Source organism: Python bivittatus, unplaced genomic scaffold (assembly GCF_059951505.1).
Source record: "Python bivittatus isolate LINGU-HERP-01145 unplaced genomic scaffold, Pbiv_v1 ctg000560_np1212, whole genome shotgun sequence".
Classification (NCBI taxonomy): Eukaryota; Metazoa; Chordata; class Lepidosauria; order Squamata; family Pythonidae; genus Python; species Python bivittatus.
Genome location: NW_028277083.1, coordinates 7,855,588 through 7,977,483, shown reverse-complemented (window position 1 = coordinate 7,977,483; position 121,896 = coordinate 7,855,588). Strand labels below are relative to the sequence as shown.

General features: G+C 41.6%; 2 protein-coding genes across 7 annotated transcripts; one reads left to right on the top strand and one right to left on the bottom strand.

Moving 5' to 3' along the window:
• Positions 1–1,307: 1,307 nt before the first annotated feature.
• Positions 1,308–32,523, bottom strand: ABCC6 (ATP binding cassette subfamily C member 6). Of its 5 annotated transcripts, none has more exons than XM_007433651.4 (31): positions 32,162–32,523; positions 31,171–31,347; positions 30,411–30,536; positions 29,827–29,964; positions 29,343–29,468; positions 28,765–28,826; positions 27,853–27,984; positions 27,297–27,500; positions 26,544–26,721; positions 25,936–26,097; positions 25,289–25,381; positions 24,311–24,514; positions 24,071–24,217; positions 23,251–23,338; positions 22,059–22,128; positions 20,174–20,300; positions 19,498–19,674; positions 18,479–18,646; positions 17,203–17,404; positions 16,501–16,561; positions 15,862–15,958; positions 14,415–14,622; positions 12,727–13,037; positions 11,041–11,240; positions 9,429–9,555; positions 8,120–8,221; positions 6,998–7,144; positions 6,463–6,621; positions 4,966–5,132; positions 3,590–3,784; positions 1,308–1,536 (listed from the first exon to the last, which is right to left on the bottom strand). In XM_007433651.4, the coding sequence occupies exons 1-31, from the start codon at positions 32,216–32,218 to the stop codon at positions 1,425–1,427; spliced, it is 4,524 nt and encodes a 1,507-aa protein (XP_007433713.2). In that variant the 5' UTR covers positions 32,219–32,523; the 3' UTR covers positions 1,308–1,424. The 5 variants fall into 5 exon arrangements, 4 of the variants coding, with proteins under 4 accessions (XP_007433713.2, XP_025025911.2, XP_025025912.2 ...); XM_025170143.2 differs by lacking the exon at positions 32,162–32,523 and adding an exon at positions 31,997–32,140; XR_015797436.1 differs by lacking the exon at positions 4,966–5,132.
• A 2,172-nt stretch (positions 32,524–34,695) lies between these two features.
• Positions 34,696–61,446, top strand: LOC103064138 (BOS complex subunit NOMO1-like). 2 transcript variants are annotated; one of them, XM_015888999.3, is made up of 31 exons: positions 34,696–34,914; positions 36,318–36,407; positions 36,825–36,870; positions 38,046–38,146; positions 39,293–39,399; positions 40,161–40,233; positions 40,777–40,929; positions 42,193–42,330; positions 43,304–43,393; positions 43,556–43,661; positions 43,931–44,081; positions 45,020–45,197; positions 46,106–46,247; positions 46,474–46,605; positions 47,711–47,847; positions 47,960–48,047; positions 48,861–48,924; positions 49,573–49,668; positions 50,465–50,677; positions 51,097–51,179; positions 51,987–52,146; positions 53,263–53,389; positions 53,980–54,093; positions 55,298–55,425; positions 55,853–55,994; positions 56,272–56,355; positions 56,821–56,931; positions 58,211–58,312; positions 59,843–59,962; positions 60,297–60,389; positions 61,169–61,446. In XM_015888999.3, the coding sequence occupies exons 1-31, from the start codon at positions 34,765–34,767 to the stop codon at positions 61,298–61,300; spliced, it is 3,651 nt and encodes a 1,216-aa protein (XP_015744485.1). In that variant the 5' UTR covers positions 34,696–34,764; the 3' UTR covers positions 61,301–61,446. The 2 variants fall into 2 exon arrangements, with proteins under 2 accessions (XP_015744485.1, XP_088004251.1); XM_088148125.1 differs by lacking the exon at positions 56,272–56,355.
• The last annotated feature ends 60,450 nt before the right edge of the window (positions 61,447–121,896 follow it).

The following is a 121,896-nucleotide window of genomic DNA, read 5'->3' as shown; positions in this document are numbered from 1 at the left end:
TATTCTTTTCCCCATCCTCTTTGGCCCTTTTTAATCCCCAAATCCAGAAATCATCAGTTCCATCTTTTCTTCTTTCAACAAAAAGTCCACATAAGGCTTCCAGTCTTTCCAAAAAAGTCTTCGTTGTTTTTTCCCTGGCCAGGTAAGTGGTCTTTTGTTTTGACTGGAGACCACCAGTGGACTAGCCAGAGAAACAGAAACTGCAAGAGAGAGATGTACAACACCTTATGTAGGATTTGGAAAGCTGGTGGAAGATTTACAAAGCTGGTATTAAAAGCGAGAACCAGATGGAATCGTCCCGCTTTCTGAATGACAAAGCACCTGGCTGGCTTTCGGATCCCTGAAGTTGGCAGGTGTGATTTCACTCAACCCTGGCCGACCTAGGGGACGTATGGAAAACGCGCCATCACAGCATCCGTCCTATATTAAATACCGCAAATTCCTCTATGAAAGCGGCACAGCTGGGCACAATCAGAGGCGGTCACTGCCCAGAAGCCCCCGAGTAGGAAGAAACACACACAAGCAACACAGAGTTTCCACGGTTCCTTCTACTTACGCTTTGATATGCCAACCACAAACATGGAGAACAGAACCAGCGCTTGCTGCAGCTCCATGATTTTGGAGTCCAGCTCGGCATCAGCAAAACCACATCAGGCCTCCCCTTTCCGAGGCAGCTCTGATGCAGGAGGGCAGTGAAAGGAAACTTCCCCTTACAAAGAAGAGCTTGAGGATTTCAGCTCTTTTTGCAAGCCAGGGGAGGGGCTGAGAAGGGGTGAGAGGGAGAGAGGCAGCGAGAGAGAGTTGAAGATGAGAAGCCATCTCAACTGCCCTTGCATGATTTGATTTTGCCTCGATATATGATTGCCACCAAGGCTAGATCAAGGAGTTAGCATCCTTGGGCACCCACCACGAGCCATGCTGGGAATATGGGGTGAGGGGAATCCTGGCAACTTCTGGAAGGCGGAGATCTAAGGAGTCAGTGTTTGCAATGTTTTGGGACTTGTCTCCAGCAGGGTACAATGGCTGGCTTTGCCCATCGCTTTGGCCTGCACCAGTTCTGCTATTCCTTGCTTTAACTGGGGACAAAGCAACAGGGCAGCGAGGGGGACCATGGTGAAGGGGTGACATCTTTGACACAATCCCGCCAAAGTCCGGGCTGGCAGCAGAACATCTGCTCGAGCCATGCATAGTTCAGCTTGCAGCATGGATCGTGGTCACGCGCATGCTGGTTCCTGCATTGTGGCGCACCGAGGGGCATGCTGAAATTAAGCCGGGAAGATCCAGACTTCTGTTGTCCATCTGCTCTGCAGTTACACAGGAAGAAAAAGCATCAGTGGTTGGCTATCGCTGGCTCAGAGACGGAAGGATAAGAAGATGTCCCTTTTTCAGATAAAGCAGCAGTCCAGTCTGTTCTTTCAGCTCAGTCACCCCACCAGCCCTGAGTCCACCGCCATTTTGTAGAATAATCCCTTCTGGGCTCTTAATGCTGCTGGGGTATCAAATTCTGCCACTTGTCCGTTGTCCATCACTAAAATTCTGCAAATATTAGAAGCGGGCAACGTTAACCTACAGACCCAGTTGACGAAATCTTTAGCAATGGATACAAACTTGCTAAGCTCATAGAAATGGGTGAACTTATCAATGGGCATGATGTCCCAAGGGCTGCAGAAGGGGGACTTCAGAGCTGCAAACTGCCCATTTTCGGTTATAAAAGTTGGTGCGGTTTTTGCCTCCCCTCTTGTTAAGTGCAGGATACATTTATCTACCCTTGCATTCTAAAAGCACAACATAAAAGGAAAGGGATTGGGAGGGAAGAAGAAAAGAGCACAACTTGAAATGCTGCTTGAAATTACGAATTTTTTCACCCTCAGGAGAATCTTTATAAAATGATGTGTTGTTGGTAGAGAAATTGTCTAGAATGTATACAGGCACTTCACATCTCTGCTGGGAATGTGAACAACATGAAGGGACATTTTATCATATACGCCGGATGTGTAAAAAAGCCAAAAACGTTGGATACAAATACATACATTAATTCAGAAGATTTTAAAGACTAATGTAGAATTGAAACCAGAGACCTTTCTTTTGGGATTAATGGATAGACAGCTAGGAAAAAAACATGGAACTTTGCTCTTGTATATGACAACTGCAGTGAGATTACTATATGCTCAAAAATGGAAAGATTCGACACTACACACAATAGAGGAATGGTTGGTGAAGATGATCAAACTTGCAGAGATGGCTACATTTACTTCTTTGATTAGAGAAGAAACAATATCTACGTACATTTAAGGCTGACTGGAAACCCCTTATAGACCTTTTGCATGAAATGGAAAAAAATGTATTTATGATTTGTGGTTTTGATGATTAGGGGAAAAAATGGATAATAGAAAAAAGGAGCATTTTTTTGAAATCATAGAGTAAGAGATAATTTTGCAATCGTACTTATATTTGGAACATCTTGCCCCCGGAGGTGAGACAGGCCCCCTCACTCCAGGCCTTTCGGAGGGATTTGAAGACCTGGCTCTGCCATCTGGCCTGGGGCGGGGAGGGAGGATGTCAGAAATGGGGTTGGCTGCCCCCTTAGCGGCCTAGTGTGGCCCCTATCAGCCCCTTGGATTTTTTAGCTTTTTTATTTTTGTAATGTCTGGTTTTTATAACTTTTAATTGTATTTCTGATTTTAGTTTGTTGTAAGCCGCCCAGAGTCCCCCGTTGTGGGGAGATGGGCGGGGACAAGTCAAATAAATAAATAAATAAACCTTCTCCTGCAACCCTGGTCCTTCGCACCAGCTAAGATTCTAAGAGAAAGTGAGGCAGAAAACCAGTGGATAGAAATATGAGATCCAGTTGGATTTTTTAGCCTTTTTATCTTTCTCTGTACTTTGGTTTTATAATCTTTTAATTATGTATTGCCGATTTTAGTTTGTTGTAAGCCGCCCAGAGTCCCCTGTTGTGGGGAGATGGGCGGGGACAAGTCAAATAAATAATAATAATAATAATAATAATAATAATAATAATAATAATAATAATAATTTGCTACAAAGAAAAGTGGAAGCTTCTTTCTATATCTTTTTAATCTTTTCTTTCTGCACTTTTCTTATTTTTTCCTTTCTGTATTAGTTCGTGTTAGTTGTTATGTTCTCTTTAAAACTTTTAATAAAATTTATATATATAAAAAAAGAAATTATGACTTTTTTCTAAGCTGGAATGGAAAAGAATTCCAGGAGAGGAAGAACCAAAGATTGATATTTACCAGCTGAGTTAATGGAGCAAACAATTTTTTCTACTAAGTAATAGGTGACAGAATGTGGAAGATGTCTATTGGTGTTGACTTCTGACTGGAGTTGAGGGTGACCTAATTTTCCTTCTCTTCTCCTTCTACAACCTATTTGTCATTCTGCAGCTTTCTCTTTATTTTTGGCACTTTGTCAAATGTATACTCTCATTTTCTAGGTATATGTTCCAAATGTGACTCCTCCTCCTTCTATTTTTCTACTCCTGATTTCAATCATATCGCTACATATCCCTCTGTTTCTTCAGGCCATTTTATGATTTCTATTGGGAATCCTCTTCGAAGGCACCTCTTACCGGTCAGATTCCATCATGGCATTTATCCGGTGGGCGATGGTCAGAACTGTGCATTCCTTGAACTGACTCCTTAGGGTGGCCTGAATCTGCAGGTCTGTTTCAAGGGCCACAGCTGCGGTGGCCTCATCCAGAATCAAGATTTTGGCTTTCCGAAGCAGGGCCCGGGCCAGACAGATGAGCTGCCGCTGACCGACACTGGAAGAAAGATGGTGGGACAATTAAAATCCCAGATCTTCCCTATCTAGTAGGGGGCAGGGGAGGAATCTGTTTGACACAATACTTCTGTCTATTTCCATGGATCTTGAGAAGGGCCTCAGACCACTTGCAGAAGTGCATAAAAGAGGAGGGGAAAGGAAGGAGATTCCAGTTGTATGAGCATCTGGAACAATGTGGAGCAACAACTTGGGGCCTCCAGATGTTGATCTACAATAACCATGATAAAATGGGACTGCTAAGAGTTTGTTGCTCAGTTACAATTGGAGGACTACAGGTTACTCATCCCTCTCCTCCCTGAACCAACCCAATGAGGTTACTCCTGGGGAACTCAGCCTATGTCTACTGATCCTAAGAACATGGGCATTCTACTAGGAATGACGTATGGATGACTCCTGTATGGTGTTAAAGATGTTTAGCAATTAATTAACTGCTAAAGATGTGAATTAAGTTGGAGTTGACTGGATTGGCACACTATAGTAAAATAGCAACCCACAGTTCACAAACTGTAGTGGCTGGCTTTCTACAACACGCATGGTCCAAACGAAACCATATGCCCAACAGGGCTGTGCAATGCTTCAGATTTGATTGGAAAATGATTCTTTGGAACACAAATGTAGCCTCCGACTGATTTAACCAAGCCCAATTTAGTAGACTTTGGTTGTACCAGACCAGATTCCTATCCAGACATTCCCCCTCCCCCGCCTTCTAACAATACTATACAAATCTGTTGCATCTGAAGTCGTCTGGATGAAGCAATTACATTTACATTAATTTTAACTGTATACAATTTGCAATAATCTATGGTATTTACATAATGATGTCAATATGCAAATGACGTACATCACCACAAATGACAACACTTGCAATTTAAACAGAGTGATGGGCACCCTCTTCCCCAAACAGTCTGTTAAATCAATGATGCTATTATTTTAAATGCCCTTTACTGGTCTTATCTTTGAGTATAACCAAAGTGTTAGGAATAAGTGCTAGGAATTAAACTATAATTGGCCTCCAGTTCTAATCTCCCACCAATTACCATCCATCTAAAAAGAATAGATCCAAGTCGAGGCAGGGGGTGGGCATGAGAAACCTTAATGAGCCCATAACTCTAAAAATCCAAGCAGAAGGATGCTTCTTCCTACATTTTGTGGTTTGAATACCTCAGATCTCCACCTCCTTCAGAGCACTCGTAGGCCAGCTGACCTGGCAAATCTGAAACACAGCTCTTGAGTTGGGTCTGTTCCAAAGCGGTCCAGATATCCTCATCTGAACACTGATTCAAGGGATCGAGGTTCACTCTCAAAGAACCCCAAAACAAGACTGGGTCCTGAGCACAGGGAGAGAAGAAAGGCAAGATATGGAGGCCTATTTTCACAGGAGAGAAGATACACTTGGGGATCAGATAGATGAAGAAATGTGTATGCATGGATAAAACACGGTTGCTAAAATGTACAGGCGTGAGAAGATACAATCAAAAATGCATATAGAACACTGACTCTGCAAGGCATTGAAATGGCATTCTTCACAAAGCACGTTGGCCCAAATGAAATGCTCCTCCTTGAAAGTATGAAAGCAGTCAGATGCTTCCACTGCACTGCTGGCGAAACAACTAAGTATGCACATGGACATGGGGACAACCAGGGAAGCCATCAGTGCTCCTGCACTAAGCCTTCCCAAGGTCAAGGTGGCCTCAACATTTCAAGATGGGCTGCTTCACTTATGCCAATTGCTTTATGAAGTGCAGTGCCAATATATTCTATTCTATTATTACAGTGTTGAATGTTTTTTTCACACACATGCAGACATATGAAGAAAATAGCCATGGTCTTTGTGGAGCTTTACAGCTTACAGAACCACAGCAATCCTTAGGGTAACAAAATAATAAGAGATAAATTTAGGAATGGGCAAAATGTAACCTTCCAAGAACAGAGCATTCTACTCTTGGAATGTTAGGTTTTGCATTTTCCTAGGATACTTCTAAAGACAATACAGTGCAAATTAAGAATAGGTGGTCCTGGAACGCTGGCTGACAGTTGAGAAACAGAAGCAGGAAATCATCTGGTAGTTTTTGAGAAGACATGATGTAATGGTACACAGGAATGACCTTGGGAGACAGGAGGAAGGGCCACAGACTAGGCAATGGTCAGATAAGAGGCAGCTGAGCCCACAGAAGGAATATGGCAAACATCTCAGAAGGGATCCTCCCCAGTTTCCTGGACTGTAAAGGTGAGGGGGGAGAGATGTTCTTTCAGACTTGCAAGATTCTGTTAATGTAACCTTACAATAAAGTTAGAGCTAGTACTTCTGGGTGTCCTTCTTGTCTGGACTACCTTGCAAGGATGACACATGGAGACCTGATTTGAGTATCTAAGAGGAATATATGACCCTCTATAAACATTTAGCTTCAATTCCTTTTTTCCCTTCTTATATTGACTTGGTATCATGGTAGTGGCCCTATAATTACCCATGTGCACTCAGACAACCTCCTACAAGATGAAGAGGTGGACTGCAAAAAGATCTTGATCCCAACTGGAACACCATAGCGAAAGACTGAATGAAACCTCGGTGTCTGTTGAAAGTGTTACCTTGGATATCAACATATTTGGGTGAATAGGACAAGAACAGGATAAAGTGAAAGTGATATATTGACTTCATACCTGTGGGACAATCGTAATTTTGCTTCTCAGGTTGTGCAGGCCCATTTGGGCAATGTTGACTCCGTCAATCACAATCTCTCCCTCCGCAGCTTCCACGAGCCTTAGAAGCCCCATCGCAAGGGAAGATTTCCCAGCCCCTGTTCTTCCAACGATGCCCACCTACAAGAGAGAAACAGAGGTTTGAGAAGGAAGGACCACCTGCTGGGAAACAACAAGAGGAGATAACTGTTCCTCACTATCCTGCTTTTGAAAATGTATAAAAGTCTCTCCTTATTGTGTTTTCACCACAACAACCCCATGAGCTTTGCTTATTAAAAGAAAACAAAAAAACTGGTTCAAATCTACCATGAACTCACTGGTCCAGTAAGGGCTTCCATCTGCATCTTGCAGATCCAAATCCAACAGCCTAATCCCTACTGCACACTGGATTTTTTAAGGGACCAAACTTTCCAGTGAAGGGAAGGAGACTTTGGAGTAGATGAACCTTTGGTTTAAGTCATCAGAACTCTTTTTACATCCCTTTATTATGTCTTACCTTCTCTTGCCCTTTGATTTTTAGGTTGATATTCTTCAGAGCTAGACTTAATTCTGGCCTGTATCGTAGGCTATACCCCCTGAATTCAATTGCCCCTTCAGTGGGCCACCTGTCACCTTGGAGATGATTATCTAAAGTCCATGGAGCCTGAAAGAGATGCAACAATGATGCTAGCTTACATCAGCAAACCCCAAAGAGAAACTCCAAGAGGCAAAGCTACAAAAACAAAAATATTATTGCAGCAATAAGGACTTAAAACTACTTGGGGTGGCTCTTTTCAGGAGGGTCAAAGACAGACATGCTTCTGACTGCACAATTGGGATACATACATTGCACTGAACCTCAATATCAAGTCTTCATTTTGGCTCAGTTTGATGTGTGAATGGAACTAGTATGGTTTGCCAACAAGGGGTGTCCAGCCATATGCAGCTGGGAAGATGATGGAAACAAGAACTATACAAAGGCAAGTCAAACGTCTTTCATGCCAATCTGGGGTAAACACAGAACCCTGGAAACTGAAGGAGGAATTTCCCAGCCACATTGATAGTGAGTGTATTGAGTAGAGTCTCTTTGAATGATTCGAAATGCTTCTTCCCAGATTTCTCTCCACCTGGACAAAGTTACTATTTATGAGATAAGCTGTCAACTGATTTGCCTGCTGTCTCTTGATTGTTTATATCTGCTCTCGCTTCCATTCCCTTCCTGCTTCCCCACAATCTCTCAAATATCACGAAAAATGCACCCCCCACAGATAGGCCAGTCCTCAAAATTTTTGTATGTTTGAATTTTCCCCATTGGCTTATCCATGGGTAATCCACAGATTATCCATTTTTGGTTGTATTTTGGTTAAAAATTTGAGGGTCATCTTATCTGCAGATGAGTTTATCCATGAGTTTCTATGGGTACTTTAAAAAAGTATCACTGTATATACTTGTGGATAAGCTGTACTCATGTTGTTGGGTGCATTTTGGCACCTAAAATTCTTGGCTTATTCATGAGTATATTAGAGTAGGTAGGTAGGTAGATGGATAGATATATAGGCAGGCAGGCAGACAGACAGATCAGGGTTAATTAAGGAAGTGAGCTGTACCATTTTGTGACTGAAGAAAAGTCAACACTTACCTCTTTGGGTGTCTGCGAATAATCTCTCACTCTCTCCACAGACATAATGTGGTTATCAATTTCTGCCGAGGCACGCACCATCCAGTTCAAAATGCCAGTGATCTGGCAGAGAAGGAGGAGAGTCAAGGATCCCAGGCAACTGAAAGTTCTGACCAAACCTCAGAAGCTAAATGCATTACCTAAAGTTCTAGGAGGCTGCCTGTCATCCACTTACCCCAAACTATAGTTTAAAGTTGGGTAATTCCTTCCTTCATCCAACAGGGACTTGCACAACTTTAATCATCAATGCCACAGACCCAATGCACTGGAAGAAACAGGAGGTCAGTAGCAGAGGACCAGCTCTGCACACCAAAGTCTTCAACTGGATCACCACCTCTCTGTTGCTGAAAAAGGGGTGCAGAAATGCATCACCCTTGCCCAGCTATTTTAGGCGATGGTACCCATCAGGCCCTACCAGCATCCTCAGTGGAAAGGACTATGGGAGATGGAATCCAAAACATCTGGAGAGGACCCAGATGCCTTTCCTTATGCTACCAGGTCCTTTTAACTGGAGATACTGGATGTGGGATTTCTGCAGGCAAAACAAGGATATTTTACCGAGCCTCAGATCCTCGCAAGTCAAACAGAGTAGAAGGGGCATGCCAGCTCCAATGATCAAGAATCAGGGAGGAGGAGAAAAAGGGGAGGAAGAGGAAGATAGTATAAAATAATCTACACCTTATGAATTTCCTTCTTCATAATGCAGAAAACCAGCGATTGCAATGGGTCGTGTTGAGCTCTAGCCTTTTAAGTGATTGTCATTCTTTTACATAGTCTTCTATTTTATACCACACAGTTATAGCTCTTAGCATTACAATATTAGTATTAAACAGTTTACTTGGAGTTTTTAATGACACAGTGGTTTTATATTTCATGTTAGCTGTTTTTATTTCTCCTCAGTTACTATTCCGTAGTTTTACCCCACTGATCAATATCTCCACTCGACACACATTTGCCTTTAAAACCTTAAATTACAGTCTTAGTGGCACTGGTATCATGATTACATACCTGGTGCAAGTGATCTAAATTTTAGTCAACTCTTATGGTAGGTTGGTTAGATTACCACCACAGTGGGACAGCTATACTTTTATTCTTGAATAGTTTTTTGTGCTGGTCAATAGCCAAAACAGAGAAATGACTACTATCTTCTGGACTTGACTGGGGGCATATTTGGGGATGCCTCCACTTCTCTTCATGCCCTACGCTGAACAGCAAGAGGATGGCTGTTTCTTCTAGCAGGCAAGAAGCCAATTCAAACTTTTGAGCTCACCTGCAGAGCACAGGAAATGGAAAAGCCCACCATGCCAGGACTGAGATGTGGTTTGTATACCACAGCGAGTAAAGCTGCGAAGAGGACAATGGTGTTCCCCAGAAACTCGATGTTGGTGGCAAGCCATCTGGAATAGGAAAAACAAAAGGGAAGGGAAGGGAAGGGAAGGGAAGGGAAGGGAAGGGAAGGGAAGGGAAGGGAAGGGAAGGGAAGGGAGAAAGAAAAGAAGAGAAGAGAAGAGAAAGGAAGGCATTAATATTTCCCTATACTTAAAGAAGAACTGAGTTTATGAACATATACTCTACTTTTCTAGGAGATCAACCTCCATAGCGTTTAGAAATAAGATCTATAAAAGTCTTCTTAGACCAGTTCTCATTAGCCCTGGATTACCTGTAGGCCAACCTGGCACCTATTTATGGTCAGCTGAGAAAAAAGGAGGTGAAAAGGCAGCGTTTCTTCTTGCTCAAAAGGCAGCTCTCTGATTAGCCATTTTGGGAAGAGAAGGTTGGATCACACCAAGTGTTTAGCTGGATCTGGGTGGGTTTGAATTCTCATCTAATCCTCCTTTTCTCCTTCTCCCTGAATAAGGTATTCACCATGTAACATCCTATTTTTGATATTCTATGACAGCCTTCCCTAACTTATTTTGGGTTTGTTTTACAGTGCTGATATGGTGTCTGCTCCCTTCACAGCTCACAACAATTCACAGAACTACAATTAAGACTGGAAAAACACAGTTAAACATTATTCAATCACTAAAACAATACATTTTAAGGCAATTACATTTTAGTTGTGACACCCAAAGTTAAAACAATCGAGTTAGTACCCTCCAAGCGTGTTAGGATGGTCTGACCTTGTTAACCTGCAGCTTTGGAATTCGCTTTTTATCAAAAGAGAGGCTAAGTTTAAATCTAGGTTTAAATCTAGGTTTAATTCATTGTTTAAAAATGGAATGAGAACAATGAGATTGAAGACATTTCTAACATTTCAATAACCTTTTTTTTTTTTAAAAAAAAAGAATTTTAGGGTAAAATTGGGGTAATTTTCTCCAGTTATTTTTTCCCCAAATTGGTTTTTTTATCTTTTTCTCTACCCCCAACAGTAACCTTAGGTCGTTGTGTTGTTGTTTTCTTCTTCTGTTTGGCCATATACTTTATTATATAACCAGTGAAACCTTTTTTTAAAATCAAATTTTAAATGACAGCCCTGAAGCTCTATAGCTATGCTTCAGAGATAAGATATGTAAATTTAGATAAACAACACTCTACATTAATAAATAGCATTGGTAACAAAATGTTAATGGTCATGTTTTCAAAGTTTAATCAAATTTGGTAAAAAAAAAAAAAAAAAAAGTTTGGGGACAAAACCTCCCAGAATTCCCAGTTTTCATGGCCAACCAAGATGACTGTTTGTCAAGTCTGTAAAGGGTTTGCAGCCCTTCCTTTGGGGAATTGGAGTCCAAATTCTTCTGGAATGACTTTAATTCTGAATTTGTCCCATGCCTGCATTGCTCCAGGTCTAACGAGGCTGAGAGAGCTACCATTGTCACCTTCACCAAGCTGTCTCTGAACACAGTGCTTCAATGGCCTCCAGCCACTGACATTCTTTATACCTGTCAGCTACAACTGCAGGAAAAGACACCCGGTGGTTTTCGTCCACCCTGACATCGTTCTGGAAAATAAACCGCTGCTGGGCCCTGTATGCATGAATGAGGCTGCTCCCGTCAAAGGTTTCTGAGATGTTGGAATAGATGGGTGAACGGCTTGCAGCTTCCAAGCGTTTCAGCTGGCAGGACGTGGTGACGAAAAACACCTGAGGGAGATGGGTAAAAAGAAGAGGGGGAAGTCTATGTTGATCTCGAAGGCTTGAGTCTGGCTTGGTGTGAGCTCAGGTTTGCACACAGGAGGTGAGAGAGCCTTGCTGTGATAGAAGGAACTCTCCCACTTCAGAGAGAAGACTGTGTGCTTTAGCACTTGATTTATAGGGAAAATTCCCTGCAAGAAGAAGCAGAGCACCAGAGGAAGTGAGCAGGGCTTTCTCTTCCTTGCATGGACTTTGCTTTTATGTTGAAAATGTTTGCATGGTAGGTTGCAAAGCTTCCATCATAGAAATTTACATTAAAAAGACAGACATATATATGGAAAGTTACATTAAATACACACACACATGCATACGTTTCCCTATATTTATATCTATACAGGTAGTCCTCGACTTACAACCATTTGTTTAGCAACTGTTCGAAGTTACGATGGTGCTGAAAAAAGTGATTTACAACTGGTCCTTGCACTTACAGCCATTGCAGTGTTCCCGCGGTCACCTGATCAAAATTTGGGTGCTTGGCAACTGGCGTGTATTTATGATGGTTGCAGCATCCCAGGGTCATGTGATCACCATTTGCAGCCTTCCCAGCCAGCTTCTGACAAGCAAAATCAATGGGGAACCACGTGATTCACTTAATGACCACAGTGATTTGCTTAACGACCACTGCAAAAAATGTTGTAAAATCAGTGCGGTCATGTGATTGATTTATATTTCAAATTTAGTCACTGCCCATCTAACTCAAGAGCGACTCTGGGTGATTGCCTCACTTAATGACTGCACTGTTTAATGATGAATTTTCCGGTCCCTATTGTGGTTGTAAGTTGAGGACTACCTGTATGTATATCTGTATCTGTATCTATCTATAGGAGATTTATGTGCAAACCCACGCAACATACAAAAACCAAACACTAGGAAATGGCTGGGGTCTAGAAAGTCAAGATGGCTGCTGCAACTGCATGATTGAAGCCACACAGATATGCACCACCTTGCCTATTCAAAAAAGGTGGGGCTTCTATCATGTGTCTCGTCTTTTCTGAGCCTCTCTTTGAAGATGCCCCTGCCAAGAAAAGTCACACAAGAAGAATGGATATGGACCATACCCCTGCAGTCCCAGGTAAGAGATTCAGAATGAAAACCTGTTTAATAAACCTTCTGCACTAGAATCCTGATAGCAAAATTTATCAGATTTCTATTCCCTGCCACCAGCCATCTTATCTAGGCAGTGCCATCTATTCCGAGGCACGCTGACCCCAACGTGATGTCCTGCATGCCATGATGTTATTTTGCACAAACAACATGAGTGATGCAAGTGGGAAATTCATGTTGGCATGATGTCAGCTTTCCTCCCCACCCCATGCCATCTGTATATAACCTGGGATAGAAAACAGCCTCTAAGCCCACAAACAGTTAAAACTGATCCCCTTTTTCTCATGTTTATAATAAAGCCAAGGCTTTATCTCCTGAAGATGCTACACACCTGGAAAGCAACATACAAGGCTGACAGAGGAAGAATAGCCACTAAAACAATCGGTGTGGCCACCACAATCACAATGTAGATCTCCAGAAGGTTTAACAGGAAGCCCAGCAGAGACTTCAGCTTGTCGGGGATGATGGAATCAATAGCGTCCATTTCTTTGGAGAAGCGGTTGAGCAGGTTCCCGCTGGGGGTCTGTTCAAAGAATATCATTGGAGACCGGAGAACATCTAACAGAAGCTGCTGGAAGAGCCTACGGGATGCCACGATCCCAGCCAAAAACACAGCCGCTACCGACCCAAATTTTCCAACGGCTGCAACAGAAAATGAAAGATTCCAGTTGTTTCAGGAATCGATGCCTTCTTCTTATCAGGGTTATAATCACTTAAAAGTGAAATGGGAGGCTATATAAATCGAATGAATGAATGAACGGATAAGATGTTTGGCGGTGATGGTTTTCTGTGAATGAATTTAAGGTCCTTATCTTTTGCTGTTTGTGGGGCACCTAAGATAGGTCACTATCATAGATTAAAATCAAAGAGAACCATTAGATGACAGAAAATGTGAACGGGAAAAGAGAAGGCAACAGAAGAGAACTTAAAACGGCAAGGGTACATATCACAGAGAAGGAGAGTGATCAGATCTTCTGAAGCGGGGACGTTTCTTAATATGGGTACCATGCCCCGAAAGCCCAGTATTCTACCTGCCATTGCACATGAGCCTTTTGGAAAGATTTGACTAGTATAGTGATTAGGGAGAGTTGACATGAGGGGAGTTGTAATCCAACGTATCTGTAGAATTCCCCGTAGTGGGAAAGGGTAAGTTAGGATGCCAGAATAGGAGCAGGAAGATCAACCATAAATTTCAGTGGATGATCTTGGATCAACCATCCAATTTCAGCTTAAACTGATCTCATGGGTGGTGAGAATAGAAGCTAAGCACAATGGCAACTATGTCTTGAGCTTATGTGCAGATAAGATGGGGTACAAAAGAGAATGAAAGGAAGAAAGGAAGGAAGAAAGGAAGAAAGGAAGAAAGGAAGAAAGTTTTTTTAAAAAGCAATCTTCATAAACTGGTGGAGTGGACACTGTGCATTGTTTCCCATGCAAACCCTATTTATATTAACCCTGGGTTACTGTGGACTGCCCAGACTAACACCACGGAAGGAAAATTCCTCTTTGCAGGAAAGCTGAGTGGTGATCTGGAAAATGGGGTGGTGTATAAAAATGGTACAATCAATAAATGCATGAAAAGGGACAAGGACTTCAAAAAAGAAAAGAAATGACACAAATAGACCATACATGGCCAGATATTATAATAAATATACAATCTATTATATGTATCACTTATTTAGGGGTGTCTGGCAGGTTGGGGGTCAAAAATGTCAAGGTGGCAACTACAGTCCCATGCAGTCAAAATCCTGCCTTTTTAATGTGCATGTAAAAAAGCAGGTAGGGCTTCAATCACAGGGTTGTGGCTGCCATTGTGGCTAGACTGACCCCCTTCCCTGCGGACACACCTGTATTCATTCATTCATTCATTCATTCATTCATTCGTTCGTTTGTGTGTGTGTGGTTCTGTTTTAATATTGCTTTATTGTATGATAAGATGCAAGCAATGTGTACAGGAGTATTTATACAGCATTAACTCATTTATTTCTTTGTTTCCTGGTAGAAGAGAGTTGGACCAACCTTGAGTGAATCCTAGGAGAAAAAAGACGCCCACGCGGAGCTGGGTGTGAGGTTGTGTCCCATTGGAAACGGGGTCATTGGCCCACAGGCTGAGCCAGTAGCCACGGCAGAACGAGAAAACTTGCTGGCAAGCAAACAGGAGCACGATATAAGCCCAGAAGAGGGAGCCTGCTGTTCGCAGGTACATCAGGTATACTGAAATCTTTACCTAAACCAAGGGAAGGAAATAATAATAGTATTAATAATATTAATAATAATACCAACCATCATCATCATCATCATGAGGAGGAGAAGAGGAGGAGGAGGTGGTGGTGGTGGTGGTGGTGGTGGTGGTGGAAGACCATCTGGAGAGCTAGCAAAAGAAACAGCACCTCAAGGTGTTTCATCCTGTTCCTGCCATCAGTCTGTATGTTCAAAGTCACCTCTCTCCACCAGCTGCTTCTCTGCTAGGGGCAAACGAAAACCACATCTCACACTTGCTTGGATGTTTTCTGAGTGTGTGCAATGTTGACAGAACTTACATAGGCTGGGTTTGCACAACACTCTAGAGCAGTGTTTTTCAACCTTGGGAACTTTAAGATGGGTGGACTTCAACTCCCTTAATTCCCCAGCCAGGCATGAAGTTGCAGGAAGCAGGCCTTTGCATGAACCCAACATATGGCTTACCTCTTTGGGCACACAAAACATAATGGCTAAGTCTGCATCTCATGCCAGCTTAGGGTTAACATTTAACATATAGTGTGAACCTAGCCAGGATGTGCTGTTTGGCCCAAGCTACAGGCTCCTGATTTGAGCCTCAGCCGTCTACCCTAGACACATGGGCACGTGCACATAATATTATCTTACCACCAACAACAAATGAAAAAAATGAACAAGCTTTATCACAATCAGTGCTAACTGAAAATACCACCAATAACAAAGATCCAGAGAGCGGCAATTAACCCAGGTAGGTTTTCTCCCCTCTGAAGCACTGTTGTGAGACAGAGGGTAATATTCTTTATTCCCAGTTCAAGAAAACTCAACTTCTTCCTAATCAGGAGAATGCAGCTTGGTCTGTTCTCCAAATCACGAATGCCCAAAGCTGCTTGAAAGAGAAAAGGGCCCCCATCAAATGAAATTGTGAAGCTCAGCCTAACAGTAAGTTCTTCCACTGGGAAAAATGGTGGAGTGAACAGTTCCCTTTGGAGTGGAACTGTCAATGTGGCAGATTTGGGGCTCAGGCAGCAAGTCCCATACCATCTACCTAAATCAGTGTTGTCCAAACTTGGCCACTTTAAGATGAGTGGACTTCAACTCCCAGAATTCCCCAGCCAGCCATGCTGGCTGGGGAATTCTGGGAGTTGAAGTCCACTCATCTTAAAGTGGCCAAGTTTGGACAACACTGACCTAAATCTACCATACCCAGCTACCCTCCCAATGAATCAAACAAGAAGATCCTTTAACTTACCCGCCCCGTTTCCTGCTTCTCATCTTCTGCTTTTGGTCTTATTCCTTTCTCATCTGTTGGCTTGTAATGGTCTCTCTTGGCCAAAGGCTCACCCATCCTTGATTCAAAGGAAAGAAAGAAAGAAAGAAGCATCAATTGCACTCATTTGAGAGAAGAGGACTTCCAAAGGCTTTCTCTGGGGCTTTTGGAGGTGAGTCTAGCACAAAGCTAAAGGACCTGGACTGATTTACAGATCACGAGGAGGAGGGAAGAGGAAAGAAGAGAGGAAAAAAGAGGGACTTCTCAAGAATGGGTAAAGGGTCTCCAATGATGAATATGGTAACTTTTATTTACTATTTCATCTTAGTTTATTTGTATGCTGCCCGTTCCTGAATGCTATGGCTACATCACTTATATTGCCCAGATACCTCACCGTGAACTCTAGAAGCAAACTGCAAACTCCACTGCAGAACTTGGAGAAATCTATTTTGTAGTATCTGTGGCCTTTGTCGCTGCTTCCCTGGGTTTCGCTACAGCAGCCCCAATTGCTGGAGAGAGGTGTTACTAGTAAGTAGTTGCTGGTTACTAGTCGTTACCAGTTCCCACTCAGAATAAAATGTATATAAAGAGAACCATGGGAATGTGGTTTCTATCACTTACTTTCCAGGGGTTTCAGAGTGGGTCACAGGAGTTGTGGGGATCATCTTAATGTTTCCTGCATCTGTGGAGTTAAGATGGACCAAAGTCTCAGAAGAGACATGACAGAGAGACATTACAGGAATAACCTATAGCTTCAATTTTGAGAAAATGCACAGATCTGGGAGCTGGAAAGAGTAATCGTGCAGGACTTCTGAGTGTATAGGTGTCTCAAAGAAAGCACCTTGCTAAACCATCTGGTTCAAGCCTGTTGTGCAATACCATCCAATTACACAAACATGAAGTGTGATCATATATATCTGGAGAAGAGAACCTGTGATCCACAGTCAACATTATCAACATGATCTAATCATGGCCATCCACAGAGGGGAAGGGAGAAAATGATACCAGAAATTACTCAAATTACATAACTCACATCATTGGTGCAGTAATGCCATTGTGGCTACTGGGGTTCACATGGGGAATCACATAAGTGTGTAATTTCTGCACACACTACTCACTATCATATCTGGTTTTGCCTACTATCAGCCTCAGCTTCCAGGTGTTTTTTGCTATGGGTCAATAGCCCTTTGAAGAATACAAGAATAAATTATGTGCGGGACTTTGTCATAGCCCCCAAATAATACACGAAGTGGCTCCGATTCTAACAAGTCTGTTCATGGATAATAATACCCAGTTATATCAACAAATCCAAGTACAGATGACCTGCAGGATGACCAGCAGTAATTTGCAAATCCTGTTCCTCTTTTTCTTCAGTGTTGTGTGTCCTCAAGAAATCTGCAAATGTCCCTTGCTTTTGTACCAGTTCTTGCCAAGAGCCCATCTCAGAGACTTCTCCATTCACAATCACAATGATATTATCCACTTTGGGCAGAACATGGATGGTGTTAGTCACCAGGACCCGAGTCTGGAAAGCAAGAGGACAATTTCTGAGATACTGACCAGAGTATCTTTGAGATAACAGGGGTGGACAATCTGGGGAACTCCAGAAATTGCTGAACTATAAGTGGAGTCCTTGGTGCTCTCTGCTTGGTTGTTGGCTTGCAGACATTTCATTACCTGACTAGGTAACATCATCAGTGCACTGAGGAAGTTACCTAGTTGGGTAATGAAACATCTGCAAGCAAACCACCAAGCTCTGAGAGCACCAAGGACTCCACAGTTTGACCTTGAGCTACATATATTCTTTCTATTGAACTATAAGTCCCAGAATCCCTCACCATTGCCCAGGATGCCTAGGATTGCTGGAAGTTGACCTTCAGCACCATTTGGAGAACTGCAGGTTGGCTGCCCCGGCGTTACAGCATCCTCTACTCTGATATCAGTGGCATTTTCCATGTCAATGATGACTAAATAGGGAATTTCTTACACTCATTGATAAAAATACTTGTAGTTGTTATAATTGCTACTGACCAGTAGGAGGCACTGTATGACCTGCTTGTCCTGTTGGGACTATCAGCCATAGTCTCCATATGATAAAACCCTATACTGAGATTTGAAGTCACAAGCCTTGGCAATAAGGGACTATTAAGTGTTGGAACTACCTTAGCCTGGCTGTCAGTAGCTTGTAGGAAGGGTTTGAGGCCTGGACACATAAGAGACTTCTTGCATGAGGTCCAGTAATCTCAGAGTGCATAAGGAAGGAGAACCAATACTTGTAATCCCTGTAATTAACTGGATGTAATTACAGCCATGGGCCATTCTCAGAATGATTTACTTTGGGTGACTAAATGCTGGGGTGGAAGAACCTTCATGCTGATCTGACAACATCGTTGTAGGAATGATGCCTCATCACAACCAGTGGGCCTAAGCATTTGCACACAACCAGTATTTCAAGCAGCATCTCTCACTCTGGGGCTAAAGATTGCACAACTGTTGGTCCTTTCAAAACCTCTCAAGGTATACTTTTCAATACCGCATTGGATCCTGTTCGGATTATGTAGGAAAGGGCTTTCAACATAAGTGACGTAGCACCAAGTACCTTTTCCTTCAACAAGCCATTTGGCCCAAGAACTTGATTGAAAATGTACTGGCCCACTGGTGCATCCACAGCAGAAAAGGGGTCATCCAGGAGGTAAATTGATGCCTTCGTATAAACTGCACGGGCCAGGCTCAGCCTCTGTTTTTGCCCTCCAGAAAGATTGATGCCCTGTTGTAGTGTAAAAAGATTCTTCTGTCAGCAATGCAGACAAATACTCTTATCATGAAACCAGAGCTTGCTTTTCCTCCTCCTGAGATTTCAGTTGGATTTCCCAGTTTCCTGCATCCTTTAAGTTGGGGAGAAAGTTGGCTGGGCATTGCAATTCAATTGCCCAGGATCCAGGAAATCCAGGCCTTGTTAACACACCCTTTGATAAGCAGGCATGCTGAAATATCAGTCCTGCAAAAGCAGCTGTTTTGCAAAAAGACAGGCAGGTAATTAGGTCACTAAGCTCAGGATAATCTATACTGGAGAAGAGATATTGGTAGCTCTCCAGAAATTGCTGAATTACAATTCCCAGTATCTTTCACTATTGACCATGCTAGCTAAAGCTGCTGGGGACAGAATTAGCAACCTTTGGAGGGTCCCAAAATTAGCAACCTTTGAATCTACAGTGAGTGGGGAAAGAGCTCAAGAATTTTTGTTTTTTAATAAACAGAAGGTTTTGTCCTATGGAGATGCTGGGGCTTGAACCTGGAACTGTTTGAGTGCAAAGCAGATGCTCTATCACTGAACTACAACTCTACCTTAAGGGAACTGTTTTATTTCACTGGTCTATATAGCTGTGTATCAAGCCTGACCAAAAACAGCAAAATTCTACAAAGTTTTTTCTTCTAAAAAAACTGAGTAAGCATGCTGAAGGAGAAGGAGAAGAAAAGGAGAAGAAAAGGAGAAGAAAAGGAGAAGAAAAGGAGAAGAAAAGGAGAAGGAGAAAGACCAACAACACTACCACCATCTACACAACCAAGTGTATATATTCCTTTTTGGCTAGATAAATAATACAGTAATGATCCAAGAACCTTCTCTCCAATTTCTGTCTGGCTTCCAGCTGGAAAACTGTCTATGTCTGGCTGCAGGGCGCAGGCTTTGACCACCTGGTTGTACCATGTCCTCTCCATTTTTTTCCCAAATAGGACATTGTCTTCCACGGAAGCATTTTGTATCCAGGACGTCTGAGGAACAAAGGCTATTGTGCCCTATGAAATGGAAACAAGTGAAACTCATCAAACTGTCACCAGACCCTGAAAGGGGGCATTTGGTAAGGAGAGAGAGATGGCGATGAAAGAGTTCAAAGTTTTTGTTTCCTCAAAGAGGTCCCAAGATGGTGCCCTTTTACCAAGCCAACCAACCTCAAGCACAGAGGTAACGTCTTTCTCAAGGAAACCCAACAAAAGCCCAGTTATGAAAGTGGTGCATCCCTCCATCGAAAGCAACCCCTGAAATCACTCAAACTACTAAAACCATGACGTGAAACACTAGAATCACAACACGAAAGACTAAACTAAATTCTAAACCAGACTTCTCCAATCTGAGTGACCTTCCAGTATATGGTTTTCAATTCCCAGAGTTCCCCAGCTAGCGCAGCCATTGCTGAGAGTTCTGGGAGTTGAAGTCTACATAACCAGACTGTGCTTGGGATGAGGAAGGCTGGCCCAAACCCAAATCTTGAATAAATTATGTTTTAAAAGGCTTTACCTTCATTACTACAGAACCTTCAATTCTTTGCAGTTCACCGAGTAATGCTGAGAGCAGGGAGGATTTTCCGGCCCCCACTTGACCCACCACAGCACACAGACTTCCCTGAGGGATAGTAAGATTTATCCTATAAAGGTAAGAATGCACATCTTAGCAACTTTCAAGCCATATTGTCTGTGGAAAGGTCATGGCACCAGCCACACCAATTCCAAGATAGAGGTCTGGAGGTGCAAATAGGGGCAGGGAATAACATGGATGTTATGAACTTAGGCAGATCCAAATATTGCTGGGCCCAGGAATGGGAGTTCTTGGCAAAACAGTTGCCTTCTCAAAATGTGAATGTTTGCAAGAGTTGCGTGCAAAAATTAATATTTTTCACCTAACGTGCACATCTGTTAACATTCCATAACATGTGCACGTTAGGTGAAAAATGCATTCAAAAGGTGTTAGCGAGGGGAAACAGGATATGACAATAAATGTAGAAAAAAAAACAGAGACATGGGAGTGTGGGAACTGGGCGTGAGGTGAAATTCAGAAAGAGACTGATTTGCTAGACCAGAAAAGGCAGCTGTTCAGATACTTTGGACTTTCTCCAGCCCTATTGCGCATTTGCCCCAGTGGCAAGGCTGCCCCTCACCCCAAGCTTTAATACAAACCATAGTCTTCTGCCTTCACCCTTATCGATTATCTGTAGCTCAATTTCTTTAAGACCATGTATGCATCTACCTTATTTTTATTTTATTTATTTATTAAATTTATATGCCGCCCATCTCCCCCAGAGGGTGACTCTGGGCGGCTCATGATTAAAATCCTTGCTTATCCTTGCTAAGGACATCATGATCATCACTTCGCCATCACCATCATCACAATAATAATAACAGCAAGGATTCTTCAAGTCTTTCCAGTATGATTTCGTTATTAGCTGATTTTAATAGTTTTAAATCAGATTTCAATTGTTTCTCTTTTGTTAGTTTAGTATTAGTAATCTAGGCCAAAAGGAAGAAAATAAGTCCAAGTAATAACAGCAGCAGCATTTTTACACCCATCCCCGACCCAAATGATAAAGAATAAAATGTTTTTTCTACTTCTAAATTTACAATCTACAATACAGAGCATAAAAAGAAGAGGAAGATGGGGGGGGGATTAAAAGATGCTTGCTCCTTGGGAGGAAAGCTATGGCATACCTAGATAGCATATTAAAAAGCAGAGACATCACCTTGCCGACAAAGATCTGCATAGTCAAAGCTATGTTCCCAGTAGTAATGTATGGCTGTGAGAGCTGGACCATAAAGAAGGCTGAGCGCCAAAGGATTGATGCCTTTGAACTGTGGTGCTGGAGAAGACTCTTAAGAGTCCCCTGGACTGCTAGGAGGTCAAACCAGTCATTCTTAAAGGAAATCAACCCTGATTGCTCATTGGAAGGATTGATAATGAAGCTCAAGCTCAGATACTTTGGTCACCTAACGCGAAGAGAGGACTCTTTGGAAAAGACCCTGATGCTGGGAAAGATGGAAGGCCAAAGGGAGAAGGGGACGGCAGAGGATGAGATGGTTAGATAGCATTACTGAAGCAATGAGCATGAAACTGAGTCAACTCAGAGAGGCAGCGAAGGGCAGGAAGGCCTGGCGCGATGTGGTTCATGGGGTCACAAAGAGTCGGACACGACTTAACGACTGAATAACAACAAAAATGGATCAGAAGGATAAGGAAATCTCAGGAAATAAAAACCGAGTTTGCTCTGGGAGACCCTAATTAAAACTCAGGAGCCTGGTAACATCTTTTCAGACTAAAAAAATTATTAAAAGTCATAAGCTTTCATGAATCTTTTTTTTTTTTTTGAGCCAAGAGAGGCAGGAGACACAACCACGCAACCACCATCTTTTACCTATTCAGGCAGGGACAGCTTCCTCTGCACCAGCGGAAAGTTCCATTTGTGACAACGATGCAATTTGGGTCTAACAGAAAAAGGCACAAACCAGCACATATTTTGGTATTTGTATTTTCTACATTACTCAGAAAAGAGCAGGTTTGTTGCAGTATGCATGCTATTTTAGCTTCAACCCAGAAGGTTGGGCATGGAAATAAAAAATGCTAGAAACCTTCTAGTCCAGTGTTTCTCAAACTTGGCAACTTTACAAGGAGTGGACTTCAATTTCCAGAATTCCCCAGCCAGCATGCTGGCTGGGGAATTCTGGGAGTTGAAGTCCACACATCTTAAAGTTACCAAGTTTGAGAAACACTGTCCTAGTCAATTAAATAACATGCATGGCCCATAAAATATTTCCCAACCAGCATGGAGATGTGTTTTCCAGACACTTTGAGGACATATTGTCAAGCCACACACAGCTGGGCAAAAACAAGGAAGCAAGATCTACAGTATAAAGATTTGAGTAAAGTGATTTTAATGTTATTAGATATACAGAATCGTGGAAACTTTAAGAGGAATCTCCCAGCCTTATTTATAGGGAGATGGATTGATTGTGTCAGCCTTGTGAGAAAGCCCAGCCAAGAAGCACACCCCAAAATACTAGCTCTATCTTTATTGGAAGGTTGCATTAGAGAACCTTGCCAGTCTGAAAGTACATCTCTCCCCTTTTGCCTTTACAGTCCAAGAAATAAGGGAGGGTCCCTTCTGAGATGTTTGTCTTGCAGCCATTCCTTCTTTGGGCTTATCTGCCTCTTATCCAAATGCTGTCCTGGCCGTGGCTCTTTCTTCTCTAGCTCAAGGTCATTCCCACACCCCATTACAATTGGAATGATTTAAAACACTTCTTCTCAGATTTCTCTTCCCCCTGGACAAAGTCGTTGTTTATGAGATAAGATGTCAACCAACTGACCTGTTATCTCTTGTTTATAACTGGTCTCCCATTCCTTTCCCAGCCTCCTAACAATCTTTCACATCTGTTCACAAAGGCTAGATTAGAGATTGCAGTGACTAATCTGGTCCCATCCAACCTGCATGAGCTCTAGATGTGCAGGGTTTAAATTCCTAAAATAATCAATAATGTTTATGCTGGTTGGGAAATTCTAGGAGTTGAAGACCACCCATGTAGAGGATACACAAAGCCAGTACTTACTGTGGTCTGAAGAATCAATGTCCACCTGAGTTTGATCCAATTCTTCAAGAGAAAGAAAGGTAGCTAAGCGATTGATGGAAACTTTTGCCTAGGACAAAATACATGTTGACACCATGCAATTAAGGGAAAGTTTGGACATAGTTGATGGGACTATCCAAGTAGTCAATAAATGGTTGGGGGTCAACAGGGGGACAGTAAATGTCTGGGGGTCAATAGGTGGTGGATAAATGATGGAAGGTTGATTGGGGTCAATTAATCTTTTGGGATCTCTGTAGAGCTCCATGCCAGTCCCTAGTCCTGAAGGTGGAGTGGCCAGTGGTGAGACAGTGTTACCCAGGACTGGATGGTCAGCTGCCAGCGAGAATGGCCTGAAGTTGTCTCTATCAGCTGTGTCTTGTTACCAGCCTTCTTTATCTATTATTGTTATTACATTGTTGTTTGTAGTACTATTAGTTAAAGTAGTATTTATTAAATTATTTTCATATAATAAATGTTTGGGGATTGATGAGCAATCTGAAACTTTATAAAGGGGTTGATGAACTGAAGAGTTTGGAGGCCCCTGGTCTAGAAGAAAATCAAGGTGCACTGAAGCTTTTAATTCCTTTTGGACGGTGGTCCTAGATCCTCCTGCCTTTGTTCTGTTATCTTCAGGCAAACCATCAGGGAGATGACCAAGGAAAAAGAGCAAGATGGTTTCTTTGGAGGTGTCAAAATGTTTGAAGCAATTGCCTAATAGGAAGACCATTTGGAAATGCAGAATTGGATTGCATGGAACGATTAACACCACTTCCATTTATGCAATGTAGCCAAAGCAACTCACCTGCACAACAGCATTAATGGAAAATGGAATGAAGGAATGAGCAGTATTGAGAATGTTGACCAAGGTGAGAGAAACAAAAGCTTTCTTAGCATCCAAGACATTTGTCCTATCTGACAATGTGTAGACTGCAAAGATGATGAATGAAATCTGTAGAGAAGCAATGAGAAAAGAGGTGAAACAGTATCAAAACAATATGACATTTTGGGGAGGTCAACCAGAACTCCCCTTTGCACAGCTCACCAGAAAGGTGGATGACTGGAAAGATGCGAGAGAGGCAGAGAAGAGGAACTGAGACATCTTGAGAACTTGAAGTTCTTGAGTTCGGATGCCCAGCACTTTGCTTATGAAGTTCTTCTCCCAGCCATGTAGTTTGAGGACCTTCATGTCACTGAGGATAGTGCTGGTAAGCCTTGCACGGCTATCCTTATACTTTATTTGAGCTTCCTGAAAGATGGAGTTCAAGTATGTAGCACCATCAGTACAACTGGAATTGTTATACTTAGCAATAATTCTAATCATTTGCAATATTACACATACACAGTTCTCTTTGGCCCTGATCCTTCTTGCGTTTCACAAGCTCTCAAGATCAAAGCATGTGTTTGACCTCGGTTGATTAGGCGTTCTTATTTGTCTTATTTTATTAAGTTACGCTATTGCTTTTTATAGATCTTGTTGCTGTGTTTTGCATCGCCCCAGCTGGCATGACTGGGGTGGTTTACAATATTGTAAGTAAATATATAAGGAAAAACATGAAGCACTGGCAAGAAGCCATAGCTGAGCAGAAGTTGCCTACCTGAAAGCTTGGATAGAAGCTACCCATTGGGGCACACCCAAAGCTGGTCGACTTCAGGCTCAGAAGACTGACTTTTTATTAGAACCCAAAGATCCACCAGCAAAAGATATGGAATTAAAGATGTGCATCCAGCAATGACTTCTATTAGTAGCTTCTGATTCATCTTCTGCCCACCAGACGACGATTAAACAGAAACAATGTTCTGACATGGGAATCTGTGGTTCTCACTGTTCCCCCAAAAATCCTTCAGTTGTGTAAGACCACAACTCCAAAAGATGCTTAACCAGCATAGCTTTTAGTTGCAGTTTATGGGAATTCTTGGCCAACACATTTGGAAGGGACCAAGTTATGCCAGGTCAGTCTAAGGATGAAAATTGAATTTATTTATTTTCCAGAAAGCTGCTGAAATGTTATAGGCCCCATACCTGGAGCTGGCTTCTCTTCTTGCTGATCAGAAAGTTCAGAGGTAAGAGAACTAAAAATACAATAACAGCAGTCAAAGCAGATGGTCCGAGGAGCTAATGGATGCAGAAACCAAAAGTAGTATGTAAATGAACAGAACACAGAATATTTTTGTGCATCTCTTTCTATCCAAGGAAATGGAATCAGAATTGAAATATTCATGAGAAAGATTATTAACAACCCAAGTCTGTTCCCTTGGCAGCTCTTTACACCATTTTTAATAAGCTAATGGAGACATCTAGTGGTCAAGTGAATAGAACCCAAGAGTGATTAAATTATTTTGGCATCTGAAGAAGAAAAGCCCACCAGATTTGTGCATCATGTATACAAAATGACTGCATTCATGGATGACACCAAGATATGGCTTTTGTAACCACGATTTGCCTTAGCACCTTGTGTAAACCCCATAGTTATGGATTATTTCAGAAGGCCTTTTTAGGGCAACGTGAAACCCAACTGCAGTATTCTAATACAGGAGGACTTTCAAATGCTTAATCGGTTCAATAACATCCATCTCTACCACTCTTAAGTCCTGTAATTAGGTTACATGCTGATGAGAAAACAGAGCCTTCCAAGTTCCCTTTTGGTAACCAGAGCTGTGTTCTTTTACCTGCCAAAGGAAGACAAAGCAGATGATAATTCGGATAGGGGCAAGCCAAGTCCCATTAAAATAAATAACTAGGTCCATCAGCTTCTGCACGTCAACAGACACCAAGTTGACAATCTCACCAACAGATGTTGATTTTTTTGCTGCATTCGACAGGACCAAGATCTACAGGACAAAAGTCAAATCTCCTTTGTAATAGGAATCTCTTCTGATATTATAGCCAATCTTCATCAAAGTAGTTTTAGTCTTGCTGTGGAGTTGATTTCTTGGTTGGGTCTACATAGTATGTCTGATATCAATCTTGCAAGTCTGGACTTTACCTCCTCCCCCTTGTACTCATGTGAATTAAGGAGTTGTCTGAGCTGCATTCCGTCTGCATGTTTTGGGCTTAAGACATGTTGTTCTCCTCATAGCTTTGGTAACAGATCTCACCTATCTCTGTCAAGGTCATCTTCTTTACTCTCTACATATAACCTGTATCGTTTGCTACTTCAATCCTCCAATTCTCCTCCATCCTTTGATCTCTGAGACTGAACCCTTTGGAAAGGCCTGGATATAATTCACAGGAGCACCACAGAGCAAGAAAATGGTCATCAAAAAGCAGGATTTACCTTCCGATAAACAAGGCCTGTAATGGCTGTCTTTAACCTCATGCCCAGTATGAAGCACATATACATATACCGCTGCTCAAACAGTGTCTGGAGACAAGCCAGAAGGAACATTGCAGCGGCATAGAAATAACCTATCCAAGAAGGAGCTTCTTGATCATTGATGAAATCTAAGAAAAGACTACAAGAAGAAAAGTGATTCTCCCATTCCAGAATGAGAGCCGCAACAACCAAGTAAACCTTTAGGACAATGGCACACCATTAGGATCTTAAAAAGTTCTCTTCTTCCAAATTAGACTATGGCTGCATTTCCACAACTCTTGAAGACCCAACAGTGGCATCTGCATAAAGTTACACAACTTGGTTAAGTTTAACCTTGGTTAGTTTTGATATTTATGTATGGTTCAGTGTATGGTCAAACCCAAGGAAATGGGTTAAATTAGCCATCAGGTTCATTGTGTTAGTGAATGCAGTTTATTTCTAGCTCAGCTGACAGGCAATGGCTCTCTAAGATCCGAAATGGAGAAATATCTTTTCTGTCCTCTGTTACTTGACCCTCTTAACTGAAGATGACATGGTCCTGTTCGCCAAGATCTGTCTGCCCCATGACTATTGGGCTGTTTCAGACAATATTATTTACTCTGATAGCAGCTACTTTCCTGGGTCAGACTCTGTACCAAACAGAAGGTAGGACTAGATGACCCCCAAAGAACCTTGGTAATCCCCCTTTGGAAACAAAATTTAATGTTCTCATACCTCAGTGTCTTTGGTACCAGAAACAAGAAGACATCACAGGTGACCAAACAGAGGGTCCCAAGAAGAAAATAAGTTCCAAAGACAGTCCAGAAAGATTTTAGAAGCTCTTTGCTTTTGCTACCTTCTTGTTGAAGCAAGACGGCAGTCTCATCAGCATTTCCTCTCTCTGTTTGCCTTCTTTTAAATGTCACGGATTTGGTTATTCTGCAGTGAACACATAGCAGTGATCATCTCTGAGTTTCATTTTCAGTATTTTACCTTTTGCTAAGCCTCTCCACAAAAGAGGCTTAAATAAAAATAGGAATAGAAGAAATCAAGAGCTAAAAAAAACAACAAAAAAAATGAATACATCATGAAGATTCACCGGATTCACCGTTGTTCTTTCGTGGGGTGGGCTGTCTTATGCTCAATTATATTTTTCACTATGTTTTGATTATATTGTTTAAAATTATGCTTTTTGTTATCCTGAGTGCAAGGCGATGACAGAAAGGTAGGGCATAGATTTCTTAAATAAATAGGACAGCACGAAAAACAGACACAAACTCAAGGAACCTACTGTTCAGTTCTTGGACAATGTTTATCCCAAGCATCTTTCATCTTGGCAATGATTTCTTCAGAAGAGTTCTCTTTTGCTAGTGACCACAGGTCTTCTGGCTGTAACGGTGTCCAGTAGCCTTTCCAAATCAGCCTGTACAGAACAAAAAAACCAAATCAAAAGAAGAGGAAAAATGGTATGCAATAGATTAATCTATGGTTGGACTGTAAATAAACGTTGATTGATGATCAGTTGTTACTAGATGTAGGAGAATCATCCAAGATCCACCCTGAATCATTGATTGGATGAGTTGTGTCAATCTGAATGGCTGATTCAGTGACAGGTGTCCACACCCATGAGCGGAACTCCACACAGCCAAACGGATTGGAAGGCACCTGATTGGACGGATTTGGGAATTTGATTCAAAGGAAGTTTTTGGCTTAATTGCCTTCAGATCAAGGCTTGGCACAGCCCTAGTTATTTCTAAGCCTTACAAGCTGTGATGTCTCTGGTGTTTCTGGGACAAGACTGTGAAGTGCTTTGGATTCAAAGGCACAAGGTGCTTTGGGGTACACACAAAGCATTTCTCTTTTTTATCTTATGTCAAACTTTTTAATTACATCTGCACTTTGTTATTTGGGTCTTTTGGCCATACAATAAAATAAAAAAACCTTTTCCTGCAGCTCCTTAATCCAATGCATCTGTTCCCCAGATTGCTCTGCAATTGCTTCTCTGCAGAGGCATAATATTACTGTCAACATCCCATAATGACATTTGCTTCTGAGAGCAGCCTTGATTAAGAACAGAAGGCAGCCCAGTTTAACTGGGAGCAGAAAAATGCTTAGCAAAATATCTTGCCCAATCAAACAGATGGATCAGAGCAGCAATTACTTGTCACTTAAAAGCCACGGGCAATATCGTTTGAATTCTTACCGAGCAAACCACCAGAATGTGATTTTGGAAACAAAAGAGGCTCCAGATTCAGGACAAGGATTCTACAAATGTTTAAAGAAAAGGACAACTCTCAAATTCATAATACATAATATTGCTATAATCAGTGGGAGAAAGCAAATTATTGGAATGGTAGGCAACAGGACTTGCATTCCAAGAAGATTCAACAGAAATTAAAATTTATTTATTTATTAAATTTCTCCCCGCCCACCTCCCCCCAGTGGGGGACTCTGGGCGGCTCACACAAAACATTAAAACCATAAATATATAGAAATACATAAAACATAAAAATTTAAACAAACATTACTAAAAAAGGAGAAAATCCAAGAAGTTGATGGATCTGGGGCTGAAGACAGCAGGCCTCTATGGGGCTAGCCATCCCCATGCTGGATGTATTCCCTCCCCACCCCAGGCCAAGTGAAGCTGGCTCTTAAATCAAATCTTCAAAATTCATCTTCAAACCAGTCCACGGTATCCATTCATACTGGATTCAAAATAACTTTGAACAGATAAAAGACCCCCTACCCAATAAAGAAAAAACCAAAAGGTCAACTACTTACTGAGTCATTGCTAACTTTGGAAAAGAAAGGTGATGGATCTGTGAAACAGCACAGCACTAGTTGTGATAAAACCAAGACAAAGTAAATGTACAAAGAAAGATGATGGAAGGGCTGTTCTTTGAATCCCTGCCAAAAAAAAAAAATTAAATAGAAAGGCTGCCTCCATTCTCATTTTTGTGATGGCCACCAACTGGTTATGTCACTGTTAGCGACCCTGTAACGGTCTATGGGAATGACCTTGGGAGACAGGAGGAACAGTCACAGACTAGGCAATGGTCAGATAAGCGTCAGCTGAGCCCGCAGAAGGAATGGGGGTGTGGCAAATGTTTCAGAAGGGACTCTGTCTAGTTTCTTGGTCTGTAAAGGTGAGGGGGGAGGGATGTATTTTCAGACTTTCAAGTTTCTGCTAATTAAGATAGAGTTCATACTTCTGGATGTGCTTCTTGTCTGGACTACCTCACAAGGCTGATAGACTCAGACTTACCCCTTTCAGAGCATGGTGCATTTTGAAGCTGAAGGAGAGAAGAGAAGAGAAGAGAGACAGCAGCCAAAAGACCATCAAAATGCCTGAAGACTGGATGCCTTTCATCCGTTCCATCTGGATGAGAAAAACCACTAGGATCTAATGGGGAAAAATGGAGGAGAAATGCTAAACATAAAGGCTGTATGGAATATAGTTGCATCTTAGGCCACGTTCCAATCGGCTTTTGATGAACATTGTAGAATGCAGGCATCCAGAATATCCCTCAATGAATATGTTTTAAGGAAGGCCCAACTTTCTATGAGGTTTGTCCCCTTGTTAAACTCCACTTTAAGTCAAACAGTTTCGCCTGAACTTCAGATGAACTCTGCCTTCCTGTAATTTAAGTCCATTAGATCAAAGTCTACCTTCCAGGGCAACAGAAAACAAGGCTTGATCTCCTTCTGGGTAACAGCACATCAGCCATGGTGCTTCTCTTTTCTTCATGCTAAAAATATCAAGTTCCTTCTTCAGATGATCACAAGTTCTGAAGCAAGGAAGCAAGACGACTGGAGTGTGAAAAACAGAGACAAACTCATTGTTCTCACCATGGTGGCTAGTTGTATTGTAGGGCTAATTATGAGTCCGAGGGCCTGCGAAACCCCTTGGTTTGCTTCCCAAAGAAGGTACGAGATGGTTGAGATGTGTAGCACTAACAAGGCAAAGCCAAGAATCTAAAGAAAAGGAAAAGAGCATGGTCAGAGAAATTTGCCACTGAGATCAAACTGAGATTCCAGCGTTACTATATAGTTGTTATTATTAATTTGCATGTCCCAAATCTTCCAGACTCATTTCCAGATGACCACACATATATGGTACTCAAATGGAAAAGAGTTAGAACACACAAGAAGAAGACCAAGCTAGAATTGTCAAGCTAGAAGTTACATTTAAACCTCGTCTATGCTCAAACCTAGTTTTCATGGGCATGCAGGAAAAAGAAAACTTTTCATTCAGAAAACAAGAAGTTATAAGCCTGTATTTATATTTAAGTGTCCTGAATCTCTGCATTCCCCCAGAAATGGTGCTCTCGTTTTCCCTATCTTTAGAATGGAAGTCAAGATTTCATCTTTAGCCAGGTCTTTGGAATAGAAATGTTTGGGTGTCGAATTTGATAAGCTCAATGTGATTGCAAGTCTGATTTCAGCAACTATTTTAAATTGGATTTCTACTGCTTTATTATTCTTGTGTGTGTCTTGGCCATCTTGAGCCCTCTAGGATGAAAAAGAAGACCATAATGATGACGATGACCACCACCCATCAGACATGGTTCACTATGGCTGTAATCCATCTCCTGGACTTGAACCTTACCATTTTTGCTTTGAAGAGAGCTGACATCCTGATATAACCCCTGCAGTTTTTCTGAAGGTAAAGGTAATAGAAGGGAAAAGAAACCCAAAGATAGATGCAAGGAATCCAAACTGCCACAGTGCTTTGAAAGCAGGACGTAAAGCCCGGGAGATCCATCCACCATGTCTGATTCCAACTCTACAAAAACACGAGATCACAAAACCACAAGTGCTGAGATCAAAATGTGTACTCTGTAACTGTCAAGCTTCCATCCTGAAAACCTATTAAAGCAGTTAAACTGATTTAACTAAACGTGATAATCACCAAGCCAACAATTGATATTAGCAGAAAGGTTCAAAGGCATTGCTCGAACATTACTGTCCCTTCAAATAAGACCTACATAGTAGATTTAAGTTGTAAATTTAAATGGCCAGACTTCTGTGACCTTTTTTCCTGCCTTTCCCAGGCAAAGGAACTCTTAGGTCCCTCTTTTGTGAAAGGGGTGGCAGTTTCCATCTGTTTCCTGTTTTGATCCCAGCTGGACCAGTGATCAGCATGAGATCTGCCTCCCAGGATACTACACACGGCCCAGCAACTCCTCCTCTTTTTCCATCTTAGCCAGAGGGCATGTTTAAGAATGGCCAGAAGTCCAAAGTCTCTTGATTATTTTTTTTTTGCTCCTCTCCTGCACCCAGTCTATAAGGAAAAGTTTAACAGTTCCCCAGACTGGCTTTTTGTTCTGTTACTTACCTCCGACTAAATCTGACTTGAGGAAGGAACTAGGAAGGAATGCAGTGAAAAATAAAAGCTTTACAAGAAAAAGAACGGATGGACAGAGCCCTCTTACCAGCGAGTGGGTGTGCAGGCATGTGTACATAGAAGAGGATCGGGGCAGAATGCTTTGCCCGTCCCCTGGACAATGTTTGTCCGGTTTCTGTGCACGTTAAGCTTACCCACCCAGGTCAAACACACGCAGAGCAACAGCCAGAAAGGAGAGGACCTTCTTGCTCACCCCTAGCTCAGCAGCTGGATTCTGCTGGGAACCGCATAACCCCAGTGCCCAGCTCATAATCTCGGTGTAGGGCTTCTGCCTTGCTCCTTGCAGATCCAGCTGCTGACTGTTCTCATTCTGCAGTACTTATCTTCTTTGGCTCGGTGCTGAGTTCTGCCTCTTCCAAGGGGCGGGGATTTCTTTGCCTAGAGCTCCTCCCCCACCACAGGGGAAAGCAAATCAATAGAGAAAAGATGGGGAAAAGATGAGGGTTGCAATTTGTATACAAAATAGATGCCCAAGCTAAATTCACTGTAGGCAAAGAATCCTATAAACCAGTGTTTCTCAACCTTGGCAACTTGAAGACGTGTAGACTTCAACTCCCAGAATTCCCCAGACAGCCATGGAATTCCGGGAGTTGAAATTGAAGTCCACACGTCTTCAAGTTGCCAAGGTTGAGAAACATTGCTATAAAGACTGTTTCTGGATGTTATTACAAGAATATCTACTAGAGCTTAAAAAAAAAAGCTCACCTTGGGTGGATTCACTCATTGCATTAAGCCCTGTTTTCTCTAATGATGATTTGTGGAATAAACCACAGTGGCTGGATTCTCGTGACCAGTTAAGCTCTAAATCTTGGTTCAAAACCTTAAACCCAAACTAAATAAACCACACTGAAGGATAGCTGTAAGGTACCATCCCAACCTCTGCATTCACGGGAGCCCGTTTTAAACCAAGAGTGCTTTGAGGATGTAGTAGTAAAGTTCACTGGAGGTTAAATGCCTGGCTTGTTATAAAATAATCAATAAACCAGACTGGTAAATGATTCTCCATAATTGAAAAGCAGTCTAGGATTGATGCAATGGCTTAGATACTTGCTTTAGTTGATAAATCAACCATGTGTGCTAAGAATTTAAATCCTGCTACAGTCAGCATCTGGCTGAGACATTGGAAGGTCTGAAAAGGAGGAGGAGAAGATTCCCCACTTTTCTTTGTACAGAACTGAAAATCAATAAGAAATTGTGGCTGAACTAAAATCATGGCAGGAAAATCCAGATTCAAGTGACTTTGTGCTACTGAATCTCTCTGAGCCACACAATGTGGCTATTGTAAGAATAAAACGAAAGGGGACACATTGCCTTGGGCTCTTGGAGAAAAAGTGTGATATAATCTAACCGATAAGTATTGGAGTTGGCTGGTGGGATAATCAATACTGCTCCCCCCACCATCCTGAACTGTACATCGTCTCTTTATATAGAATTATTTTTTTTAGCTAATTTAATATGGATATTTATATTTTTACTGTTTTATTGTTTTGGATTTTGTGAGCTGCCCAGAGTCACCCTCTGGAGGAAATGGGCGGCATATACATTTAATAAATAAATAAAATAAATAATTAATCATAACTGCCCAGGCTGGGGAAGGTACTGAATTTGACATGGAGATTCGCACGCATCACGCTTTTGCACTGCAGCTTTGAACAGTAGATTAGGAGATGCAGAATTCTGCCTCCCAACCTTTTGCCCCAACTTGTAGTATCTCAGTTTAAGAAGTAAAAAACCTGCCTTGTTTGCAGTTCTGTCCCCCAAAGATTGACTCAGGGGTAAATGTCCTCAATGCCAAGGTCTGCATGGCTGTAGAACATTTAACCAGGTCAGTTAAACACAATACGCTTGGTTAGGTTTAACCTTGGTTTGGGTTTTGTATGTGTGTGTTTCAGTGTGTTGGGAACTTCACACTGTAAAGGAGGTGGTCAAATGACACAGCCGTGTAGATGTCATGACAAAAATGGATTACACATTTGCAACCGATGTAGGGACTCGAGAACTAAGCTACATCCTTTGTGGGATGACATCACAACGCCCATCATCATCCAAGTTTGTTGCAACACCAACACAACCCATTTGATTGCCACACCCCTGTGGTGAACACAACCCATTTGATTATAGTTCACCGCACTGTGCAAATTCACAGAATGGGCTACCTGCCTGAACACAGCCCACGTGCATAGCTGCAGTCCTTCAGCACCCCTTTTGCACCCTTGTTCAGAAATCCTTCTCCATTGGATGGGTGTTTTCCCACAATCTCTTATCTTTTTCTGCTCCTGCAGGCCCAGCTATTGATCTGCCCAATGATTCCCTTCAGGAAGAGCCTCAGGAGAGCGATGCTCAGCTGACAACGTAGCTGCCTGTCCTGAGATTTATTCATCAGCAATAAACCACGATTAAGCAAACAATGGCTTCCTGTTGGGCGAATTGGGGCAACTGCACCCTATTCAATAAATTTGAATAAGCAAACTCGGGTGTTACGTGAGCAAAGCCGCAAACCAGCAAAACTGGGGGTAAAAACCATTTGCAACACCTTCTGCCCTGCAAACATCCTTCCCTCTTTCTCTTCGGTTCCCTTCTCTGAAGCCTCCGAAGCAACCGAGACGAAAACGCTTCCCGGCCAGCAGGACCCAAAGCAACCTCTGCTTCCTGGTCCGCGCTCGCTTCCGTGCGCCGCTCTGCTCCAGCGAAGGAACCATCGAGCGCGGCGGGCGCATGCGCCTCGCCTCTCCCTGAGTCAGCCCTGGCCTTCCGCGGCTGCTCCGCGTGCGGCGGCGGCGGCAAAGGGGCTCGGCGATGCTGCGGGCACGGGCGCCGGGGTGGGGCTGGTGGTGGTGGGCGCTGTGCGGAGGCCTCTGGGCCGGGGCGTGGGGCTCCGAGGACATCGTGGTGGGCTGCGGGGGCTTCGTCAGGTCCGACGTGGAGATCAACTACTCCCTGATTGAGGTGAGCGCCCTCCCTGCTAGGTAGGCCAGCTGGGGAGGGGACCGACGGTCGGCACTTGGACGGAAGGGGCAGGAATCTGCAGGTGAAATTTAGGGTTTTTTTAATATTAAAAATTAAAAATAGCTTTTTGTAATATAAATAATGTGAATATATACTATAATACAAATAGTATAAATAATTATTATAATATATATGTAATATAAATAATATAAATAAATGGTATACTGTAATCTAATATAAAATGCTATAATATTAGTAATATAAATGATAAAATAATGTAATATAAATATTATAAATAATGTAATATAAAATAAATAGCAAATGTAATATACTACAGATAATAGAAATAAATAATAAAAATTATAAATAAAATAGGCAGGAGCATTAAATATGTGTCCTGCTTTGAGCTAACTCCATATATTTAAATTTTTAAAAAAAAGGTGGAATAAAAATCTGATAATAATTAAAAACCAACTTCGCTGTAACTTAAGGACACTAAGTTTGGGATTGCTTGTCTTTATTGATATTCTGTGTTTTTTGCAGGAGCTTATGACTCCCTCCCTCTCTTCTCCATTTCTCCCTCCCTCCCTCCTGCAACTTACCTCTGCAACAACCCTGAGAGGTAGGCTAGAGAGAGGTGGAGAGGTAGTGGCCGGATTCACACGCTCCCTTTAAACATGGTTTGTATGGGTTGGACCATGGTTTGAGGCTTGGGTGAGGTGGGATGGCATCCAAGTGGCTTAACTGACAAGCTGTGGTGCAGGAAGTTGCGGCTTAGTGAATGTGGCTTTTAATTTATTTGTCCAACAACAGCGTGGTGGGAGATAAATCTATTAAATAAAAAGAAATAATTAAACCTGCTTGGTTTTTCATATGCCTATTGACAATCCTCCCAAGGCAGGCAATAATAATATTAATATTAATAATAATAATAATAATAATAATAATAATAAATAATAATAATAATTTATTAAAGTCAATGACCTTAGTCTCTTCTCTGTTCAATTTCTGGTTGCGTGGATTGAACTGCAATTGACTGGCTTCGTGTATAAAGCAAATGGATAAACCCTGGTTTTCCAAACCACAGTGGCTGGTTTGCACAAGAGTTCAACTGCATTAGGCATTGTGCAACACGTGAGCCCGAGGCCGCACGCTCTTCCGCTTATGGCAAAAGAAGCAGTAGCCATCTTTGAGACGAGAGCCTCTGGTTAATTGGAGGGGATGAGAAATGGCTTTTAAGACATTTTGGGATGGGCTCCAAGTTGTAGAAGATTGCTACAGACTGGCGAGGTGATGTGGCTTGGCCCTGCCAAGAGTTGTGCTAGATTGCAGCAGGACAGAAGTACAATAAATCAACTGCTCTTCCAAAATAATTACATTTTTCTCCTATGTTTCTTATATAGGTTAAATTGTACACCAAGCATGGGACTCTGAAATACCAAACCGACTGCGCTCCAAATAATGGTTACTTTATGATTCCTCTGTATGATAAGGTGAGGGGCTATATAATAATTAGGTGGTATTATGTTCCAGGACTGCGTTTTAAAAAAAATCCTACCGAAGCTGGTTTCTTCAATTTTAACATTGGCAACTCTGCTGGCTACGGATGATGGATGTGTAGCTCAACCCACCTACAGCGGTGAAAACCTACCTTAAATTCATGAAGGCTAGATGTGATTTTTTTTTAAAAAAAAAGATGTTTAATGGTAAATAATACATTTTGCGGTTTTTAAAATGGGTTGAAATTTAGGGTTGGTTATTGCAGGTAGATGAGTGACTGAGCAGGGACTTTGTTTATGTTTCCTTTGACCCAGTCCAAAATCTTAACCGCTGTGTTGCCTATCAGTATTTATGGTGAATGATTGAACTGCAGTGTAACTATAGCGAATTTTCTGTTTTTCTTTTTTTAGGGGGATTTTGTCCTTAAAATTGAGCCTCCCCTAGGGTGGAGCTTTGGTAAGTTGTGTTTCCTGTTGTTTTGGAGCCTATTGTGGCTGTTGTTTATTCTGCTTCTGATCTGCCCAATAGCTGAAGTCTAAACCATTTAGAACCTTTTTTTTTTAAATTTGACAAGGGCTGCGATCCTGTACTCGCACTTCATTGAAAGAGATCCAGTTGCGTTTGACTTACTTCCCAGTTACCGTGTTCTGAATTGCAGTGATCAGAAGTTCCAAGAGAAGAGAATCTCTGCAGCTCAGGGCTGAACTGTGGAGTTCTTGGGGTTCTCTGAACTTGGTGGTTGGCTGGCAGATGTTTCATTTATAGACATTTGCTTGCAGATGTTTCATGTATATAAACAGCAGCAAACCCCACACTCGCTTGCACCCTAGTTGGGTGATGAAACATCTGCGAGCAAACCACCAAGCTCAGAGAGCACCAAGGAGTCCAGGGTTCAACCCTGAGCTACATATATTCCCTTCTATTGGAGACGTTTCATGACCCAACTAGGTAATGTCATCAATCTGAGGAAGTGTGGGGTTTGCTGCCTGTTTATATTCAATAGCTTGCCCTGCCAGTTTTGGTGGTTTCCTCCTTGGTGATTCCCTGATTAGAGTAGTGGCTGCTGGAGGGGATGCGTTCTAGTTTTTTTAAAGTAGCCAGCATTTAGATAAATGAGGATTAACACCAGACAAACAATCAGGCAGAAAGCAATGCTCTAATCAAGGAGCCACCAGGGAGGAAACTACTCCCTCACCAAAACTGGCAGGGCTGCCTATTTATATTTACTGAATATAAATAGGCAGCAAACTCCACACTCACTCACACTGATGATGTTACCTAGTTGGATAATGAAATGTCTGCAAGCAAACAAGCGTCGAGAGCATCAAGAACTCCACTGATTAGAAGTATTTATGCTCAGAAGAATACCTAAATCTGCTTCCTCTGCTTATTTGCTTCCATTGTCACTCAGAGGGCATTCTTATGCCTTCCTACCAGTTGATAAGCTACCATGAATCTAGTGAGGGTTACTTTGAGTAGACGTGGGATTGGATTGTGCTCTAGGTGGCCTGTAAGAGTTGGGTTCTGCAAAGACAGAGTTCGGACCTTAATTCTTAGCTAGATTATTTGAAAATATTGCTAGTCTTCAGCAGGAAAGATTCCTGTTTGAGGGGTTTGATCTTTCTTCCCAGAGCCAACCAGTGTGGACATCCATGTTGATGGTGTCAATGACATTTGCACTAAAGGAGGTGATATCAATTTCGTTTTTACTGGCTTCTCGGTAAATGGGAAGGTAAGGGTTCCTCTTTTTTTTTTAGGCAGTTGCCTATGTTATGTTGCCTGTGCAGACCTGCTTGGTTCTTAAGACTGGTACACAAACTATGTTTGAAGATTACCATTAAGGCTCAAGAGCCTTTGTGATGTCTTCCTCTTGTGTGATATGTATTTGGTTTTTAAAAATTGTTGAACACCCCTTTTCTTCCCCTGTTAGTTAATGGGGCTGTGTTGTGTGTGTGTATAGTTTTAAAAATAGTTGTTCCTCCAAGATTTTAAATTCACATTATAATATTTGAATCTCATATATTCACAAATAACACACCATTTGTTCCACTTTATTATTTTGCAATATATAATCATTCTAGGTTTGGTAAAATTGTGATTTGACCCTCTGTGTGTTTAAAATTCAGATTCAGTCTGCAATGTATATTTCGTTAATGTATTAAAGTTCTTTTCCATTATGGTTATTCCATCAACATTGCAAGTTTGCCACATTTGAAATATTTAAATAGCACATTATTTGTTATACCTTATTATTGTATAATATTTAATTGTTTTGGATTTCATACATTGTGGTTTGACCCTCTATGTGTTTAAAAATCGAATGTTATCAATGATTTGAAAGTGTGTTTGTTGTTTCAATATCAGGGATGGGAATCTTTGGTTCTCCAGATGTTGAGCTGCAGTTCCCAGCATCCCACATAAGTTGGAATTCTGGGAGTTGTAGTACAGCAACACCTGAAGGGCCATAAATGCCGAACTTTAGATTTAAAGATTTGTCACCTCTGTTTTTGGTTGTGCTGAATTGCTTTATTGTTATTTTTAGACTGCTGTTCAAGCATTACAATTTTGATTTCATTTGTGTTATGTATTTTGAGCTTGGCAGGAAACATGCCTTAGGTGTGGGTTGGCTCTGGAAAGTAGCAGAAGACCACTGGTTAAAGGCTGGATTCACCTGGCACATTAAGCCATTGTTGGTTGGTTTGTTTCTGGTTTGTGGAATCAATTGTAATGGGCCAGGCTTGTACTCTAAACCAGCAGTAAACAAGCCACAAGATGGCTTAGCAAATGTGTGAATATAATAAATAATAAAAATTAAAAAGTGGGGAGCAACTAATGCCTTTTCCTTGCAAGCTGAAACTATTCTATTAATTTCTTGCAGGTTCTTAGCAAAGGTCAGACTCTGGGTCCTGCAGGCGTTCTTGTTGTACTCAAAAGTCCTGGCTCAGGAGTGACCTTACAGAGCACAACCACTCAGCCTGGGGGAAAGTGAGTGTGAATTTTATTTAGATCTCAGAATAATTTGCAGTAAACTACATTTCCCAAGAATTGAACAATATCAGCAACACGTTGTATTTCCCCCCTCTCTTTTTGAATCAGACTGTGGAAATAGGCAAAGGTTAGGGCAGTGTTTTTCAACCTTAGCAACTTTAAGATCTGTGGACCAACTCCCAGAATTCCCCAACCAGCATGGCTGGCTGGGGAATTCTGGGAGTTGAAGTCCACACATCTTAAAGTTCCCAAGGCTGAGAACCACTGGGTTAGGGAATGGGTCTAGATGGAGAAAGGTGTAGGAATAGCCATGCTTGTAGAACGCCTGGGTGGTAATTTCAGTTCTTCTGGAGGATATATGGTTGGGGATATGGATTTTATTTTGCTGTTGGTCCCAAAAACTGGAGGAGGGAGATCTATGAATGCCCCTTGAATTCCTGAAGCAAAAGCACGATAAACATTTAAGAAGCAAACAGTGCAAATGTTGGTTTTGGGGGGTTTTTTTGAGTCTTAAAAGAACCAAAGAGAAATTTTCTTAAATGAGCAAATATTAAACCCTCTTTCCCTTCTGGATTTAATTTTCTGCAGCCTTGAAGCTGACTGTTGACTGTGGGCTGATTCTGGGTCTTTCTTTATCCTAACCTCCAAATGTGTCTTGATTCTATTCCAGCTGTTGCTCTTTGAACTTTATTTCAAGAATGGGTAGGAATGCCCCACATGGACTATTTTGGTTTCTGAAATGACCTTTCTTTTTCCAGGTATGCCTTTTTAAAAGTGCTACCTGGGGAATATGAAATCTTTGCTTCTCATCCCACCTGGACTCTGAAAGTGGTGAGCATAACTGTTGGGAAGCTGCCCAAATGGAAAGTGATCCTTTTCCAGTTCAATTCTTACAAAGTTGTCTTTAGCAAGATTTATTGAAAGGAAAGCAATCGGGTTTCAAGAATTCCAGCAGCTGAACTCTTCTGTGTATCGAACCAGTATATGCAAAAGAGTTCAGCCGCTGGAATTCTTGTAACCCGATTGCATCCTCTATCCCAGTGTACATTAAGGTGGAGATTTTTCCATGTTTTTCCTAACTTTTTCCATTTTTCCATGTGAATTGGTGAAGTGGCGGGTCCCTTCACTGATAGTGGGGAAATTTGTAGCTGGTTGTTTATATAAATCTCCTGGATCTTTATGGGTCTGGAGCCAATCATTATACTCTGAAGTGGATGGCCTAAGGAGATGCTATCCAGATGTTGTCAGATTTCTTAAAAAGTCATCGACCAGCCACCTTTTTCTGCCTTTCATGTTTTTTTTGGTGGATGAAGCTTACAGTTTGATGCCTCTTGTGTCATCTTGGGTTCTCACCGGTTGCTATTGGTGTTTCAGGCCACAACTACTGTGCGAGTCACCAGCTCCAATGCATACGCTTCCAGCCCTCTGATTGTAGCCGGGTATAATGTGTCTGGATCTGTCCGAAGTGATGGAGAGCCAATGAAAGGTGTTATGTTTCTCCTTTTCTCCTCTTCAGTGGCAAAGGAGGTCAGTGAGATGTTATTAATTGGAACTGTTATCAACTAGCTGTTTAACTGATAGGTTATTATTATTATTATTATTTATTTAACTTGTCCCCGCCCATCTCCCCACAACGGGGGACTCTGGGCGGCTTACAACAAACTAAAATCAAAAATAGAATTAAAAGTTATAAAAAACTTTTCCTCTGCCTTTGGTTCCTGTAGTACTTGATGAACACATTTCCGTGAAAGAAGATTCGTCAGGCTGAGTCTGTTCAGAAACCAATTGATTACTGGTTCCTGTTGTGGGTGGCGGAATGGATTGCACCATTTCATTGTAGAATGGGTGCATCAACTTTCTGAATGCCCCCCCTCTGGGAAAACTTCCTTGTTAGTAGAAAATGGATGGGGAGAGAATTCTAGAGATGACTTTTAAAATTGAACAGATGTTGCGGGGGTCAAAAAGAGTGCTCCCTTCCTGCTCTCTGGAGTGGTACAGCGCCTTCTGCTACCTCATTTTGCTGCACAAAACTGGACAAAGATAGGCCGATTGCGTAAAACGTCTGTTAGAGTTTGGGTCTTGGAATTGCAGGAAGTTGGCCTGTTTTGTGTGGCCTGCATGGTAAAATGCATGATCTTGGCTTAATATGTTAGCCAAGTGAAATGTCCAGTACAACACTGCTTGGGTTGTACCCACTCCACGCTTCTATCCATGCTACATTTTTCCTTCTACCTATTAGTCATCTTTCCATGCCCACTGGATATCCTTTGTTGTCATTGGCTAGCTTCTGTGGTTGTTTCTTCATTTTAACTCAGGAGTAAGAAATCTGCAACATCACAAACGTGTGTATCTTTTGCTAAGTTTGTAAATTCCACCTGATTTCAGCGCTGGGCCATGACTCCAGTGGGAATGGGGTCCCTAGCAGGTTGCCGTTGGACCTTGTCCGTAACCTCCATGGGGTTCTCACTCCCATTCCTTTGTAGGAGGTGGAGCTTCTCCATTCAAATCCACAGGGCAGCTTGGACAGTCACAGAGCTCTGTTTTCTCATCAGGGTTATGTGTCTTAAAGTGTATCAAGCGAGTCATTAAGGGGCTGGACTGAGAATATGGAGATCCTGGTTCAAGTTCCCATTTGACTATGGAGCCTACAGAGAAACTTTGGGTTAGTCACTAGCTCATAGGGTTATCGTGAAGCTAAAGTTAAAATTATCCCATTGAGCTTTTTGGGCAAAGCAGACTATAAATATAATCATAATTATCAATAGTGATCAATGTTATCTCTTTGTACAGGACATTATGGGTTGCAATGCTTCTCCAGTTGATGGTTTCCCCGCACGGGAAGATTCTCTTGCCTATCTTTGCAATGTCATTTCCAAAGAGGACGGTACATTTACCTTCCAGTCTCTGCCAAGTGGCAAGTATGCCGTGGTGAGTAAGCTTCCAGAAGATTTTCCTCAAAGGTGGAAACTTAGGAAGCACATGCAATCTGCTATAAATTCTGCCTTGTGCTGTGAAAACATTGATTGATTCTGTTCAGAATTAGCTGAGGATTTAGAAACTTAACTCGGAGAGGATTTTTTTCCAGCAGCACTCATCTGACCTGCAATATTGATAATAACATATGCATTGATTAAAACTAATGGAATCATCTGCTGAGGGTGTCAGGCATCAGACGCATTATTTCCACCTAGGAATTCCTGCGTTAATGCAGTTTCATGGAGCTCAGCAAGAAATCCGTTAGCAATATTTATATTTATTAAATCTGATTTAATGTTTTTAGCTGTTTTTATGTTTTCTTCTAGTTTTGTACGCCACTCAGAGTCCATTGGAGCTGGGAGGCTAATAAATTAAGAATGAATGAACGAATGAACGAACGAACGAACAAATGAATGAATAAATAATAATACATTAACAAGAAGGAACATCTCCTGAGTTTTTTGCCATTGATAGTAGATTTTACTTAGTGTGCAAATAACTGTCAAGATTCCCTCCAGACTGATTAACTCAAAAGGCTGGAATGTCAACAATACAGTAAACTAGTTTTATTAGATACTAGAGAAGTCCTACTTACAGCATAATACATGCAACTGCTAACTATAAACCTCAAACCATCTAGGTAATTGTCTTAATGTTGAAATCTTAAGATCTCTTTTTCCTGCTTCTGTGCCCCAGCAGACTGAGAACAAGTTCTTTCATAGCAAGAGAGGCATTTAACTTCTAATACTTTGTTATTGCAGGAGACGTGTCTGCCTTGGCTTTCTAGCCCTCGTACTAACCATGTTTAGGAAAGAATTCTGGCTTAGCCATATGTACAGGGGTAGCCAATGGGGTGGGAGGGACTAGATATGAACCTTCTTTCTCTGAAAGACATTTTAAGCTCTTGGGTGCTGTCTCCTTCCAGGTACCCTTTTACAGGGGGGAGAGAATTACATTTGACGTTGCCCCCTCCAAATTGGATTTTGTCGTAGAGCATGACAGTCTCAAAATTGAGGTAGGTTCTTCTGGAAAACTGTATGTGGGTCCTTTAATAAATTCCATTGGGCGAGCCTTATTTTGGAAAAGCGAATGTTTGGTATGGTTCAGAACTGTTTCAAAAAGGGGAGAGACGATAAAAGTGGCCCGGTGAGGTTCAAATTCTGTTCATCCTTTTCAGCCGGTCTTCCACGTCATGGGCTTCTCGGTCACTGGCAGGATTTTGAACAGCCCCGAAGGTGAAGGTGTGCCAGATGCCACCGTGATTCTGAATAGCCAGATTAAAGGTGGGTGCCAGTTTTCATGTTGACTTAGATTTTGTAGAAGCAAGAGTTATAAAAAAGGTGGTGCAGTGTTGCTGCAAATCCTGAGAAAACGTTGGCGATTTACAAGCCTGAAAAGGTGTCAGGATTACTGTCTTCTAGAATTCCTGATCTTTAGCCAAAGTCGCTAGGAATTCTGGAAATTTCAGTCCCCATATCTTTGGAGACTGATAGATTGATTGGTTACCTTTATTTTCTCAGACGTGCCTGTTTCTTCCTTTTCTCAATTCCAGTTACTACCAGGTCTGATGGTTCTTTCCGCCTTGAAAACATAACCACCGGCACATACACCATTCAGGCTCACAAAGAGCATCTCTTCTTTGATACCATGACAGTGAAGATTGCTCCAAATACCCCACAACTGGCTGATATCATAGCAACAGAGTGAGTGTCCTTTAAGGGAGGGAGAGGCTCTTGAAGCATATTGGAAGTGTATAGAACAGGGATGTGCAAAATGTTCCAAGCTCAGGACAGTTAATTTGAAGTGTTCCAGGCATAAAACAAAGTATTTTCTGTGTTGATGCATCCTTATGTTTGCAACATTACTAATGAGCCGGAGGGAGGGAGGGAGGGAGGGAGGGAGGGAGGAAGGAAGGAAGGAAGGAAGGAAGGAAGGAAGGAAGGAAGGAAGGAAGGAAGGAAGGAAGGAAGGAGCGAGCTGTAGATCAACCTTGGATTCTTTGTCTAAGGAGCAGCTCTTCCTTAGAGTATCAGAAGGACAAAGCACTTCCCCGCTTCACTTGCACCTAGAGGTTTTCAGCAGGAGATCTTGGGGGTTGAACCTGAATTTTGCATGCAATGTATGTCTTCTGTCATTTTGGGTCTCACTCTGGATACAGAATCGGTTGACCATGGATACATGGCTTGGTTGACCATGATTTCTCAAACCCCAATTAGGGCTTAAGCTTGCTTAATCCAAACCACCCTGGGGCTCAGGAATGCATGAATGCAACCTCTGGCTGAAAATACTTCCAATTCGCATGAGGTTCATCAGAGATTTGACCAACCGTTTGTGTTCATACAATACTGTAGATTAGTCTAAAACAGGGTTGGATAACTTGTAGTTCAGCTTGTCAGAGGAACCCACACATTGTTTCAGCCTGTTGTTTGAACCACATGCAAAGCTGTAAACTAACTTGATTGTTTGGAAACTCTGAGTTGTGTACACGTAGCGATTGTATTTTGTTAATCTGAGTTTAGCGTTTAGCGGTAGCCCAGGTGTTCTTTGCTAAAGCCTTGTACGCAGCTGCCTAAACTGAATTGGCCATATTCGAGTCTCGGTATGAAAGTTTCATTTGTTTCTTCTTCGTTTTAAAAAACAGATTCAGCGTCTGTGGGCAGATCTCTGTAACCCGCTTCCCTGATTCAATTAAGCAGATCAACAAATACAAAGTGACTATGTGGCCACAGGACAAAGATAAAGCTGTGCTCGTGACTACAGAAACGGATGCTCGTGGTGGGTTTTGTTTCAAGGCGAAATCAGGGTTATACGTTCTCCAGGTATTAATAATTTCTGTTCATTTTGTTTGTTTACTATTGCTTTTCTATTCTTTTTTCTGTTGTAAATGCATTTGAACTTGCTTCCTTGGATTTTTATACTAGCAACAGGCAAGATTTTTTAGCAGATTAAGGACTGTTTGTTTCCACCTCGCAGATGGACATTTTTGCCATCTATTTTTTCCTCAACTACCTGACGTCATTGACGGTTTCTCTGTTGCAGTCTTACTACTTGAAAGACAGCTAACAGCAGTGTATTTTTTAGAAAAACTCCAAAACAAAACAAAACAGGAAGGCTGGGGCTTCTAATCTTTTGGAGCCTATCCTTTCTTCATTTCATCTAGATATTTTTTGTGGCCATCAGCAGTAAAAATGTCTTCTGATTCAGTTTGGGGGTGCTGCAGAGGGGAAAGGGGTAAAGTGTTGATCGGCAATCTTGCATCATTTGGACTACAGCTCCCACAATCCCTTAGTATAGTCTGAGGCTAAGGGGGATTGAGGTTTGGAGGGCACCAGGTAATTTACTCTGTCCCTTTCCTGATTTGCTTACCTGCTTTTTCTGAGTTTAGAAACCAAGTGGGAGCCAATGGGTTGCATGCAATTTATTAAGCCAGGATTTCTTGTTTATCATCTGTGAGTATCTGCTACATTGCAGTCCATGGGAGTCTGATACCTGCTAGCTGCATGTGACTGTGGTAACAGAACATGGGAGATCTGTGGTCTGAAGGCAGTAGGTGGGGTATATTCCCATCGTTGTGGCAATCGTCTTCATTTTTGCTTAGAAGCCATGACACCACCAAAAAGAGCCACTGGCTGGCAGGAAATGTTTAGACTCCTCCCCCGCCCCCCCCCAGCTGGGGTGTTTAAGTTCTCCAAAATCTGTCCTGGACTCCAGAGTTGTTTTCTTGCAGGTCATTGTTCCTGAGGCCGAAATGAGAGCAGGACTTGCTTTAAAGCCCAAAGTATTTCCTGTTTCTGTGGCTTCCAAGCCAGTGCTGGATGTGATCTTCTCCCAATTCTTGGCTTCTGTTTCTGGGAAGATCAGTTGCTTGGGTAAGTTATTTCTCCCCCTCTGGCCCGTGAAAAACACCGGGTTTGAGATTTCCTGCCCTATCATGGCTTCTGTTGCTTTGGGCAGTTTACGGTGTTGGGGGTCCCCTTCTGATGGATCAAGAAGTTGGAATCCCAAAGGAGCCAAAAGTCCAGAGGAGGTGACTGAATTCAGCAAGCCACTCTCCGATGGCTCGTCTGTCTCACTCCTGGTTGCTCTTTTCCCCAGACGCTTGTGGGGAATTGATGGTGATGCTTCAATCCATGATTCGGCCAGGAGAGAAACGCAGCCTCCAACTTGCAGCCAAGTCAAACTCCCTGGCCTTTACCTTTGAAAATGTCCTGCCGGGCAAGTATAAAAGTAAGGATCTTGCATGTCCTTCATCTTTTGAGCCCAGTGCCATCATTTGGATTTATCCGACTCCTTTTCTGCTGACTTCTTTCTGTCTTAAGATTTGGCTGAGAACCAGTTTGGTGCAGGAATTAAAGGTACCAGGCTAGAAGTTGAGAGAGACTAAATCTTAGTCCTGCCTTAGGCACAAAAGCAGCTGGGTGACTTTGAGCCAGTCCTTCTCTCTCAGCCGTGGGAAGGAGGCAGCGGCAGTGGCAATCCACTTCTGAACGATCTTGCCAAGAAAACTGCAGGCAGTTTTTATTGAGGGCCAGGTTGGTGTAGTCGTTAAGGTGCAGGACTAGGACCAGAGAAATCTGAGTTCTAGTCCTGCTTCAGGCACAAAGCCAGCTGGGGAACCTGGGGGGACCTTCTCTCTCAGCCAGCAAGGGCAAACACTTCTGAACAATCTTACTAAGAAAACTGCATGGACTTAATCTGAAATTTCATGAATTCTGCAGAACAGTCTTCTTTCTTGTAAGTTTGAAATGTTCCGATTTTGTACACTTGATAGAGGTGATATGCTTAGATTTTGTAACTTTTGCTTTCCTTTTTTCCGTTCCCTTTGTTATTATATTTCTCTTTAATTGTTGTTTATCACGGGGGCTGGCTTCTTTTTTTAGTTAGTTTCTTTTGGGTTTTTTTTCTGTATTTTCAACTTGTTATAAAATAAATACAACTTTAAAAATGCTGAGAAATTGTTAGGGCTGCCTGCCCTTCAAAAATGATGTGAAAGAAATGTTTTGGAATTCAGCAGTACAGCATCTCTCTGCTGCTCCTTAAAGCAGCTGCATCATTTGGCAGGTTGCTCTTTGAGTCTGAAAAAGATGTGTCTGAATGAGTCCAGAGCATTCAGCATAATAAATAACAGAGGTACTGTGCTCATATGAGCTCTGGAGCATTTGTTCTGGCTCACTTTTGAAGCACGCACAGCCCTTTTCAGAATTATTCTGTTTAAAATTGCTGTTATTCTGGTGTGCACGCTTATGCAATATTGATTATTTAGAAACTGAGTGGATTAATGAGACTTCATTTTGCAACATTTCCATGATCCATTTTTAACAATTATTTAAAGTGAGCATTATCCACGAAGACTGGTGTTGGAAGAATAAATCTTTGGAGCTAGAAGTTGTGGAAGAGGATGTATCAGGAATCGAGTTCCGCCAAACTGGGTACATGCTACGGTGTTCTCTTTCCCATGCAATTACCTTGGTAGGTAATGGAATGTGGATTACGTGAATGTTTTTTGGCCTAGTTTTCATAGAAATCTTGGCCTTCAACACATTTGCCTCTCGTTCTTTTGACTGGTTTTTAATGCTCTTAGGAATTCTATCAGGATGGAAATGGACCAGAAAATGTTGGCGTTTACAACCTGTCCAAAGGTGTGAACAGGTTCTGCCTCTCCAAACCAGGTAAGTCCTTAGGGAGCAAGTTGCAAATGAAGGGCCCTATTTTCCAGGACGGTTTGGAGAAGGCAGTTGCAGGTAAGATACGCAGAGAGCTGGTCAGAAGAATGAGAGGCACATTATGCTCCTAAAGCACAGGGTGGCTTGTGCCATTTTGACTTTATGTGTGTTGTGAGAACCAGCTCATTGTGATTAATTCAGCAGACCATGGTTTAGGTGGTATCTGAACCAGATCAGAGAAAAAGGGAATTGATTCATACATTGTAGCCAAACAGCAAATCAACTGTTGGAGTTGTCTTGATGACTTCTATTTAAGATGAGAGTTGAGCAGAAAAGGAGTGGAGGGCAAGAAGAAGAGAAGGCAGAGAATGTTCTGTTTTTCTTAACCTCAGAGAAATAGGGACTTGGTTCAGGTTTCCTGTCAAACCCAGATTACATTAACTATAGTTTGATGCAATATCTGGATGGGCAAGGCATAGTTCATGATCAGAAAACAGCAGAAGACACTCTGGGTTGAAATAGTTGGGGAAATAGTGCTTTGTCCTGTCTTTTTGTAGCTGATGAAACCCAAGAAGTGAGAGATTTCAGAAAGGTTAGGATAAAAATATAATTCTTGAAAGCTGAAAAGAAAGTTCTCAGGCAGACTTAACAGCATGCCAGTTAAGGCAGAGCCTCTGAAATATTTCTTTCCCATGGCCTCTACCTGTAGGCTGTGCTGCTCCTTTTAGGCAAGCCAAACTCCTCTGCCAGCTTCTCACTAGCTTGAAAGGTTTTGAAATATGAGACTTTCCATTGTAGTGTTTTGTTCAACCCCTCCAGGCGTGTATGAAGTAACACCCCGCTCCTGTCATCGATTTGAACACGAATATTACACCTATGACACGTAAGCATGGTTGATTGGGAAATGTTTTGGATGGTGTCCATCAGGAAATCTCTAAAAGAAGCTGTCTGAGAGTTACTTTGATGTGTGTGAAGATGTGAGACAATTACTTTTTTGTGGGTTCTAAAACATTATAACTTCAAAATATGGGTGAGGCCATCTTGCCTTGTGGGAAATGGGTGCTTTGTGATTAGCCATGCTCAGCTTGGCAGCCATTTTGTGAATAGCTTAGCTCCCCCAGGCTGACATTTTATGGATAAGCAGGATCCTACCTGTAGCAGCCATTTTATGGGAGTTCCCATAACCACCTCATAAACCTCAAGATGTTCCCTTGGGGTAGACAGTATGATCCAACTGGAGAAATAGCTTCCTTTGGTATAAAATAACTTTGGTAAGCTGTACCAGTCTCTTTCACTAGTTGGAACCCAACTCACTTGGAACCCAAGGGAAATATATTTCCCTTCCTAAATTTCCTTAACCTCTAGGGATTGTTAAGCTACTAGTGTTACACACCTTTGGCTGGGCTGCCAAGGTTTCAAAAGCTTCCCTGCCACTAAGGTCATAGCTTGTTGTATCCAATATCAGATGTGAGCCAACTTTCAGCAAGTTTTTTTCTTGAAATGCCACTTTTTGGTTGGATTACTGCTCCAGGTCTGCTCCAAGTATCTTGACCTTGACTGCAATTCGTCACCATGTGCTTGGAACAATTACCACTGACAAATTGATGGATGTGATGGTTACCATTAGGTAAGAGTCTGATGGACTTTGGACGGCTTTCCTTGAATTGCTTTTTAACTTTTGCCAAGCATTGGTTGTTCTTGAACAGACCACGGTGGAAGAGTTGTGACTTAGACGTAGCAGTTTCCTTTGCAACAGTCTTATACAGAGGTTTTTGAAAAGTCCATTTCTTCTTTAATATATGAGTGCCCCTTTACAGTGCAGGTCCTTGGGGTATATTCTAGTTTCTTTATCTCTCTAGATTTCAAGTTGGATGCCTGTTTTCTTCATTTAATAGAAGTTTATAGAACCAAGAAGTGCCAGATATTCTTCAGATGTTGCTGAACTGGGACCAGCAACATTTGGCAAGCTTGGTCCATAATGACAGGTGCTGGGGTTTGCGCTTCAGCAATATTTGAAAGACTGCACGGCCCTCACTCCTGCCAGAGCACATGATCTATTTCAAGGTCCCCTAGTCTGGACTGCCCCATTTTGGATCTGATAACCATATTCAAAATTGGACTAGGAGCTCCTTCGTTGGGAAGCAGCTATAACTCAGTGTTGGAGCATTTGCTTTGCCTACAGAAATTACAGGTTCAGTCCTTGACATCTTCAGTTAGGCAATTCAGGTAGCAGATGACCAGCAGAAGAGAACATTAAATGTGTTGTGGATGTTCTTCCTCTTTGACATGGTGATGGGGTTGTCCAGTACTTCTTTAGTGTGCTGGGTTCGGGACGGTGGTTCTGTTTAGTCCCTGATGCATCAGATGAACTGGATGCAGGAGGAAGTTTTCACATGGCTTAACATTTCTCTTTCCTTTCTTAGGTCTTCAATTGACAGTGAACCTGATTTGGTGCTTGGCCCACTGAAATCCCAGCAAGAACTGCGGCAGGAGCAGCAGCGGGCCGAAATAGAGACCCGCCGGCAGGAGAGAGAGAAGAAAGGTCCAGACGAAGAAGAAGGATCCAAGCCACCAGTGCAGGAGGTGGTAGAGGAGCTCTTAGGACCATTCCACTATGAGTTTTCCTATTGGGCGAGGTATGTTGATCTTGTGTTGGAAGAAAACCCACTGTGTTGATTGTGAAGGAGCCTCCCAGGAAGAGTTGAATGGTTGTTTCTCCAAACTGCCTTGGAATGACAGCTGAAACCAGTGTTTCTCAACCTTGGCAACTTGAAGATGTGTGGATTTAAACTCATGCTGGCTGGGGAATTCTGGGAGTTGAAACCTACACATCTTCAAGTTGCCAGGGTTGAGAAACGCTGGCTTAGAGTAACCGGGGATGAGAGGCAGATGCCTGTTGCCCTTTGGATTTTTTGGACTTTGTAACTTAAAATGTAATAAATAGACCCACGTTCATTAGCTATGCATTTAGGGCTACTAGGAGTGGTATAACAAGTAATTGGAAATTTTGGACTGATAGTCTGAAGATCCAACCTTCTGATTGTGTTATGTGTAGGTCTGGAGAGAAAATCACTGTGACACCATCATCTAAAGAACTCCTTTTCTACCCACCTTCCATAGAAACTGTTGTCAGTGGTGGTAAGTCTTGGCAGTAATTCCACAGTATTTTCAAGGCGTCTCCAGGTTGGATAGCAGGGAATCAGGAAAAAGCTCTCTGCTAGAAATCTGAGAGAATGGTCATTAGTTAAAGTGGACAGGGATGGCTGAACTATGGTTCCCAGCATCCTTCTAACTTGGCCAAGCTGGCTGGAGCTCTAGTTCAACATCTAGAGAGTTGGTTTTCCTACAGTGGAGGGGTTGTCACACAAACTAGCTTGTGCCTCCCCCTTGTTCCATCTGACAGATACCTGTTTCTAAAGTGAGAAGAACATCCCCATCCAGCCAGAAAGCTGCATGCTTTCTCAATCAATTTCTGTTGCTTTCCCCCATGGCTGGATAAGACATGAACTGCCCAGCGCTTCCATTAACCGCTTTGAAGGACCTCTCCAGCTGGAAGTGCTCAGGACACCCTTCATCCTCTGTAGAAAAGCAATCTTTAAGGCAAATCAAAACCACCTGGATTGTTGAGTAACAACAATGTGTGGAGGAGTAAATAGTACAGCTTTGAGGCAATGTGCTTTGCATGGACCAACATTTCTCACCAGTTAAATGATACCATTAATCTCTGCAAGTGATGCACTGTATAGTATAATGGGCATTCATTGATAACAAACTTCCCTCTCCTCCCCCATTAACTTTCATTGGGCTTCAGTAGTAGTGAAGTGATCCAGCTTGCAGGGTTGCTGGCAGTTCCTTCCCGTAGTTTGAATGCCCTAAATCGATAAGGAATCTTTGCAACTTCTTCGCCGCCATTCTCACTTCCTCCTGTCCCTTCCTTTGTTTCAGAAAGCTGCCCTGGGAAACTGATAGAGATATACGGTAAAGCAGGTCTCTTCCTGGAAGGACAGATTCACCCTGAATTGGAGGGGGTTGAGATCATAATTTCTGAAAAAGGGGCACCCTCCCCCCTGATTACAGTTTTCACGGATGATAAAGGTTCCTACAGGTGAGTCCTCACGTTCAGTGTCTAGAGACTAGATCCAAGGAGACCTCACTGAAAGTGGAAGCTTGTTATGAAATTATTAATACGTAGAAAGGAAAAAATGCAAAACTATGAAAAAACATAAAGTGGGAGGGAAATAAAAAATGCAAATATTAATTGTACTTAACTCCATTTTTAAACAGACCATCAAACCTTGACCACGTGGAATGATATTGATTAGGTTTCCCCTTTTGTTGATAGCCAAATTCACAAGTAGAGAGTGAATGCATATCATGAGTATGTGGGAGATGTCTTGCTCTCATGGGGGGCTGGTTCGTTGGCTGATTTGGCCCTCCAGCTGTGGCATCCTATGCTATGTCATCATCACACAACCCTGTTTGTTCTGGACTTAACCTGCCTGTCCTTAGAAAATATAATACTGATCCTCCTCTGTAGATAGAAGGACAGTTTTACCAGGGTCTGACAGCAACATGGCTCAGATGTTGTGTTGCTGTCAGACACTGGTAAAACTGTCCTTCTATCTACAGAGGAAAATGGCTGAGGCTTTAGAGGCAACAGGGATGTCATTGAGAAAACATAGGAGGCAAAGAGGGCAAAGTACAGGTAGTCCCCAGTTTCAGGATGACTTCTGTTCCCAAGGTCTGTCCTTAAGTCGAATTTGTACGTAAGCCAGAACAGTATTGTATAGTACTGTATAGGTTGTATTGTGTAATGAACTCGATCCACTGTGTATTTAACTCAAATCATTGTGTATTTGGCTCGATTTTTGCTACAGTAGACTCCGTTCTTAACTATGGGTCTTCCTTAAACTGGGCATTCTTAACCTGGGGACTACCTGTATGGTATGTTGGAATGAACTCTGATGCAGCACCTTGTGATAGTTCATGAGTGACAGTAGTTGGTATTCCCTCACTTCAGCTATCACCAACTATGTCCTTCAGATGTGTTGGCTTTGATAGGTTATGGGGATTGGTCCCATCTGAAAGGCATCACTTTGGGGAAAACCATGTTGCCTTAAGATGGGTTTTTGGATAGCCACCAACTTTTAAGTGTGATGGTTCCTCACTTGTTAAAAGATGATTTTGAGGTTCTTTTCTTTTTCTCCCCTCCCCAAAAAAGCGTGGGGCCGCTTCACAGTGATCTGGAATATACTGTAACGGCTCAAAAAGAAGGGTTTATTTTGAGTGCCGTGGAGGAGACCATTGGAGATTTCAAAGCTTTTGCTCTTGCCGGTGTCACTTTTGAGGTAAACCTTCTCCAGGTCTTCTGGAAAACCTTTCTGCTTTTTTCTGCTTGTTTAGACAATTTGGGTTATGTATTCGGGGCAGGGGAGAATAATGGACATGCTATGCTAAATGTTAAAGTCAGGTGGATGCTTTGGGCCAGAAAGATTCCATTTCAAACTTCTTAATGTGGGTGGTACAATTTTCTTTCAGTTTAAATCTGCAGTAATTTATATTTAGCTTTTCTCCTCACCCTGCCTACTTTGGTTTTCTGCTGACCTGAGCCTGGGGAAGGTTGAGTGCCCCAGTTGGAGACCATTTCTCCTTGGCTTTTCCATGCCAGAAATGGAGGACCTGGGTCCTATTTGAAGATCTCCAAACGAGAGCCCATCATTCCAAAGAGAATGGTGAAATCCAGTTGCCATGGTCAGTAGATGCCAATCAGGGTGGAAGGAGACCTGTTGGGTGGGCCAACGTTCAGGTTTGAGACATGCGGTCTGCTGAAATTCTTCTCTTCCCTCCTCCAAAAAGTCAAATTAATCCTTTAATCTCGGCTAACGGGCTGCACTGAATCAGTTTGATAGCATATTGCTTACATTTTTCATTTGGACAGATTAAATCTGAAGAAGGTCATCCTCTTGCAGGAGTTCTCCTTTCTCTGAGTGGTGGCATGTTTCGCTCCAACCTTCTGACTCAAGACAATGGAATGTTGACATTCGCCAACCTGGTACGGGCTTTTACAGTTGCAGTTTTGGCCAGGTCTCCAAAGGAAAAAAGTCTACCCAGCTGCCTCTCCTTCAGAAAGGTTGCCCCACAGCTGTCATCACCTCCAGCATTAGACTTTGGGGGTGGGGGGTTGAGAACTATAGTCCAGTTTGGGTGGCACCAAGTTGGGGATGGCTGGAGTAGAGCATTAGTATCCCACACTCCGACACTACAGTAGAGAACAGGTCATGGCAGAACTGGATACAGGCTTGAGTGGAACCATCCAGAGTAGAATGAAACCATGTTTTGGGAAGTGTTCTTTTGTTGATGCAGCTTAAAATCAAGATATTGGTCTTCAAGTTTTGAAGTTCTTACTTCTTACTTAGTTCTCACAATTAATATATAGATAGTGTTTTTTAGTCCAATCACACCATTGACCTTGATGGCTCAGTCAGAGGTTGCTTCCCCAGAAGGGCACACTCCAGTCAAAAGCTAAATGTGATGCCATTTAAATGTAAACCTAAATCAGATTTAATACGATTCCTCCACATGTATTTAATAATTTTTCTCTTCACTTGCCTAAATAAGTGTTTCTGTCCAGAGATGCTGTGGATTATCCTCAGTACCTCTACACGCAGAGCGTGTGCTTTTCATTCACACATCACCTTTGCCCGTGTGGTTGGTTTATTTTTATGTTTTGTGCAAATATCAGCACAGAAAGACATTGGGATATGCAAACCACAGTGGATGCAAAAAGAAAATGGGTCGTGACCCCCTCCAAAAAATATTTAAACACAAGGGGAAATTATTAAATACATGTGGAGGAATCGTATTAAATCTGATTTAGGTTTACATTTAAATGGCATCACATTTAGCTTTTGATTGGAGTGTGCCCTTCTGGGGAAGCAACCTCTGACTGAGCCATCAAGGTCAATGGTGTGATTGGAATAAAAAACACTATCTATATATTAATTGTGAGCCAGATACATTGCAGCCATTTGAGCCTGAATAGTCTGTTTTGAAAGTTGCAGGGTGTTGAATCTTACAGGGGACTTTTCAGTTGTCCTGTAATCTGTTTAAGCGCTGGCATCTGGGGCTGCCACAAGTTGAATTGGGGACCTGCTGGCAAAGCTGGGGTTCTTCATTGAATTGTAGCACCTATCTGGTTCTGTGATGTAAATACGTTAGGGGGGAATAATAGTGTACTAATGGATTTCTTTTCATAGAGTCCTGGGCAGTACTACTTCAAACCAATGATGAAAGAATTTCGCTTTGAACCTTCATCTCAGATGATTGAAGTGCAGGAGGGCCAGAATCTTAAAATCACCATTGTTGGTTACCGTACAGCGTACAGGTCAGTAAATGTGAGGTTCTGCCAGTCAGGGCTCAGTTAGTGGCTGGAAAATTGTAGCTGAGTCTGCTGGGATTATCTGAACAAGAGAGCAGGAATGTAGAGAATGTAAATGAGCCTTCGTCAAGGGATGTGAGGAGGCTAGAGATAAGTCCAAGTCTTCTTTCCTGAGAGGGCCATATCGTGTGAAAAGGTGAAGGGGTTGAGATCTGCTTGAATAGAAATTCTGAAGGACCATTCCTACTTGTTACAAACTGCCAACTATCTTACCTGTCTACTTTTTTCCAAAAATACAGAACAGATGTAGCCTGGTTTGTCCTTATCTTTGGGACCTTGACACCATTCCCTCCTTGAAAACTTTGGTCTCCATTAGGCAGATAGTTTTAATTCAAGGGTGTTAACTGAGCCTTACCTTTCTCTTTTTCTCCAGCTGTTACGGAACTGTTTCTTCTCTGAATGGGGAACCTGAACAAGGTGTTTCAGTGGAAGCTGTAGGGCAAGGGGAGTGTGACATCTATGGAGAAGACACTGTCACAGATGAAGAGGGGAGATTCCGGCTACGGGGGCTGCTGGTAAATAACTTAAGAGTGGCAGAAGTGGTGCAAGCTCCTGTTGGGTTTGAGTTAATCCATGTTGCATTTTGATTGTGGTGATAACTAAAAAGACTAAATTTACCCATTGTTCTAAGCCACAGCTGGCTTACTTGGTTTACACATAATATGCAAGGTAAACTCAGCTACTTTAATGAGTAAATGTGAATTTATGCATGAAGAAGTTGCATCTTTAGTAATGACAGTGCTTACCCTGGGAATGTTCATCTGCATTTTTTTCATTTATATATAAAAAAAGCCATCCTGTCTGTATCACATCCAACTGAAAGCTGAAGGCAACGATCACATTGAAAGAGCTCTTCCGCAGTATTCTGCTATCCAGGTATTCCATTCTTTCCAAAAATTGAATGAATGGATGAATGACTTGATTTGGTAGATCGTGGTCACTGTTCAAGGGAATGCTCTGACCCCAAAAGTACAGCACAAAGCAATTAATCAGAATTTTGCATATAGGACATTAGTTCCCCAAATAAGAACTCTCTATGGAGAGGTGGGAGGGAGAAATGACTAGAAATTAACCCAGTTTTGTTTTAAATGAGGTGGTTATCTTTAGCTGAGTTTGCATGTACTCCATGTTTCAATTTTGGAATTTAAACCTTTGGGAGTTCTGAATTCTGAAGTTTCTTCCTTGAGAACGTTTCACTCTTCACCTTCTTCCCCCACAATACACAAAGGAGTTTAAATGTTCCTTTTTATTGCAAATTTGATTGGGCGGTTGACCTGAGCATCATTCATTTTCTCGTGATCTTCTTTTCTTGACCCATAACGCTTTTTCCCCAAATTGTAGGTTGGCAGCAATGACGTTGACAATGTGAATATCATTGCTTTCCGCCAAATCAACCAATTTGATTTAAGTGGAAATGTGATCACCCCCTCTGAGTACCTCCCTACCTTATGGGTAAGTAAGTGCAGATGGAAGTATCTGGATTTTTTAAGGGGGCAAAATGGGAAAAACTGCATTCAACTGGGAATAAAGATATTCAGCTCCTTGTTGCTTCCAATCCAGCATGGAAGCGGTCACTGAACCTGCTAATTGCTACCATGCATAGGAAAAAATCCAGCTTCTTAAGGAGCAGCTGATACAGCTGGCATATCCATGCCAGATCCAAATAGTTGCAAATCTCCCACCAGGAACAATTATATTGGGTTTTATGGATGTGTTGATACTCATTTCAGCTGATGTAAGGGCTAGCATTTGACCTGATCTGTCAGGGTTTTTTGGAATGTGACACCATTACAAAATTCCCAGGTTTGGCTTATGGTCACTTGCTCCTGTCAAGGCGCACAAATGCCACAGCCCCCCTTCCCTCTACCTGTTTGGTCCAGAAATGTTTGACTAGACCGTACAGCGGGGAAATAATTAGGAATACATGCACATCACTTTCAACCCAATGCTGAGGCACTCAAGACTCTAATAGAATACCCAGAGACCCGCCAGATTTAAAACCCCAGCAAAGCTTTACCAATTAAAGTATGGCGTTGCTCTCACTCTTGCTTGCTCACATGCGCACCCTATTTACCCTGATCCTGCTCTACCAGGCTGGCCAGGCACTAACCAGAGGAACGGAAGCCATCGAGTCCAGACTCAGAACAACTTCAAAGAGTGGGTGGCTTTCAAGTTCCTTTTTTATTCCCCAAGGTCTTCGACTTGTTGATCTGCAAGTCCAGGGGCTTTTGATGGGAGTAGGGATTCCTTGTGCTCTGCTCCCAGCCTTCTGATGACATTTCTTTTGCCTGTCCTTTGACTCTTAATGACTTGGTTCCTCCTTATCTATCTTCCAAAGGGGTCTTTTTGACAAGATTCCTGGCTCCGGTAGAAGAGAGACCCTAATCAAGGAACTACCAAGGAGAAAAACAACCCCCCCACCAACACTGACAGGGCAAGCTACTGTGTATAAACAGGGAGCAAACCCCACCCTCACTAGCACTGATGGTTACCTAGTTGGGTAATGAAACGTCTGCAAACAACCAAGCTCAGAGACTCCTGGCTTTTGTCCTGTCTGTGTTCCTGCTGGATTCATTTTTAGGCTATAGCTTCAGTTGTCAATTTCAGCCGTCTTACATTTTCACGTAGTGCCAGTGCATCACTCAAAGGTCCTTAGCTGCCCTACCTCCCAACTGTACCTCTGATTTAATGATAACCAAATTGTTTTTTGTGTGTTTTCTTTTCTCCCCAGGTGAAACTTTACAAAAGTGAAAACCTTGACAATCCGGTTCACACAGTCTCCCTTGGCCAATCTTTATTCTTTCATTTTCCACCTCTGCTCCGAGATGGAGAGGTAATCTCCTTCATACACACACACAAAAATAAATAGTAATTCAATAAAAGATGTTACTGGGGATAGGCCTTGTGAGAAAATTTTTATTTTAATGTTTTGTTATTTAGTACAGTACTCCTTTAAGGGATTTCAGCTTTCTAAATTGTTGTGGCATTTTTATTTGAGGAAAATAATTAAACCACCATAAAAAAGACAAGAGTAAGACACAAAAATAAAATACAGATGCATAAACAACGGATTTTAAAAAGCCATGAAGGTTATAGTTTCCCAGTATATCGATAGTAGTAAATAACCGAATATATTACATCACTAAAAATCATGATTAACCTCTAAACTACAGATGAATATCAAGAACCATGGTCAACACAATATAAATCACCAAGTAGAACTATAAGCTATAATAAATTCACATTACTGGGGCTTTATTATTTAAGTATCCTGTAAAATTGAAAGATAAGCTCTATGCATAGAGAAACCCAAATTCTGGATCTAGTCAAAATCCACAAATTAAGTTGCAGTTTAGGGACGATTTCTGGTTTGAGTTAAATTCTATCTCAGATTTTTTTCGAAGGTGTAAAGTTGCTCAGTTCTTCATATCCTTAGAGAAACGTGGTTGAATAGACAGTGGAAGCAGGGAGGGAATACGAGCAGGCAGGGCTAGCAGATACTGGCTAACCCTGGCCCAGAGGCGTTGCAGGGGGGCAAGCAACATATAATTCTGCAGTACTTGCAGTGCCATCAATGAGCAAAGATACTGTGTGATTGTAGGCAAGGGAGCGAATGCTTAAGTAGATTTTCTCAATCGTGTCTCGTGCAACCACGGCACCCGGCAGCCAGCAGGGCAACATGTGGGGACCAGAACCTGCACTTGAGTTTTGACAAGGCTGGGGGGGAAGCTACCTGTGAGCAAAGCTGCAGCCCCCCACTGGAATTTCATGTAGGTGGTGGTGATGGTGAGGGTCCTCTGGATTTTTAAACCCAAGCTCAGCCTGTTTCTGGCTTCCAGGGTAGGCTTCAAAAATGCTGGGAAGATGGACATTCAGTGGCACCGTCCACATGGAGAGCTCAGAGCAGGAAGGGCTGCAGAGGGCCTATCTTTGCAGAAGGGAACCGGAATTGCCCATCTCTCTTCACTTGGTTGTCATTTATAACATCTTCATAGGGGGATTTGCTCTTAGCAGACCTGGAAAAGGTTTCTCCCCATGGGAGAGATTGCAGAACATCTGAACTCGGTGGGATTTTTTCCCCTTCAGCTCCAGGAAAGACAGAGTTTTCCTTTGCCTTCCACTGTAATCCTTGAGAGCTTTGGAAAGAAGTAGAGAAAAACTTACTGGCCTGTAGAAATGATGTAGAAGCTGCTGGGGAGGATAAATGCCTGCTTTTCCCTGCAGGACTTAGAAGGATCGTGGCTGAATGAAGGAGGAGGTGGTTCAGATTTTGTTGTGTTCCTTTCTTTTTTGTTAAGGTTTTATTTTTTGCTTTCTCCCTAGCTGCAGTTAATGCCTCCCTCCCTTGTTCTTTTCCTGGTAGAATTACATGGTGCTTTTAGATTCCACGCTGTCCAAGTCCCAGTATGACTACACCCTACCTCAAGTTTCATTCACCACCGTCGGATACCATAAGCACATCACCTTGGTTTTTAATCCTACGGTACGTTCTGCAGATTTCCAGAGAGAGAGAAAGAGAGGTGGGAGTCGCGCCCTGTACAAAACCATGGCGGGCTCGCTTTGTAGCATACCCTTGTGGTCTGGGAGTCATGATTTGTGGCTTGCCCTGGTAGATGAACTTAGCCAATGGTGATTTATTCACAGCAAAGCACGGTGAAGCATGGGGTATCCAGGCAGAGAAAGGAGCTGGGATATGTCTTCACTGATTTGTACGGGGCAGTGTAACGCCACTGTTCTTGGCAGGGTGGGGGATTTTTCTGTGCCCACCAATAACCGTACCGAAAGTATTCTAAGCCCACAGATGTCTTCCTTTTCAGAGAAAACTGCCAGAGCAGGATATTGCTCAAGGATCCTATATTGCCCTTCCATTGACTCTGCTGCTTTTGTTAGCTGGCTACAACCATGATAAGGTAATAGAGATTTTTTCGGAATTATTTCATTTTTATGGTTGCTGCTTTTTGGGTTGAGTCGCCTCCCTTTCTTGGTGACCCCATGAACATCATTCTGCTAGGATGGCCTACCTGTCACTGTTTTGTGCCAAGCTACAAACACCTTGATGTTGGGGCTGAAGTTTGGATAGCCGGGTGTTGCCCGGATCACCGTCTTTTGTGGTTTGGGCCAGTCATAGATGTCAGCTAACTCTCACGGTGCAATACTTGTTCATTCCTGGTGTTTTTAAATGCATTTATTTATTTTGCCAAACCTCCATCCTGAAGAGGAGCTTTTTGAAATTTGCCTAAATCATGATGGCCTCTAGTTTGGATAGCTTTAAAAGGGGGTGAGAAAAATTTGTGTCAGAGGCTGGCTGTACTCAGTCCCTAATTGCTAAAGGACACCAGTGGGGGAAAATAACCCTCTTGTTTCATTCTTGGCTTGCCTTGCGTCCACGAGTTGGGATGGGGAAGATTGGTGACCTATGCAGACCTCCCTGGGTGGGTCTGCTTGTTGGCTGGTCTGGCCTCCCAGAAATATGCGATTGTCCATTAAGGGTGGTGAGATATTGATATCGAGTTAGATGACCAGATGGTTCGATCCATCGACGACTCCTACATTCTAATGCACGTTGGGTGAACCAGAAAAGTTTCTTACTCCTTTGTAATGTGGGTAGATGGCTTGTATAACAGTATCATGTGACAGTTGGTCTTCTGGGTGGATTTTCCCTCCCTGGGCCTGTTTTCTGTTCCTCCAGTTGATTCCCTTGCTGCTTCAGTTAGCCAGCCGTCTCCAAGGGGTGTGTGCCCTTGGACAGGCAGGTGCCGATACAGGGGGCCTCGAGGACGTCAAGAGGCAAGCCAAGAAACAGAAGACAAGGCGGACGTGAGACCGGATCTCCCATCGATTCAAATGTGTTGATTTTACTTCCTCGTCCTCGTCCTCCTCTTTTTGCCTGGCTGCTAAAGTGAGACTCTCTGGGTTACAGCAAAGATATTTCTTTGCGATGGACACCTTGACTCAGAGTGGTTTTATCACAGGAATGATTTTTACATGGGGTATCTTGAATGTCACAGATGTTCTTTTAAGAGAACGAGCCTCCGTCCTAAAAGGCGGTGTTGGGATCATAAATTATTATCAGGTTTGGAAGAATGATGACCAATTAAATTTGTTTTCACCTCCAACTCTGTGCGATTTGAGTTTTAATTTTCAGGCATTCTCGTTGCCACTTGTTCCTGATCTGTTTCATTTTATTTTTCTGTTTTTCTTTCCAAGCTCTGATCTTATTCAAGTAGAATCTTAGAATGTAAGCACTGAAAGGGATCTTGGAGATCCTCTAGTACAGTGTTTTGCAACCTTGGCCACTTTAAGATGTGTGGATTTCAACTCCCAGAATTCCCCAGCCAGCATGGCTGTCTGGGGAATTCTGGGAGTTGAAGCCCACACATCTTAAAGTGGCCAAGATTGAGAAACACTGCTCTAGTCAAATCCCATGCTCAGTGCTACTGTGTTCTACAGTTCTACAGCGTTTTAACCCACTATGACTGTTTCAGTCCAGCTTTCCCCAACCTGGCCACTCTCCAGATATGTGAATTCTCTCCCCCAGAATTCCCCAATTTTATGGTATTACTGAGGATTCTAGAACGTGGAATCCACACACCATGTAGATTCACTTCTAGATGCTCTAACCCATCTTCTGCAAATTAATGAAATCCAGGAGTGCTGGCTTCAACTCCCATTGGTTCCACTGACAGTAATGTCCAATGACTCCCTGGGTATTGGTTGCCCAACAATACTTACCCTTAGGCCTTAGAATATAGGAAGGCTGTTCTATCTCTTACAGCATTGGCCAGCAGCAGGTTCTTGAGATGTACCATAGATGTTTTGGACAGTATCAAAGGAATACTATGGGCCTAGCTTCTGGGACAAGAATGGAAGAATCAATGGAAATATGAATCTAAGGCTTCTTCTGAAAGGTGCTGCTATGAATGGATTATTCAGTGACTTTGAAACTGCCAAATTATGGGGTAGCTGTAGTTAGCTGGATACTGGTTTTACTCTTCCTGCTCCACCATCTTTAAATGTGGATGACTTTTGCTTTAAAATGTGAATAAATCCCAGTGTTCAGGAAAGCATCAAGTTTATGAAAACTTCGCCTGGTCCTGCATTAAAATTATTAGCTTGTATAATTTGATCTGGGGTCAAAAAAATGATTTTTCCTACAGGCAAGAGTAGTTTCCCAAACTGGAGCTGGTGTTGGTTTATTTTGTAGTTTATTAAATAGATGTTTTGCAAGCAAATGGTAAGGAGAGAGTTAATCAAAACAAGAATGCAAAACTTCTGGTGTTGATGTAGCGTTGCTATTAAAATCCCAAATGCTTATTAAAGTGAACCAGTGGCAAGTTATAAATACCAACAAAACCCAAAGCTGTATTTTTTCCAACTGTCTGGCCTATCCTAGTGTTTTTTTCCTCCAGAAATTTATCTTCATCAGTATAATAAAAATAAAAGCTTTTCCAAATGTGGTTGGGGTTGCTATTTGACAGTGGTTATGTCATCTGCCGTATGACAAAAATCCTTTGGCTGGAATGGATTCATCTGTAGATGAATGGTATGCTCTTCCAATTAAAATAAAGCAGCAATTCTTGCTCCTAGAAAATTGGTATCTTGGGAAGATGGTCTGAGTACAGGTAGTCTTCATTGAACAATGATAATTGGGACCAGAATTTCTGTCACTAAGCATAAAGTGCAGTGTCATGTGACCACACCACTTAGCAATGGCAGTCCCTGTTGCCATCCAGCGAGGACCTCACATGACTGTGACTTCCTGCTGGCTTCCCCATTGACTTTGCCTGTGGGGAGCCAGCAGGGAAGATCGCAAATCATGATCATGTGACCACAGGGGTGCTGTGATGGCTGGATCTTCAAGGACCCGGTCATAACCACCACTCGTTCAGCACTGTTGCAAGTGTGAACAGTTGCTAAACGAGTGGCTGTTAAATGAGGACCACCTGTAGAACTTTTCTCTTAACATCTGTCTGCAGGACATTTTTTAAAATTTCATTTTCTTTTACTATCTTCTGCACATAGCAAACTAACATAAAAGAGCTAGACGCTAAAACATCTCACCATGATGCTTAGATGTTTGTACACAGGGAACTTTGTGATGTACAGCAAATTGGTCCATTATAGAAGTCCCAATTTCAAGTGGTTTTGTATTAATTTTTTTCTCCAAGGAACCTTTGGCTCTGGAAGTCTCTGTGCCTAATCTTAAAAGATAGTATGGAACAGCTAATAAATGTTTTTATTTCTCACTGCTCCTATATTCACTGGAATTCCTTTGGTTATGTACATATCCAATTTAACACCTTTGGGAGGTGGGGAGAATGTTTAAACTTCTCTTCTGACATTTTTTTACATAGGTTGTAAGATGTGGGGTACCTAACATGAAAAAAAAATGAAATTGAGGATCAGGAGATCAAATGTAGCTATGGCCATGAATATTCTATAGTCTTGGGGAACATTATCTTATCTATTGCAACATTGGGGAAAAAAAGTATTTGATATGAATAGTTGTAAGGATAATGAGCACTATTTTTAATGTTTAGAAGCATCATGAGTATCAACTAGGTGGATAGTGTCATATTAGAAAGTAACCACTAGGTGGCATTAGACCTGGTTGTCTAGATGGATAGAGTCAGGGTGGATGGAGTTGAGAATTTCTTGCTGGAGAGAGAGCAACAATAAAGCTTGGCATTTTTGCTCACCTTACAATCTTAAAAGTATGAACACGAGTAGCTTTTCTAACTGGTCTGATTTTAGAAGATTTGGGGGGTGGGGGAAGAGTTGAGCAACTAGAATTGCATGATTCCATAATGAATTCATTATGTATAAAGTACCCATGGGGGTTCTGTGTAGAAAGTAAGCTCTGATGGAGTAGTTTGCTAGTTTTTACGTAATAATTTTAGTTAATATCCCAGCTTTAAGCTACTGCCCTAGCAGGAAGAAGCTTCTTGCCAATTCCAAAGATGTTGCTTTACAGAAAAGTGGCTGATGTGAATTGAATGGAGAAGTGGAGAAGCCCTGTATGAGCCATCCTCTGTCATTAAATAGAAGGCTTAATTGACACGTCCTTAGCAAAACCGCTTTAGGGCTGAACAAATCCATAGAAGTGGAGGGAAGCTGTACCTTGTGTGCATCTCAATACGGAGGGGAAAAATAATTGGCATGGAAAGCAAATACCTATTATTTTATTTTCAAAGCCTATTTCTGCTAGTTCTTTTTTTTTTTCCCCAGTCTATTTAAATTTGCATTAATGATGTGTTGCTTTTTTTAGTGAGAACCAGCCTCAGGATTTGAGTGTCACGACTGTATTTGTCTCTCAGGTCTGCGAAGAGGTGGGCAGGCATACCTCCAGATCACCAATGCTAAAGGGTAGAGAGGCCTATCCCACCCTAGAGGGCTAAGTTGCAGTGCAGAGAATCATCTACTATTATGGATAATGGCTAGGAATTCTGGGAACTGTAGTCAAATCCATCTAGTCAGTGCTAGGTGAGAAAAGAAGTGCCATATAACGCCAACACCAGATTTAGATCTGGTGCACATACAGGTCATAGTCTCTTGAGTATGATTGAATATAGACCCATCCATCTTTCTTTACTCAACTGGGAATTGGCACCTGGCCACAAGCAGAAATTTGCTAATTTCCCATAACCCCCTTTCAAGGAATGTCTTCATGTCAAGAGACCTCGACATTTAATGAAGCTAAATAGCTTTGTTTCTGTCCCATTCCACACTCACTCATTTTTCTGCAACGCATCCTGTTTTCTTTAACAAAAGATGAAATCAGATGTAAAGCACCTGCATGCTGTGTCTCTCCTTTTCCTGATCTACATGAAGTATTTTCACCCTTCCACTTCTGAATTCCCCTTCTGGAAACTGTGTCAGAACCACAGAAAAGGGTCAGATGTTCTCTCTGCAAACACTGTCAGTAGAGGGGCTCCTGAGTCTTGTTACTGCCTATTGCCAGTGAAATGCATCCGTCGTGTTCCTCTTAACGCTGCTCACAGAGTTTTTTTTAAAAAAATGGTCAGAATTAATAACTCCAATCGGGGGTGGGCAGAGCTGGGGGAGGCTTTTTACATGCATAATGCAACAGGTTGGAAGTGTTTATTAAATTGCCTTTGAAGATGGTGCCAATTATTTTACCATCTCCTGGGGTGATGCTGCCCCCGAGCCTGTCAAAACAAAAATGCCAATCCGGACAAGAAGTGTATTTTTAAAATTTTGCATGGTTCTCTCTTCCTTTGGCTGTTTGAAAACTAAAGGATGAATGACGAGTTGAGATCATTCAAACAATGGACCCAGCAAATTGGAAGGAGAATTGGTTTTGGGTCCTTTGTTGCAATTATAATGGGCAGAGTGATCATACAAGCTTGAGACTGATTTGCAACATTCATATGAACCGAAGTGTGGCAGCTGTCTTGGAGGTTCAAGATACAGCCTTTGTTTTCAAATCCATGATGAGTTTTGTTCTTCGGGACAACTGTGGCACCTGTAAGTTCACTTCAGGTTTGCTGCAGCAATTTCTTGGATGATGCGACATGATGAACTCAAATTGCTGCAAAGGACAGGATGTGTGAATAGTCGAATGCAGAAATTGACATTTTGGATTTATGTCTAGTCTACTTTTCATCTGGAGCTCAGGATAGCAAATGTGAAGGCTCCCCTTTTTCTCCATTACGTTTTGAGGTAGGTTGGGCTTGAAAGCAGGATAGGTACAAATCACCCAATCCTAGTCCAACGTAACTCCTTTCTCGTACTGGTCTTAAGTGTTTTCTTACACTGTTGATCAAGAGACAACAGTCAGATTTTCACAGCTGCACATTTTCTAGATTGGAGGTGTAGACAAGTAGGGCTGATGCAAGATATTTTGCTATCTAAGGAAAGGGACTGGAGAATATAGCCTCCCTTTCCATGGAATATTATTCACTGGACCTGCAATAAATAAATGATCTTAGGACGTGCCTCACTCTTCCTAATAGGTGAAATTTCAAGATCTACAATAAGGATACACTATCTTTAAATGCCAACATCCTCATCATTGGCTAGGCTGGCCATGGCTCTTGATGTAGTTCAGCAACATCTGGAGAGCTACAGTTCCTTACCCTGATTTAGGGTACTTCAAGAAGTCTCTCTCTGGTTAACACTGAATGTTAAATGCATAACAACATGATGGCTGAGCAAACCTTACCTATATGTGGCAAACTCTTACAGCTTGTTGCCCTCCCCGTATCTGATGGATTTGAAAACTTGCTTTTTGCTGACCCATAGGGCACAAATAGATCTTGATTGATTATGTGTCATCAAATCGTTTTTTGACTCCTGGTGACCACACAGATAGATTTTCTCCGTGAAGAATTAGATCTACTGGGTTCACACTGCAGAAGATTTTGGTTGATCATTGTGACCAATGAGCATATGACAAAGGAACCAGTTAGGCTAAGAATGACGGAGACTTGGTTGGAGGTCTTCAAGTAGAGGCCTGACTGCCATCTGCTCTAGATTTCCTTCATCAGGTAGGGTTTGCCTACTGAGTTTTCTCCAACTCTGTGTTCAGTAGTATATGCTTGGGGTTCTCATTAGGTAAGATGCCCTATGGGAGCCTCCTCACGCGCTTCTACTCATATTGTCCTTTATCAGATATTCTACAGGTGCACTTTCCCCTTTCCTCCTCCTAGCACAGTACAGGTGTGGTAGCATGTAACCCACAATTATTCTTCAGTTTTGTTAAAGGGTGAATGACTCTACTGTTTAAGCATTCTCAGGGTCTTGCAAGAGAGGAGATGGACAGAAAAGTAGACCTGAATGGCTCCACCTACTCTAGTTACTCCACCTCCAGGATCCTCCTTCATGGCTCTTGGTCCTACATGGTAATAGCTGTCCTGATCCCACCAGTTCAAGAGGTACCATCTGCCTTTGCTTGCTGCATCTGGTTCAATATGGCATTGCTGTCTTTAGTTGCTGATAATCTTACACTGGGACCTCTAGCACAGGAGAGTCTGCATCTTCTAGGTGGGGATAGGTCAGGAAAATTCATATTACTACTTCTCAACTGTGTCAATTGAAGTGACAAGGACCAGGGCCTTTTGTGTGATGCAGATGCTCTATCAGAGGTAACGGAGGGGATCAGACTCCAGACTTGAAGGATGATTTCTGGATTTGAATTATTTAAGCAGCCGTGTTTCAGCAGAGGAGATAGAGAAGGCATTTTCTCAGACCTATTAGGTTGAGCTGGGTGAGTTAACTATCTCCTTTCAAAACCGCTTTGCCAAATCAGGGCATTAATCTTCCTGCTCTTCCCTCCCACCCCCCATTTTCCCATTTATTCAGTTTGCAGATTAATCTTTCTTCTGTGACATCACTTTCCTGCTGTCTTGGTTTAATGAAAACAAATGAATTCATAGATCCCTTTTAGTTCATAGCCTCTTGTGGATTTAGGCAGCGGTAATCTTATCTCCTCTCAATGCAAGGGCTTGTTCCAAACAAACAAAGCAGAATTGCTCATGGGAGAAGCAATATGCAAAATCTTAGGGATAAAAGCATTAGAAATAAGAGGGAAGATGGATTTGGGGAATGAGCCCTCATTGGTTTATACTGCACTGGAGGTTTGATAACTGCAACAGTGATAATCACTGTTTTAATTTCTCTGAATATCTAGGAGTTGGAATGGGAAAGATAGCCAAGCTGGAGTTCTCAGCACTCCTACTCCCAAGGTTACATTGCTAGGAGTTGAGCCATAACCCAAAATGTTAAACCTGGTTAGCTTTAACCTTGGTTAGCTTATTTGTGTAGTGCTATCCCAGTTGGTTGGGTTGGTCATAGATCTGCAGCTCTGTTCAAGGTTCACCTGATTAATGTTCTCAGTTTGCGTGATACGCTGAACCAACAATGGTCCCAACAGTTGGATGATCTGAGTTGGCAAAAAATCCCAAGCCATAGGAGACAGACAAACCTGGTGAAAACTCAAACCCATTTTAAGGTGCTGTGCTCCCGCAAGGATGAGATGTCTTGATTAGCTGACCTAGTTAAGTGGGTGGTGTATATTATGCAAACCTTCAAAATGTGTGAATTCAATAACTGAGTTAAGCAACGCAGCCAGAGCTAGTGCATATGCATTCCTAGATTTTAAGCACTGTGAACAGGAGTGTTATCTAGCTGGCTTGGTCCAATAATTAGGTCCTCCCTCCTTCCCTTGGTTCTTTGAATACATATAGATAGCTAGCTTGCTTGCTTGCTTGCTTGCTTGCTTGCTTGCTTGCTTGCTTGCTTCCTTCCTTCCTTCCTTCCTTCCTTCCTTCCTTGAATACATATAGCTAATTTCCTCCCTCCCTTCTTTCCTGGCATCTTTCACAACCCCTGATCAGGAACAAGCCACATCCAAACTTGGGACCTTTGCAAAGAATGGAGCACCTCTCTAGTTGGCTTTTGATGGGGCCTGGTTGGCATGCACTGAGAAGGGCAAAGCAGCAACAACACAGTGAAATCAAATGTTCCCATGTAGTCAAGAAGTGCTGAGGACTATGAACAAGGTATTGCTGTCCCCCACCACCTGGAGAATGGAGTGGGAAGGGAGTGATTCCCCCATGGGAAGCTGTTTCATGGTCCCACCAGTCCCACCTTTCACTACTTGGCTTGCCCCACTCCTTACCTGCTTAGGAACCGGTCATTGCCTAATTTAGATCCCACCTTTAACTCTCAAGCTTGACCAATGAAACTTGAGGATCAGTACTTCCTGACATGGGCAGGTAGGTGATGTTGGTTCTCTGATCAGGCAAAGGAGATCTGGATGCAAATATCTTTCTCCTCAGTGGAGGGTTCAAGGAGGGTAGAAGTTCCATTCATAACTCCATCACCACGTCATTCTGTCAAACCCACAATTGGCATGGGGGCTTCCAGGTTCAACTCCACCCTCAACCATGAAGGCGGCCTGGGTGACTCTGGACCAAACTCTCGATCCAAAGTTCCTCACAAGGATTGGGGGGGGGGGAATAGGAGGAGGGAGTGGTATGTGTGCTCCTTCAGCTCCTGAATGAAAGGTACGATATAAATCAATGTAAGGATGGGCCCAATGTGTATGGTTCAGTTGAGGAAGCATCACATATCTGTGGAGTTCCTCCTGTTTCCTTCCTTCATGGGAATTTTGATGAGGAAGATCAGATTGTTTGAAGGTAGTGGTAGATAAACATTTTGAAAGCCCAGCAAGGACACATGCTGTTAAAATGGTTGCCATGGGAAGGGACTTGCCTAATTACAAGTCAGGTGTCAGCCACTAACTAGAAATTTTCCAGAAGGCAAAGTCATGAAATTATTCCCTGTCATTCTCTTTAGCTCCAAAAAATTGTCTCCCTTGGGTGGAACTTGACTCCTGGTGTCTTCCTGTAGCTTTCCTAGTAGCAGTATGGAAACGGTTTGCCATTTTCATCTGGAACAGCCCTGAGATTTTCCGATAGCTTCACATCCCGTACTAATCAAATTCAACCTCACCATGTAGGTTTGTGAAAATCACCCAAGGTCAGGTTGGTGCTGTCGCTGATCTTTGCTTCATAACGTTCTGAAAAACTACATCAAAATTTGGAGATCCCACATGTGTATGTGTTGGGGGGCATTATATGTCCATTTGTATAGTCCTAGATCACTAAAGGTTGCCCTGTAAACTCCTTTGGCTTTTTATTTATATTTACATGAATAGTATCATCAGCAGAACATGACAGCATAAGGTGCAAAAACCAGAAACCATGTAGGATCAATTATTAGGAAGAAAAAAATGGGTTTGGGCATGTATAAATATATTTATAACATTTAGGGAGGACACAATTTTTTAAAAAGCTATGTTTGATATTTCTGCCCAAAAAGACATTTGCATAGATAGGTGGAATCTATGAGAAGATTTTAAAGCTCTTCTTCCCCAATATTTACCTCTGTTAACAAAGTAATTCGTGATAGAAGCAAAGGTTAAGACCAAATTAAAACTGCCCTTGGAATTGTTGTATGCAGGACCGAATAGCCAAGAGGGAAGATATAAGGTGGACTTGGTGTGTATATACACTGCAATGGCTTTGTGCTCCAAATAATTTTAGCCTGCTTCATTGTATTAGAAGGTGGTTTCATTTATGGTCTTTGCATGAACATGATGTAGCGAAGGAATGATATGCTACCGACAGTGATTCATAGCAAAAACTGGGGCTCAAGATAATGCTGCTTCTGAGCCCTTCTTGGTATTAAATTATGTTTTCAAATGACACCAGCTCCCTTTGCAAAGCTGTGGAAGGATGGAGGGAGCCCCTCGCCAATTGTTTTATCTCGGAACGGGTTTTGATAATGACATGATGACCTTGTGGGAGTGAAGCAAAGGGAAATGCAAAGGCAGAAAAGTAGTAATTTATATGTACAAACGAAACATGCGATATACAAATCAGACTCGAGATAAAAAAGAGATCTCCAGACTAGCAGTTGACAGTGCTCTTTGCCGGGGAGCGGGGGGGCATGTTTGGGTTTCCGAGATATTATCACAAGATAGTCTAGCCACTTCATCATGTGCTGATGCTTGCATGCAAATAACACGTAAGCTTAAGCCAGTCACCTCCAGCCGCACGGTGGAGGAGAAATGAATTTTCTAGTGAGAAGCAATTGCGTGTTAAATTCATATGGAACAGAGAAGAGAATGAGCATTGCAACTGTGAAATCTGCATTGACAAGCTAAAGCAGCATTTACACAACATGCCATACTAAAGTGGGGTTCAATGAGTTTGGGGAATCCACCTGTCCAGCTCCCTCCCTGCAGCGCACAGGCAAGGAAGCGGGATTCACATGGACTTTTTAAAATGAGATGATTATTATTTAAAACAAATGTATTTCCAAAAAAGACAATGTCTATAGATCAGTGTTGTGCAAACTTGGCCACCTTAAGATGCCAATTCTGGGAGTTGAAGTCCACTCATCTTAAAGTGGCCAAGTTTGGACAACACTGCTATAGATGGACTGATAGCTATGACGATTGTGCAATTGATGCTCAATATAATATTAATGTGAGTTTTTAATGCCAAGAAGGAAGGGTTAGTATACCGAATCTTGAGAACCAAGTTAGGAACCCCCCAGTCCTCCTTTATTAGTCAGGTCATTAAGTGTGGACGTGGGTTCTCTTTGAAACCTCTTTTTTCCTAGACTGTTTGCACGATGAGCTAAGAATCTGTTCCTCTGATAAGTCAGTAATGATCTCTCCCATCTGCTGATTGTGCCTAGAGATACCCCTCCTTCTCTCTCAGCCTCAGCCTGATCTCTCCCATCATCCTGTGTTTACCATTTCTAGGGAGCCAGACTGTCATGTTAAATACAACCTAGCAAGCTTAGGCATTGTAAGTTACGTAAAGATAGGAGCTGGGTTTTGCTAACTTGACTTCTGGGTTTAATTTGTTGTTTGGCTAGCCAACGTGTCTTTCCTTTACTATTGCTTCTGAGAGAGATTACAAAGTAGCCAATTACTAGAAAGTTATTCATTAATTATTTAGCTAATTAATAAATATTCATTATGGCTAGTGAGACAGATAGCTAATAAACTGGGATAATGGGCCCTCGTGGGGATAATTGGAAGTGGTGTCTTAATATCTGTGTCTCTCATGAATGAAGATGGTAAATGGATGGCTAATCCTTAGAGATCACTCTCAGTAGATCTTGGCAGTAGATGTCAAGTGTTACGTTACCCCCAAGCTGGTCTGAAAGTTTAAGTAGCTGGTGTTCAACAATAAGAAATGTGAACACCTAGAGACCTTTCTCCAAGTTGGCATCTTACAAATATGTGTTGGACCAAGCTTCTCCAGTTCCACCCAAAGTGGGCAAAGCTGATTGGGGGTATAAAAGCTAAAATCTGTATCTGGAGGGCATGTGGTTGAGAAAGATTATGAGAGAGCAAGAATAAAGGAGGGTTGATAGGTTGGAGTACATGAAAATCCCAGCTGGATCATACCAAAATCCAATCTAGCTAGAACTGTGCAAAGAAATTCTCTTGCATTTTCTCCTCAACAGGTCACATGCATTTAATTAAACCAAATTTACGTTTGAAATTTATTTCAAAGGAGAAGTGGATTTTTTTTAGATGCCGTACAGTATCCTTGGTGTGTGTGTGACCATTGTGCCTTTCATTTTCCACGTATCACTTGAGTGATTTACATATTTCCGTCGAACCCCAAGGGAACTTTCCTGTTTAACTCCTGAAAGAGTGAAGCTGTTGTCACCATAAAGAAATTCTCCAACGATTTCCAGCACTCTGTGTCATATTGAGGCTGATTAGATGCCTCCAGGAACTTCTTAAGTAGAGACTAAGGTGATCTTCATCTTCCACTGCTGAACCTTTGACAACTGGTATTTAGTAATTGCCTTGGATTCTGGAGGCAACTCACAGATATCTTGACTGGTAGCGACTGATAGCTCCGAGTGCATATGAATTATTTTCTTGTCTCAATCATCCTCAGTCTAGATCTTTCTGTGTTCCTGAGTATGACAAATATTGCACGATACACTTTGTTTTGGTCCCAAAGGACTAAAACGCCAACTCCTTCCAGATCTGAGCACATTTTCATATTCCTTAATATTCAGAAGGGTTTACTTTTGAATGGTGTCTAATTGGTAATATTTGCATTGTCTTGTTTATCTTTGAAATGCAGAATTAGCAGGGAACCGCTAACCCCTATCTTTCCTTTATCAGTTATTTGCAAAATGGGTAATTTAGCAGCACCAATACTTGTTTCACATTTTATAAAGCAAGCAAGCAAGGAAAACATACCAACTGGGGGGGAAACAATGCATTGAACGCCGGAGCTGTGATTTCCCAGTTCTCACCCTCCTGTTTGAAAATATTTTGTACACAGAGTCGTTCAAGTTATGAGAGCTGGGGAAAAAAAATGATAAGGGAAGTAAAGCAGCATTTTGTTCTCAAGTGGGTCATTAGCATATCTCCGCTGAAATGTGCTGCTTGGGCCGTGCGCGCGTAGCATCGGGCTGCACTTATAACAATGCGCCTGAATTACTTGGTAATGAAAACAACATGCACACAAATTAATCCGTTCTGTTTTGAGGGTGCCGGACTCGTGGAGCTCAGTGTCACTTGACAGAGTTTGTAATGTGGTTTGCAATTGACACCACCTTCCATGGCTTTTAAGAGTAGGACCACACATCCTTATTTTAGAGGTACAGTAACCCATGGCTAGAAATTGGTGGCATAGCGTCTTGCTATTTTCAACACCCTTGGATCTTAGAGCAACCATCCCCCAGCACGAGTACTGTCCCAGATGTGTGAACTCTAACACCCAGAATTCCCTAGCCCTCACAGCCATCTTTGCCACTGCTGAGAATTCTGGGAGATGGAAATCCACACATTGGACAAGACATCTAGAAAGCTACTCTAACGTAAATGCTTAAGTAAGCTTTGCATAGGAAGTTTTAACATTCCCCTCTTGAAGTGATCCAGTTGGGTTGTATGGATTCTGGCATTTAAGCATGGTATCATTGTGTGATTAGGCAGAGCTGGCATGCTCCAGATCCCATCCTTTAAGCAGTGTCACCTGATGGGCCCTGTCTAGCACCGGCCCTTGAGACAACATTCTGCCTGAGATTTGCCTGACCCCCACCCTGGCCATGTTTAAAAGAGCCCTTAAAACCTGCCCCTTCCCCCAGGCTTTGGGTTAGACAGGGTGGCACATCCGTGGGTTGTCCTAGTTTTAGAATGAATGGTCATCTTTTTCTGGATGCCTGTGGTTTTATTGTTTGAAGCTGTATGGTTGTCAGCTGCCCAGAGTCATTATGGACTTGGGTGGCCCTCATAGAGAGATAGAGAGATAGAGAGACAGACAGACAGACAGACAGACAGCCCTCTTCTCCAAAAACGGTTGTGAGGTCTCTTGAACACCCTCCACCCTTCCTTCCATACTCTAATGTTTCGGATGCCCTTGCAGTTGGATCCGGCTGTATCTGCCTGATTTGCGCAGTCTCATATTCCACTGACTGACTCTTCTTGTAGAAACATTGGGATACACCAGTAGAGCTGGACAACCATTTTTGGTTTGGAGGATCCATGTCCTGTTCCTTCCCTGTCTGCAGGGCCAGAGAGAATGTTGCTGGGAATGTGGTGAAATCACCAGAGCGGGCAAGGTAAATCATCTGGGAACTTTTCTTATTTTGTGAGTTCTTGAATGGCCAAATACATCCTTAGGACGTCTTTTGTTCTGAGACAGGGTTACCAAATCTGGACTGCAAAAATCTTTAGGGCCACCAGATGGCACCAAGGTAATGCAGAAATCTCTACCTCTTTGCTGTCCTTTAGTGGTCATTTGGATCTGTGCAGGCCAGATCTCCTAGCCCTACTTTTCAAAACCCCCCAATAGAGAGCTTCACCCCTAAATTACCCCAATGCTAAAATAAAAATTGGATCCACTTTTTCAGTCTCATCTACTCCAGGGAGGCTGAGGGGGGTTACAAATGGGGTTCTAGGGGGCGTGAGGTGCCCATCACTGCACTAGAGCAATAAATTCCTTACAATCTTTGGGACATGGAAATATCAAATGCAGCTTCTATCTGTTGAGCTGAATGTAAAGCCCATATATATTTTTTCTAAGATGCAAATGCTCCAAGTACACCAGAGGAAGGAATTGTGTGTGATTACACTGAGCGCTCCAGGAGCTACAGAATATTGAGTTGAGGTGCAGATAAAAATCATAATAAGCCTGAATGTGATTTTGGAAGGCGGCAGCCAGAATTGGCTGGTTTTGACGGAAGTGGAAAGTGAAGAAACCGCCGAGCGAACAGTAGAAATCACCGGAGAGGTAAAAAACATTCAAAAGCAAAAATTATCTGATGAAAATGCGTAAAGGGGGGACCATGTACTTAAAAGTTGGCACGGTTTTTCTCCTCCTTCCACTGGACACCATGACTGCTGCATAAACCTCTTCCATTCATGGCTGGGGAGTGAGAGGGAACCAACAGATCGGTGCTTGTTTTGATTTCCATTGAGATCCTGGTGTTATGCTGCTTCAGAAACGTGGTCGGAAACTAAAATAGCAGCTAAATTCACCCAAACGTTATGACTTCGCACACAAATGTTGGATCCTATCAGGGAGCGGTTGCCATCCACAGGCCTGGGAACCTGACGTGGGTGCTAATTCGGTTTACTGTTTTGGGGGAACAGGGAAGTTAGACATTTGGGGGAATGATATATACTTCTGTGGCTTTTTTTGTTTTTGACAGAGCTGTTCTAATTCAAGTCAAGCACCTAATTTAAAAAAAAAAACTCTGTTCCTGCCTTGCTGAATGTTATTAAAGAGGCTACAGTCCTCAAACGACTGTAACGTATTAGCAACCCATAAAAAAAAAAATAAAAAAACCCAACTACAGGTAGGAACTCCATATATTGCCTCTACAACGTTGACTGTGGGGTAAAATAGAACACATGGGAAATATCAGTGAACCTTTAATGGGGCCTGACAGCGGATTGTCATTTAAATAAAATTAGGCTAACAGCCTTCAAAGAGCAATAAATAATCAACATTTCTTTGCTCAGGGGACCGTTTTGCTTAAGTCAGAAATGTGGTTCGACATTCCCTCCAGCCATTAACAATACTGTATTTTTTTCTCTGGCACGTCTTGTAACATATCGTAAATAGATTTAACATTGTGTCAAAGCTCTTTTCTCTCTAATTTGATGGCTCGCCGATGGCTCTGATGACTTATTGATGCTTGGTCAATACCCTCTGATGGTTAAAAGATGTTTCTTTCATGAGCACTGATGGATGGTTGCAAAGAAACTCCCTCTTTCTCCCCCCCTCCCTCCAAAGTTGGAGCCAAAGCAGAGAGAAAGTTGGGAGAAAAAAGGGTTTGGTTGAATGTCTTAACAGTGTACAGTTCAAAAATGGATTTTGTGACTGTCTCTAAGGAGCTCTGATGAAGTTCCAAGTGTCACACATCATAGACTTGTCTTTAACATCTTTGTGCCATTTTTTCATTTTTGATGTGACCAATAGCTAAAATCCAGATAAATATGGGAAGAAGAATGTCATCTGAGTGAAGCTTCAGAGGATTGGATGGAAATGAATGATTTGGGAGAATACTGTGCTTGTTAATACATATCACAAAGGCATCCTAGAGGCCATTACATATATGTGAGATGTTCCTTTATGTACAGCATGTCATATTTTCTCCTTAATATAGTTTAAATGGGATGATAAGAGTTACATCAGTGGGATATGGGTGGAGGAGATTTCCAAAGGGTTTCAAGGAAAGACCAATGGCTGAGAATTCTGGAAATTGATGTTCATCTACCTAAAGCATTCCTAGGTGGAGCGAGGCTGGTGCAGATGCTTGATGGATGAACAGCTTGATTCAATACAAAACACGTTCATATGTTCTTGGAAAGGGCTGTAAGCTTGTCACTTGGTGGCAAAGTACATGCTTTGAATTGAAGTCTTGAGTTCAACCTGCAGTATCTCCAGGTGGAACTGAAAGAGCCTCTCTCTCAATCTATGGAAAATCACTGCTAAAAAGTGTTGAACTTCTGACCAATCTGGACTCCCCTTTTTCTGGAATTGCCATTGGATGGCTATCCCCAGAAAAGTTTTCGTTGTGCCTGAAAATAGAAACCCTGAATGTAGGAAGGGAGACTGAAAAAGAAGCAGCAAATACCACTAAGTATAGAAAATGTTCCTGTGAGGTGGGAGTGTTGGTGGAACACCCAGGTTCTATGTATGTTTTATTTCAAGATGGATTTTAATAACTTCACAAGCAAATTTTGATAGATGGCAAGCCACATATTGTCAAAGCAGAGGAATGCTTTTTAAAAATGTTTTATTTATAGTGAGTTAATAAGGGAGCAGAGTGGGCTATGCATGAAATACCAGCTCTGAAATAAATTTAAAAAACTGTTCTTGCAGAACCACTTCCCACCCCCAGCCCCTTTGCTTGGGCTCACATGGAATAGCTTGTCCACTTCAAGCCATACCTCTGAAAACGGGGCTGCTTTTAAATCTGAACTAGTAAATGCAGCCCACACTTCCAAATACTAATGTTTAAAAGTGCTTAATTTGTTTATTTGCAGCTAGTAAGTAAGATCTGGGTTTCAGATTAACAGATGCTCTTGTGCTTTGGAGGTGCGTGGGGGGCAGAGTGGGAAGTCTCTCCTGTGTGTGATGTTCTTGCATTTATTTACTTCCAAGATGGCCAAGAGGTATGGGAGAAAGTCCTGTCTTTGCCCCATCTTCTCCCTAGTGCCTTCTGCCTCTCTGCTTTTCTGTGCTGCTCTTCCCTCCCAGAGAAAGACAGACAGCTTCTGCTGAGACAGACAGAACTTCTGCTGAGCTTCTCCCAGATATGGACAACCCCCTTTTGCACTCTCCATCAGCCAAGTTCAAAGGCCTTCAGAAGGCATTCCAAACAAATTGTCAAGCACCCAAATCGCAGCAGAAGAGCAGAAGCCTCTTTCACGAGGGGGGGGAGCATGTCTGAGAAAAAGCGAGAGAGATTCTGGGGCAGGATTAATAGTGTTGTTTTTATGTATTCCGACAAAAGAAAACTGTTGACCGTGACCCACAGCACATGCTGTGGCAGACAGCACGTTCCGGCAGACAACGGCATGAACAAGATGGTACGTTGTTGGCGCCTTTGTCGCTGCCCGTGCATTTTTCGCTCTCCCAGAGTTCATTTTTTAAAAAATTTATTTACAGCTTTCCCAATTACAAAGACAAGATGAATTTGCTACTGCTAAAGGGCATGACGGATTGACATTAAGCTGTCTGTAATTCATGAGTAATACGGAGTGAAATTTATATTAAGGATGATGCATATAATCCCTTTATCTTAAGCAACCTTTCAGCGATAAAAGGAGAAAAAAATATGGCGCCCCTCCACTGTGCTTTATTAAGGCAATATCACAACGCAGAGGTGCTCCCATCCCTCTTCTCGTCATCCATTACTGCAAAATGAATGCCCAGATTGGAAAAAGAAAGAATCAGGTCTATGAGTGAGTAGTTGTTTCCCTCTTTAGCCTGCTGTTTTCTCTCCTGCTGTTTAAGGCTATCCAAAATATTTACAGGGTCCATATTTGAAAGAGGATGACTTGGGAGCGGTTTCGAAATGTTAGCAAGCCACGGTCAAACTCTCTTGCAGTCAGATAAATGGAACAAGGGGTGCTCCTTTCCTCTTGAGATTTTTCTAGCGGGTCTTGGGGCAAAACTGTGGCATGGGACCTTGTTATCTGAGGGACCTCCTATCTCCTGTGGGTTCTGTCTGACCAGTAAGAGTCAACAGAGTGGACACAGGCCAGGTCCCCCCTTGATGGAACAGTGTTATCTTCTGGGACCCAGGAAACATTCCTTCTTGGTTGCAGTACCTGCCCTCTGGAATGAAGTCCCCCCCTGAGATCAGGACAGCTCCCCCCTGATGGTTCTGGAAGACCTTAGGACCTGGCTGTTCTCCCAGGCTGGATTGCTGTTCCATTATGTCTTGTTTCTAATTCCCCTTATTCTATTTTTATCCCCTTATCATATTTTGTTTTTATACTGTGAGCTACCCAGAGTCCCTCTGGAGTCAGAGGCTGCCAAAATAAAATTAAATCAATAAATAAACAAAAACCGGAGGGGATTTTCTGCAACGGATTTTGCACAATTACGGGGTGTGTCCCTCAATGCTCAACCATTATGGCAAGATAGGAGAACCAGGGACCATCTAATCTACTGAACTACAAGTACCAGCAGCCCAAATCTGAAATGCTAATGGTGAGGGATTGTTGTTGTTGTTTAGTCGTTAAGTCGTGTCCGACTCTTCGTGACCCCATGAACCATATTGCGCCAGGCCTTCCTGTCCTTCACTGCCTCCCTGAGTTTGCTCAGTTTCATGCTCATTGCTTCAGTGATGCTATCTAACCATCTCATCCTCTGCCGTCCTCTTCTCCTTTTGCCTTCAATCTTTCCCAGCATCAGGGTCTTCTCCAAAGAGATCTCTCTTCGCATTAGGTGGCCAAAATATCTGAGCTTGAGCTTCATTATCGATCCTTCCAATGAGCAATCAGGGTTGATTTCCTTTAAGATTGACTGGTTTGACCTCCTAGCAGTCCAGGGGACTCTCAAGAGTCTTCTCCAGCACCACAGTTCAAAGGCATCAATTCTTCGGCGCTCAGCCTTCTTTATGGTCCAGCTCTCACAGCCATACATTATAGCTTTGACTATGCGGATCTTTGTCGGCAAGGTGACATCTCTGCTTTTTAATATGCTATCTAGGCTTGCCATAGCTTTCCTCCCAAGGAGCAAGCGTCTTTTAATTTCATGGCTGCAGTCTCCATCTGCGGTGATCTTGGAGCCCAAATAAATGAAGTCTGTTACTGCTTCCATTTCTACCCCTTCTATTTGCCAGGAAAATGGTGAGGGATACAAGGCCTGTAATTCAACAATAAGGATTCACCACCTTGGTTTGTAGAAACTATGGAATAACTCTGTTCCAGTTGGAATGGCAATGGGATCTGTTGGCTTAAAACAGAACAAAATCTTGAAGCAGTTCTGCTGTGTAACAGCTTGAAAATATTTTTGAAGAAAAAGGAGCCTCCAAAATCTTCCCCAAAGAGAGAAACGTTTTTTTTTTAAAAAAATTGTTTGGTAGAACAAAAGAAGGTTGGCAATCAACTATTTGGTTCCATGGAGGAAATTCAAAATTTGGCTTAGCTTGTTATGGGAACTTCATCACCATCATTTGTACACCAGTGTTTGCATTATGGGAATGCAGCCAATCGTTGCTTATTCAGTAAACCAGAACTCAACAAGCTATGGTTTATTTCAATGCGTGAACTCAGCCTGTGCCCCAAAGAATAACTGGGGGAGTAGGAAATGTTAGGCAAGAAATTCTCAATAAATCTTGGAATGTTCTCTACCCTAAAAGGCTAAAAACCAACAAAACAGGGACAGTGATCCAAAATAGGATTTGAGGGAATATAGGCTGTTCTTAGAGCCTTCACATATATATCCTCCATTACATCAACTTCTGTTACTAGGAGGTTCTGCTCAGGTGGTAAAACTGCCATGATAGAGTTATTGGGATTGATGTAAGATTTTCTTTTTTAATCTGTTCAATCATGTCCGATTCTCGGAGACTGCCTGGACCAGTCCCTGCAGTTTTCTTGGCAAGGTTTTTCAGAAGTGTTTTCCATTGCCTGCTTCCTAGGGCTGAGAGAAAGGGACTGGCCCAAGGTCGTGCAGCTGGCTTCGTGCCTAAGATGGGACTAGAACTCATGGTCTTCTCCTTGCTAGCTGGTGCCTTAACCACAACACCAAACTGGCCCTTCAGGTAAGGATACCAGAGCTTAAATGTTATTGGCTCTACCGATCAGCAAGTTCTGGTCAGGACTTACAGCAGTGTTTCTCAACCTTGGCCACTTTAAGATGTGTGGGCTTCAACTCCCAGAATTCTCCAGCCAGCCAAGGTTGAGAAACACGGACTTAGAGAAATGCATTGCTGGCCCTTCCAAGTCAACAGTACAGTGTCTCAGGTGTTTCGATGTGTCAGCTGCCCAAAAGATCCCATTTTTCATTCCCCCTTATTGTACATGCAGAGCTGAAAGGAAGCAGGCTTGCAAGCTCCAGCGTGAAGAAGTCAACTTCAGGCTTTCCAGATGGATTTTGTACTTTGCTGGCTCTGTCAACTAGATACGAAGAGATAGCTCAAGAAGCAGATGATCTCTCTAGATGAAGTGTTATGGATTTGTTGATAGATCAGAGATGGGATATGGAATGAATAAATAAATGTTTGCAACCTTAGAGGGGGTAAAGAATCACTAAATTCGTTTATACTTGTGATGAAGGTTGGAACTCACTTCTTTATATATTTCTTTTCTCTTTATTATATTCTTACTTTTTTCTTTTTTCTTTTTCCTTGCACTTTTTACTCCTTTCTCTTCTCTTCTCTTCTCTTCTCTTCTCTTCTCTTCTCTTCTCTTCTCTTCTCTTCTCTTCTCTTCTCTTCTCTTTCTTTAAGTTTTGTTTGTGTTAGGTTTTACTATTATACTCAAAATCCTTAATAAAAATAAAAATAAATAAATAATAATAAATAATACACACAAATAAATAAAATAAAAAATAAAAAGCAGCAGCAGATGATCTCTCGCACACCTCACACCGAACACCAGGATAACCAATCTGTGAATGGACAATTTTATTATTGACTGCTGCAGTCCAGGGATTCTACTAGCTTAATGTAGGAGAGGAAGAAAATCTTGTTGCTGCTCTTGTTAAATCTCTGGGGATCAAAAGCCGTTCTTGATCTCTGCTACAGGCATCTTTTTTTTTTTTCTCTTCAAAATGACGTTAAGCCTGTTTTATGCTACATGCTAGAGTTTTTGCTGCTTCCTGCCTTAGCATGGCAGAAAGCTTGCTTGATTTATTTATCACATTTATATAGCCGCCTATCTCACAAATGTGACTCTGGGAAGTGTACAATAAAAACAGAACAATTAAAAATAAAACTTTAAAAACCATTCAACCATGAATAACGCTCCATGGGAGAGTCCCTGCAAGATCTTCCATACCACTAAATCCATTTCACAGGCTCCCCACTTCCCCAGGCCTGCTGACAAAACCATGTTTTAAGGGATTTCCAGAAAATTGGTAGGGTTGGGGCCAATCTCACTTTGGGAGGGATGATGTTCCACAGGGCAGGTGCTATGGTAGAGAGGGTTCACCTCCTGGGTCCTGTCAGATAGAACTCCTTAGCAGATGGGTCCCATAAGATGCCCTTCCTGCCAAATCTGATGGGGTGGGTAGATGTAACCAGGGAAAGGCAGACCTTCAATTAATTCTCATTCACGGGGAACCGTTGTGTTTGGAGGTGGCTCCAGAGACTGCAAAAAGAAAAAAAGTGGGTTGAGGAAATGCTGTAATATGTCTTCTGGTTGCCAACCTTTGCCCTATGGAGTCTCCCTGCATATCTGTTCAACGGCTCAGGCAGTCATTCCTTAGCAGATAGATATGGACTGAAAGAGCTGGACTGGTGTTTGGTACAACTGCAGTTTGTCTTTTATCTTATGCCTAAAAATTGGAATCTATACCCTGATGCCATGTGACTTAGATTTAGCACATGTCTGTTTTCTGCCCCAAAAAAGAAAATAAGTGTTCCAGGGCTCTGTATCCAAGATGCAAAATTCCAGTCTTGGATCATTTTCCTGGAGATTGAAGGATGAATTATAGGACTGTGAGTCTCCATGTCTCAGATATTTGAGCACTAAATAACACCTGGAACATTCTCTGCATTTGTAAATCTTCATGTTTCAATTTGGCTGGTAGCATGTGATGGGGATACACTATTTTTGCCGTGTCTCCCCTGCAGAGCAGAAAAAGAAATGGAACGGTTTTTCTCACCAAGAAATGGAAATCTTACATGCAATGTCTGGCTTTCAGAAAATTCCTGCCTCTCTGCCAGATTTCATCATCATTTGAGAATGTTAAGCATATTGCTTTCTTTGATAGGTATTCAGGTATCATGCTCTTTAAAACAAAAATTAAAATATTGGTATAGTGATTGTGGGATAATCTCAAGCTTTGTCCTTAATGCAATTTTAAACCTGTGCCAAAGCAGTATTGCTTCTCAATGACTCTGTAGGAATGATTTTCCTGTCAAAAACATTTCTTCTTTGTAGTCAACTCTTTTTGCGGGGAGGAGGTCAGGTCAGTTTTTGACTCCTGGTGCTTGCCTGGACTAGTTTTTGCAGTTTTCTTGGCAAGGTTTTTCAGAAGTGTTTTGCCCTTGCCTCCTCCTTCCTAGGGCTGAGAGACCAGGACTGGCCCAAGGTCACCCACTGGCTTCATGACTTAGGTGGGACTAAAACTCACAGTCTCCCAGTTTCTAGCCTGGTATCGTGATCTCTACACCAAAATAATAATGGAGGAGGAGGAGGAGGAGGACTGTCCTTACAGTTTTCTTGGCAAGATTTTGGAAGTGGTTTGCCCTTGCCTCCTTCCTACGGCTGAGAGGGAGGGACTGGCCCAAGGTCACCCAGCTGGCTTCATGCTTAAGGTGGGACTAGAATTCACAGTCTCCCAGTTTCTAGCCTGGTGTCTTGATCTCTACACCAAACTGGCTCCCAGTCAACTGCATCAGAAAAAAAGGGTTTTTCTTCTCCACGAGACATCAGTTCTCCATCAGGGAGCATTCATTCATTCATTCATTCATTCATTCATTCATTCATTCATTCATTCATTCATTCATTCTTATTTTTTTATTTATTTATATATCAAATTTGTCGCCGCCTATCTCACTGAATGACTCTGGGCAGTTTACAAAACAGTTAATATCAGTTAAAATTACAAAATTACAATCTGCTATTAATAAATAGAAAATAAATAGATCCAAGAATAATTGGCAGTCACTCAGGGAGCGTCATCAAGGCACTAGCCACCCCCAGGATTGGGTAAGATTGTTATCATCCCATGCAAGGTGGCAGAGCCGGGTCTAATCCTTTCGGGAAGGCCGGGAGGGTAGGGGCCTGCCGCACCTCTGGCGGGGGGGGGGATATTTGAAAGGGCAGGAGCAACGGCAGAGAAGGCTCTCCTCCTGGGCCCCGCCAGCCAACATTCTCTCGTGGATGGGATCTGCAACATGGCTGCTCTGCCTGACTGGGTGGGATGGGTTGATGTGACGGGGGTGAGAGGGTCCCTCAGGTCACCTGGACCCATGCGACGTAGGGCTTTAAAGGTGGTAACCAATACTTTGGATTGGACCTGGAAGCAGACTGGGACCCAGTGCAGCTCATGCAGTAAAGGGGTTATATGTGCCATTCTTGGGGCATTCAAAATTGTCTGTGCAGCCACATTTTGAACCTGCTGTAGCTTCTGGATACTCTTCAAAGATAGACTCATGTAGAGCGCATTGCAATAGTATAGCCAAGAGATGACCAGGGTGTGAGTGACTTTGAATGGGGGCATTGTAGGAGGAGAGCCGTGTTGTTATGGTGGCAAAACACCAGGAGGAATGTGGTAATACCTTTTCCAACTAGCAAATTTTGGTAAAAGTCCCCTGCAATTTACTTCGTCGGATCCACAGAGTGACTAGACCGAGGGTGGGCAGTCTTTTTTTTCTTTCGCTACTCCCAAATATAAACATATGTGTGCCAAATGGGTGAGCTTTTGCACATGTGTAAAGGACTTCTTTAAGGCTTAGGTCGCCCAATCCCCAGTGGTCTGATCAGAAACTTCAGGAGGCTTTCCCCTTTCCTGTCCAATCAGAACACTGGCCAAATCCACAAAATCTACAACAGTCAGAAGAGAAGAGATTATTTTTGTATTTTCTAAAGATTAGTATATCTATATTTATATGCATCTAATGACAAGGACAAAACAGACTGGACCACTCTTTGAAGGTTGCCCTGCCACAAATTTGTGGTCTCATGGTCTGTGAGAATAACCTTGGGAGACAGGAGGAAGAACTGCAGCCTAGACAATGGTCTGATAGGAGAAGCTGGGTCTGAAGCAAGAATGGGGGTGGAGAAAGTGTCTCAGAAGGGACCCTCCCTAGTTCTCTGGAGAGTAAAGGCCAAGGAAGGGGGAGATGCTTTCAGACTTGCAAGATTCTGTTACTGTAACTTTACAATAAAGGTAATATTAGTGCTCATGGTTTTGGTTTCCGGTCTGGACTACCTTGAAGGACTGACCTTGGGGAAGGTTAGGCTGAGATAGTGTGAAGTTGCTCAATGAGCTTCCATGGCTGCTGGAGGGCCTGAATCTGGGTGTCTGGTCCTTGCCCAATGCTTTTACTACCACACTGCTCCAGTTTTCTTATGTGAAGTGACTTTTACCAGCAGACGTTGGCATAATCAATGGAATTCATCCTAAAAAGTTAATGGGATTGCTTCTGGGATCTTCAGCAGGTCTGAGGGGGATTGCTGAAAGATACCTTGCCAACTTACCCATTCATTCATCATGGATACTCACCCATTTGCTGGTCCACCCTTCTGCCTGGAAGACATATTTTCACTCCTAAGTTAAGTTCAGATGATGTGCTTACTGTTGAGTCAGTTCCTACTTATTCTTATTTTTTATAAGCTTTTTGTGCTGCGTCAATCCTAGATGACTCTGGTGTATAATCAACTGCATACAGAATAATACAGTAACAATAAAACATGCCATTACAATAGCCCCAATGAACAGTTCATCAGCTTTGAGTCAGAAACAACGTCAGGCTGAAAATGTGCTTTTTAGGTGGTTGGATCAAATTGATTCAAGCCATTGATTCAGTTCAGTAAAAAGTGTGGGCATGCGTGCGTATGCATGCATACATGTGTAAAAGTCTATTCAGTTGCTGGACTGAGCCAGAGGCAATTGATTTGATCTGACCTGGTGAATCAATCTGGCAATTCAATCAGCAGGGATGATTCAATCAAGTCACCTTTGAATGGAATCTTTAGGTTGAATTTTCATAAAGCTCCAGTCTATAGACTGAATCACCTCTGATTTTTTTGCTGAGAGGCCAGACCACACCATCACCATGATTTCTAACCAATTTCAATGGTCACTATTCATGACTGCGATGAATAAATAGCTGTGGAACTATAAAAGATCAAAAATGTAATTAACTCTTCGAAATTGAGAAATTTTCTCACCCATGGAAAACTGGCATCTCAGGGAGGAATTGCCAGAATGTGCAGGAGGAACTATTTCATCAGTGTTGTGATGGGCCAAGTTTCCCACAGCAGCCATTTTGTGAGAGTACCCAAAACATCCTTCCCGAATTCCAAATTGGTTGGGCTTAATAAAGCTGCTTTTCCCTGTTACCGGGGATGAAAAATCATTTTCTTGTAGACATCCTTTTTTAAAAATGGTATTTAGAGCTCCAAATTGATTTAGTTTAAATCCCTGGATCTATCAGTAAATCCAAACCTTTACCATAAATGATTTGGGGGATGCAAAAGCTTTCCCCAAATCTGTGAATTCCAAACACCAAGTATCTGCCTTCACTCTCAAAACAATTTCTCTCCCCAATTTCCCAAAGCAAGATCCCCAGATGTCAGTACTAATTGACTCATTCCATTATGTCAGAATTAAGATGCCATTTTACACATGGCCAATTTACAACTGAATACAAATTAAATCACAGTGGTTTTATAGCAATTACTGCCCATCAAAGGATTACAGAAGGAATGTAAAAGTTGAGGACAGCTGATGAAGCTCACGGGGGAGGAAATCATTAAATATGTCTGTCTTCCTGCCTTTATTTTATATGTGAAAACGGAGCCTTTCATTGATTCACCTCTCAGGGCCGGATTTCAATGATTGCTGTTTATGATGCTAGTGAAACCTGTGCAACTGTAAAAGGTCAAAAATGCAATTAGCTATTATAAATTGATCTTTATGAGTCTATCAGTTCTGCTTCCTAATGAAGTATTTTGGTTCCTGTCCAGCTTGCAAAGAGCTGATGGGCTGTATCAGTAATAAAGTCATTCAAAGCTTTTGCTCCAACAGAAATACAATGTTTCTAATTCATAGATATCAATCCGTACCCATACAATGTTGAAGGCTGGGCTATCTGCTTTCCTTCCCATGCGTTCATGAAATATATGAAGCATCTTTGGCATTGTGTGTTGGTCACTGGTTAATTGCCTGACCTGCATGATGATGGAAGGCTGATGTAATGATATGTGGGAATGACCTTGGAGGGAGGGGAGAAGAGATGCTGCCTGGGGAACGATCAGATAAGAGGGGGCATAGCCCATAGTTGCATAATGGGCTGAGAAAGAGACTCAGAAGGGACCATCCCTAGCTTCCCAGGCTGTAAAGGAGACAGCAGGAGATGTACTCTCAGACTTGCAAGATCCTGTTATAGAAGCCTTATAATAAAGGAGAATTAGCTCATCTGGTTGCGTTTCCTGTCTGGTCTACCTAGGAAGGCTGAGCAAAAATGCTCAGAATGGGGGTCAAGTGCCATCCGCCATTAATAACTCCTGAAGGTAAGAAATAAATATTATTATCTGCAAAAGGGGGAGATGACTATTTCACATTAAGGTCCAAACCCTAAATGTGTCCCTTCCTATTGATTTTGATTGGATTTATGCCTAGGTAAAATATAATGAGGGTCCTAAATTTAGTTAAACATGCAATTTAGGATTCTATCATTTCTTAATTTAGTTATAGGGATTTCGCTGGACTCTCTGGGTGGTACTAAAAATGCATGTCGGTTGGCACCGTGTTAATAAATGATTCATCAGGATCCTAAAATAAACATATATATGGGCCACCCTATCAGTCAGCTTGGGGGGATGGCAGACATCAGATGAAGGCTAAAATAAAAGCTCAACCTGAATTTGAAGCATTGCTAAAAGTGCTGGAATATAAGATACAACACTGGCTCCAGTTTAAAAGGAAAGAAATCATGGTTTGTGTAAACAAGGTTTGCTGAACAAGGCTTAATTGACTGGGTTCACAAGTTATGGTTTCCAAGCCATAACAGACCACATTATGACTCAGTGTGCTTTGTAATCCCAGCTAAACTGTTCTCTGGGTTATAGGGGCCTGCTACAAACCATGATGTCTTGTGTATCATGTCAACTTCGTGCAGATTATGACTGATACACATTATGTTTGTGTGATGATGACATGATGTTTGTGACATCATTTGTCCTCCCCTTCCCTTTGAATGCCTGTAATGTGGGAATGCCTTTCTTACACTGATTCATCTCCCTGGTGTATTTACATGACTCCATAGATACATGACTCCATAGATACATCTCCCTGGTGTATTTACATGACTGGTGTAGAAGTCATCATTTACATTTTCCACTATACTTTGAAATAGTGCCCCATGAAAAGCATGGTGGAAAATTAAAGTAACACCTAACATAAAGTCCTTATTTGAGGACTGAGGGTGGTGATCATTTAAAGGAAAGATGGGAGCCCCTGAGAGGCTGTTAAAATTCCTAACATTTATATGGCAACAGCAGACTTGGGGAAATGACATCTTGATACTACCAGCCACGTCAAGCAGTGCTTACAAGCTTGTTTACAAGCAGTTCACCAAACTGTGAGAGCCTACCAGCAGGCTTACCATGTAAATGATAGCACACACAAGGAAAAATAGGATGGGGAGAGAAGAGGAAAAACCCAAGATCCAATATAACAAGTTAATAATGGCCAACTAGCCTAGGGACTAGGCTAGTTGGCCATTAATGTCAAATGGTCGCTCGTGTGTCAGCTCTTCGAGGTAGTCCAGGCAAGAAGCCAAAACCATGAGTACGAATGCCACCTTTATTGTAAAGTTACAACTAGGGAGGGTCCCTTCTGAGACAATTCCCACACCTTCTTTTCTTCTGTGGGCTGAGATGTCTCTTATCTGACCACTGCCTGGCTGTGGCTCCTCCTCCTGTCTCCCAAGGTTATTCTCACAGCCCATCACGTATGCAACCTAAACAGGGCAGTCTTACTTAACATCTTGCTCTTTCTCTGCTGCAACTGGATCTCATATTTCTATCCACTGGTTTTCTGCCTCACTTTCTCTTAGAATCTTAGCTGGTGCGAAGGACCAGGGTTGCAGGAGAAGGTCTATCTATATTTTACGAGCATGGATGGCACTACAGCAGAGTGGGAAAAGTGGGTCCCTTCAGGTGCTGTTGAACTCCAAATTGTATCAGCTGAGCATAACCCACACATGACATGGCCCAGTTCACACTATACCCCCCTCCCAAGGCCATCCCCTCCCAGAGGTGAAGTTCAGTCCTGATTTCCCGATAAGCAGTCTGTCTCTTGCATTGGTAGACTTAGGCCAGCCATAAGGGTCTTCCTTGATGGGTTTCTTCCATCTCTTGTTTGTACAGGGTCCCACTCCATTCCAGATTGTGTCTTGGCAAAGTGGGATTTTTCAGGGAACAGAGCAATGAATTATTAACCCTGATGTGGATTTCTTTATTGGCTGTTGGAAGGGGATGGATGTATCCACCCAACTGTACTGGCAATTCAACAAAACATCACACTGGGGAAATATTAAAAGTTTTAAGTTGGCTGTAGAGAAGTGAGACCATTCAATTTTGAAAGTAGAGTGTTTGTCTTATAAATGGAAGAACTTTAACAGAGATGAATTCCTCTAGCTAAGTTTGTTGCTCTCCCCAAATCTTTGGCTATTAATCCTGGCTTGGCTGTAATGCCAGTGGGGATCTGGTTGAATCAGATCAATTTATGCCATTGTACTGTTGCAAAAATCACTCCGTTCAATATGCACATTGGCTTATGATCTCAGCTGTATGCTGGAGCAAGTAAAAAATTACATTGATTTATGATCTGTGCTGGTCATGTAGATGATGATACAACTCTGCTCTCAAGAAGAGTATCAGTTTTGAGATATTTGTAATTTAAGCTGTATGTGTTAAATATTGAATCTTTCAGTACTGAATCTTGGAAGGAGAATAAATGAGATACTATTCCGCAGATAGTGTTGGGAAATAAAGGAAATTGTAACCCAGGATGAGCAGAAGACAATATTTAAAAAAAAAAAAAAGTAAGTAGCTGATTTCTCATGATATATTAGTGTACTGCATGAACCTAGAGTTTATGGTTAGCTTATAGCTTACAGTTCAGTGTGCTGTGCTAATGCAGTTTCAGTTTGTAAGAACCAGCTGAATCCCCTCTTTGATTTTGGGTGTTTTTTCTAGAGGTCTTCAGTGCCGTTCAACTTTATCCTCTTGATCTCTGGATTGTTCCTGGAACATCCCTTGGATTCTCACTCTGCTTGATGCCTCACCTTTTGTATCTAAACTTGCATTTGACTTCTAGCCTTGCTTACACTAGATGGTGAACATTGGGCTGCTCCTCAGCCTCTTGATTTAGCTTGTTATTGACTATGCTATTTGGCTCCATCTTTGATGCTACTATTTGGTAGTTGGATTCAAGTTAAGCAACAGCAATAGGACAATCAAGTTCCCATTGCCTGGTTCATTAGCTGATCATGTGATTGAAGTATTATTTAGATTTATATCTCACCTTTTCTCCAGGAGCTCATAGTGACTTACTAGGGAGGAGGGAGGGTGTCTTCATTTTATCCTCAAAATAGCAACTCCATGATGTCGGCTGGCTGGTCAAGCTAGAATGGCTGACTTTGAGCTTCCATGATGGAAGGTGAACTTGAACTTGTGTCACTTCAGCTTTAGTCCAACAAATGAACCAATACACCATATTGGCTCTCCAATTTATTCAACCATGGTTTACTGAAAAAAACCCTGAATTGGTTGTGTTCATGTGACACATTAAATCATGGCTAGGCACCAGAATAAATCCACCCATTCTGGATGGTCATTGGCTCCTAATACTTGAAGGGTTGTCATAGGGAACAGGATGTTGATTTTTTTCCCCCTGTAGCTCACAAGGGTAGGAGAAGAACTATTGGGTAGAAGGTTTACAGAGACAGGTCCAAACTTGTAATAAGGAGGAATTTCCTGGCCATGAGAGCTATGAAGCAATAGAACAACTTACCTCCTAAAATCATGGGTGCTCCATCATTGGAGGCTTTCAAGCAAAGGTTGGGGAATCATTTGAGTGGGATGGTCGGAGGATTCCTACCCTGGACATGGGTTAGACTAAAAGACCTTCAAGGTGTCTTCTAATGCTCTGATTCCATGATTGTAAGTAGCAAGGATTACCTTTCTATTCAAGCTGGGAGATTGCCTATACAACAACAACAGTTTTCCATGACTTAGCCATGACACAGAATTATGACAGATCTCTATACAAGACATAAATAGTCTTCTAGTTATTTTGGACTACAGTTTCACATCTTAGCCAATGAACAAAGGCCTATGGGAGCTATAGTCCAGATATCTAGAGGGCACCAGGTCTCTATTTTTGCTCTAAACAGATGCACCTGTCAGAGACAAGAATGAATAAGAAACACTTGCCTTATGGGTGAGATTATCTGGTAATTAAAAAGTCAACCAATTTGAGTTAAGGGTGTGGATTAATTAGCTAGATCACCAGCAAAACCAATTTGCCTAGTAAATGCTTTTAATCCAGGCTGTACAGATGTTATTGTTTCTCTAAAGCTTGTCTGAATGAAATCCCCATTAATTATCCTCCAGCATAATGACTCAGATTTCTCTGCTTTTCTTGTTATGATTTATCTTATTTGTAAACAAATTAATGTCTTTAGCAGTCCAAGAAGCTGTGGTTTTGATATTAGTATGTCTGATGCAAAAAAAAGTTACAAGACAAATACTCTATATTTCTGAGATTGCTTTTATTTTCAGTGATACTTATTCCTAAATAATTGTTTGTGAAATTGAATACATGCAAAGATTTAACAAATATATATTTATTTTTGCAATCCTAGCCCTGAGAGTCGAATCAATGACAATATCAATGTGTGTGTATGAAATGAAGGAAGAGCAGACGTGTTAAATGATATTATCCATGTGAGTTTCATCAGCTCTTCTCATCTTTTACATTCTTTCTATGCTCTTCTGATAAATAGTAATTGCCATAAACCCACTGTGATTTAATTTGTATTCAGTTGTAAATTTGCCATGCTTAAAATGGCATCTTAATTCTGACATAATTTAGTGAGTCAATTAGTATTGACATTTGGGGTTCTTGGGAAATTGCGGGTGGGGGGAAGAAATCATTTTGAGAGTGAAAGTAGAAATGTGGTGTTTGGAATTTACAGATTTGGGGGAAATATTTGTATCCTCCAAATCTCTTATGTTACAGGTTAGCGGTTAGGACCTATGATAGATCTAATGATTTAGGTTAGACAAGGAAAGAGCTATAAATACCATTTTTTAAAAAAGGAGGTCCACAAGAAAATGAGTTTTCTTCCCCAGAAACAGGGAAAAGCAGTTTTATTAAGGAATGTGGGTGCTCTCACAAAATGGCTGCCATTAGAAACCTAGCCTGTCACAATGCTGATGAAATTGTTCCTACTAAACATTTTGGCTTGTTATCATCATCAGCTTCTCTTTGATCCTTTTTTTCTTCTTCTCATAATGGCTTAGGAGCATTATGAACTGAATTATCTATCACCAGTGACTGGATCTGGTTTCCCTGGGCTAAATCTCTTCAAAGGTTCCTTCCAGATTCCTTCTTTGGATAGACAAATGAATTTGGAAACGGTCTGGAACTGCCATCTGCTGAAAGGATGTCCCCATTTCTCAAGGCTTAAACAACCTAAAAAACAAGGTTGACCTTAGGACCAACTTTGAATTCTCTAAGGCCCATACTAACATTTCAGAACAATGTTTCAGCTTCCATCTGAAACAACTTTTAAAATTTTTTTGGATCAAATGCTTAAAATTCAGACTGGATACTATTTGTTCATGCTAAAATATAGATGATATGCAAAATGACACGTGCTGGTGGTGTTTTGAGTTGCGAAATGCTTCAAGAAAATGGACGGCAATGAATATTAATAAAGGGAGGCGATTACTATAAATATAGAAACGTAGCGGTGGGGCAGAGGGTTACGGTGCAGGGAAACGATGAAAATAAACAAATCCTTTTCCTCAACTGCCTCGTAATAATTCAGCCACTGCTTGAAATGAAGTGCTTGAGCTATTAAAAAAAATGAAGTGCCACTTAATGCAAAGAATCCATTAGAATAGTTCTGGTTGGTTTTGCTTTTACAATTGAGGTGTTTGTTTCTCCTCCCAGCCAAATCTGAAGGGGGTTCAGCCAAGCTAGACATTTGCTTAATATGGAATATACAACTATTCATATTATAGGGTTGGGCCTTTGAGGTCTTCAGGTCCAACCCATCTCTCCAGGAAGGAATCACAATGAAAACACCCCCAACCGATGGCTTTCTAACCTCCCCTTGAACACATCCAGCATGGGGGAATTCGTCTTTCATTGACTAGGTCCATTGTCAAAGGGCTTTTCCCATTAAGATACTTTGTCCTCATACCCAAAGACAGTTATGCCTTCCTGTAACTTAAATACCCTGCACTCTCTCTGGGACAATAGAGAATAAGTCTTGACTTTGGTTTACAGGTAGTCCTCAGTTAATGACAGTAAGTAGGACCAGAATTTTTGTCGCTAAGCAATGTGGTCGTAAAGTGCGATGTCATGGGACTGCATTGTTTAGCGACGGCAATCCCAGCACTCCCCATTGCCATTGTTAAGCGAGGATCGCGGGTCATTAAGCGAATCCCAGGTGGCTTGCAAGCAGGCAGGCAGGTAAGTGGCTGCTGTCAGGTGGGAGATGGTGCGCGGGTGGCTGGCGAGGCGTGATACGAGCGTGGCAGGGCTGGGGTGGTTGCTGCTGGTTGGGGAAGGGTGCGAGCGACTTACCCGAGTGACTTGCAACCTTCTCTGCTGGCTTCCCCATTGACTTTGCTTGGGAGAAGCCAGCAAGGAAGGTCGCAAATGGTGATCACGTGACTGTGGGACGCTGTGATCATTGTAAGTGCAAGGTGACTGCTAAGCGCCCGGACCGCGATCTCAGGACCGCAGGAATGCTGCGACAGCCATAACTTTGAGGACTGGTCGTAAGTACCCCTCATTCAGCACTGTTGTAACTTTGAACGGTCGCTGAATGAGTGATCGTTAAACAAGGACTACATGTAAAAGGGAAGGAAATATCCCAAGAGGGTACAGATGTGAGAATGTGAATCGGTCAGACTTAAACCTGTCAATCTAGACAGAAGGCAGGGATCAGTCAAGGCTGGGCAACTCAAATTCTGAGCAACCTTGTAGAAGCAGGAATAATTCTTTGGCTTTAAAAAGAGGATGGGAAAACTCCTTTTTTTTTTTTTTTTTTTTGGTGCCTTCTAGTCAATGTTGACCCCTGGCACTGTCCTAGACACATCCGTGCAGTTTTCTTGACAAGATTTCAGAAGTGGTTGGCTCTTGCTTCCTTCCTAGGGCTGAAAGAGAGAGGGACTGGCCTAAGGTCACCCAGCTGGCTTTGCACCTAAGGCAGGACTAGAACTCACAGTCTCCTGGTTTCTAGCTTGGTGCCTTATCCACTATACCAAAATAGCTCTCTAAAATTCCCTTTAGTTTTTATTAATCACCTCTCAGGTTGACTTCTGCAGGAAAGGGAAGGACTTAGCGACCTCCATTTAAAGAAGCCAAAGGGGCCAACCCACCACATCCCTTTGCCTGTGTGTGTCAGCACAGTCTTCAACAGACAGTGATCAGCAGTGAGATACTTTGGGGAATATAAAGAATAAGTCCCAAGTTTCTTCCATCTCACCTTCCTTCAGGTACTTGAAGGGGGCAATTGTCATTTTTTTCCCTCAGAGTTAAATACACTCAATTCCTTCATTCTCATCTTCTAAGATGTAATTTTCAGTCCCCTGATCGTCTTTGTTGTCCTGTTGGGATCACATTCCCATTTCTCGGAATCCTTTGCTGCCCCAAACTGGAGACATTCAGATCTGTTCAAGGTACAGTCTACAGAATTCAGTGGAACATTCCTGTAATTTGAAAACCATACTTCTGTGGATACCTACTTCCTAAAATCGCCTCTGCAGCCACACCGCGCTACCTTGGAACGAAAGAAATCAACTCCACCCATGAAGATCACAAGGGGGTTCTCGTTGGGTTTTTTTTTTTCTCTTTCACTAGCTTGTACAAAAATAAAACGCAGAAGAATTCCTCTGTTTAGCATTAGTGTCTGAACAAGAACACAGTCTCCGAGAATATGAGCAGACAAATGTTTAATTGGCTACACGATGAAGATCCCAAGGTTGCATGCAGATCAGATGGCAAGTGGGAATGTTGGGGGTGGTCATGTGACTTCAAAGAGCAGCAGCTGCTTTATGAGAAGGTTGACAATAAAACCACAAGCATCCCATTTGATGTAATTTATTCAATTTCATATGCTCTTTATCCCGTTTGCCATATGCCATGGGATATAAAGGTTCTGTATACATTCTGTGTGTTTTCCTTAGTTGATAATGCGATGATCTCACATACATGCTATAAAATAAATGAAATGAAGTCCTGGTGTTGATGGGGATATTTGTAACAGAGGTAGGCAACCTTGAAGCTCTCCAATGTGGCCCCAGTATTTCTTCTCAACTCTCATGGCTGTAAATCAATAGGGCGGTTTCCCATCACGTTTGAGTCAGGAGACACACAAAAATGCGTTTGCCCCCAAATACGCTTAATGGTTTAAAATAATAAAAATAAAACTTCTAACTCCCACCAAAATCCCAGGAAGCAAACAAGCAGAAAATCATGTCCCTGCCCATATGTTATGTACTCTTAAACCCTTTGCCTCTTTGCCACACTCATCATAGCTCCTATCTGACAAATGATTGTGCATCTCTGATCTTGTAAGTTTGAAGCCAAACATTGTTGGTACTAGAGAAGTTGGTTTTCTGAGAACAAAGGAAACCCATACCTGGTATACCATAACGAAAATGAAATCCTTGTAAACAGCCATTTGAGAATCATAGGATTGGAAGGGATCTTGGACTTCTGGTCCAACCACTGCCCAAAGCAGGAGTTCTCAGACCATCTCAGACAAACGTCTGTCCAATCTTTTCTTGAAACCCTTCAGTGATGCAGACTGTTCTGCTGCTTCATAGCTCTGACGGTCAGGAAACTCCTCCTTGTTCTGAGTTTGGATTTCTCTCTGTAAAGCTTCCATCCATTGGTTCTCATCTTATCTTGGGCAATATGGAGAATAAATCCACATCCTCTTCTCTATGACAGCCCTTCAAGTACTGGAGTATTCTTAGGCATATACAAACATATATATGCATTGTATATACCCTACAGAGCTGTGCGTGCTTCAAAAATGGTTTGGAAATAGTACTTTGGTCTCATGCAACCACAATACTTCTTTGCTATTCATTAAAGTTGTCCAACTTTTTCCAGGCTTGCTTGCAATCAATGCTTTAATCAATGCTTGCTTAAAGCAGCTGCATTTTTTTCATTGTGTATTTTTAATGCAATGTATATATGTCATTTCACACACATTATTTGGGATTTGGAAGTATGTAGGATTTAGAGGAGTGTAGCAAGAAGAAGGTATGTACATATGTACACTTTGATGGATACATATATACAACTGCATGCCAAGGAAACACAAGATGTTTTGCTAGGATAGTAAACCTCTTCCTGTGACAGGTAAATCTGCATAATGTACAGACATGTTTGAGGAAGCAGGGTAGGAAGAGTATTAATGCTTTTGAATGTTGATGTTGGAGAAGACTTCTGAGAATACTGTGGATAGCCAATTCCCCCCCCCCCCCCCACAAATCAATGGATCATTGAACAAATCAACTCAGAGTTCTCACTCAAGGCACAAATGACCAGGTTCAAATTATCCATCTTCGGACACATTATGCAAAGACCCAGCTTTCTGGAAAAGGCTTTAATGCTGGGGAAGGTGGAAGGAAAGAGAAGAAGAGGACGACCAACAGCAAAGGGGATGGACTCAGTTACGGTGGTGTTGGGTGCACTGTTGGAAAACCTGAAGGGCCAGGTTAGGGACAGACCATCACAGAGAAAATCTATGTTACTAGGAGTCAAAAATGGCTTGATGGCACATAATCACACAGACAAGTAAATCTGAGTTGCTTTGAGTTGGTTGATGATTGGAGTGGCAAATAAGCCTATGGAATAAAATAAAAATAGAGTAATATTTGCAGGAATTTGGAACATGAGTCTGTCCTAACAAGAAGGAAGGTTTTAAAAGACATGCACTCATAAACGTTTCTGGCACTAGCAATGGGACCAGTGTCCACAAATGGGTTTTGCATGACATTTGTGTCCCAATCCATTCTCGTGCTATGACCATGTCTGGATTTAGTTCAACCTTTTCACCTGGAAACTTCCAGATATGACGGGAATGCAAGTTAGGGATGCTGTGGTCTCAATCTTTCTAGAAGATCCCAGATTAAGGAAAGCAGATTGAACTATGACACTGTGTTGGGCTTCAGGGTTTAGTGAAATTGGCTATAAAAACAGGAGCCCAGTCAGTCTCTGTTCATTTGCCTGTGGTCTGCATATCAGACCACTTGCCTCTGAAGATACCAGCCACAGTTGCCAGTGAAATGTCAGGAAATCTGTTGTCTAGACCATGGTCACTAACCCCCGAAGCCCAACAGATATTGGCCATGAAAGCCTACATCAGTGTATTGAACTATGACACCTCTGCCCAGGTATTTTGTGCACAGTTTTTTAAAAAAAATATTTTAAAGCTTTTAAGCTTCTTGTGACCATTGATCCATGTCTACATTAAATTGCAAAGTTTTTGGCACTTCTTTTTTTATTGAATGGTTGATGGATCCTTTGATGGTTTCAATCCACTGTTTTCCTATTGGCTATTTTTCATCAATGTATCCTTTTTATTGATGGTACATTTTTTACAAGAACAGTTAAGAGATTTAGCCAGGCCTTTAAATGTTAACGATTTTATTATTAACAGTTTTAAGTGCCTTGTTTATATCTTTCATTGTACAAGGTGTTTTCTAAAATATTGTTAGCCACCTTGTACATTCAGCTGAGCAATTGGCCTCAAGGGTCTTGCCCTCCCAACATTATTTTAACAGGCCCATCATATCACCTGAGGATTCATTTGAGAGTCTGATTAATGAATACGAGTCTAATTAATTTGATATTTCTCATTTGTGTATCATATATTGGAGAAAGGCTGAAGAAAATTATGCCTCTGAAAGGAACAGAGCGGAAGTTAGAAATGCAGGCATGTTTCATCCAAGCACTGAATCATCTGCAGGAAAGCAAAGAGTGAAATGATGAGCTCAGGAAAGAGGAAAAAAACTAAGAAATTAAGGAACAAAATGTGAAATAGGAAAGAACAAAGCCTCACAGTTAAATTAAATATCCAATTAAGCTATCTGCTTGGCTGCAAAATATCTTTTTGACAGACGATTAGTTCTGGGCAAGTCAAAACACTTCAGTGATACATCCGCATAAGGCAATTAAAAGAAGTAATTTATATTCTCTGCAAGGAGAGTTGGGAATGTCTTGGAAAGTTTTATGGTTGGTTTGTTCAGTCAGATGGAGCTGGCTGCCTAATTCTGCCATGGATTGGTTGGAAAAGGTCAGTTGACTTTCCTGGTGGTCTAAAATCAACTTGTAAAACTTTTTTGCAGACCCTCAGCCTTTAGATGTAATGCCAGGCTACACTCTGGAAAGTGGGCATGGCCAGGATGAAATCTAAATTTGATTTTATTCAAACTTAAATTTAATTGACATTAAATCATCATGGGTTCAGCACGATGACACTCAGTAGGTTGAAGATGTCTGCCATCTGTCATGCTAAAAATTAAAATTTGACCACACTGCTGGGGTGACTGGCTCTGGGAACCATACTTTATAGGTGGTTTTTTGGCAGGGGAAGGCATAGGTACTCCTAAATCTCTGATTGTAGACCTTTGGCCTAAATCAATCATCCCCAGCCTGGTGTTGGCCAGATGCACGGGACTGACTCTTTAAAGACAAAGAAACACAAACCATAGAAAAAGATTTGCAGAGACAGCTTGAAAATCTGGGTAAGACTCTATTTGGCTGATGGTGTTTGGGCTCTTTGGATCCCTGACTATAAGGATTCTAGATCATGCAAAGCTGTGTAATGCTTTTTCTTCCCATGCTTAACACAGAGAAGTATATGTCTCTATTAAAACTATGCAGCCCTTCGGAAATAATTCTGAAAAGGTCCTTAGAAGCATGCAGGAACTCAACTATAACCCCTGTTTGCAGCTCTTTAAAGCAGCTTCTTTAAAAATTGTAGAGAGGCACTACGGTTTTGCTCCTGCATGCTCCACACCATTAGATCATAGACCCTTGACTATGTCTTCATTTCAAACTTCCAAACCAATAATGCCCAAAGAGGGTTTATTTAAACCAAGTTAGTGCCAGTTCTTATGGAGAGTTGGATGCTTTAACAGATGGCCTCATAGAGATGACCCTCAAGTAGCCTGTTGAAATCAATCTAACATTAAAAAAAACCACATATAGTTCTGTGCACAATTGGACTCCTAATGTTGGATAGGTTACTGAGTCCTCTCTCTTGTTCAAAGTAGGCATACAAATGCAAACATCCTTAGCAGATGGCTGTCTAGACTTCACTCAAACAAATCCATGTAGGAGAACTCACCACCTCCTTCCATAATCAGTTCCACAGTTAAACTACTTTACTTGTTAGATACTGAATATGATGTTCAGAAAAGAAAAGTAAGTTAATATTCATTGGAACCTGCCTTGCTGAACCTTAAATCCATGATTCTATCTCTAGCAGATTGGCATGATGGATAGTGGATCTTTACCTTCTTGTAGGAAGATGCACTTCAAAAAAAAACATCCTAATGATTTCTCTGTTAATTAAAAATGCAGCTGTTTCCAACATGCATTCTCTTTTTAAATGCTTCTTCCCCTAAGGTGTGAATTTTTGTAGATAAACAGATGCTTTTATCTGGACGAAACTTTCTCAGATATGCATCTTGTGCCAATTTTGGAATGAAGGACAATGGCGGTTAATGCCTTCATTGCACTGCTACCCATCTATGCCATGATGACTGGTTTTGATCTTGTCCATTTGCTCCTATCCAAATTTGTGGCTGGTTTTGTTTACATCCCCTGGAAGCAACAGCCCTTGCGAGGAGAGCGCTTTCCTGGGCAGCTACTTTTAAAAGGAGAAGGAAAAATCTCACTAGAGATACAAAAATTACAGCCTGATGGTGGTCCATCAGCATTCCTGAATGGTGGGGACCAATATTCTTGGCTCATTTTTATATTTCTTTTTTGTGTTTTGAGGCTTGAGAGGAGTGGTAAGGAGAAGAATAGGTGCCTTAAGCCATGTAGAAGCTCAGGTCTTGCAGATGCTCAAGTGACCTCTTGCACCTTTTGAAAGGTTGAACCCATTTTTCCCACTCATTTTTAGAAAGTGGCCCTTGGCACACCACACAAAGCCTTTGGGTCATTGCTGCCTGAAGACAATTGGCTCTATATTCATTTCTCCAGCCTTCCCCTCCATGCGCAAATAAAGATCCCAAGTAGCCTGAGTTCCTACCTCAGTTTCTCCTTACAACCACACGAGAAGACCCCAAAATAATCTAAAGCACATGGATTAAATGGCAGCATTTTTTAACTGGGGAAATTGCATGTGACTGTTAAGTGGGATGGGACTAGTCAACAAAGCTACCATCAATTTGGAAATGGCTAACATTTCAGAAATGCTCACTGGCTATTTAAAAACATAATTATCCCATTATTCTACTAAGTAAATGTTGTCTTTCCCCAAATCATTTTTATTACAACCATTGATGGCATTAAATCTAAACAAAAGCCGAGATTGGGCAGGTTAGAAGCTGCGCTTTGGACCTATTCTTTCTAGGAAAGTTGCGGCTTTGCTGATATTGTGTCACCACCCAACTGAGTGAAGTCCGTGCTTAAGAGCAGCCCCAAACATTGCCTATCCTTGAGGAATTGAAATGCAGGCATGAGAAAAGAGATGGGACCTTGCAGAAGGTTGCAGAATGACAGGTCTCAGCAGACTCTATCCTGCAACATCTGGTGTCCGCTGTCTAAATGGCTTCTGGATTTTACTCAAGAGACATAGTTAGGTTGGGTTTCTCATGGGGTTTGTTCTTCAAAGGGTGCTTTGGAATGCAAATGGTGGCTTCCTTTTCCCTTGTGCATTGAAGCATCTTTTGGAAGTTGAACTCAAAGTGATGACAACCCCAAGACAGAAGACATAGGCTGGATTGTGCTTTGTTTGGATGTTTGTTTGGATCTTGGGTAAACCTAGCTGTCAGGGTAGGGTTTGTGATGGTTTCCAGCTTAGGATTTAGCATGTTGCACTAACCTGGCAACTTTGGTTTGTAAACCATGGTCTATGGCTGCATGATGTGTGATATTAGCCAGGTTAGGTTCTTCAGTAAACCATAGCACCATGCCCACTGGGTTTGTGTCGGGTTCACTCTATCGTGTGAGTCCTGAAAAGGGGTTAATTCAATCACTATGTTGGGCAAAAAACGTAACAAAAAACCAACAGTTGTTTTGCCGTCAGTGACTCTGTGGGTGTGTCAAAATCTGCAAGATAGTGTTGTGATCCAAGCTCTACCCCTTTTTTGTGCAGATGCATAAGGGATAGGCTTGGATCCCGATGCTGCACCTGCAACCTTGTATATGCAGACACCCTTGCTCTCTGTGAGTGTGTGTGTGTGTATAGTCAGCACCATGTTCTGCTTGCAAAAGGTGCTGGTTAGAATGTTCTTTATGCACACGTTGATTAAAAACACACAGTACTGATTGCAAAAGGCCTACCTTAACAAAAATGAATATATTATTCATGAGCAAGTATTGACTTGTAGACAACTGCTGATGTGTTTTGCCTTCAATTTTGAGAGCTTTCATTTATCTTCCTCACACCCTGACATTTTAAAAGTCTCTCTGGGCCCTGCAGCTCGCACTTTGCTTCTCCTCATTGGAATTTCAGGTATGTTTGACCTTGCCAGCAACTCTCCCTGTTTTTATCAGCTGGAATCAGCCAGCAAGTGGCAATCTCTAAATGTTATCCTCTGCTGATTAATGTCTCAGCAAGTGGTAGCACTTCAGTGACCTTGTTTAGGCTTAGAAGCTAAGCAGGGTCAGGTTTGGGTAGTAATTGGATGGGAGACTTGTTTGAGAACCCCAGGGTCATAGACTGGCAAGTCCCAAAAGCATTGTGGAAGAAGACCATGGTAAACCATGTCCATACTACTGTGAAGAAGACAAAATCAGCAGGAGAAAAGGTCAACTTGAAGAAGACTCCATTACTTTGGAGAAGAAGATGGATATAGCATGGTAGAATGGAGGTTTCTGAGGAAGAATGATGCTAAGCTAAACCTTCTGTCCATGTTTTTACTTTCTGAATGGTTGTCCTCCTCCAATTTGTGGTCCTCAACCTACAAACATAAAAGTTCCTTTGCAGAATATTCTCCGAGGAAATTTACTCCAGCACCATTTCCAATATTGCTATCCAAAAAGATCTTGGTGCCACCAGAAAGTGTGTCAAATTCAAATCCATTCCAATGGTTTCAAATCCAAATCAGGTTCCGAAAGAGATAATTACAAGAGTGTGAACACTTTAGCAGAGGCAAAGCTTAGCAGAGCTGTGTAATCTTTTGTCTTTTTTGAGTAAAGATTTCCCTTCTCTTCTGGAACGTGTGTAAGTGGCCACCCACCCTATGTTTTTACTCAGAGAGTGAATGAGCTTGTCTGCTGGCCCTTAGAGTACATAATTCTGAGATAGGTAAGCAGTTAATATGATCTGAAGCAAGAATGTCTCCAATCTGGAGAAGAGTGCCTTGTCAGAGGCCATATCATCTTCTTCTGTATTCATGGTGACACAGAGAGCCCAAAGGAGTCTTTACAGTTCAAAAGGAGCAAATGTTTCCTTTGACCATTGGATGGGCCGGCCTCTTTGTTTTCCTAGCCCTTGGCCAACCCCCCTTGCTCCAATACTCACCCTTCTCACAGAAAAAACAGGTGTCAGGATGATATATGGTGGCTGCTTATGCAAACCCAAATTCCCATTTGTATTCTGCTGCCACGCTGCTGGTATATTTCCCTGAGGGTTATCAAGACAATTTAAAAACTCTGCAAACTGCTGTTGGTTTTGATGAGAAACTGAAAGGGAGGTGAATTAAAATGGGGTGGGGGTAGCAAAGAGAAGAACTCCTGAATAATTCAGAGCTCAGCGTTGGAATCAACTCCAGTGTATGTCATTTTTCATTTCAGTGTTATGAGTGACCGGCTGGTGGTTTTACATCCTTCTCTTAGAAGCTGACCTTCCTGCAATGATGGACAGCAGTTTTTTTGAGTGTGACAGTCCCCTTTTGAAGCCAGTTGTGTTGCCCCTGGGCAAAACTCACCATGGAAGGGGAACGGTTTCCAAATTAGTTGGCCTATATCAAGTTTATTAATAAGCTTATTATTATGACTGCTGGGGAGGGAGGGAGAGGGAGAGAGAGAGAGAGAGAAAGAGTAGTTCAGTTGTTCAGCATCTGATTCCTTAATATTTTCCAGCTTTATTTATTTATTTATTGCCTACAGCTGCCCATCTCAACCAAGTGACTCTGGGCGGCGAACAATTCTGAAACAATATTGTAGACCAGGCAGGGGAAGATGATATCCAGTTGGCTTCTATATATACAGCCCAGTCAGTAATAGCTGGGGATAATGGGATTGAAGCTTAGGATCTTGGCTGACTACAGGTCTGGGTAGGCTGACCTCTCCCATGGCTCTAAAGATGATTAGACATTCGGCATTGTGCTAAGCCATGGTTTGTTTAACTGTTTTAGTGAATAAACCAGAACTCCTTGGGTTCATAGAACACACCATAAATAATGACTTTAAAACCACATGGGTGGGTCCACACAGAATACAAATGCCAGATCTCTCATGACCTGGTCTTACAAACCTTCCTCAGATGAGGTGAGGAAGATTTCTGAGAAGCAGATCTCATGCCACCAGGCTCCTCTATATCTTTGATCTTCTTTCCAGCTGTCTCTTGACTTTGGGGGAGGTTTCTCCCTGCTTAGGAGTTATAAAAAGAATGTTCTTCTGTTCTTGTTCTGCAATATGTTGGAAATATCCATTCCAGTTCCCTGGCTCAGAGAATGCCAATACAGATGCCAAACCAGCAATCAGCCCCAAACCTACTAGTTTCTGATGTAGACTGTCTTGAACCCAGCCTAGCCTTGCTCCACCCAGATGTATGATTTTAGACATCAGGTTTCTCTCCCACTGTATAAAGCAGCCGTGTCCCCATTTTCCAGGTCCAGATTTAGAGGCAGCTCAGCCAAATCCCACTTCAGGTGCTGGGCTTAGATGATCTTCTCTGGGTACCCTTGCCTTCACAAGTGAGGTAGAAAGTGACCAGGAAGTCTTTTCATATACCTTAAACTGTTCACTCACTATCATTCCTCATATTTCTCCAAAGACACCTTGCAATTTTCCCAACCTTTGATTATATATGTTTCAAAATTGCTGTTCTTGTTTTATCCTGACCTTGCTGTTTTAAGTATTTTCCATATCACCATATATGCTATTTGCATGTAAAGGACCATCCTTTACCAATTGGCATCTCATTTCCCCCAATTAAATTCCAAGGGGCCAACCCAAAATGGAGAGAAGGCAGTGAACTTGGAAGAATTCTAACCAGCACCTTTTGCAGAAATCGTTAGATAATGAAACGCCATTCATGTAGTGTTTCAGTGAAAGACCAATCACATAACCCATCTCTATTAACTGACCACTGTTTGCCCTTGCCTGAGAATGACAATCAGTTTACTGTTGCGTTGTACCTTACAAAATAAATTTTTATGTGATTGCAAAATGTCCAGGGAAGCATATTCAGGTATGATTAACTAAGAAACATTCCATTCATTATCATTCAGGGGTCACCTGCTAAAAGGAGCCATACTTGATCAGGGCCAGCTATGTTTGGCTGGGGCCAGAAGCCATTGATTTTTGGAGAACAAGCTGGGCTTGGTAAGGTTGCTGGAATAACCCTGTTGTGCGAAGATTTCGTTGTTTGACATGTGAAGATACAAGGTGCTTTCTTGAAACTTCTGGTGAGTCTTCCTTTCTGTGTGTATGATAATTTGATGGGTTTTACAACTTGGGCATAATCCTGATATATTTGATTGCTTCTTGAAGCCAGATGAATGCAGCTGTTGGTAAAGCCTGTATAAAAACCACAGTTGGGAGAATGTGCTTTGTTTGATTATGGTTTATTAAAGGAAACACAACTGTGTGGGTTCTCACAACCTGGCTTTGTCTTGTCATGGTTAGACTACAATAATGAGTTCTATATGGGGTTGCTTTTGAAGATGACTCAGAAGCTTCAATTAGTCCAAACTATAATGACTTGTTTGTCCCATGGAAGCTGCAGATTTAGCAATTTCTGGATCCAATTCAAAGGATTGTTTTTTATCTACTTAGCTCAGTACCCATGTATCTACAAGAGCACCCAGATTCAGCCTTGTCCCATGTGAACTTTAAGGGAAGGAATACAGAGGGTTCCTACCCCATGAGAGATGAGAACTCAACAAGACATCTCAGTGGCTTTTGTAGAGGAGTATAGGGATGGACTTGAAGAAGAAATTCAGTGGCCATGATGTAAATATCAATTTGGATGGGGGGGGGGAGGAAAAAACTCAAGATTGCCCTGCCTAGATTCCCTTTAGTAGAAAAGGAGGGAGAGAGAGTTTCTGTCAGACTTTCAAGATTCTGTTACTATATCCTATAACAATAAATCAAGTTCCAATATTCCATGTGGTCCCTGTTTCCTGACCATGTCTATCTTGAAGAGCTGACAGCTGCCCTGCCCTTTGGAACATCCTACCTCCTGAGATACGGAATGCCCCTGACCTCTTGGTTTTCAGAGAGACCTTAAAAACATTCTTCTTCCACAGGCATTTAGGAGCTGATGGTACCAGGAGACTTTAATTAATAGATGGTTCTTAATGTTTGTATTTTTATTGCATGAAATGGTAAGCCTATTGAGGCCTTTGAGAAGTGGTTCTTGAACACCTTTACCAGCAGCAACCATAAGAGGTGTCTGTATTGTCTTCTGTGTTATGTTTCACCTCTGTGTATATCTGCACTGGGAAGCACAGGGGGGCTAGGAGTGACTGGGTGGGAGGTGGGCTTCAATCGGATCAGTTGTCAATATTCTGAGCTACTGCTCAGTTGTCCTTCCCAGAAGGATGTATTAGGGGAAATTTTCTAGCAGTCCTTGGCTAGATCTGAGTTTGCACAGGACATGCAACCACTGTTTCTGTGGGTGCCAATCTAAGAGCTGTGACTTTTTCCCTATTTGGATACATTCCCAATTTATCCCTATTTGGATACATATCCTATTTGGATAAATAAATCCGGATGCTTGGTTATTCTACCAAAGTTCCTTCTGGTATAGATGGGTGGCTATATAAGTTTCATAAATAAATCACATTTGAATGATTTGATGGCAATTTATGTTCCCATGTACTTGGTTCAATTGCGCAATCAAGGTTGATTCCTTTCCCCCATATTGGAATGGCTACCCCAAGTTTTAGAACCTTCTTCCATCTAGTTCTTATCAAGGACATCCATGGAAGGATTAAAAAAAAGTCAAGAAAGAGATCGAGAACCTGCTCCTTTTATGTGCTTCATCTGACATTTAAAAAAAGGTTTGATTATGAGAGGGCTGCCATCTTGACTTTTCTGATCTCCCTTCAGGTGCCTCTCTTTCTTAACTTTTGGCAGGAGAATGAACTCCTTCTCAAACTATATTTGGAATCTGATCTCCTGAGGTATAAACAGGCTCATAAAACACTTTTTTTCAAGACCTTTTTTTTTATCCGCTACAGTGATAAATTATGATAGTGCTGAGGTGAAATAATTATTGTAACATTTATACACACACACATATACAAATATGCTTGTTTATTTTGATTGCTGTCTGTTGTATTGTGCTTACCCAGCAAAGCAAAGTTACCCAACAAAGCAAAGTTAAAATTAACCCATGTTCTTATCCATGTGAATCCAGCTGCTAGATCTGGATCACAAGTGTTCTTCATGTGTACATCAACTCTGGAGTCAGATAATGCAAATTAAGTGTCTCTAGCTGTTGGCTTAGATTATACACTTAACTATAGATATAGGGCCATATTGCTGGAATCATTTCAAATAAAGCAATAAGTAATTCACTTTTTCCCCCTTTGTGCCTCTTGGATGCAAAAGACCCCAAGAAATGATTTTTATAGGTTCTAGTGGAGGTTTAGCCCCAGCAACAGTCAACATTTGTTCCCACTGAGGCATTGTATTTGAAGAGAAAAAGTTAATTCTTTGCTTTGCATCTCAGTTAAATATGGTCCTGTTTGTCTGACTTTTTCGTAATCACCCATCCCTGAAATGAATATGAGTTTTGACAGACTAACCAGCATATTTAGTTTAGCAATGAGTAAAATGCCTCTCCTATGGATTTTTTTTTTTTTTAATGTTAGTATGAAGTATTTTTATGCTCCTTATTTGGCAGGATTGGGGAACTCAGTCTTTTGTTTTGTTCCCACTATCTTTGGCAAGAAGACGACTTTTAATCTGGCAACTCGATGACCCTGTTTGCCTTCAGAAGCTAAGCAAGGTCTGCTCTGGTTAAGACTTGGATGGGTGACCTCTGGGGCATAGGTTAAAGTCTGGGAAATAGAAGAACATCCCAGAGGAAGGCATGGGTAAACCATTTCTGTATTGCTGACTAGAAAAATATATGGATTGTCCATGAAGTCACCAAAAGTGGAGCTTAACTGGATGAAGACGTGACCTTACATGGTATAAAAGGCATGCAATTATATTTAGGAACAGGTCCATTATATTTGCTAGCATAATGCAGAGCTTGAAGTGGAGAGCTACTTTGATAAAGCTTTGACTGGACAGGGTTGCCATTCTTCAAAAATTATTTGGAAAACGTGGTTTGGAACTAACACGGTGGCAGTACTTCTTCCATGTAATCCTGAAGACAAGATGCAACTGCTTTAATAACCAGATTAACTGGGTTCCTTAAAACAGCTGCATCATTTTTCATGTTCAGATGGAAGCTGAACACAGTGAGAATGCTTTAACACCTATCAGAGGGATGCTGCGCTCATTCATGTTCATAACAGCCCTGAAACGGTTCTTTCCAAATACTTTTTAAAAGATCCCTAACCCTGAATCAAAGGGGTGCTTCCTTTAAAAGCACCAGAACAGCACATCTGTGTCACTTTGGTCCTTTCGGAACCAAAAGTGACTCCTTTTCTATTTATTTCTGTAGGAGGGAAACAGAAGCTGGGTTGAGTCAGCTGTCTTTGAAGCATTGACTCAAGGCATTGAAGTGTAGTGAGTCAATCTTTGACGCTGAGGTACTGTCTCAAACTAAGTCACTGCAGTAGAAGTGACTGAGAAGGCAGCTGCAAGTGGAACAGAGCCATTCATTGCAGGCCTGACACTCAACTCATGCAGCAGTGGGGTTTTCTTGGTGTCACCTCTGTATAAAGCAACTATGGCTTGTTTCTGCAGACAGCCACCTTCTTCAATCTGGTCAACGCAGCCATAACATTCTTCTTTAACAACCAAAGCTGGCCTTTAATTGATCCCATCCAATATCTCGGTGTAAGTGAGGCTAATTTGGACTTGGTTCCATGACATGGTTATGCTTAACAGGAAGTCCAAACCTGTAGATTAAGTAGAAGTTGAGGTGTAAACGCCTTAACCACAATTTGTAATTCTGATTGTAGAAGGTTTATTCTGAACATGATTGTTCATGTTCTCCAAACATTGGGGTTAATCTGGGGTTACTTCCTTAACTGCAAATATTGAGATGGGAAACAGGAGCAACTCCAAAAATGGGACCATTCTAGCTGTGGTATCTTCTTTGCTCCTCTCCTTTTCATCACCTTATGATGTAAGCTGAAGTTTCCCTTACCTCACGTATAGATCTGAATCAGGCCACTGGGTTAAATTCTTTAAAATTTAAGTATCAACTGGTTTGCCAAAGTAAAGAGAGCTTTGACACTCACTGGAGTTTCTTGGTTTGACACTGGTTAGTATAGAACTGGCTTCACTTCTTTGTAATTAGATTAGATCCTGTGAAGTTGAGTCCTCAGTTGGGGTTGTTTATATAAAGTCCATGGCATCCAGCTAGCAGGAAGGGTGATAGGTTCAGAGCCCACGTTTCTTTACTATTGCAGCATTTAAGAGAATCTACTAGCATCTGTTAGTAGAACAGGGCCAGTTTAGGAGTTTCCTCATTCGTGTTGACTGCAAAGGTCTGTTATGGATATTCTGATAATAAATCAACTTCTTGTTATTAAATTTATCCCCTGCTTTTCTGATTATATAAGCCTTCCAGATGATTTACCACAATAGAATATGCAAAATACACATAAGCAGAAAAGAAAAAGTATTGCATTTGAAATAAATATATGAATATATGTAATCTGTTGCAGATGGACACATCTCCCCTGTGGAGGGAGCAGATTTATTCTGCACTTAATGCATGACTTTGAACAAATTTCTCTTCCTTTGGAAGAAGAAGTGTGTATGTGTTTATGTATATATGTCTCTGTGTGTATATGTATATGTGTGTGGGTGTGTATATATATATATAAGGGTGTATACTCTCCCTCCTCCCCTTTTTTCTTTTCCTTTTAAATATCCCCATACCATTCTACGTTTTATTTTACTATTTCTTTGTTGCAGTTAGTTGGATCATAATTGTCATATTGAGTCTAATACTTGCTGAAGTCCTGCTAGGATTTTTGGGATTATGATTGATGGTTCTTGTATAAATTAGCATAGCTTTACAGGCTGGTAGTGTTTTACAAACTCTAGTACTACTTATGTCCTTTTTTAGTTATCTGTCTTGGTTATCTATAGCATTCAGATTGATTGTAAAATTGACTGTAATTTTATAGGTCTCTCCCGGGTTTTAATTCCTGTACTTTGTAATTTTACATTAATAATGTTACTGTTACCTTATTTTATGCTTTCAATATGCTTTTTAATTTTTACTTCTATTTTAGAGTGACTGTTATTAGTTTTATGCCGGTCTGTGGCCCAAATCAACTAAACTATATCAGCAGGAATGTGCCCTTTCCTGGACTGAGAGCCAGTTTTGGCTTTTTTGAGTCAGGCCCAGGAATTCATTTTGATTTAACTGAAATTGAGTGCCAGTTCAGTCAATTCCATACAGTTCAGATGTTCATTCCCCATGTATTTAGCCATTTTTCTCTTCTGCCGCGTGAAAAATTATATTTTAGAGGTGACATGCTCCTAAATGTAAAGCAATGAAGAAAGTTTAAAAAAAAAAAAGCTTATGGTTGTAACTACCTTTCAGTTTACTCAAGAATTAATCAAAATAATCAAATACAGAATTATGAACAGGCAAGAGGAATTCTTGAGCCTTGAGACTGTAGGTATCCAGCATACATTCCAAAGTCCATTTCCTGATGCTTTGATTGCTCTCTGCATCTCACTGACAAATACCATTTTGCTCATTTCGGATGCATCAGTTCACAAACATATTATGCAGATCACAACTTAGTCTCCCTTAGTTTATTCTTAAATATTGGAGGCAGCATCTCTGTAATAAGGAGGGGTTTGTTTCTGTTCTGTTTGCTTGCATGTTCTTTTGACTCGATGCTGTTCATCTTTAGGGCTGGATATTGGATGCATTTTGATGAACAATTCCCCCCAATGATGGATTTGGGCTTTAAATGAAATTGTGCTCCATAAACTGTGAAGCAAAGATTTGTAACTCATTTTCAGCTCCTCACATTTCAACAAAAATTATCCTTCATGCTTTGTTCTATAGTGTATCATCTTACTGAATGTCTCCATGCACATTATCAATCAACTCTGCAGAAGGTGATGAAGAAAACTCATTGGAAATCCAAGAATACAAATCATGGCTGCAACTGAGAAATGCACTGGGCGATGTAATTTTGGTCTCCCTCAATTTTTTTTGGGTCCCTTCGAGTCAGCATTGACTCCTGGCGACTGCCTGGACAAGTCCTGCAGTTTTCTTGGCAAGATTTCAGAAGTGGTTTGCCATTGCCTGCTTCCAGGGCTGAGAGAAAGAGCCTGGCCCAAGGTCACCCAGCTGACTTTGTGCCTAAGGCAGGACTAGAACTAATGGTCTCCTGGTTTCTAACCTAGTGCCTTAACCACTACACCAAACTGATCTTCAGTCAGCTCTTGCATCAGAAAAAAGGGGTTTTCTTCTCAATGAGACATCAGTTTCCTTCCTCAGTTATACCTGAGCAATTCCTGTGAAAAAGGAATGAAAGTTCTGGTCTCCATTGCCCATTCTTGTGCCCCAGTCCAGAGAAATCTAATACATGAGCAAAAGCTCTTCCTTCCTTTGAAATACTATTTGACCCCAGTATTTAAGTAAAGTATCCTTTGACTCAAGCTGTCATGTGATGCATGAAAAAAAGGGGTGGGGCTTTGATTGCATAGTTAGGACTGCCATCTCGACTTTCTTGATCCCCCTCTTCAACACGCCTGATTGGGACATTTATGGACATGACTGAAAGCTGCTGAAATGACAGAGTCCACTTGGCCAGATTTTGCCCATCTCCTGTTGGAAATCTTTGCTGGATTTATTTTACATCCCTGAGCTTCTGTGCAGGAAACAGGTGGGAGAGTTGAGTAAGAACATAGATCTTTTCTATCTATGCTTTAAGAAGATTGCAGTATAGATGAACAATTTAGGCTCCATAGATCTATAAAATAAGTCATTCAGGACTAAATTGTGCAAATACTTGCAGCCTCATTGAATTTTAATTGCTCTAACTCCCACATTACCCAACCTCCATGAGTCAGCTGAGGGTGAAGTTGCTCATGAGCACAAAAGGGCTCGATTTGTAGCTACCATGATACATTTTTCTTAGAAGTATACATCAGACCCACCAATTTAGGGGAACAATTTGCACAATTTAAGGGAAATGGATGCAATCCCAAAGAGATTTTCAGTGATCTATGGTAGGGCATGTTGGACTACATGATGTACCCATGACATGCATTACTAAGTCAATGAGCAGAGTCATTGGAGCACCAAAAAGTGGTTAACTGACCCAGGCAACTAACTCCTAGGGGGTTAGATTTAGCCCCAAACAGATCCAGTCTAAACTGACTACTCCCAGTCATCTGGGTTGTGGGAATTGCTGACTATGGGATAACTAAACTTAGCTCTCCTGGGTTTGAGACTAGTTATAGAGAAACCCAGCAAAAATGGGGGGTTGCTAATGGCTCTTTAGGTTTGGGTGGTCTTCTAGGTCAGTTCTAACCATGACTGATTCTACCTAGCTTCCATAGCCTGATAAGATCATCCAGGTCCTACAGCATTTAGAGCTGTACTGCTCCAGATTAAATGTTGGAGCTAATATGGAAATCCAATGCCTTTATTTAAAGAAGAGCAAATAAGCTTAGAAAGCAGTCTTGTAAGGGAGAAAGATCACCCTGCTCCTTTTCTATGTTTAGAGTATTTTTAAGCTTAGGGTACAGGGGATTACTCAGTCATGTGCCTTATACACACATGGCAAAGCAAGGCAGTTGAGATGTAGCCCTCTTGAAATGAAAATTCAGCTCTACCCAAGCCGCCAAGACTTTCCATCCCAGTGTGCGCCCTATAAAAACACTGTCTGCATCCCGCAGGGCTATCGTGCAGGAGTAGAAGGCATCTGCGGTAATGGCATGTCAAGAAGACAGAGTTTAACTCCGCTATAGAAAATAGCAAGAGCAGAAAACAGACACTGACAGATTCGCCTCGTGATCAAAACCAACATCATTTCTGCTCAAGCGGACAATTTTGATTTAGAGGCATATCTGCTGGTGGTTTGCTTCTTCACTAGCTGTCAATCAAGGGAAGCCAAAGGCTCTGGAGAACCTGCTTCAGTACATTAGATCTCACCTTTTTGACTGACAGCTCTGTCTGTTCAGTTTGCTTCCATCTCCCTGAAAACTCCTGGGGGAGAAAGGATGGAGAAGCTTTAAGAAAACTTTGCAATCTTACTCAAGGAGAATAAGCCACCTTGCCTGGCAACAAGACTTGACTTGCAGGATGTCAGATTCTCAATCTTGAAAGGCTGGGATGAAAGAGATTGTTGCTCCAATCCTTGTGCATTAAAACTCAGGAGCTTCAGGACATGAACAGAAGCCTGTAACTATAATCTACAGTCTAAGACTGAGCCTATGTTAATTCTCTCTAATTCTGGATGACAATCATTTTCAAGGGCAAACTCAAGGCCACAGCAAAGATTTCTAGTTGGAGCTGGGGAGTGAAGTTCTTCCATTTCCCCCTGCTAGTTCTCATAAAAATTGATTAAAAAAAAATTCCTCTAGAAATTTATTTCAAAGTAGAAGAGAATTTGGGGGAAATTATCTTGGGTGGTCATGGAACACTCTTGTACTTGGGTTGAAGTTATATAAAAAGAAAACGCTTTTCTAGGAGCATTGCTCCTGTCACCATGACGGGGGAGTCCTGCCTTTGAAAAATGGTTTGAGAATGTATGCTTTCTGTTGAGAAATTGAGTAGATAATTTCCTCTGATTTCCTTGTACACAAATCTGGGGGAGAATTTTGAAAGGCTATTTGGGCCCAGCACTAGATGGAGTTTAGGGAAGTACGTCAAGGCACATCTAAGCCAGTGCTTCCCAAACTTTTTCCTTCATTATCCAAAACGCTAACTTCGAATGCTCGCTGAACGAATGGTTGTAACTTGAGGACTGTCTGTAGTATAAAAATGATATCATTGAATTATCTTTGTCATTTCAACAAATTACCATTGGTAATTTCATTGATTTTCATCTTAATAGAAATACTTCGAGAGATTTTTGAATATATTTTAGTACATGTGGCAATCTTTAAGTCAATTTAAATGTCCCTGTTGTAATTGGGTAATGGGTTCATGTGTCATTACCCAAAGAAAAACCACTTTTACCCAATTGTGGGTAATTTACCCAGGTTTGGAAAGCACTGATCTAAGCTTTAAATCGATCGATGAATCAGTCAATCAGTATTCCTTTATCCAAAATATTCAGACTTAGATTGAAAAAGTCTTCCATGCAACCAGTAGGCTGGGCATAATGGGAGGCACAGCCCAACACATTTTGAGATTCTGCAGTAACAGCTCAGCTGGGTGAAAGGGTTCTCCCCAGTTCTGTTGGTCCTGGATCCTTCTGAAGTCCTCTAGTACTGCTAGCTTTTGCAACAGAGCAGCAAACAGTCAAACTGGAGGATTGGGTTCCTCAGGCATCACAACCATGGAGCAATTACTCCCTTCCTTGAAGCTTTGAAGGACCCAAGGTCCAGTAGCTAGTTCCCCATCCCATGTTGAGAAACCCTGCTGACCACAACCCAAACAAAACCCCAAACAAACCAAACAAAACCCGAAGGGAATTAATGATCAGTGAATTGAAGAGACTCATTTTACCAAGTTTCTTCAAGGGAAGGAGAAATTCTTCCCCAGTTTCTTTAAACATTAGCAACAGCAGCACACATTCTTTTTTCCTTAATGACTTTTTCATCAATGTTATTGATCACCACTTATGGTATAGACTGCAGCCATCATGTTGTCACTTGTGGCTGGAGAATGTTTGAGAAGTTCTACAAACTGACTTGCTTTCTAGAAGGGAGGTCAGTATGCCAAGGAGGGGGAGGCAGAAAATCTCAGGCATGACAGAAAAATAGCCATGTAAGATATTGTCAATATATGTTTGCAAAATGGGCACTTCAGCATATACAGACAAATGCAAGTGCTTTTCTAAGCCTTATTTTTTTTTTCCATCCCAAGAGCCCCCTGTTGTTTTTCCCTGGAAATGGCATTGCTGGAACATTATAGCTTCCCAGAGTATTTAATTAACCATGATTATCTGATTTGGTGAGGGGAGTTCTTTTCAATGGGGATGTTCAAAGAAGAGAAGGTCAATGCAGTCAAACCTCTCTGACGACTGTTGCCAAGAATGGGCAGATCCATGGTGTAATTGGGTTTTCTCAAAGAGCAGTTTCAACTTTGATTGAGATTTAAACCTTTGTTTCCTATATTGGATTTACAAAAGAGACTTGTTAAAGCTTTGAAGGATTTTGTGAGACGGGACATAGAAAAAATGAAAAGAAATCAAGTTCTGGGGCATTATTTGAAGGGATTAAAGATCAAGATTGTTAAGAGTAAAAGGAAGGAATATAAAGTTAGTTTATTTGATCAAGGTTAAAATAGACACGTTGTTATCTCTGGTAACCCTTTTTCATCTTTATTATTTTTATAAATAACTCAAGGCGGCAAACATACCTAATACTCCTTCTTCCTCCTATTTTAATAGACTTTTGCTGATCAGGACTGAACAACGAGGTTTTAAGGATTTGTGTATAGATAAGAGATAGGATATGGGAAGAAGAACTCATTTGTTGTATTTTAAGAGAAGGTGATAAGTTACTAAAATTGTTTATTGTGATGAAGGGGGAAGTCATTTCTTTATATATTTCTTTTCTTTTTCTTTACTATATTCTTATTTTTTACTATATTCTTATTTTTTCTTTTCTATTTTTTCTTTTCTGCATTATTTTTTTCTTTTTTCTTTTTAGTTTGTAGGAATTTTTATCTTTCTAATTGTAATATTTAATATTATTATTAAACAGAGAGTTAAACCTTTGTGGGAATTCTAGTCTCCCTTCTCCTAATACAGAACAGTCCACAGGGGTGTGGGGGGAGGAGGGTTTATTCATTTGCATGAAACTAGTCATGCAATTAATTGCTTGTGGGCTAAATTTCACACGTGTAACCAGATTGTGATTCTTTTTGTTCTTTTCTTTCTTTCTTCAACTACAAAGCCTCTGGAAATAATTTATGGGAAATTAGTAGAGGAAAGATAGTCCTTTCCCAGAAACTGGCAAGCTTAAAACTCAACACACAAGAAAAAGAAAAGAAATAGTGACAAGGATGAGGAGGACAGAAGGGGCAGAAAATAACCCTAAATACCGGCCAGTTCTTAACATTATTCACACAGGACACCCTATGTTGCAACTCCATTATTACACTTTTAGCAAGAGTTGTTTCCTCATTAAATATATTTGATTAACTGATTACTGTACAGCACCAGCATTCAGACAATGTCAGCTAAGTCTTTGGTCATTTTAATTTTCCCCAGCATAGCATTGGCAAAATAGTTTAAAGGATGTCTAGTCCTTTAAAAAAAATTATTAAAGATTTTTTTTAAAAAAAGAAAATAAAAACTAATACAAACTAATATAAAGTGGGGGGGGGGAGAAAAAGAAATCAAAGAGAAAGCTAAAAGTGCAAGAAACAAGACAAGAAAAATAGAAAAGGAAGAAAAAAGATACAAAGAAGTAGCTTCCGATTTTCTTCATAGTAGTTATAAGTACAATCATAAATTTACCTCTTGCTCTATGGTTATAACTCTCTTCTTTTCTATAATCTCTTCTGTCTAATCATCAAAACCATAAATCGTAAGTTCATTTTTCTAAAGGATCCCTAGTCCTGGTGCCTAGAGAATCAGAGTGGTGGTGGGCAAGAATGAAAATGGGGTATAAAGCTGCCTTCTCTAGTGAGCCCTACCAATGAACTTCCAGTGAGGATATGGCATTATGGCTGAATTGGCGGCTGGATGCTGGATCCAGGATGCCAAAATCTCTTTGGAGAAAGGAGAGATCGCGAGATCATCCATATGCACTCCAGACAGCTGCTACTTGTGAGTAGAAAGAAAGAACTGAGGTTTTTGCAATTACTTGTGAGTCGAGCGGCTGGGAGTCGAGGGATTCCAACCAGGCTTATAGTCATAATGTAGGCTATATGGACAAAAAGTTTGACTGATCCTTATTTCTTAATCACCTTTTGAATTACTTTTTTATTGTCTTTTAAGGAACGGCAAGCTTTACAATATTCACTGGGTGAGTTTCCTTCAGCCCTTGGCAAAAGAAGTTTTAAATATGAATTTAAGGACTAAAAAAAAATATTTTTGGATTAAACAGCAAAAGGATGATTAGAGTATTGATTTTGGAAAGTTAATAACAGGCTAAGGGTCCAGATGGATTTGAAATAAGATTTTAAAATTAATTATATGAATCCTTCCTGTGGGAAACTGCTGATGAACTCTGAAAATAGAAACATGATAGGATGGGACTTTGAAGTTTGGACACTAGAGGGAACCAGAAGGAACTAAAGATTGCAGTTAAAGAAAAACACCAAAATTGTTTGTTAATACAGAATGAAGCAAAATACTTTAATACCTGATGTATTAAGGGATATTTGTGAACAATGGACTCAGAAGTTAATTTAAAAAATATCTGCCATCATAGATAAACGGTTTGTAAATGATGTTGTGGAAGAACAAGAAGTTCTATCAGATAAGACTGAAATTGATTTGGAAATGACAAGCTACAAAAACAATATGGAAGGAGATAAAATACTGGTTATACAAATAAGACCGGCTGAGGCTTTAATAACTAAAGGGGACATACAAATAATAAACCAGAAGAGTGATATAGATAATTTTCCTATATTGGATTTACAGAAGAGACCTGTTAAAGTTTTCAAGGATTTTGTGAGAAGACCCCAAAAAAAGCAACAAGAAATAAAGTTCTGGGACATTATTTGAAGTGATTAAAGATCAAGATTGTTGGGAGGAAGGGGAAAGGATATAAAGTTGGTTTATTTGATCAAGGCTAAAATAGTGATGTTGCTATCTCTGATAATAATTAACGGACTTCAACCAGCCAGGACTGAATGACAAAGTTTTAAGGCTTTGTTTTTAGTTAATAGATGGGATATGGGAAGAGCTCATTTTGTATTTTAAGTTTATTTGATTAAGGTTAAAATAGTAATGTGGTTATTTCTGGTAACCCATAATGGATTTTTACTGATTATGATTGAATGATGAAGTTTGGGGGATTTGTGATGGAAGTCATGAGTGAGGAGGATCGTGGCACAGAGGTCCAAGGTCATAGGGAGGGGGAGAAAAATCCCAAGCATCTCCTCAGCCCCCAAACAGAGCGTGTGAAAGTGAAGAGAAGGAGACTGGCACCACCCTAAGGAATTCAGAGTGTTTAGTTGCTGTCGTTGGGGGTTAGAGTTAGTCTTGCGAGATTCTGTCTAGTAGGTATAAGCTAATAAAGTAATTGAACTGTTCCTGAATTGTACCACTGAGTTTCTTGGGCTGAACCTGACACGATTTCTTTATAGATAAAAGATATAAAAGTAAAAGAAAGGATTATAAAGTGGGTTTTTGAATTAAGTTTAAAATAGATATGTTGTTATTTCTGGTAATTCTTAATAGACTTTTGCGGATTAGAACTGAATAACAAGCTTCTAAGAATTGTTTATAAATAAGAAGATGAGATATGGGATGAAGAGATCGTTGTTTTTAAGAGAAGGTGATGAGTTGTTCAACTTTTTTATACTTGTGATGGGGGAAATTTCTTCTTTATATTTTTTTCTTTGCTATAGCTTTTTTCTTTTTCTATATAATTTTTCTGCACTTTCTATTTTTTTCTTTCTGTTTTTAATTTTGTGTAGTTTGTATTAGTTGTTATCTGTATCATTGTAACCTTTAATACAATGATTATAAAAAAGAACACAGGGAGTCCTACCAAGCTTTGATGCGGGTCCTGTGATGGATTCCGCATAATTCAGTGGCTTGCTAAGTATCAGGCAAACACAAATTGTTCGAAGAAAAGCAATCGTTTCTTTGTGGATTCCGAAGTGTAATCTTATTCATGCCAAAATAGTGCATTTATTTTTGTCCTGTCTCTTCCAGCTCTGCTGGCAGATTCTTGTCCAATATCTGGAGCTTGAAAATCAACATGAATTTTTGGAATTAAAAAGCTGGCAGGCGGGGCGATTTTTGTTTTCCTTTGTTTTAGTTATTTTCACCCGGCAATTGCTGCAATCTTTTTCTTTAGCATTATGTGCTTTCTTCAAGGTTGAATCATTTGTTTGTTAAGTGAGTTCCAGGGATCACTCATCTCAGGCTCTATTTTCCTCCCCTTTTGATAAATTAGTAGTGAGGGTAAAATAAAATACAATACAAAAGTCACAGTGGTCTCAATGTCTGGGATGCTGGCAGCATACAGCATTTTCCTTCTGTGGGCTGGGAAAACTTGGATTGCAATTTCCCAGGTATCTGGAACACTTCATGTGCTCCTGAATATCTTTTGAACACCTAAGGAGGAACACTCTACCTTCTTGCCCTCTCATAAGGATTCATCTTAAAATATGAAGACCAGTTTTGGAGTGGTTGAATATGAAAGCCTTGATGGAGTTGGGTAACAAGAATAGCCTTTCAGTTGCAGCATATGTCCCCTACACCCTTTCTCCTAAATAAGTTCATTACTTAAATGAACAGTTTTCATCTTAAGCCTAAACTTAAGATTTACATCCTGGGTATGACACAAGCTCACGCCTTCCTATCACTTCTTTGCCTGCATAAAAGTGTGGCCCCGACCTCTCCATCCAGAGATGGAAGACATTCTGTGCCTTGTTCCATTGCGAGCTGTGATACATCACATTGGACACTGTTGCTGGGCTAATAAAATTTTACCTGCTGAATGCTTTGATGTCTAAGATTATGCTAAGCAAATTACAGGATATTTATAATGAGAGCTAAGCGGAGTGAGGGGAAACAATCTGTAGTTCACAGAGTTCTAGGGCCGGCCCCATCGTTCATCGGATAGACTCCTTTGCTGAGAGGTAGAAGGAGCACTAAAGCTAAAATTAGCAAGGGAGGAGGAAGTGTATGTATCCATCAACAATGCAAAGAAAGCCAGCGATCACTTTATCAGTCAGCAGCAGTTTTTAGTGAGATATCCTTAACAAAACTGAAAGAGGTCTTGGTGCTCTCTGAGCTTCGTTGTTGGCTTGTAGATGTTTTTCACTGATGATGTTACCTAGTTGGGCAATGAAGCATCTGCAAACAAACAACCAAGCAGTTTACAACCGCTGTAAACCCATATTTCAGAATAAATCAGAATGGAAATGATTTGCTTTCTGTTTTTAAATGAAAGTACTGATGCAAAACGTTGGTGGTTGTGGAAGCCCAACATAAAAAGCAAGTCCTTCAACATTGAAAGACAAAGTTATGGGCCCAATTACTTAGGTGTCAGGCCCAGCCCAAGAACAACGGTGAAACAGTCCAGTCCAGTCCAGTCCCTTTATTCGCTTACACAGATAGACAGAATCTTGCCAAACTCCATCTATACTACAGCAACTAGTGGATCTACCCTGGGAGATTCTAGGGAGTGGCTATCCTGAATCTCTTACTCTTCTCACGCTCCCCCTGCGGACTATGCTGCCTCTTGCCTCCTCCCCCCTCCTGGAATGCACCCCCTCCTTCCTGATAGCCTTGATCCCCCACATCACTCTCCTCCTCGTAGATACATTCCCTCACATCAGGGGATTGAAGACCTGATGTTACTTGAGACTTAGGAATGAGTTGTCTATAGACATAAAATTAGATATGAATAATTACAGTAGAGTATGGTCAACCTTTATTGAAACTATTATCTAAAACTTAATACATCTGCACAAACACAGCCAGTGTTTTATAATGTTTAAGGTGATAGACTAGGAGCAGGGAGACACAAGTTCTACTCCATCCATAGGCACAGAAATCATCTGGGTGACTTTGGGTCAGTCCCCTTCTCTTAGCCCTAAACTGGGAAGTGGAAAAAAATCTACCTGCCAATCTGCACTGGACTGGCATGGTAGATCCATAGCCTTCAATGAAGAACTCTTCATCCTGCAATGACTTGATTTGGGATGATGATGATCATCACACTGTCAGCCTTACCAGGTAGACCAGACAGGAAACACAACCAGATCAGCCAATTCTACTTTATTGTAAGGTTACATTAACAGAATTCTCCCCCCATCTCCTTTACTCCCAAGAAATTAGGGAGGTTCTCTTCTGAGCCTCTTGCCACACCCACTATCTAGCTGTGGGCTATGCTGTCTCTTATCTGACCGTTCCCTAGGGAGCATCTCTGGACCCGGTCTCCCAAGGTCATTCCCACATACCATCACACACACACCCACACACAGAGTTATTGCATTGTTATTCTTTTTTGTTTATTTTATTTTTCTCTTTGTTCTGTTTTATTAAATAAAGTACATACATTAAAAAAAACAGTTTTAAAAAGGCACCTGAAGAACATTGCTGCTCAGACTTGATGTAGCTTTGATTGCTTAAGGTGAGTGCCACCTTGCAGAAGACCCTGTGGATGTCTCCACCAAGCAGTGATCTACAAACCTGAGCACCAACAAGAGAACCTGCCTCAAAGGCTGTAAGCCCCTGGCTGTAGATATAATTAATGAAGTTCAATCCTGCTGTTTCCATAAAGTCATTTGTTTGCTCGGTCTTAGTGTGATGTTTGAATCTAGCCATTGCTGTTTGCAAGTGTGGATTTCTGTCTGGGTTTCCCAATGCGCTGCTTTGCTAGGCTCTGGTTGTCACTGTAAGTAAGGGCTGATCTTCAATATTCTCTTGCTATTCCATCCATGCAGTGTTATAGGAGATGGCTGTGGTGTTTTCAAATGTGCTTACCTGTCCAATAACAAACCAACCAAGGGCACTTGGATGTATAGAGAATGGTCTGTATTGGTAAACCAAGGCATTGTGACTTATTCAAGAAACCATGGTTAAATCATGGCCGAGCACAGCATGAAAACCAAGCTAGTGTGTGAAAAGCCATCTGAATGAGTGAAAGTGTGCATGTTTGTATTATACAGATATATAGTTAAAATGAGTTAAAGTTTATTACCCTGCAGACTAGCATCAAAAATCAAATCAGCATATCCAAGAGAAGTGTATGCATCAATGCTATAAATCACAAAAGGAGTAAAAAATATAAAATGTTTTATAGGCAGGTAGGCAAAGAGATAGAAAGATAGAAGGAATTTGGCAAAGAAATAAAGAGGGCTTGATGTAGTTCAGAGATAATGTTATGA

Coding starts and splice junctions, on each gene's coding strand:
- ABCC6 (XM_007433651.4), bottom strand. CDS start 32,218: ATGAGCTGGGCACTGGGGTTATGCGGTTCCCAGCAGAATCCAGCTGCT. Junction 29,965..30,410: donor CAATACAACTAGCCACCATG/GTGAGAACAATG, acceptor TTTCCCCATTAG/ATCCTAGTGGTTTTTCTCAT. Junction 27,985..28,764: donor ACATTCTGGTGGTTTGCTCG/GTAAGAATTCAA, acceptor TGTTCTGTACAG/GCTGATTTGGAAAGGCTACT.
- LOC103064138 (XM_015888999.3), top strand. CDS start 34,765: ATGCTGCGGGCACGGGCGCCGGGGTGGGGCTGGTGGTGGTGGGCGCTG. Junction 38,147..39,292: donor GCTTCTCGGTAAATGGGAAG/GTAAGGGTTCCT, acceptor AATTTCTTGCAG/GTTCTTAGCAAAGGTCAGAC. Junction 46,606..47,710: donor CCTGCCGGGCAAGTATAAAA/GTAAGGATCTTG, acceptor AATTATTTAAAG/TGAGCATTATCCACGAAGAC.